Source organism: Rana temporaria, chromosome 10, assembly GCF_905171775.1.
Source record: "Rana temporaria chromosome 10, aRanTem1.1, whole genome shotgun sequence".
Lineage (NCBI taxonomy): Eukaryota > Metazoa > Chordata > Amphibia > Anura > Ranidae > Rana > Rana temporaria.
The window spans coordinates 24,741,222-24,885,400 of NC_053498.1; positions in this window are offsets into that span (position 1 = coordinate 24,741,222).

Here is a 144,179-nt window from a genome sequence, read left to right on the forward strand (position 1 = left end):
AGATCCTCCATTACATCAGAGGTCCTCCCTTTATGTCAGAGATCCTCCATCACATCAGAGGTCCTCCATCACATCAGAGGTCCTCCATCACATCAGAGGTCCTCCATCACATCAGAGATCCTCCATCACATCAGAGGTCCTCCCTTTATGTCAGAGATCCTCCATCACATCAGAGGTCCTCCCTTTATGTCAGAGATCCTCCATCACATCAGAGGTCCTCCATCACATCAGAGATCCTCCATCACATCAGAGGTCCTCCCTTTATGTCAGAGATCCTCCATCACATCAGAGGTCCTCCCTTTATGTCAGAGATTCTCCATCACATCAGAGGTCCTCCCTTTATGTCAGAGATACTCCATCACATCAGAGGTCCTCCCTTTATGTCAGAGATTCTCCATCACATCAGAGGTCCTCCCTTTATGTCAGAGATCCTCCATCACATCAGAGGTCCTCCCTTTATGTCATAGATCCCCTATCACATCAGAGGTCCTCCCTTTATGTCAGAGATTCTCCATCACATCAGAGGTCCTCCCTTTATGTCAGAGATCCTCCATTACATTAGATGTCCTCATCACATCAGAGGTCCTCCCTTTATGTCAGAGATCCTCCATCACATCAGAGGTCCTCCCTTTATGTCATAGATCCCCTATCACATCAGAGGTCCTCCATTTAAGTCAGAGATTCTCCATCACATCAGAGGTCCTCCCTTTATGTCAGAGATCCTCCATTACATTAGAGGTCCTCATCACATCAGAGGTCCTCCCTTTATGTCAGAGATCCTCCATCACATCAGAGGTCCTCCCTTTATGTCATAGATCCCCTATCACATCAGAGGTCCTCCCTTTAAGTCAGAGATTCTCCATCACATCAGAGGTCCTCCCTTTATGTCAGAGATTCTCCATCACATCAGAGGTCCTCCCTTTATGTCAGAGATCCTCCATCACATCAGAGGTCCTCCCTTTATGTCAGAGATTCTCCATCACATCAGAGGTCCTCCCTTTATGTCAGATATCCTCCATCACATCAGAGGTCCTCCTTTTATGTCAGAGATTCTCCATCACATCAGAGGTCCTCCCTTTATGTCAGAGATCCTCCATCACATCAGAGGTCCCCCTTTATGTCAGAGATCCTCCATCACATCAGAGGTCCTCCCTTTATGTCAGAGATCCTCCATCACATCAGAGGTCCTCCCTTTATGTCAGAGATCCTCCATCACATCAGAGGTCCTCCCTTTATGTCAGAGATTCTCCATCACATCAGAGGTCCTCCCTTTATGTCAGAGATCCTCCATCACATCAGAGGTCCTCCCTTTATGTCAGAGATTCTCCATCACATCAGAGGTCCTCCCTTTATGTCAGAGATCCTCCATCACATCAGAGGTCCCCCCTTTATGTCAGAGATACTCCATCACATCAGAGGTCCCCCCTTTATGTCAGAGATCCTCCATCACATCAGAGGTCCTCCCTTTATGTCAGAGATCCTCCATCACATCAGAGGTCCTCCCTTTATGTCAGAGACCCTCCATCACATCAGAGGTCCCCAGAGATTCTCCATCACATCAGAGGTCCTCCCTTTATGTCAGAGATCCTCCATCACATCAGAGGTCCTCCCTTTATGTCAGAGATTCTCCATCACATCAGAGGTCCTCCCTTTATGTCAGATATCCTCCATCACATCAGAGGTCCTCCTTTTATGTCAGAGATTCTCCATCACATCAGAGGTCCTCCCTTTATGTCAGAGATCCTCCATCACATCAGAGGTCCCCCTTTATGTCAGAGATCCTCCATCACATCAGAGGTCCTCCCTTTATGTCAGAGATCCTCCATCACATCAGAGGTCCTCCCTTTATGTCAGAGATCCTCCATCACATCAGAGGTCCTCCTTTTATGTCAGAGATTCTCCATCACATCAGAGGTCCTCCCTTTATGTCAGAGATCCTCCATCACATCAGAGGTCCTCCCTTTATGTCAGAGATTCTCCATCACATCAGAGGTCCTCCCTTTATGTCAGAGATCCTCCATCACATCAGAGGTCCCCTCTTTATGTCAGAGATACTCCATCACATCAGAGGTCCCCCCTTTATGTCAGAGATCCTCCATCACATCAGAGGTCCTCCCTTTATGTCAGAGATCCTCCATCACATCAGAGGTCCTCCCTTTATGTCAGAGATTCTCCATCACATCAGAGGTCCTCCCTTTATGTCAGAGATCCTCCATTACATCAGAGGTCCTCATCACATCAGAGGTCCTCCCTTTATGTCAGAGACACTCCATCACATCAGAGGTCATTTCTTTATGTCAGAGGTCCTCAATCACATCAGCCCCCCCATATGTCAGAGTACTCCCTATTCATCAGAGTCGCCATATCACACCAGATTTGTGAAGCTGCATGTCATATACAGTACCAAAGGCCGCAGGTTGGGCACCAGAGCTTTAAAATATAACTAAAGGCAAATCTTTTATTTATTTTTTTTCGTTTTGGATAGCATGGAGAGGGATTAGATCGCCTGTCAGGTTTTTATTGCTGTCTGGGCCCCCATTTAGGGAAAGTCACCCTCTCTATTTGTCCTGTTTACCATTATCAGCGAGAGAGAAAGTGAATCCCACATTTTGGGTTGTCACCAGAACAGGAATAGAGGGAAAATCTTCCAATGGGAGCGCCCTCACTTTTGCAGGAATTTCCTCTCACTTCCTGTTTAGCTATGGGACAGTAAGTGAAGGAAAATCACCCCAATGGGACATATATGGCAAAAAACAGACCGGGGTTAACCCTCCCCATCCAAAATAAACAAAAAAAGCGATTTGCTTTGAGTTCTACTCACGCTTTTTCAATATATATTGTAGTTTTCAAGTACGTAAATGCAGAAATGTATTATCGGCATGAAATATAGATTATGTGAGAGTATAGAGGATATTAAATATGTATATATTGCCTTTCAATAACCAAGCAGTCAAGCAAATGAGGTTTGGCTTTTGTATGTGGGAGATAAAAGCTTTAAGTCTATATAATAAATATGGCATGAGCACATCATTTGTAGAATCAAATTATAGGGAGAAATGCATAATACGGTTACTGCTCTTTACTGGAAGGAGGAGACCCTGGATGAACCAGAGTTTATTATAGGTTAGGGCGTCTGCGCGCTCACGCTCCCACGGGTAATAGTATTGCACTGCGTTGTGACAAGCACCGCACCTGTCACACTCAATACTGACACCATGAAGATAACATCATTCATAAGAAGAGGGAAAATACACTATATTACCAAAAGTATTGGGACACCTGACTTTAACACGCACATGAACTTTAATGGCATCCCAGTCTTAGTCCGTAAAGTTCAATATTGAGTTGGACACCCTTTGCAGCTATAACAGCTTCAACTCTTCTGGGAAGGCCGTCCACAAGGTTTAGGAGTGTGTCTATGGGAATGTTTGACCATTCTTCCAGAAGTGTATTTTTGAGGTCAGGCACTGATGTTGGACAAGAAGGCCTGGTTTGTAGTCTCCACTTTAATTCATCCCAAAGGTGTTCTATCGGGTTGAGGTCAGGACTCTGTGTAGGCCAGTCAAGTTCCTCCACCCCAAACTCACTCATCCATATCTTTATGGACCTGCTTGCTTTGTGCACTGGTCCAAATTATTTGGTGGTATCTATTTCTTCGGTGTAACATCATCTTTCACGGTATATTGGGGTAAATATAATGGCCCAGATTCTCGTACATGGGCGTAAAACTGTGCGGGCGTAACGTATCTGGTTTACGTTACGCCGCCGCAAGTTTTACAGGCAAGTGCTTTATTCACAAAGAACTTGCCTGTAAAGTTGCGATGGCGTAGCGTAAATCCCCCCACGCAAGCCCGCCTAATTCAAATGAGCCGGGTAGGGGGCGTAGAGCATTTAAATTAGGCGCGTTCCCGCGCCGAACGTACTGCGCATGCGCCGTCCGGAAAATATCCCAGGGTGCATTGCTCCAAATGACGTCGCAAGGGCGTCATTGGTTTTTGACGTGAACGTAAATGGCGTCCAGCCCCATTCACGGACGACTTACGCAAACAATGTAAATTTTTAAATTTCAACGACGGCCATACTTAACATTGGTTGCCCCTCATATAGCAGGGGCAACTTTACACGTCGCAAATCTAACGTAAACGTCATAACTTCACTGCGTCGACCGCACGTACGTTCGGGAATTCGCGTATTTTGCTAATTTGCATACTCAAAGGGGAAAACGACGGAGGCGACACCTAGCGGCAAAGAAAAAAATTGCATTTAAGATCCGACAGCGTAAGAGCCTTACGACTGTCGGATCTAATGGATATCTATGCGTAACTGATTCTAAGAATCAGTCGCATAGATACGACGGCTCAGATTAGGACTTACGACGGTGTACATTGCGTTGCGCCGTCGTAAGCCATTTGAGAATCCGGCCCTGTGTTTTTTATTTTTTTTATTATTAACGTGTATTTTTTCCTAATGAATTGTTTTTAAAAGACTGCTGCGCAAAGACTGTTGTAATCAAATATTGCAACTATCACCATTTTATTCTTTGGGGTCTCTGCTAAAAAATATATATAATGTTTGGGAGGTTCTAAGTAATTTTCGAGCAAAAAAAAAATGAACAAAAAGTTCCAGAAAAGGCCTGGTCAGCAAGTGTTAAATACCTCTTTAAGTGCATTTCACTTAAAGAGAACAAAAGGAAATTAGATTTCTTGAGACATTCTTTTACTCGACCATGAACATGGTGCCCCCGGGCTGCAATACGGCAGCAATGTGACAGTTTTACGGATTTACTTAATGTTGTTGTTAATAAGGATGAATTGTCTAGTAACTGTATATATCATATTGCTTTAAAATAAAAGGTAAAGTTTTCTTTCCCCTTGAGCTCCATTCACATTTGCATGACTTCAAAGTTGCACTGGAGTGCAACCTTGATACAACTTTGGATGGGTGCGACTTGGATTGGACAAGTTGTGCAAGTTCTGCAGACTTGGACCCACTGAATGTAAAACATTTAGGTACAACTTTCATGCAACTTTTGAGGGTTAACATTGAAGTCTATGGCCCTCAAGTTGCATGAAAGTCAGACTAAAGTAGTGCATGAACTAAGACCGCAATACGTATTTCTCATGAAAGCGTTCCGAGCGGCTCATGAGCCATACCGCAAATATAGGAGGTTCTTCGACCTGTAGCTAACCGAAATAGCTAGGAGGTTCCTTGACCTGTAGCTAACTGCCCCCCCCCTCCCCCCCATATGTATGGTGCCTGCAAAGTTAAAGGTCCAACACTACTTAGCAGATCCGGCAGCATGCCCACAAGGGAGTCATTCTGGCCACCCCTATAATGGTAGCATTCTTCCTAATTCCCCCCACCAATGTAAGGGGCATTTTCTCAATGACCCTCAATAGACTGATCTTACCAGGTGTTCCCAGAGACCTGTAAATTAAATAAAAGGTTCCTTTGGGGTTGAGAAAGGCTTCATTGGAAAAAGAAGTATGTTCATTTCCCCAGTGGCCCAACTTTCATTTTGTTCCAATTTTGCAGTCTCAGTCAACACTTACTGTAGTGTCAGATGCCTATGTGCACCCAGCCAGCACTGTAGCTCCATCCTCCAACTCTTACGGCACTACAGGACTTGGCTGTAAGGTGCTGGGTGAACAAGCATACGGCACTCTCAAGGTGCATGTAAAGGCCCATACACACGATCTGACTTTTTGACAACAAATGTCTGACGGACCTGTTTGATCGGACAATCCGACCGTGTGTACGCTCCATCGGGCAAGCTTTTTTGCTTTTTCATCGGACAAATGTCCGCTGTGAAAACAGACAAACTTTCCGGCAACAAATGTCCTACATCGGCTAATCCGATCGTGTGTACACAAGTTCATCGGACTTAAGTCCAAAGTACAAGCATGCATGCTCAGAACCAATGCTAAAGATCAGCCAACAATAGCAGAGGTTTGCCAAAGGGAGGCGATAAAGAGCTGAAAACCACGTGATTTGGTGAAAGTTGGCAAAAAAAAAGTCCTCGCGTGTGTATGCATACCAAGTTCATGGCCAACGACCATTCGGAGCAAAATACATGGAAAAGTCAGTTGGAAGTCCGATCTTGTGTATGAGGCTTACGCCACTAGGAACCATGGTGCACACCAGGGGAACAAGCATACAGTCCTGGGACCCACTGTGCACGCCAAGGAAAAAATATACACTCCCAGGAACCACTGTGCTCACCAGGGTAACAAACATACAGCACTAAAAACTACAGTGCTCAACGGCAGAAAAAGGATACGCCACTAGGAACCATAGTGCACACCAGGGGAACAAACATACTGCCCTGTGAATCACTGTGCACGCCAGGGAAAAAAAACATACGCCAATAAAAACCACTGTGTGCACCAGGGGAAAAAACATACGCCACTAGGAATCATGGTACGTACCAGGGGAACAAACATACAGCCATGGGAACCACTGTGCTCACCAGGGGAACAAACATACAGCACTAGGAACAACAGTGCTCACCAGGAGAAAAAACATACAACTCTGGGAACCACTGTGCTCATCAAGGGACAACGCATATGGCACTTTCAGAATTGTCAAATGATGAAGAGATGGTGGGGAAGGTAGACACAAGTCACTGGGTAAATTAATATGCATATCTTATTGATACCAAATATAAAATACCTGCAAAAGTGAGCTTCAACGCATTCTTGGGGCAATAAACATGTTGGGGTGTATTGTTCTATATATAGGGTGTAATAGAATGGTATTATGATCATGTCCAGTGGTGGGTCATGTTGGAGGTGTAGTGTTCTATGTATAGAGTGTAATAGAATTATATGATGATCATACCCAGTGGTGGGTCATGTTGGGGTTGTAGTGTTCTTTGTATAGAGCAGTGGTTCTCAACCTTCTAGTGCGGTGACCCCTTGATAAAATTTCCCAAGTTGTGGGGACCCCTAACAGTAAAATGATTTTTGTAGCGTGGGTTGTCAGCAACCAAGGCAAGACAAGTAATTTGCGCCCCTAATGGATATTTAGCGCTCCCTAAGTTCCTTCCACTCATACAATATTAAATCCCCTTATGGTACGTTTTAGGATGTACCACTCTTTCTCTTTGTTCTCCTTTCTTCCTCCAGGAACAGCCCAGGATTTGGTGACCCCTGGCAAATTTTTATTCGACCCCCAAGGGGGTCCCGACCCCCAGGTTGAGAACCACTGGTATGTAGTGTAATAGAATTGCATTATGATCATATCCAGTGGTGGGTCATGTTGGGGGTGTAGTGTTCTATGTATAGAGTGTAATAGAATTATATGATGATCATGCCCAGTGGTTGGTCATGTTGGGGGTGTAGTGTTCTATGTATGGAGTGTAATATAATTGCATTATGATCATATCCAGTGGTGGGTCATGTTGGGGGTGTAGTGTTCTATGTATAGAGTATAATAGAATTATAAGATGATCATGCCCAGTGGTCGGTCATGTTGGGGGTGTAGTGTTCTATGTATAGAGTGTAATATAATTGTGTTATGATCATGTTCAGTGGTGGGTCATTTTGGGGGTGTAGTGTTCTATGTATGGCGTGTAATAGAATTATATGATGATCATGTCCAGTAGTGGGTCATGTTGGGGGTGTAGTGTTCGGTATGGAGTGTAATAGAATTGTATTATGATAATATGATCATTTCCAGTGGTTGGTCATGTTGGGGTGTATTGTTCTACGTATGGAGTTTAATAGAATTGTATTATGATCATGTCCAGTGGTCGGTCATGTTGGGGGGTGTAGTGATCTATGTATAGAGTATAATAGAATTGTATTGTGATCATACTCAGTGGTCGGTCATGTTGGGGTTATAGTGTTATATGTATAGAGTGTAATAGAATTGTATTATGGTCATGTCCAGTTGTTGGCCCCTGGTTAGGGTGTAGTGTTTTATGTATAGAGTGTAATAGAAGTGTATGATGATTATGTCCAGTGGTTAGTTACGCTGGAGATGTATTATGGTCATATGTTCATGTCCAGTGGTGGGTCATGTTGGGGGTGTAGTGTTCTATGTATGGAGTGTAGTAGAATTGTATGATGATCATGTCCAGTGGTGGGTCATGTTGGGGGTGTAGTGTTCTATGTATAGGGTGTAATAGAATGGTATGATGATCATGTCCAGTGGTGGGTCATGTTGGGGTGTATTGTTCTACGTATGGAGTGTAATAGAATTGTATGATGATCATGTCCAGTGGTTGGTCATGTTGGAGGGTGTAGTGTTCTACGTATAGACTGTAATAGAATGGTATGATGATCATACCCAGTGGTTGGCTATGTTGGAGGTGTAGTGTTCTATGTATAGAATGCAATAGAATTGTATTCATGTCCAGTGGTTGGCCATTGGTTAGGGTGTAGTATTTTATGTATGAAGTGTAATAGAAGTGTATGATGATCATGTCCAGTGGTTAGTTACGCTGGAGATGTAATACTCTGTGTATAGAATGTCAAAGAATTGTATAATGATCACGTTAAGTGGTCAATTATGCGGGAGAAGTCGTTTTCGGTGTATAGAATGAATACAGTTGTATTCAGTCATGTTGAGGATGTAGTGTTTTATATATAGGGTGTAATAGATACTAGGAACGGGGGTGCACCTACCCACACACCAAAAGCCACTGAGCTGAAAACATACATTTCATTCCTTCAAATTAAAATGATCACAAAATAGTGCCATTGAGTATAAATGCCTGATATAGTTTTCTATGTATGGAGTGTAATAGAATTGTATGATGATCATGTCCAGCGGTCGGTCATGTTGGGGGTGAAGTGTTCTATGTATAGAGTGCAATGGAGTTGTATTATGATCATGCCCAGTGGTCGGTCATGTTGGGGGTGTAGTGTTCTATGTATGGAGTGTAATAGAATTGTATTATGATCACGTCCAGTGGTCGGTCATGTTGGGGGTGTAGTGTTCTATGTATGGAGTGTAATAGAATTGTATTATGATCACGTCCAGTGGTCGGTCATGTTGGGGGTGTAGTGTTCTATGTATGGAGTGTAATAGAATTGTATTATGATCACGTCCAGTGGTTGGTCATGTTGGGGGTGTAGTGTTCTATGTATAGAGTGCAATGGAGTTGTATTATGATCAAGTCCAGTGGTCGGTCTTGTTGGGGGTGTAGTGTTCTATGTATGGAGTGTAGTAGAATTGTATGATGATCATGTCCAGTGGTGGGCCATGTTGGAGGTGTAGTGTTCTATGTATAGAGTGCAATGGAGTTGTATTATGATCGTGTTGAGTGGTCGGCCATACACCAATTCACATCTGTCTAAAAACCCAGCTGATAACCGTCCAAAGAGTCAAATCAAAATAATCTCCACAACTCTACCAGCAGGAGGAAGATTACGGAACAAATAGTTTATGTAAAGCCAATTTTTTACCCATTAACACAGTTAACAATAACTGATAGGGGTTCTAACCCTTCCCCATTCTATCCCAAATCATAATTAAGAAAAAAATTGTCTAAAGTTTAAATCTAGTCTAAAAGAGGAACTTTTTTTTCCAAATGCCAACCAATGAGAATAAAATGTGAAATTAGGTAACAACAAATCACCAATAACCATTCCTAATTTCATGTAAGGATACGGGGCTCCATTGCTCTTTGGCTTTGCCTGATTGTGTAATATTTACACACGACTGTCTAGAGAATTCAAACAATGTTTTGAATCCCAGCTATTAGGATAGTCTCGACACACCCAAAGGAATGAATAGAAAGGCTCAGCTGATAACTGGTAAATAGGTTGAGAATTCTATGAAAATAAAAGGAAAAAAATATTCTTTTAATCCATCCAATTATAGTTCTTTATTGTTTGCCATGTTGCACATTGAAGGTGTAGTGTTCTATGTATAGAGTGTAGTAGAATTGTATTATGGTCAGGTCCAGTGGTCGGGCTTGTTAGAGGTGTAGGGTTATATGTATATAGCTAGATTCAAGTAGGGTTACGCCGGCGTATCAGTAGATACGCCGTCGTAACTCTGAATCTACGCCGTCGTAAATTTAAGCGTATTCTGGAAACCAGATACGCTTAAATTAGGCTAAGATACAATATCGGTATCTTAGGGTGCATATTTACGCTGGCCGCTAGGTGGCGCTTCCGTTGAGTTTGGCGTAGAATATGCAAATGAATAGATACGCCGATTCACGAACGTACGTGCGCCCGTCGCAGTAAAGATACGCCGTTTCCGTAAGAGGTACACCGGCGTAAAGATAAAGCTGCCCGCTAGGTGGCCTAGCCAATGTTAAGTATGGCCGTCGTTCCCGAGTCGAAATGTAAAAATTTTACGTCATTTACGTAAGTCGTCCGTGAATGGGTCTGGACGTAATTTACGTTCACGTCGAAACCAATACGTCCTTGCGGCGTACTTTGGAGCAATGCACACTGGGATATGTATACGGACGGCGCATGCGCCGTTCGTAAAAAAAACGTCAATCACGTCGGGTCACCGATCATTTACATAAAACACGCCCCCTCATCCTCATTTGAATTAGGCTCGCTTACGCCGGCCCCATTTACGCTACGCCGCCGTAACTTAGGAGGCAAGTGCTTTGTGAATACAGCACTTGCCTCTCTGACTTACGGCGGCGTAGCGTATATACGATACGCTACGCCGCCTGAAAGATGCGGCAATCTACCTGAATCCAGCTAATAAAGTGTAATAGAATTGTATTATGATCATGTCCAGTGGTCGGCCATGTTGGGGGTGTAGAGTTCTATGTATAGAGTGTAATAAAATTGTATAACGATCATGTCCAGTGGTTGGTCATGTTGGGTGTGTAGTGTTCTATGTATAGAGTATAGTAGAATTGTATGATGATTGTTGCCGCGTACACACGATCAGTCCATCCGATGAGAACGGACCGATGGACCGTTTTAATCGGTTAACCGATGAAGCTGACTGATGGTCCGTCGCGCCTACACACCATTAAAAAAACGATCGTGTCAGAACGCGGTGACGTAAAACACAACGACGTGCTGAAAAAAACGAAGTTCAATGCTTCAGAACAAGCATGCGTCGACTTGATTCTGAGCATGCATGGATTTTTAACCGATGGTTGTGCCTACTAACGATCGGTTTTGACCTATAGGTTAGGAATCCATCGGTTAAATTTAAAGCAAGTTGGCTTTTTTTTAACCGATGGTTAAATAACCTATGGGGCCCACACACGATCGGTTTTGACCGATCAAAATGGTCCATCAGACCGTTGTTCTCTGTTTAACCTATCGTGTGTATGAGGCCTAAGGCCGCGTACACACGATCGGTCAAAACCAATGAAAACGGACTGAAGGACCTTTTCATCGGTCCAAACCGATCGTGTGTGGGCCCCATCGGTCAGTTATCCTTCAGTCAAAAAATTTAGAACTTGCTTTAAAATTTAACCGATGGACGCCTAACCGATAGGTCAAAACTGGTCGTTAGTACGCACGACCATCGGTTAAAAATCCACGCATGCTCAGAATCAAGTCGACGCATGCTTGGAAGCATTGAACTTTTTTTTTTTCTTCACGTCGTTGAGTTTTACGTCACCGCGTTCTGACACGATCGTTTTTTTAACCGATGGTGTGTAGGTGCGACGGACCATCAGTCAGGTTCATCGGTTAACCTTCGGACCGTTCTCATCGGATCGACTGATTGTGCGGCCTAAGTCTAGTGGTTGGTCTTGTTGGGGGTGTAGTGTTTTATGTATAGAGTGTACTAGAATTGTATGGTGGTCAGGTCCAGTGGTGGGTCATGTTGGGGGTGTAGAGTTCTATGTATAGAGTATACTAGAACTGTATGATGATCATGTCCAGTGGTTGGTCATGTTGGCGGTGTAGAGTTCTTAGTATAGCGTGTAATATAATTGTATGGTGGTCAGGTCCAGTGGTGGGTCACGTTGGGGGTGTAGTGTTCTATGTATAGAGTGTACTAGAATTGTATGATGATCATGTCCAGTAGTCGGTCTTGTTGGGGGTGTAGTGTTCTATGTATAGAGTATAATAGAATTGTATGACGGTCATGCCCATTGGTGGGTCATTTTGGAGGTGTAGCTTCTTTTCTTTTCCCCTTCCCTCTTCTCTTCTCTTCTCTTCTCTTCAGTGTTTAGCAACATGTGGAAACAGTGAGTTATGTATTGCAGTTGAAGTTGAGTTGAAGAGATTGGGATGGGATAGGGTAGGACGTGTAGGACGTTCCTGTGGGAGGCACGCTCTGCTGGTCTGCTGAACAGGCTTGGGTGCCTCTAGGAAAGTACTCCCCTCTTTTTGTTTTTATAGCTCCCACCCATCTACAACTTCCTTAGCTATTTGATTCATCTTTCCCTTTCCATGACTAATACCGCCTGCTTAGTACAAGTGAACCTCAGTCTGGGTCTGTCTTTGCTCTGGAGTAAAATAAAGGTTAGTGCATACACATGCTGGATGCAGAAGTACATGGCTTCCTTATGCCTGACTGTAAAATGCCCACAATAGCAGGAAGCGAGAAGAAACTATTAAAATGAATGGACCTGCAGCGGCAATGTTGGCCACATGCTGATGACCAGATTTATTTTTCCCTATTGTGGCACAAAGCAAAGTGAATACTGTATTGATAATTTTTTTGGCTCCATCTGGCTTGATAGTTGGTTTCAGAAATGCCTTATGATCAGTGGCGGAACTACCAGGGTCGCAAAGGTTTTCTCTTGCGACCTGGCTCTGAGCTAAGAGTGTCTCTCTCATACACCCCATAGCCTGTACTGACAGTTCCCCTTCCATTCTCCCCCTAGGGATGGGAGAGGAAAGAGATGATCTGCTTCTTCTCCACCCACTTGTATGTACCGTGGGAAGTGTAAATCAGCTCCATAGCTTCAATCATTCAACCGCTGGGCTTCACACTTCCCGCAGCGCACACTCAGGAGGAGAGGGGCAGGAGGAGAAGGAGCAGATCGGCTTTCTCCTCTCCCATCCATGCGAGGGTGGAGGAACTGTCAGTGCAGGCTCTGGGCTGTATGAGAGAGACGCTGTCAGCTCAGAGTCCTGCTGAGAAGGCACTAACAGGCAGCACTGATAGGCAGCACTTGTGGGCATTAATAGGCAGCACTGAAGGGTACTAATAGGCAGCATTTATAAGCACTGATAGGTGGCACTGATGGGCGCTGATAGGAGGCACTGGTTGGTGGCACTGATTGGCAGCACTGATGTGTACTGATAGGCGGCATTGATAAGCACTAGGGCTGCACGATTCTGGTCAAAATGAGAATCACAATTCTTTTGCTTAGACTAAAGATCACGATTCTCAAAAAAATTATGCCAGAACCCCCCCCCCCCCCCCCAAAAAAAAAATAATAATAATAAATAAACCTGTGATTTATCTGAAAAATATGAATGTATAAAAAAAGAGACCAGTGATATGTCTATAATGTTAAAGATCAAATAACTCCTATGAAAAAAGCAGAATCAAACTTTGATTTTGCTTTTTTCATAGGAGTTATATGGTCTTTAACATTATAGACATATCACTGGTCTCTTTTTTTTTGTTATACATCAGAAGCAGTACTGCCAGCAACCATTGGGTGGCGCATGGATACACACAGTTGTCCAGAACTGTGAGAAGGATTAATACATCAGAAGCAGTACCGCCGGCAACCACTGGGTGGCGCATGGATACAAACTACTGTTGTACAGAACTGTGAGACTTGAAGCTCAGGCATCTATCCAGCGGCGCAGGCTGCTGACGTCGGTTTTGATATCGGCGCCATTTGCGTTCCACGGTGAAAACGGAAGAATCGCGGGTCATCCCGCGGGGAGATCGCGGGCGGGGAGAATCGAGCAGCTCTAATAAGCACCAATAGGTAGCACTGATGGGCACTGATAGGCAGCATTGATGTTCACTGATAGGCAGCAGTGATGGGCACTAATAGGCAGTACTGATAGGTGTCAATGATGATCACTGATAGGCAGCACTGATGGCGACTAATAGGTGGCACTGATAGGCAGTACTCATAGGCTGCACTGATGGGGCTGCACCGTTGATCAGTGCCCTGATTACAATCTTGCTGGTTGACGGCACTCCTTTCCTCACACAGACACAGCGTGGGAAGAAAGGATTGTTGATAACCGGCAAGACTGTTTACATGTGTCGGTTGATCACATGGTAAGGAGCCACTGAGATTGGCCCTTTACCGTACACATACACAACAGCAATGAAATAGTATAATATAATATTTTATATATACATATATAGGGCCAGATTCACGTAGATCAGTGGATCTATAGATCCGCTCGATCTACGTGATTTAAAGCGGGGGTTCACCATTAGAGGGCACTTTTCCCCCTTAGATTCCTGCTCGTTATTACTAGGGGAATCGGCTATTTATTTTAAAATATGTGCAGTACTTACCCGTTTACGAGACGCATCCTCTCCGTCGCTTCCGGGTATGGGCTGCGGGAATGGGCGTTCCTTCTTGATTGACAGTCTTCCGAGAGGCTTCCGACGGTCGCATCCATCGCGTCACGATTTTCCGAAAGAAGCCGAACGTCGGTGCGCAGGCGCAGTATAGAGCCGCACCGACGTTCGGCTTCTTTCGGCTACGAGTGACGCGATGGATGCGACCGTCGGAAGCCTCTCGGAAGAATGTCAATCAAGAAGGAACGCCCGCTCCCGAAGACCCATACCCGGAAGCGACGGAAGAAGATGCAGCTCGAAAACGGGTAAGTACTGCACATATTTTAATATAAATAGCCGATTCCCCTAGACCGAACGAGCAGGAAGCTAAGGGGAGATTTTTATTTTTTTTTTAAATGGGTGAACTCCCGCTTTAAGATCCGCTCCCGCAAGTTTGAGAGGCAAGTGGCTAATTCACAAAACACTTACCTCCAAACTTGCGGCGGCGGATCCTAAATCCCCCGGCGGAATTCAAATTCCGCGGCTAGGGGGAGTGTACTATTTAAATCAGGCGCGTTCCCGCGCCGATTTAAATGCGCATGCGCCGTACGGGGAATTTCCCGGCGTGCATTGCTCCCACTGACGTCACTAGGACGTCAGTGGTTTCGACGTGAGCGTGACTTGCGACGTGCGTGTTTGTGAATCGGCTTAATTCCGATATTTACTCCTATGGAGTACTATACTTCCACTGATTCATTAGCGTGTAGCCTTTTTGCCATAGAATATGAGTAAAACTTTTAGGTACTGTTGTGGATATTATTGTTTTCTATGTATAGTTGTTTTATGTGCAGTTCCTTGTTTCATTCCATGTTTTGTCATTATAATCATGTTGTGTTATGAAATTACCTTTTTGTTTTGATATTTATGTTTGGATAAGTGTGTATTTTTAATTGTATTATGATGTTTTATATCTATTTTGTATACGAAAAGGGGGCTGTAGTTGATTAAACAACAACTGAAAGAATCTTGGATTCATTCACATTTTAGTTTGGTGTCCTTTTCTATGTCTATAGCAGCCTTTCTCAACTTTATTTTTTTTTTTACCCAAGAGGAACCCTTGAAAAAAATGTATTAGGTCTTAGAGAAGCCTTACCAAAGTCCACTTATAAAAGGGCAGTGGGAAGGATGGTCCTTACATTTGTGGTGCCCTTATCTGTATGTTTATAGCAGCCAGACTCAACCTTTTTACCCCAGAGGAACCCTTGAAATAAATGTTTTAGGTCTCAGGGAACCCCTGATAAAACCAGTTCACTGAGGGACAATGGGAAGAATGCTTCTTACATTGGTGGTCAGTGGGAAGAATTCTTCTTACATTGGTGATCAGTGAGAAGAATGTCCCTTACATTGGTGATCAGTGGGAAGAATGCTCCTTACATTGGTGATCAGTGGGAAGAATGTTCCTTACATTGGTGATCAGTGGGAAGAATGCTCCTTACATTGGTGATCAGTGGGAAGAATTCTTCTTACATTGGTGATCAGTGGGAAGAATGCTTCTTACATTGGTGATCAGTGGGAAGAATGCTCCTTACATTGGTGATCAGTGGGAAGAATGCTCCTTACATTGGTGATCAGTGGGAAGAATTCTTCTTACATTGGTGATCAGTGGGAAGAATGCCCCTTACATTGGTGATCAGTGGGAAGAATTCTTCTTACATTGGTGATCAGTGGGAAGAATTCTTCTTACATTGGTGATCAGTGGGAAGAATGTTCCTTACATTGGTGATCAGTGGGAAGAATTCTTCTTACATTGGTGATCCGTGGGAAGAATGTTCCTTACATTGAAGAAAAGATGATCCGCACTCCGGTCGTTGCTCTTAAAAATTTGTAGTGTTTATTAACCCCCCTGGCGGTATTCCCGAGTCTGACTCGGGGTGAGATTTTTTGGCTACGATCGGTAACCCCCGAGTCAGACTCTGGCTCGCCTCACTGAATCCATAGGCATTGTTTACTTACCTTGTCCCTGGATCCAGCGATGCCACCGCGCTGTGTGAGCGAGCAGGACCTCGCTCGATTCACACAGTGTTCTCATGTGCCGCCGATCTCCGTTCGACGCACGGGAGCGGAGAACGGCGCCAAATTGAAAAAGGTAAACAAAAAGGTAAACAAACACAATACATACAGTACAATACATACAGTATACTGTAATCTTATAGATTACAGTACTGTATGTAAAAAAAACACACCCCCCCTGTCCCTAGTGGTCTGCCCAGTGTCCTACATGTACTTTTATATAATAAAAACTGTTCTTTCTGCCTGCAAACTGTAGATTGTCCATAGCAACCAAAAGTGTCCCTTTATGTCAAAAATGGTTTTAGAGCAGCTAGAAAACAGCGATAATAAATTATAATCACTTGCAGAATTGTGCGATAGCGATTTGTGGGAAAATTCGTCATAAAAAAATAAAAGTAATGACAGCGACAATTCTGCAACTGAGCAAATTTCAGTGATTTTGAGTTGATTACATTATTGAATAATTTTTATTATAATTATATTATTATTTGTTATAATTATTTATAATTATTTATTATATTTTCATTTATAATTTTGTTTTTTAAAAAAATTCATACCCGGGATGCCTACTAGACTCTTGTTTGGTCAGATTTAAGTGAGTTATTCCTAATGCCGCGTACACACCATCACTTTATGTGATGAAAAAAAATGACGTTTTTAAAAACGTCACTTTAATTGACTGTGTGTGGGGGAAAACGTCGTTTTATGTCTTGTAAAAAACGACCAAAAAAAATTGAAGCATGCTTCAATTTTATGTGTCGTTTTTCAAAAGTGCACTTTTTACTTCACAGAAATTGACCGTGTGTAGCAAAAAACGTTGTTTTCTAAGACGTTTTTTCATCCGCGCATGCCCAGAAGCTACTTATGAAGCGAGCTTCAATGGTAAAACGTGGTGGAACGTAACCTCACTTTGCAAGATCATTGTAAGAAAACGATGGTGTGTAGGCAACTTCGTCTTTGAAAATTGAAGTTTCAAAAACGTCATTTTTTACTTCACAGAAAGTGTAGTTTTTTTTCATCACATAAAGTGATGGTGTGTACGCGGCATAAGAATTACAGGCCTACAGTATAAAACACCAAATTTCCTTGCAAATAATGGTACCGCTTTCAGCACCTTTTTTTCCTGAAAGAATCATACCGCCAGGGAGGTTAAGCCACAGTGAACAAATGCAAGTAAGAATGGTCGACACATTTCAGCCTATAAGGCCTTAGTTATAACCACCATCCCATCATTGTCCACCAGTACATCTCACCAGCGCATCTCACCAGTCCCCACCAAGGTATCACATCAGTACCAACCAGTGCCACCTCATCAATGCCCACCAGTGCATCCCACCATTGCCCACCAGTGCATCTCACCAGTGCCAACCAGGTTATCACATCAGTCCCAGCTCACCAGTGCCCACCAGTACAGCCTAATGTCATTCACTGCCACCTCATCAGTGCCCACCAGTACAGCCTAATGTCATTCACTGCCACCTCATCAATGCCCACCAACGGATCGCTCCCGACTCCGTTCTATCTTCTAGCCAAAGAAAGCTCCATTCATATGCCTAGCCTTGACGTGCTGCAGGCCCCGCCTCTGCCTTCAAACCCCAGAATGCAGCGCGGGCCGGTAACAGCCAATCGGCGGCCGCTGCAGCTGACTTCCTCCCCAAAAAAAAAAATGTCCCCTGACGTGCTGCGCGCCCCGCCTCTGCCTACAAACCCCAGAATGCAGCGCGGGCTGGTAAAAAGTCAGCAGACAGCGGCCGTGATCAGTTTCAGCGGACATGTTCGGTCGTGTGTACGAGGCCTAAGAAGTCCCGTTTGCAGTTTGTGAGAAGCCATGTGGGGGACACAGCAAACATGTGGAAGAAGGTGCTCTGGTCAGATGAGACCAACATTTATCTTTTTGGCTTAAAACCGCTACACTGTGTGTAGCGGTAAACTAACACTGCACATCAACCTGAACACACCATCCCCACTGTGAAACATGGTGGTGGTATCATCATGTTGTGGGATATATTTTTTTCAGCAGGGACAGGGAAGCTGGTCAGAGTTGATGGGAAGATGGATGGAGCCAAATACAGAACAATCTTAGAAGAAACCCTGTTAGAGTCTGCAAAAGTCTTAAAACTGGGGCGGAGATTCACCTTCCAGCAGGACAACGACCCTAAACATACAGCCAGAGCTACAATGAAATGGTTTAGATCAAATCATATTCATGTGTTAGAATGGCCCAGTCAAAGTCCAAACCTAAATCTAATTGAGAATCTGTGGCAAGACCTGAAAATTGCTGTTCACAGACGCTCTCTGTCCAATCTGACAGAGCTTGAGCTATTGTGCAAAGAAGAAGAATGGGCAAAAATGTAACTTTCTAGATGTGCAAAGCTGGTAGAGACGTCCCCAAAAACACTGTAATTGCAGTGAAAGGAGGTTCTACAAAGTATTGACTCAGGGGGACGCCATACAAATGTACCCCACACTTTTTACTTATTTCGTTATTTTGAAAACCATTTATCATTTTTCCTTCCACTTCACAATTATGTGGCACTTTGTGTTGGTCCATCACATAAAATCCCAATAAAATACATTTATGTTTTTGGTTGTAACATGACAAAATGTGGAAAATTTCAAGGGGTATGAATACTTTTTCATGGCACTGTACCTTCATTTTTCGGGGGGCCATTAGCCATTTCTCAAGGCCATTTTGAAAACCCTGATGCATATATTAGTTTCTTATGACACTTTCATCTTTTTACATTGAGTGTGAATTTAATAATTCATTTCACATTTCTTTATGCTAATATCAACCGCACTCCATTTTTTTTTTTACCGAAATCTCGTTTTGACAAACATCTGTAGGCCTCCATTATTATAATTTTATTTTTCTTCTATATCGCCGGTAGCACCGCGAAAAAGCAGTACGGCGAGCGTCACTCATGTTAATGTACTCTGTAATACAGGCGGATTGGGTTCCAGGTGAAGAGCGGCGATATGGATTACATTTAGGAATATATTTTCTGATTCCAGTTAATCATCACGCTGCGTTTGTAGTAGAAAAAAAAAAGAGAGAGAAGCTTTGATGCTGCATGTCAGAGTGATAAGTGCCGCCTAATCTGACATTCCACGTCCAACATTCGAGCAATCAAACCGCACGTTTCAGGCCGATGCTCGTTGCCTTGGAAACCAGCGGAGGAACAGCCCAGGTGGCACATAAACATGCTTTCTGCTGGAGGGGGGCAGCAGGCGTACTTCCTGACCTGGACCACCAGAGGGAGCACTGATGGACAATGCAATTATAGTCAAGGATACCGTATTTGCCGGCGTATAAGACGACCCCCTATTTTTCCAGGAAAAATGTTGGTTTTGGGATATACTCACCATATAAGACTACCCCCTTCCTACTAGTCTGTCTGGAAGCTGAGGGGTAGCCAGAACAACCGCTAACAGGAACAGGCATTTTTTAAATCTCACTGTGCCATTACATTACATTACATGCCTTACTGTGCCATTCCATTACATGCCCCACTGTGCCATTCCATTACATGCCCCACTGTGCCATTCCATTCCATGCCCCACTGTGCCATTCCATGCCCCATTGTGCCATTCCATTCCATGCCCCACTGTGCCGTGCCATTACATGCCCCACTGTGCCGTGCCATTACATGCCCCCACTGTGCCATTCCATGCCCCCACTGTGCCATTCCATGCCCCCACTGTGCCATTCCATGCCTCCACTGTGCCATTCCATGCCTCCACTGTGCCATTCCATGCCTCCACTGTGCCATTCCATGCCTCCACTATCCATCACATGCCTCTACTGTGCCGGCCAAGACAATCTCCCGACCTTATTTTTTTGCTGCGGACATCCATGTTTCAGGCTGCGGGCATCCATGATTCAAAATCCGCGCCTCCTCCTCAGACTGTTCCGTGATAGGCAGAACACTAATTTTCCCAGCGGGGCCTCTGTTCAGTTTTCCGCCTATCACGGACGTCCTCTTGTCCGAGGATGAGAAGGCACCCGTGATAGGCAGAACACTGAACAGAGGCCCTGCTGGGAAAATGAGTGTTCCGCCTATCACGTAACAGTCTGAGGAGGAGGCGCCGTTTTTAAATCATGGATGCCCGCAGCCTGACGGAGACAGATCCGGCGTATAAGTCGACCCCCGACTTTGGATGCATTTTTTTTTTGCATCCAAAAGGTTGTCTTATACGCCGGCAAATACGGTACCTTTATTAAAGGGCAATTCCAACCAAAACTGATATTTCTTGATGCTGGTTGAGTGACCCACCAATCACACCTACACATATCTTAAAATCTGTTAAGGCTTTCGTCAACGAGATCCTCGGCATCAATCACCCCCACCTCCACACTATAGATATTATGGGAAGATAATTGTCTCTTTGGGGTTTTTATTGCAGACATACAGCAAAGATTAATGAGATTATTTCTGATTCAGCAAGTGAGACTCGCAGTATAGGAAATCCAGCAGGGAGACAGTTGGATCCCTCTATAAGACAATAGAGTTGGATGAACAGTTCAAAAAGTTCACCCCGAACATCGCCTGTTCACCCGTCCGGTGAACACCCAAATTTGGCGGCATGTGAAGTTGGTGTTGAGTTATTCACTTTAAGGTCATCACAGAGGACAAGGGGACATTCTTTACGTCTAGAGCAAAAGAGATTTAATTTGCAAATACGGAAAGGTTTCTTCACAGTAAGAGCTGTGAGAATGTGGAACAGACTCCCTCCAGAGGTATTTTCTGGCCAGCTCAGTAGATTGCTTTAAGAAAGGCCTGGATACTTTCCTAAATGTACAGAATATAACTGGGTACTGAGATTTGAAGGTAAAGTTGATCCGGGGAAAATCTGATTGCCTCTCGAGGATCAGGAAGGATTTTCTTCCCCTGCTGTAGCAAATTGGATCATGCTTTGCTGGGGTTTTTTGCCTTCCTCTGGATCAACTGTGGGTGTAGGAGTGTGTATATGGGATTGTATGATTTTTTTTTTTTATATATATATTGGTTGAACTAGATGGACTTGTGTCTTTTTTCAACCTGACTATGTAACTATTTACTGGAGAGGAGTGTGTTGGATATATGTATATCAAAATAGTATCAATTGCCATTTTTTTTTTTTTTTTTTATAAAATGCTGTTTTCCTCTTTTTTTTTCCTTCTTCTTTGCATCTCAATGCTACTGTTTTTCTTGTAAAGCGCTTTGACAAAGCCACCTTTTAAAGGCGCTATATAAGATAAAGTTTATTATTATTACTGATCTCCTCTGGCCTCTTTCAGCCACTTCCTGTCAACATGCACCCACTCCAGCATCAGTTGTATATCATTGCCCTAGACTGGTTTCCTTTTAATGACAACAGTGGACCATGCATGTGCATGTGACTGGGTGACAACCAGTGGCGGTTGGTGCTCAAAATTTTTGGGGGGGGCGAAAAAAAAAAAAAAAAGAAACATCATTTGCAGCCTCACTGTGCCATCAAATGTCGCCATTGAGACATCAAACGTGCCGTGCCATCAAACGCAGTCACAGTGCCCATCAATTGTCACAACTGCACTGTGCACAGCAATTGTCACCACTGTGCCCAGCAATTGTCACCACTGTGCCCAGCAATTGTTACCACTGTGTCCAGCAATTGTCACCACTGTGCCCAGCAATTGTCACCACTGCACTGTGCACAGCAATTGTCACCACTGTGCCCAGCAATTGTCACCACTGTGCCCAGCAATTGTCACCACTGTGCCCAGCAATTGTTACCACTGCAATGTGCCCAGCAATTGTCACCACTGTGCCCAGCAATTGTCACCACTGTGCCCAGCAATTGTCACCACTGTGCTCAGCAATTGCCGCCAGATTGCTTCCCTGTCCCCCAGCACTTACCTTTCTCGGGTCAGTCACGATCCCTCGATGTCTTCTCCCAAGTCCCGCCCTCGATGTCGCTTCAGCAAATCAGGTTACCGGTAACCAGACCCGGTGAACCTGATTGGCTGAGACGAGTGTCAGTGTTAACCAGGGAACACACACCCCCTGCGTCCCCTTGTTAACTATTTGGAAGCCGATTACAGCCCATAGGCTGCTGGCCGCTGGCTCTGATAGACACTTCCACACAGCTAACCAGTTGTCGTTATTCAGATGGCCGGCGCTCACCAGGGGGCCGGCCATCTGAATAGTGGGCGGCAGTGCCGACAATACATAGAGATTCATGCATTGCATGAATCTCTATGTATTGTACACCTGACGGCGCAGGGGAGAGAGGGGGCGGCGCTCCTGCGCCCACTCTGGATGCACCGCCGCTGGTGACAACACTGGAATTAGTCGGGAGGGGGTTGTCACCTCATAACAGGAAGTGACTGAACAAGGACCTGGGGATTCCTGGGGATTATTTTAATGAAAGCTACAGATATAAAGAAAGTTGAATACAACTTTTGAAATGACAATTATATGTTACAACGCTTGTGACATTTTAGTCGTTGGGTTTAGATCTATCCGGCTACAAAGAGTAATGGGGATGTCAAAAAGGCAGAAACCCGTAGCGAGCAATCTCTGATCTGACCGCTATAAACTGAAATCAGATTGTCACGGCTTAGTACACTTTGGGCGTCATCAGTGCTGCTTATGTACCTTATGAAATAATCCTTCGTATTTCAGGAAAGTGGTAGAGCAGAAATGACAGAAAGCAATGATAGAGAATAACATGCCTGAAACTGGCTTCTAGCAGACATAAGAAAAGGGTCTTTCCTCTTTAATCCGATAGGGGGCGCCGACTACCAACCCCATATGTTGTTATATGTAGGGGTCTCGGCCAGGTTTGGATTAAAGCAGAACATTGAAAAAATAAAATATTTTGGGGTAAAATCAACAAAAATCTCAATTGCTTACTTTTATATGTTGCCATAGGTCTATGCTTCTAAGTTTTACTGTTTTGGTAAAATCAGAATGTGACGCCCTTTTCTGTTTTATTTTCAGCTGGCCGAAGAAATTAGTCACGTGACCAAGCAACTGCCATTTACAATCGAGTTCCTGAAGAAGCAGGTAAATGCAAGCAACTTATTACTTTTAGGTTGTAGTTAGAAATCTCACCACTAGAGGGCAGGAGTTCCTTGGATTTCCACTTTAAGACGTTGATGCGTAGACCAAGTAGGGCAAAGAAGTTGTCCAATGCAGGCCAAGATCTTGGGACTGATGGCGACTTTGCTGAGTGATTCATATTTTACTTAAGGGGAATCTCAGCATGAATATAAGGGGGTGTCATTACTAAATTGTATGCTTCATGGTCATCCTTCTTATCCTAGCTTAATTACCTACCAAGTCAGTGACCTGGGGCAAGACAAGAGCTTAGATCTTTCAGCTGTATGCTTGATCCAGGACAGTGACTCGGTGCGGAGTGTCCCCAGGATCTGGATGGCAGTGCTGTAACTTTCACCTGGATGGTAACTCCATGACAGGTCCCCTTCACCCCTTTAGTTCACTGTTGTCTGCTGGAGAAATGTGAAACCAGTGTGTTAGTTTTGTATAGAGTGGGGACTGGGGAGGGTATGAATTGGGCCAGAAAACCTTTTTCACATTAAGTGGTAATCTACAAAAATGGATAACGGGCATGTTGGTGAACAATGGCGTGCTGTGTAGACCTCAGATCATTCTCAATTGCTGCACCTTCACACCTCAGATCACCCCAATTTACATACATTTAGACCTCAGATCACCCCAATTTATGTACCTTTAGACCTCAGATCACCCCAATTTATGTACCTTTAGACCTCAGATCGCCCCAATTTACATACCTTCACACCTCAGATCACCCCAATTTACGTACCTTTAGACCTCAGATCACCCCAATTTACGTACCTTTAGACCTCAGATCACCCCAAGTCTTGCACCTTCAGAACTCAGATCACCCCAATTTCTGCACATTTATACCTCAGATCACCCCTATTACTGCAGCTTCAGTCCTCAGATCACCCCAATTTCGGCGCCTAAAAACCTCAAATCACCCCAATTCCTGCACATTCACACCTCAGATCAGCCCCAATTCCTGCACATGAAGACCTTGAATCAACCCCAATTTACGTACCTTCAGACCTCGGATCACCCCAAGTCTTGCACCTTCACACCTCAGATCACCCCAATTCCTGCACCTTCACACCTCAGATCACCCCAATTCCTGCACCTTCACACCTCAAATCACCCCAAGTCTTGCACCTTCACACCTCAGATCACCCCAATTCCTGCACCTTCACACCCCAGATCACCCCAATTTACGTACCTTTACACCTCAGATCACCCCAATTCCTGCACCTTCAGACCTTGAATCAACCCCAATGTATGTACCTTCACACCCCAGATCAACCCCTATCCCTGCTCCTTCACACCACAGATCACCCCCTATCCCTGCACCTTCACACCCCAGATCACCCCCAATCCCTGCACCTTCACACCCCAGATCACCCCCAATCCCTGCACCTTCACACCCCAGTTAACCCCCTATCCCTGCACCTTCACACCCCAGATCACCCCCAATCCCTGCACCTTCACACCCCAGATCACCCCCTATCCCTGCACCTTCACACCCCAGATCACCCCCTATCCCTGCACCTTCACACCCCAGATCACCCCCTATCCCTGCACCTTCACATCCCAGATCACCCCCTATCCCTGTACCTTTACACCCCAAATCACCCCCTATCCCTGCACCTTCACACCCCAGATCACCCCCAATCCCTGCACCTTCACACCTCAGATTATCTCTAATTATTGTACTTTCAGACATCAGATCAGCCCCAATTCCCGCACCTTCAAATGTTAGATCACCCCAATTCCTGCACCTTTAGACTTCAGATCTCAGATCACCCCCAAATCCTGCACCTTCAGACCTCAGATTAACCTTAATTCTGGCACCTCCTCACCTCAGATCACCCCATTTCCTGCACCTTCATACCTCAGATCACCCCATTTCCTTCACCTTCATACATCAGATCTCCCCAATTCCTCCACTTTTTCATCTCAGATCACCCCAATTTTTGCACCTTCAGATCTCAGATTACCCCAAATCCTGCACCTTTAGATCTCAGATCACACCCAATTATTTTACCTTTAGACACCAAATCAGCCCCAATTTCTGCACCTTCACATCTCAGATCAGCCCCAATTTCTGCACCTTCAGATGTCAGATGAGTTCCAATTCAGCAGCTGGTGTTCCACCAGGAAAAGGGTAGGCAGGTTGGCTTCCTTACATAGGAACATCATAGGAACACCACAGGTGGACCTGCACCGGCAAGACATCAGACAGGCTTCTGTGAAACTTCATGGAGGTGGGTTGGCCAAGGGCGGGGGGGGGGGGGGGGGGAAGGCCAGGCCTTGGATTTCACCACCTAGTAAGCAGTCAATTATGGGCAATGTCAGGGGCACTGTATTTGTAGGGAGCAGGGCTCCACCACAAGATTCTCCAGTCCGAGCTTGCATACATGCCACATGACAACCTTTTGGGTGCCACTTAAATTGACACTTCTTGCCCTGCGTGGGTTAGAACCTCTCCCTTTGGGGAGATTTTGCGGGACTTCCTAATCAGTGAACAGCAGTGATATCTCTAACAACTCCCTATTAATTTCAGCTCAAAACCAATAGGTTTGGGCTGTAGATTCTTCACAAAATAATTCCATGAACTTCATGCAGACACAGGGCCGGATTGAAATAGAATGGCCTATCTATGTGCCGGCGTAACGTATCTCAGCATCTCAGATACGTTACGCCGCCGTAAATTTGGGCGCAAGTTCCATATTCAGAAAGAACTTGCGCCCTTAGTTACGGCGGCGTAACGTATGTCGTCCGGCGTAAGCCCGCCTAATTCAAATGTGTTTGATGTGGGCATGTTTTATTCAAATTCTCTGTGACCCCACGTATTTGACGTATTTCACGAACGGCGCATGCGCCGTCCTTGGAATGTCCCAGTGTGCATTGCTCCAAAGTACGCTGCAAGGACGTATTGGTTTCGACGTGAACGTAAATGACGTCCAGCCCTATTCGCGAACAACTTACGCAAACGACGTGAAATTTTCAAAACTCGGCACGGGAACGACGTCCATACTTAACAATAGCTACACTTCATATAGCAGGGGTAACTTTATGCCGGAAAAAGCCTAACGTAAACTACGTAAAAAAATGCGCCGGCCGGACGTACGTTTCTGAATCGGCGTAAATACCTAATTAGCATATTCCTTGCATAACTATACGGAAGTGCCACCTAGCGGCCAGCGTAAATATACAGCCTAAGGTACGACGGTGTAAGACACTTACGCCGGTCGTATCTTAGGGAAATCTATGCGTAACTGATTCTCTGAATCAGGCGCATAGATACGACGGCCCGCACTCAGAGATACGACGGCGTATCAGGAGATACGCCGTCGTATCTCGTATCTGAATCCGGCCCACAGTCATTAGGTTATAATAATAATAATAGGCACTATAATAATTTTATTATTAACTAGTCACTGCTGTCTGGTTTCCCCTGCTGGTTAGAAAATAAATGACGTAACCCATGGCGTGGGATACATGTTGCTTCACGTGTAACAAGTCCTCTTTGTAGGTAAATTCTGATAGGTTGGTATGGGATAAGGGACGACTTCTCTTAGGACCCATAATAAATATATTGATTTGATGTTTATATTTTTAAAAGGAGCTAGCTTATGTTTGTCTGCGCCTTTGCAAATATTAATTTACAATCATGTGGGTTGTAAACAGTATTCTAATGAGCAGAATTTACTTTGTGTTTCTGGTCCGCGTCGTTTCTAAGTACTAATTTACAAACTCTTCAGGGTTAGATTGTGCCAATTTTTTTAGTTTCTCTAATAAACTATACTCAGTGTTGGCATGGGGTATCTGGGACCCGTTATGCCGCGTACACACGACCGTCTTTTCCCGTCGGAATAAACTCTGATGGGTTTTTCTGACGGAATTCCGCTCAAGCTGTCTGGCATACACACACTAAAATCTACTACGACGAGCCGAGAAAATAAAAAGGTCCACCTCCCCAATGCCCGCACCTTCAAGCCTCATATGACCCCAATTCCTGCACCTGAAGACCTCAGACAAGCCACAATTCCTGCACCTGAAGACCTCAGACAAGCCACAATTCCTGCACCTTCACACCTCAGATCACCCCAATTTCCGCACCTTCAGACCTCAAATCACCCCAATTTCCTCACCTTCAGACCTCAAATTTACCCCAATTTCCGCACCTTCAGACCTCAAATTTATCCCAATTTCCTCACCTTCAGACCTCAAATTTACCCCAATTTCCTCACCTTCAGACCTCAAATTTACCCCAATTTCCGCATCTTCATACCTTAAATTTACCCCAATTTCCGCACCTTCAGACCTCAAATTTACCCCAATTTCCTCACTTTCAGACCTCAAATTTACCCCAATTTCCGCATCTTCATACCCCAATTTCCACACCTTCAGACCTCAAATTTACCCAAATTTCAGCACCTTCAGACCTCAAATTTACCCAAATTTCAGCACCTTCAGACCTCAAATTTACCCCAATTTCCGCACCTTCAGACCTCAAATTTACCCCAATTTCCTCACCTTCAGACCTCGGGTTGCAAACTCTTCAGGGTTAGAATATGCCATGAATTCTCAGTTTGTGCTCTAATATACTCTACACCAGGGTTCAACAAAATCCAGGTGCCGGTCGCAATTGCGACTAGAATTAGCGCTCTGGCTCCTGGGGAAGCTTAGGCCTGCAGAAGGCCGCAAAGCCGTAGCCTCAATTACGGCGGGGGAGGTGGGGGCGCACAGAGACACAATATACCCCATCCTGTGTCTCTGTGCGCGATCGCGGTGGGCCGCTCTGGTCAGTAATTGTGACTGCGGCTTTGCGGCCTTCGGCAGGCCTAAACTTCCTTCTGTGATCTGGCGCCATCTGGTGGTGGCCGCTGGCATGACAAGTAAACCAGCAATCCAGCAATTCTAATGGAGCTTCTCCAGTGTTTTCACTGCCATCTTCTTCCCTGTAATTAGAGCCCCCAAACATTATATATATTTTTTATTCTAACACCCTAGAGAATAAAATGACAGTCATAGCAATACTTTCTGTCACACCATATTTGCGCAGCGGTCTTACAAGCTCACTTTTTTTGGGAAAAAATACACTTTTTTTAATAAAAAAAAAGGACAACAGTAAAGTGAGCCCAATTTTTTTTATATTGTGAAAGATAATGTTACGCCGAGTAAATTGATACCCAACATGTCACGCTTAAAAAATGGCATCCGCTCGTGGAATGGCGACAAACTTTTACCCTTTAAAATCTCCATAGGTGACATTTAAAAAAATTCTACAGGTTGCATGTTTTGAGTTACAGAGGTCTAGGGCTAGAATTATTGCTCTCGCTCTACCAATCGCGGCGATAGCTCACATGTGTGGTTTGAATACCGTTTACATATGCGGGCACTGCTCACGTATGCGTTCGCTTCTGTGAGCGAGCTCAGCGGGACGGGGCACGTTTTGTGGCTCCTAACTTTTTTAGCTGGCTCCTAGATTCCAAGCAAATATGTCAAACCCTGCTCTACTCAGTGTTGGCATGGGGTATCTGGGACCCATTTGAGGAAATAAGAGTAAATGTCCACCCCTCCCAATCTGATTTGTTCCAAGAGACTGTTCTCTATCAGGATGCTACGAGCATTATACCACAGACTGTTAACGTGCCTGCAGACATACCAGAATGTTTGCCCAATACCGCTGCTCATAGTAAGATAGGTCGGTGCTGGGCCAAGGTCATCCAATGCCTAGAGCAAAGATGCCAAACAATATCTCCTGATACGCCGTCGGTCGATCTATGCGCCTGATTCATAGAATCGGGTTCCGCATAGATCTCCCAAAGATCCGACAGGTGTAAGTGACTTACACCGTCGGATCTTAGGCTGCAATCTCACGCTGGCCGCTAGGTGGCGCTTCCGTTTTTATACGCGAGGAATATGCAAATGAGGAGTTACGCCGATTCAGAAACGAACGACCGCCCGGCGCATTTACGTCGTTTGCGTCCGGCTTTTTCCGGCGTATAGTTACCCCTGCTATATGCGGCGTATCCTATGTTAAGTATGGCCTTCGTTCCCGGGTCGAATTTTTTATTTTTTACGTCGTTTGCGTAAGTCGTTCGCGAATACGGATGGACGTAATTTACGTTCACGTCGAAACCAATGACGTCCTAGCGACGTCATTTGGAGCAATGCACGCTGGGAAATTTAGCGGACGGCGCATGCGCAGTTCGTTCGGCGCGGGGACGCGCCTGATTTAAATTTTACACGCCCCCTAGCTGCGGAATTTTAATTCCGCCGGGGGATTTACGATACGCCGCCGCAACTTTAGAGGCAAGTGCTTTCTGAATAAAGCACTTGCCTCAAAAACTTGCGGCGGCGTAATGTAAATCAGATCCGCTGACCTATCTGAATCTGGCCCCTTGTTTAAGTTATTATAGGCTAGAGCAGGGCTCTCCAAACTTTAAAGGGCCAGTTTACTGTCCTTCAGACATGGGGGGGGGGGGCAGTGTTCTGACATCAGTGGCATAGACAGTGCACCATCTTTGGTGTCAGTAAGAGGAATAGTGCCCCATCATTGGTTTCAGTGGAAGGAATAGTGCCCCATTGTTGGTGTCAGTGGGAGAAATAGTGCTCAATTGTTGGTGTCAGTGGAAGGAATAGTCGCCCCATTGTTGGTGTCAGTGGGAGAAATAGTTCTCAATTGTTGGTGTCAGTGGAAGGAATAGTCGCCCCATTGTTGGTGTCAGTGGGAGGATTAGTACCTTGTTGTTGGTGTCAGTGGGAGGATTAGTGCCCCGTCATTGGTGTCAGTGAAAGAAGGAATAGTTCCCCATTGTTGGTGTCAGTGGGAGGGATGGTTCCCTATTGTTGGTGTCAGTGGGAGGAATAGTGCCCCTTCATTGGTATCAGAAGAAGGAATAGTGCTCCATTGTTGCTGTCAATGGGAGGATTAGTGCCTTGTTGGTGTCAGTGGGAGGATTAGTGTTCTAATTAGTTATATTCAACATCAGTACGTGGTGGAAGGTTCTATTCAACATTAGTACTAGGCAGAAAATTCTATTCAATATCAATACTACGTAGAAGGTCCTATTCAATATCAATAATAGTTGAAAGGTCATATTGAACCTCAGTACTCAGTGGAAGGTTCTATTCAACATCAGTACAAGGTGGAAGGTTCTATTCAACATCAGTACAAGGTGGAAGGTTCTATTCAACATCAGTACTAGGTGGAAGGTTCTATTCAACATCAGTACAAGGTGGAAGGTTCTATTCAACATCAGTACCAGGTGGAAGGTTCTATTCAACATCAGTACTAGGTGGAAGGTTCTATTCAACATCAGTACTAGGTGGAAGGTTCTATTCAACATCAGTACCAGGTGGAAGGTTCTATTCAACATCAGTACTAGGTGGAAGGTTCTATTCAACATCAGTACCAGGTGGAAGGTTCTATTCAACATCAGTACTAGGTGGAAGGTTCTATTCAACATCAGTACTAGGTGGAAGGTTCTATTCAACATCAGTACTAGGTGGAAGGCTCTATTCAACATCAGTACTAGATGGAAGGTTCTATTCAACATCAGTACTGAGTGGAAGATTCTATTCAATATCAGTACTAGGTAGAAGGTCCTAGGTGGAAGGTTCCATTCAACATCAGTACTAGGTGGAAGGTTCTATTCAACATCAGTACTGGATGGAAGGCTCTATTCAACACCAGTACTAGATGGAAGGTTCTATTCAACATCAGTACTAGATGGAAGGTTCTATTTAATATCAATACTACGTAGAAAGTCCTATTCAATATCAATAATAGGTGAAAGGTCCTGTTGAACCTCAGTACTTATTGGAAGGTTCTATTCAACATCAGTACTATGTGGAAGGTTCTATTTAACATCAGTACTAGGTGGAAGGTTCTATTTAACATCAGTACTAGGTGGAAGGTTCTATTTAACATCAGTACTAGGTGGAAGGTTCTATTTAACATCAGTACTAGGTGGAAGGTTCTATTCAACACCAGTACTAGATGGAAGGTTCTATTCAACACCAGTACTAGATGGAAGGTCCTATTCAACATCAGTACTAGATGGAAGGTTCTATTCAACACCAGTACTAGATAGAAGGTTCTATTCCATATCAATACTACGTAGAGGGTCCTATTCAACATCAGTACTAGATGGAAGGTCCTATTCAACATCAGTACTAGGTGGAAGGTTCTATTCAACATCAGTACTAGGTGGAAGGTCCTATTCAGCATCAGTACGAGGTGGAAGGTTCTATTCAGCATCAGTACGAGGTGGAAGGTTCTATTCAACATCAGTACTAGGTGGAAGGTTCTATTCAACATCAGTACTAGGTGGAAGGTTCTATTCAACATCAGTACGAGGTGGAAGGTTCTATTCAACATCAGTACTAGGTGGAAGGTTCTATTCAATATCAATATTAGGTTGAAGGTTCTTTTCATCATCTGGGCTACGTAGAAGTTGCTAACCAGTGAGTAAATCTTCGGTGGTGCAAAGCTAAGGATACCCGCGGTTCTTCCGGATGCCGTTTTCTATGACAACGGGTTGCGAGACGTTCACAGACACATTCACAGAGTAGAGAGTGTGAAGTTTCGGGGAAAATCCTTTCTAGAAAACAATTACTGTTGCCATCACTACTAGAAAATGTATCATTTTATATGAGAAAAACATAGCTGGTTGCGGATTGTATTTTGGAGGTGAAATTATAAATCAGCTTGTTTAGCAAATATATATATATATATATAATACTGTATATCCATAAAGTGTGGGTTTCCTATGAATCACAGGGACATCGGGGGTGAGATCTCACCTGTCATGGTAGTTAGAGGGTCACACCACGCTTGGGTTTTATATTTTTTCTGATACAAACTACAGCAAGAGTGCCGACAACACCTACTTTGGGAGCAGAGATGGCGGCTATAGGGGGGAGGTTATGCCAAAGAAGTCCTTAAAACATACATTTTTAAATGATAGATAGATACAGTGCCTTGAAAAAGTATTCATACCCAGGGCCGGATTTGCTCTCCCTGCCGCCCCTAGGCCAGGTTCCGCAATGCACCCCCTCCTCGCCAACCGAACCACCCCCCCAAATCAACAGAGAATGGCAACGGGATGGCGGGGGCGGCACAGTTAGATCAAATATTTTTTGTTTCTTTTTTTTACTTCTTTTATCACTTTTTTTATTTTTATTTATTTGTAGCTTGTCGTTTACTTTTTTTTTATTTTTGTATCATTTTCTTATTATTTTTTATATTATTTTTCTTATTCTTAACTTTTTAATTACTTTTTTTATTTTATTAATTTAATTATTATTATTATTATTATTATTATTATTTTTTTATCATTTTTTTATAAATTTTATTTCACTTAACTTTATTGCTATTACACAGGAGAAAACAATTCCCTGTGTGATAGCAATTGGAGGTTACAGGTTCTCTTTATTGACCCAGTCACCTCCAAAACAGGAGTCCTAGCACTGTGCTAGAACTCCTGCCACAGCTGAGATGGGAAGAGCACAGCTCACCCTCACACTGTGTACACCGGCGGCAGTAGGGAGGACAGGAGACAGACTCAGTGGCCGGGGGGAGGACGAAGTCCCGAAGACAGAGCCAGCAGAGAGAGGTGTGTGTGGGGGGAGGGGATAGGAGGACGGACAGCATCACACATTTTACAAGTAATTTTGGCAACATCGCCGCAATCACTTGTTAACAAGCGAGTGGATTCCCCCACACTACATTTAGTCCTGCTAGAAAGCAATTTACAGCCCTTAACTGTATGTTACGGGCGTCGGGGGGACTCCATGCTGCTGCCGCCCCGAGGCCTAGCCTCAGTGGCCTTGTGGGAAATCCGGGCATGTTCATACCCCTTGACATTTTCCACATTTTGTCATGTTATAACCAAAAACGTCAATGTATTTTATTGGGATTTTATGTGATAGACCAACACAAAGTGGCATATAATTGTAAAGTGGAAGGAAAATGATAAATGGTTTTCCAAATAAATATGTGAAAAGTGTGTGGTGTTCATTTGTATTCATTCCCCTTTACTCTGATAGCCCAAACTAAAATCTAGTGGAACCAATTGCCTTTAGAATTCACCTAATTAGTAAATGGAGTCCACCTGTGTGTAATTTAATCTCAGTATAAATACAGCTGTTCTGTGAAGCCCTCAGAGGTTTGTTAGAGAACCTTAGTTCACAAACGGCATCATGAAGGCCAAGGAACACGCCAGATGGGTCAGGGATAAAGTTGTGGAGATGTTTAAAGTGGAGGTTCCACCAAAAAAATAATTTTGCTTTAAATTGTATATTACACCTAAAAAAGAAAAAAAAATTTTTTTACCCACCTTGAAATGCCTGTTGCTATGCGGAAGCACAAAATCTGCCTTCCTATCCACCTAGGATTTTGACGTCAGCTACCTCGGCTCCACAGCGCTAATGCTCCTGGGATATGTGGAGTCATTCAGCCGTGCACCTCCCCTGTGCCTCCCCTGTACGAGAATCTCGTTATTGCAAAGCAGTCCGACGCTCGTTGCGATGGCAACCAAACTCATAAACAACGCGGCGCTGTAGCAGTATTGCGCATGCGCGAGATTGGGGCGGGCCGGCTCTTTCGTCCGGGCGCGTCATCCCAACTAATCCAGGAAGCAACTGCTTGTGGGTTTCACTTTGCCCACAAGCAAGATTGGAAATCGCATGAAGGCTCAGGAGAAAGAAATATAAGGTATTTATTGCATATAAGTCGGCGGGACTAAAAGATGTAGTATGCAGTATTCTAAAGAATTAAAGAAAGATAAATGAAAGGTCCTATTTCCAAAAATTCAAAAACAGAATGGAAACCCCGCTTTAAAGCAGGTTTAGGTTATAAAAAAATATCTACGATACGAGTGTTGCTGGCGCAAGTGAAATTATTCTATAATGGTGGGTATGCTGCAATCAGAAGAAAAGGGGCAAGACACCCAATGGTGACTAGTCCTTAAAAAATGAATGTGGTATGTGAATTGCGCTCCCCTGGTGGTTCATCTATCGCCACCTACCACCAGGGGGGCGCAATTCACATACCACATTCATATAAAAAAATATCCCAAGCTTTGAACATTTCACAGGGCACTATTAAATCCATCATCCGAAAATGGAAAGAATATGAACTGCATACTGCAAACCTACCAAGAAATGGCCGTCCACCTAAACTGACAGGCCGGGCAAGGAGATCATTAATCAGAGAAGCAGCCAAGAGGTCCATGGTAACTCTGGAGGAGCTGCAGAGATCCACAGCTCAGGTGGAAGAATCTGTCCACGGGGCAACTATTAGTCGTGCTCTCCACAAATCTGCCCTTTAGGGAAGAGTGGCAAGAAGAAAGCCATTGTTGAAAGAAAGCCATAAGAAGTCCCGTTTGCAGTTTGCGAGAAGCCATGTGGGGGACACAGCAAACGTGGAAGAAGATTCTTTGGTCAGATGAGACCAAAATTGATCTTTTTGGCCAAAAAGCAAAACACTATGTGTGGTGGAAAACTAACACTGCACATTACCCTAAACATGACGTCCCCACCGTGAAACATGGTGGTGGCTGTATCATGTTGTGGGGATGCTTTTCTTCAGCAGGGAAGAGTTGATGGGAAGATGGAGGGAGCCAAATACAGGGCAATCTTAGAAGAAAATCTGTGAGGCCCCGTACACACGAGAGGATCCATCCGCTGGAATTGATCCGCGGACCGGCTCCAGCGGATAGATCCCCTGGTGTGTACAATCCAGCGGATCTGTTTCCGCGGATTTTTATCCCCTGGGATGGATTTCAAGCGGATAAAAATTTGAAGACATGCTTTCAAATCTATCCGCTTGAATCCATCCCAACGGATTGATCCGCTGGTCTGTACAGACTCACCGGATCAATCCGTCCGAATGAATCCCCCGCATGCGTCGTAATGATTTGACGCATGCGTGGAATTCCTTATATGACAGCGTCGCGCACGTCGCCGCGTCATCATCGCGGCGACGGTGCGACACGTCATCGCGAGGGGATTTCAGCGCGGATTTCGATCCGATGGTGAGTACACTCCATCGGATCCAAATCCTCGCAAATCCTCGAGAGGATTTATCCGCGGAAACAGTCCGGTGGACCGTATCCGCGGATAAATCCTCTCGTGTGTACTAGGCCTTAGTCTGCAAAAGACTTGAGACTGGGGTGGAGGTTCACCTTCCAGCAGGACAATGACCCTAAACATATAGCCAGAGCTACAATGGAATGATTACTTTAGATCAAAGGATATTCATGTGTTAGAATGGCAAAATGTTCACTCTCTAGATGTGCAAAACTGGTACAGACATCCCCAAATGTGAAAGGTGGTTCTACAAAATATTGACTTTTAACATATTTATTTGTAAAAATTTTGGAAAACCATTTATCATTTTCCATCCACTTCACAATTATGTGCCACTTGGTCTATCACATAAAATGCCAATAAAATACATTTACATTTTTGGTTGTAAAAAATCAAATAGATGGACAGATAGGACAGATAGACTTGTAGGATAGATCGGACAGACAGATAGATGAACAGACAGATAGGACAGACAGACAGGGTAGATTGGACAGACAAATAGATAGATGGACAGGCAGGCAGATAGGATAGATCAGACAAAAAGACTGGATAAGATAGATGGACAGACAGATAAATAGATAGATAAGATAGATGGACAGACAGATAGACCGGATGGGGTAGATTAGATAGATAGATAGATAGACCGGATGGGATATATTAGACAGATAGATTAGATAGATAGATAGATAGATAGATAGATAGATAGATAGATAGATAGATAGATAGATAGATAGACCGGATGGGATATATTAGACAGATAGATAGATAGATAGATAGACCGGATGGGATATATTAGACAGATAGATAGATAGATAGATAGATAGATAAGATAGATGGACAGACAGATAGACTGGATGGGATAGATTAGACAGATAGGGCCAGATTCACATAGGTTAGCAGGTCTTTAGATCCGCGTAACCTATCTGATTAAAGATCCGCCGCCGCAAGTTTTTGAGGCAAGTGGTTAATTCACAAAGCACTTACCTCAAAACTTGCGGCGGCGTATCGTAAATCCCCTGGCGGAATTCAAATTCCGCGGCTAGGGGGAGTGTACTATTCAAATCAGGCACGTCCCCGCGCTGATCGAATAGCGCATGCGCCGTCCGGAAATTTTCCCAGCGTGCATTGCTCCAAATGACGTCGCAAGGACGTCATTGGTTTCGTCATGAGCGTAACTTACGTCCAGCTCTTTTGTGAATCAACTTACGCAAACAACGTAAAATTTCAAAATTCGGCGCGGGAACGACGGCCATACTTAACATTGGCTGCGCCTCATAGACCCAGGGGTCATTATATCCTGGAAATAGCAGAACGCAAACGACGTAAAAAAAAAGCGCCGGGCGGTCGTTCGTTTCGGAATCGGCGTAACTCCTCATTTGCATAACCGTTGCATAAAAGAAAGGGAAGCGCCACCTAGCGGCCGGCCTGGAATTGCAGCCTAAGATCCGACGGTGTAACACAGTTTCACCTGTCGGATCTTAGGGATATCTATGCGTAACTGATTCTATGAGTCAGTCGCATAGATACGACCGACGTAAATCAGAGATACGACGGTGTATCAGGAGGTACACCGTCGTATCTCTATGTGAATCTGGCCCATAGACCGGATGGGATAGATTACACAGATAGATAGATAAATGGACAGACAGATAGAAAGGATGGGATAGATTAGACAGATAGGGCCAGATTCTCAAAAGAGATACGTATCTATGCGCCTGATTCATAGAATCAGTTACGCATAGATAACCATTAGATCCGACAGGCGTAAGGCTCTTACGCTGTCGGATCTTAAATGCAATTTTTTTTTTCGCCGATAGGTGTCGCCGATGTCGTTTTCTCGATCGAGTATGCAAATTAGCAAAATACGCGAATTCCCGAACGTACACCCGACCGACGTTTACGTAAGATTTGCGACGCGTAAAGTTGCCCCTGCTATATGAGGTGCAGCCAATGTTAAGTATGGCCGTCGTTCCCGCGTCGAAATTTAAAAATTTACGTTGTTTGCGTAAGTCGTCCGTGAATAGGGCTGGACGCCATATACGTTCACGTCGAAACCAATTACGTCCTTGGGACGTAATTTAGCGCAATGCACGTCGGGAAATTGTAGGCGGCGTAACGTAAATGAGATACGTTACGCCGCCGCATTTTTAAGCCAGTCTACGAGAATCTGGCCCATAGACTGGATGGGATAGATAGATAGATAGATAGATAGATAGATAAATGGACAGACAGATAGAAAGGATGGGATAGATCAGACAGACAGATGGACAGAGTGGCCTGTTTTCCCCCATGTGTTGCTCAGTTGTCGGAGTCGGTAAAGTCATACTTATTGAGGTGACACGGGGTTGGGGTTGAACATTCTTCCACACAAAATGTTGTTCTCCTTCTACAATCGCACGTTCTCCAGGGTGGAGCCGCCTCTGGCAGACGCCCTCACAGCTGCTCGGATAACGGCGCAAGAGCGAGCTCAGGCTTGAAGGTGTTAAACGCAGCTTGAGTCAGAGAGCGTTGGGAGAGGTGCCAGGGCACAGCGTTGCCAGGGAGCTGGTTCCCCTGGCAGTCTGACACACCAGCCGGTGGCATGCGGAGAGGAGGGGGGGAGAGAATAGCGAGACGCACAACGAAGAAAACACAGAAAGATTCCCAGCAATTATGATTAAGGTCGGTAAACCAAAACAACATCTTTACGCCGCATTCGTTCACCGGAATTCAGGACACTCTCATTATCGCCCTTCGGACAAACCTTCGGCGTTGGTTACGGCAGGAAGTCGGGCCTGGTGGGAGTGGTCTCTGCGATCGCAGCAATTATAATCCAACAAGCCATCGGAAATCCCCAACCTTTGTGAGTCATTTACTGCACGCCGCCGAAGGTATTTCTTTTAATCCTATATTTTTTATGTTGATCTTTAAATTACGACAGAATAGATATAGTTCAATACATTATAGACAACGTATAGAACTTTCACGGAAAAAAAAAATTACGATATCAAAAAATATTAGTCTTTTTTGTTAGGGGGGGCGGCTTAGGATTATCAACTTCCCTATAGGTGATGTAGTTGCATTTGGACTAGGAATCTGGATCCTGGGCTGGCAGCTTCTCTATGCCAAAGGAAATCCGCTATCTCCTTATTACTCAGAAAGCCAAGAAATGAGTCTCCATGACAGAAGTTGATCATCCAGACACAAATTTATAAAAAAAAAGGAATGAAAAACAAAAAAATATTTTACTACAGACACAACTGGGTAGATTCACAAAGGGCATCCTAACTTTGCGGCGACGTAGCGTATCATGTTTACACTTCGCCGCCATAAGTTAGCGAGGCAAGTACATCATTCACAAAGTACTTGCCTGCTAAGTTATGGCGGCGTAACCTAAAGCAGGCGGGCGTAAGGGCGCCTAATTCAAAATAGGCTGGGGGGCGTGTTTACTGTTAATTTGGTTTGACCTGACGTGATTGACTTTTTTTGGAACGGCGCATGCGCCGTCCGCCTACATATCCCAGTGTGCGTTGCGGCAACGTACGCCGCAATGACCTATTGGTTTCGACGTGGACGTAAATTACGTAAATCCCTATAACGGACGACTTACACAAACAACGTAAAATTTCGACGCGGGAACGGCGGCTATACTTTAACATTACTATTCCAGCTATTTGATGGAATATCTTTAGGCCTGATAATGCGTTACGTAAACGGCGTATCTGTACTGCGGCGGCCGGGCGTACGTTCGTGAATAGGCGTATCTAGTGATTTACATATTCTACGCCGACCGCAATGGAAGCGCCACCTAGCGGCCAGCCTAAATATTGCACCCTAAGATAGGACGGCGCAAGCCGTCGTATCTTAGATAGGTTTAAGTGTATCTCTGTTTGAGAATACACTTAAACTTAGGTCGGCGCATATCTACTGATACGCCGACCTAACTCTTACTGAATCTAGCTAAACGTGTTTCCGGGACCAGAACGCTCCACCTAAATAAGAGCTGTAAGGATACAACATAAAAAATATAATGGAGAAAAAATGCATAATATCAGGGTAAAATATACATAAATATGATAAAAAAAATACACTGATTATCTTATTACAATGGCATCAGTGGGTGGGATATATTTGGCAGCAAGGGAACAAGTTGTCCCTGAAGTTGATGTGTCGAATACCGAAAAAAACGGGCAAGCCTAAGTATTTTAGTGACTTCGACAAGGGCCAAATTGACGCTCTTGTGGGATGTTCCCGGTCTGCAGTGGTCAGGACCTACTAAAAGTGGTGCAAGGAAGGTAGGGTGATGGGTAGCCAAGGCTCACTGATCAACATGGGGAGTAAAGGATGACCTGTGTAGTCTGATCCAATAGAAGAGCTCCTGTAGGTCAAATTGTAGTAGCTAGACAGCTGGGTCAGAGCAACTCCAAAACTGAAGCTCTTGTGGGATGTTCCTGGTCGGCAGTGGTCAGGACCTACTAAAAGTGGTCCAAGGAAGGTAGGGTGATGAATGGCCAAGGCTCATTGATGAACATGGGGAGCGAAGACTGGCAGGTGTAGTCCGATCCAATAGAAGAGCTATTGTAGGTCAAATTGTTGAAAAAGTTAATGCTGGTTCTGATAGAAAGATGTCAGAACACACAGTTTGTTGCGTATGGGGCTGTATACAGACCAGTCAGGCCTTGTAGACATGTCCGATGAAAACGGTCCGTTTTCATCGGACATGTCTGCTGGGAGGTTTTGGTCTGATGTGTGTACACACCATCAGACCAAAATCCCCGCGGACAGAGAATGCGGTGACGTATACAACACCGACGTTCTCTGACGCGGAAGTTCATTGCTTCCACGCATGCGTCGAATCAATTCGATGCATGCGCGGGATTTTGGGCCGCTGGTTATACGTCATAACCAGTGGACATGTCCGATGAGTCATACTGACCGACGGACATGGTTCCAGCGGACAAGTTTCTTAGCATGCTAAGAAACTTTTGTCCACTGGAAACCTGTCCGCTCGGCCGGAAAATTGTCCGGTCGGCCCTACACACGACCGAACATGTCCGCGGAAACTGGTCCGCGGACCAGTTTCAGCAGACATGTTCTGTCGTGTGTACGAGGCCTCAGGGTCTGTATATCTATTGTTTACCCATAGATCAAAAAGACAGATATATAAGATAGATCAGTCAGATAGATTGATAGCTAGATAGATAGATGGATAGATAGCCAGATAGACAGGATGGATGGATAGATCAGATAGAAATATGAAACAGATCCAACATGTTTCAGGGGCTTCATCAGGGCTGTAAGGATGCAAAAAAAAAAAAAGAGAAAAATATATACAAATAAGGTCAAATATTACTATATATTATTCTCCATTATATTATTTTATATCCTTACAGCCCTGATGAAGGGGGTGCAGGGGCGGACTGACCATTGGGACTCTCGAGCACTGCCCGAGGGTCCCATGCCACTAGGGAGCCCCATCAGGGTTGCCAGGCTCAATAAAACCAGGGATTGATGTAAAAATCTGTTTGTTTTTTTATTTACATCTGTCCCTTATATGTCCGAAACTGACATGCTTTTGATGTGAAAATCCTGAGATTTTAGCTGCCCTGTCTCCTGGCGTGGTGGCCACCTGTAAGCCCAGGGGCCCCATAATCTTCTATTGCCTGGGGGCCCCATGAGTTGTCTGTCCACCCCTGAGGGGGTGTGTTCTGGCCTCATAGACATGGTGGATGATGCAGGGTGTGTGCTAATGAGGTCAGCTGATCAACTCCTTCCTGTGTCCTGACCTAAAGTCTGATCAGGAAGAAGACATTACTAATGGAAACGTCTGGAAACGTGGATTTAGACAAGAAAATTAAGTGACTTTAGATTTAATGGAAAGCTTTAATACCACATCAGGTGTGCTTGATAGCTGGTTGGTAGTCATGGCAGGGAGACACCCGCTGGTGGCCACCAGAACTGCATCCTTTGGTGCTAAACGTAACAATGCCACCAGCAGGTGAACCAAGTAATAACACCGTTCCTGACACCTGTGCTTTGTGATATCAAAACTTCCTTAACCACTTGACCTTCAGAAGATTTACCCCCCTTCCTGACTGGGCCACTGTTTGCAGTACAGCACTGCGTTACTTTAACTGACAATTGTGTGGTCGTGCCTCACTGTAGCCAAATAACATTTATGTAATTTTTTTTCCCATAAATCTATCTTTCTTTTGGGGGTATTTGATCACCTCTGTGGTTTTTATTTTATGTGCTATAAACAAATACAATTTTGAAAAAAAAAATGTTTTACCTTCTGCTATAAGACATCCAATAAAAAAAAAGAAAAAACTTGAATTACTTCATAAATTGAGGCCAATATGTATTCCGCTACAGATTTTTGGTGACCAAAATCTAAATAAGTGTATATCGATTGGTTTTCGTGAACCTTATAACGTCTACAAACACTATATATATATATATATATATATATATATATATCGCCTCCATTACTAGTATATAAAACAATCTCATAAATATATTTTATATATATATATTTATATAATATATTTATGTGCTAGTAATGGAGGCGATCAGCGACTTTTAGTGGGGCTGCGATATTGCAGTGGACAATCTGACACTAACTGACACTTTTGAAAGTTTTTGGGGACCAGTGACACTAATGCAGTGATCAGTGCTAAAAATATGCACTGTCACTGTACTAATGGCACTGGCTGGGAAGGGGTTAAACATCTAGGGCGATCAAAAGGTTAACTGTGTGCCTAGCCAGTGTTTTTGTGTACTGTATTTGCTGCTTTTACTAGGGGAAGAGATGAATTTTAGTCCCTGCTTTGCAAAAACACAAAATCCATCCCTTCCTCATTAAGAAGACCTGCCTTGTTTACATAGGCAGACCTCTGTTCTGAGTCTCTGCCTGACAATCTGCGGGTGCCGAAGGGCATCGAATGGCCGGCACCCACAGATCAGCTTCTGCTGAGAATAATCACTGCAAAGCGACCCACTGGCAGTGTACGCATGCCCCTTGCAGGTGGAAGTGCAGGATCACGTATATATACATGATCCGACACAGAGCTGCCCCCTGCAGGTGGAAGTGCAGAATAATGTATATATACATGATCCTGCACAGAGCTGCAACCCTATAGCAGTAAAACTGCTATAGGGTGGACAGCAAGTGGTTAAAAATCACTGGCCTTTAATGAATGCATTTGAATTACTTCCATTCCTGATTACCTGGTGGGGCAGAAAGGGAGCAAAAGGAGGGTAATGCATCTGTAGCAGTTTGTGGATATTACAGTGGGGGAGATGTCTGTGGATATTACAGTGGGGGAGATGTCTGTGGATATTACAGTGGGGGTGATGTCTGTGGATATTACAGTGGGGAGATGTCTGTGGATATTACAGTGGGGGAGATGTCTGTGGATATTACAGTGGGGGAGATGTCTGTGGATATTACAGTGGGGAAGATGTCTGTGGATATTACAGTGGGGGAGATGTCTGTGGATATTACAGTGGGAGAGATGTCTGTGGATATTACAGTGGGGGAGATGTCTGTGGATATTACAGTGGGGAGATGTCTGTGAATATTACAGTAGGGGAGATGTCTGTGAATATTACAGTGGGGGAGATGTCTGTGGATGTTACAGTGGGGGAGATGTCTGTGGATATTACAGTGGGGGAGATGTCTGTGAATATTACAGTGGGGGAGATGTCTGTGGATATTACAGTGGGGTGGATGTCTGTGGATATTACAGTGGGGAAGATGTCTGTGGATATTACAGTGGGGGAGATGTCTGTGGATATTACAGTGGGGGAGATGTCTGTGGATATTACAGTGGGGAGATGTCTGTGGATATTACAGTGGGGAGATGTCTGTGGATATTACAGTGGGGGAGATGTCTGTGGATATTATAGTGGGGGAGATGTCTGTGGATATTACAGTGGGGGGGGAGATGTCTGTGGATATTACAATGGGGAGATGTCTGTGGATATTACAGTGGGGAGATTTATGTGGATATTACAGTGGGGGAGATGTCTGTGGATATTACAGTGGGGAGATGTCTGTGGATATTACAGTGGGGAAGATGTCTGTGGATATTACAGTGGGGGAGATGTCTGTGGAATTTTACAGTGGGGGAAATGTCTGTGGAATTTTACAGTGGGGGAAATGTCTGTGGATATTACAGTGTGGGAGATGTCTGTAGATATTACAGTGGGGAGATGTCTGTGGATATTACAGTGGGGAGATGTCTGTGGATATTACAGTGGGGGAGATGTCTGTGGATTACAGTGGGGGAGATGTCTGTGGCTATTACAGTGGGGGAGATGTCTGTGGATATTACAGTGGGGGAGATGTCTGTGGATATTACAGTGTGGGAGATGTCTGTAGATATTACAGTGGGGAGATGTCTGTGGATATTACAGTGGGGAGATGTCTGTGGATATTACAGTGGGGAGATGTCTGTGGCTATTACAGTGGGGGAGATGTCTGTGGATATTACAGTGGGGAGATGTCTGTGGATATTACAGTGGGGGAGATGTCTGTGGATTACAGTGGGGGAGATGTCTGTGGATATTACAGTGTGGGAGATGTCTGTAGATATTACAGTGGGGAGATGTCTGTGGATATTACAGTGGGGAGATGTCTGTGGATATTACAGTGGGGAGATGTCTGTGGCTATTACAGTGGGGGAGATGTCTGTGGATATTACAGTGGGGAGATGTCTGTGGATATTACAGTGGGGGAGATGTCTGTGGATTACAGTGGGGGAGATGTCTGTGGCTATTACAGTGGGGGAGATGTCTGTGGATATTACAGTGGGGAGATGTCTGTGGATATTACAGTGGGGGAGATGTCTGTGGATATTACAGTGGGGGTGATTGTGGATATTACAGTGGGGACTATATATGGTCGTGATCCGAAATTTTTTTGTGCATTATAATTAATTGAAATTAGTCGATTAATCGATTAAAAAAAACTATTAATTGAACACGAAAATTTTAATCAGTAACAGCCCTAATATATATATATATATTTGCCCCACCTTCAAATTTTGCTGTGCGACCAAAAATTTAAGGAGTCATTTGGAGACATTTTATCAACCATGATAATCTATGCTATAAAAGAGAGAATTGTTCAAGAAAGGGTCATACCACTCTTGGGATTGACCATTGGCAGACTCCCAAGACAACAGCGGATAAATGTGGGACCACACAGCCAAGCAGTTTTTTTTTTCTGGGTGGAGATTTTGTATCTCAGTTAAGGAAAGAGACAAATGCAATATAGAAAAGAAAAACTCTTTGGTGCATCCGGGAATCGCAGAAGGCCTCAATAATGCTTTGTTTGTTTGGTTGAAGGCCATAAGAGTATTTTCTCTCCTTTCATTTATGTAATGTTGATGACGGCGGGGCCTGTAAAAGGTCAGCGCAATATCACATTCGGTTTTTAACATCTGTGGAGCTCCAGAGGAAAGTTCTGCCATTCCTATCAGATCATCGTTTTCTTGTGGAGGAGTGTCGGAATTAGAAAACAGACAATCCTTTATTCCTGGAGGTAAAGGAGTGGTTTAAAGCTGAACGCCAGGCAGATATAAAAGGCGCAAAATAACGCAGCTCTGTATTTAATAATATATCATTTAAAGGGTAACTCCACTTTGGTAGAAAAAAAAGTTGCAAGAAGAAAATGAGAGAGAGAGAGAGATTATACCAAGCTCATAGAGAACTAGTAGAAGGTATAACAGTTCTTCTCATACAGTCCGACACGTTTCGGGAATCTTGAAGTATATCCCTTCTTCAGGGGAGTTAAGAGACATTTAATATTGTATCATAGCAAAATCTGAAAAAAAGGATTTGAAATGGAGCTGGATAAGATGGAGAGTTCCCTGTTGGTATGTCACCCAAGTAAATGGGGAACCCCCTAGGCCCGAGGTGTCCCACACAAGGATCCCACAAGGAGTAGTGCCCACCCCAAAGGAGGCAAGAAGTAGAGGCTTTTCAAATGTGAGACTACACAAAGGGAGATCTTGAGGATGGAAATACCTCAGGTTCCCTGGGCCTTTATCTTACTCCCTTGGTTATTCCCCATTGGAATCCTGAGGACTACCCTTATAATGTCCATACAGACCATGTCTGTATGGACATTATGATGGCTCTTCCACCTCTCCTTATTTTTCGGGTAGATACTCCAGGTTGTTCCCTGGGCCTTTTATCTTACTCCATTGGTTATACCTCACTGGAACCCAGAGGACCACCCGTATAATGTCCATAATGTCATCTGTATGGACATTATAAAGACTCTCCCGAATCTCCCCCCCTTTTTTTTTTAGTGGATGCCCCAGGCTCCCTGGGCCTTTATCTTACTTCCTTGGGTTATACCTCAATGAAACCCTGTGGACCACCCTTATAATGTTTATAATGTCATCTGTATGGACATTTTTAGGGCTCTCCCACCTCTCCTTCTAATTTTTCAGTGGATACCCCAGGTTCCATGGATTTTATCTTATTCCCTTGGTTATACCCCACTGAAACCCTAAGGACCACCCTTATAATGTCCATACAGACCATGTCTGTATGGACATTATAATGGCATTCTCGCTTCTCCTCTTATTTTTTTTGGTGAATACGCCAGGTTGCTCTCTGAGCCTTTATCTTAATCCCTTGGCTATACCCAACTGAAACCTTGAAGACCACTATTACACGATCACAGCTACTGTATTAATTTTAATAGTTACAGTTGACCTGACTCTTGCTTAAGTGTCCAGACTTTGGCACCTGATTTTAGATTTTTTTTTTTACAAACAAGGTTGATCTTTATTGAAAAAAAATGGTATTATACATAAAAAAATTCGAAATCGGCAGAGCAGTCTTACAGAAGGAAAACAAACAAACATGTAAAGCTCATAATAGACTTCCATAGGTTGTCATGCCAATTATTTATGGAAATGGAGCTTCCACCATTTCAGAACTATTGGAAGATTAAAAAAAAGGGGGGGGGGCCTTCTTGCCTCACAGCACGTTTTATATAACCAAAGGAAACAAATCCCCATTAAAAGGGGGGAATCAAGTTGGTTCGGTTCACGGTTGGCCAAATCCGCTCAAACTTCTGGGGGCACTCCCTATTGGTATAGGTCAGTTTATACAATGGTAGCACTGCATTGACAGAGGTTTCCCATGCCCTCACTGTAAGGTCCAATGGGAAGCCCCATTTTAGCAGAATCTCCTTTTTTGCATAAAAAAGCAAAAACGAGATCAGCAGTTTGGTATACCTAGGTCGTTGTTCATCATCCTGTATACCCAACAGAGCCAATTCAGACGTCAATGGGATTTCCAGCTGCAAGCGAGCATTAATAAGCTCCATTACAGCAGCCCAATATTGTGTCAACTTAGGGGAGGCTCAAAACATATGAATGTAAGTGCTGTCAGGAGAATTACAGCGTGAGCAGTTCTGTAAACGCTGTGGATAGATCTTATGCAGTCTCTGAGGCGTATAGTAAATCCTATGCAGGAACTTGGTTTGTATCATTTTATCTCTAGAAGATATCACTAGCTTGGAGCTATTCTCAAAACATTCTTCCCAGGTTTCTCTATCTAGGCTTGGATGGTCCACTCTCCATTTATCCCACAGTGATTCCATTTTAGGTGAGTCTACCTTGAGGAGGGCCACGTATAACGTAGAGAGAGGTTTACTTAGTTATTCCTAAGCTAACAACTTCTCAATAGCATTAGCCTTAAGGTTAGGTACCATAGGGAACTGTGCTCTGGGTGCGTGGCGTAGCTGATGGTATCGGAATAACATCCATTCAGGGAGGTCATGTTTGCAGATGAGGTCTCGGAAAGAGAGTAGTGACCCTGTGGGGATAACATCCTTCAGTATCCTTACCCCAAACCGGGCCCAAAGTTGCGGGTCTGGAATCATCCTAAAATGAGGGAGGGACGGGTTTCCCCACAATGGACAGTAGGGGGACCACCGATTGGGATGAAGAAACCACTGTCTAGCCACCCCCCATACCCATAGAGTCACCTTAGTAGGGTCTGGAAGGGAGGGGTACATAGGGGTGCTCCCCTATAGACCAAGTTACTGAGCTCTGTAAGGGATCCCACAATGGCTGTCTCCTGACAGACAGAAGCATTGGCTCTGGACTGTTCAAACCACCATCTAACCATGACGAACATGACCGCCCAATAATACACCAACAGCTTAGGCAAAGCAAGTCCATCACAGCTTTCCGGGAGCTGAAGAGTCGACCCAGGGGAAGGTCCCCGCCAGAGAAATGAGCCAATACAGCTGTCCAAGTCTCTGAAGAAGGACAAGGGGATCCACATGGGGCAGTTCCTAAGGATGTAGATGAATTTAGGTAGGTAGATCGTTTTTAGAATGTTAATGCGTCCCAGAAGATTAAGCGGTAAATCAGCCCACCGAGAGCAATGATCCTTAAGTCGTGTGACTACCGGTTGGAGATTGAGATGTTGGAATGACTGCAAGTCCTGTGTCACCCTGATTCCCAGGTATGTGAAGTCTTCCACCCACTGTAGGGAGGTCTGAGTTTGTGGACACCCTGGCCTGTACATCTATGGGAAATAGAATTGACTTGGTCCAATTGATGCGGATGCCAGAGAAATGCCCAAACTCGTTTAAAGGCCTCAAAGGCCACACTCAATGAGGAATCAGCATCATGTAAATACAAGAGTGTATCCTCTGCATACAGTGATATTTTCTTCTCCAGAGGGCCAACCCATAGCCCCACAATGTGTCTGGACTCCCTGACCAGGGTCGCTAGGGGCTCTAGGGCCAATCTAAATAAGCTGGGAGACAGCAGGCAGCCCTGACGGGTCCCCCTCTGAAGGAGAAAAAAATCTGAGAGGGAGTCCTGATTTTAGAACTTAATGTTCTGACATACTTCCATATTACGTCTGCCTCCCTTCTCCTCCCCACCTTTCCCACTCCTCTCTTGCCTGACATAGTTTATTTAAATTTTGGCACCTGAGTCATATACTGTTGTACATCATCTATAGTGCGCGAAGCAGCCTTTAATAGTTTTTAAGTACATTCTGGTATAAGCCATAATTAAGTCCCCCAATTTCACTATTTGACGCTTGACTGCTCCTTGTATGCCATCAGAGTTATTACCGGGAAATAGAGAATAGGCCTTCACTGCAGAGAAAAAGCTACATGAACCACTGTGTATCGCTAAGGTTTGATAAACATTACAGTTGCTGAAAGATTGCCGGCAGCTGTAGGAGAAGATACAGCAGGTCATGGTTAGATAGTCATTCTTGTTACAACACTGACAGCCATGCATGAACGGCGCAACAGCGGGGGCGCACCAAGCGGTTAGAATTTGCTGTGGCAACTGCAGCAGGCGCAATAACTCATAAAGGGCTAACGGCTTATGACAACGTGCCAAGCAATCTCAACAGGACCATTACGATCACGTAGCGTTAACCCCTTGCAACAACAGCGAATGATCTGTCGCTAGCTGTGCCCAAGGAACGGCCAAGGCTGGCATCTACAGAAAAAAGAAAACGTGAAAATTCAGTGTGGATAAATGGCATCTTTCTGATAAAATGGCTTTAACGATGTACAGAAAAATAAATTATTTTCTGTGGCACCTTGCATGGCGGGGATCATGGTGGGGGTGCCAGCCTGGTATCCTGGCATCAGACGCAGTGCTGCGTGTTGTGAATTAATGAGGGGGGGAGGGAGGGGAATCCTAGGAAAAGCAAGCGACGGGGATGGGCGAGAGACAAAAAGGCGAAAAAAAAATTGTGAAAAAGAAAATCGACTAAAAGGTACGCAAAGCAGATGGATTCACCAAAAAATGGGCAATAACCGTTAAAAAAAGGCAACACATTAAAATGGATTTTGGCCGAAGGAGATCGTATGAGCGGGTAATTTTTAAGAAATAGATAGAAGAACGGGAGAGACGTGCCAGACACAAAGGTGCGATATTTTGTAGAACTAGAGGTGCGAGGAGCTAGAGACAGACAGACCCGGGAGGAGGGAGGGAGTGTTGGAGCAAAAGAAGGAGGGAGACACATAGGAGGAGACAATCTGGCATGTGCCCAATGCATTGTTAAGTGGATGACTATGATTCAGCTCCCATAGCAACAAGGATTGAACCAACGTTAAAGGCTTTCAGTCATTGCTCCATACCACCATCTTTCCCCTCAATAGGAAATAAATCTGCTATCGCTCTTTAGCTGTGGGAGCCGGATCTAATTGTCTTCATGCTGCTCCATCAACCGTACTTCCATCAAGAAAAGTCCTTGCAAACTTTGGTTAATTCCTCTTCTTAGAATAGGGAAAGATGAAACATATTCCGAGGAAGAAGCCTCATAGATTCAGTTTAAAGATATTGCTCAGGAATAAGAAAGATTGGGTAGTTATTTACTAATGCCATTATAATTAGCACAATTTCACACATTGGACCATAATCCCGATCATACTGTACATGATAACTAAGTTAAGCATTGATATCAATAATCTTGCATTACGAAATAAATGCTAATGAGAATTGGTAGGCAATGAAAGCCAGTGGCACTGTTTATGGATATCTTTCAGATTTGTCAATCTGTAATATGAACACACCTGTAATGGAATTTACATGGAAGCACACCTGTCTGCTTAAGATAGGCTATATATAGGAACAGACTTGTGTCTACCTAGAAAGAGACATATACTGGAACACATCTGTCTCCATCTGTAACAAGATGTATACAGGAGCACATCTAAGACATATGGAGACGCACCTGTGTCTTACTATAACAAGACATATGGAGACGCACCTGTGTCTACTATAACAAGACATATGGAGACGCACCTGTGTCTACCTATAACAAGACATATGGAGACGCACCTGTGTCTACCTATAACAAGACATATGGAGACGCACCTGTGTCTACCTATAACAAGACATATGGAGACGCACCTGTGTCTACCTATAACAAGACATATGGAGACGCACTTGTGTCTACCTATAACAAGACGTATTGGGGGGGCACCTGTGTCTACCTATAACAAGACGTATGGGGAGGCACCTGTGTCTACCTATAACAAGACGTATGGAGACACACCTGTGTCTTCCTATAACAAGACATATGGAGACGCACCTGTGTTTTCCTATAGCAAGACATATGGAGACGCACCTGTGTCTTTCTATAACAAGACATATGGAGAAGCACCTGTGTCTTCCTATAACAAGACATATGGAGATGCACCTGTGTCTACCTATAACAAGAGATATGGGAAGGCACCTGTGTCTACCTATAACAAGACATATGGAGACGCACCTGTGTCTTCCTATAACAAGACATATGGAGACGCACCTGTGTCTACTTATAACAAGACATATGGAGACGCACCTGTGTCTACCTATAACAAGACATATGGAGACGCACCTGTGTCTACCTATAACAAGACATATGGAGACGCACCTGTGTCTACCTATAACAAGACATATGGAGACGCACCTGTGTCTACCTATAACAAGACATATGGAGACGCACCTGTGTCTTCCTATAACATGACATATGGAGACGCACCTGTGTCTACTATAACAAGACACATGGAGACGCTCCTGTGTCTACTATAACAAGACATATGGGGACACACCTGTGTCTAACTGTAATAAGACATATGGGAACACACTTGCATCTACCTAAAACAAGACATATGCCGAAACATACCTTTACCAAGACATATGCTGGAAGACACCTATGTCTACCTGTAACAGACATATAAAAAGAAGCACAATTGTGACTACCAGGCACAAGATACATATGGGAATACACACGTGTATACTTATAATGGAACATATTGTATGAAGAGGCACATCTGTGTCTACTTGCAATGTAAAAACACACCTGTGTCTACCTGCAATAACACTTATGTGAGTACACACCTGTATCTACCTGCAATGAGAACTGTATGGGAAAATACATGGACCTATCTATAATGTGAACTATATGGAAACACACCTGTCTATCTGCAGTACTGCTTATTTGGGTACACACCTGTATCAAGAAATTGTAACAAGAAATATATATGAACACACCTGTGTCTACTTGTAATGAGAACTGTGTGAGAAAATGCCTGTGTCAGGTAGTAATGAACGCTATGGGAACAAAGACATATACAGTATAGGAACATACCTGTGTCCACCTGTAACTAGACATATATAGGAACACACCTGTGTCTATCTGTAATTAGAATACACCTTTTTTTTACCTCTAACAAGACATATATAGGAACACAACTGTGCCTACCTGTAATTTGTTACCGGTGCACACTCATGTGCACCGGTAACAAAACATATATAGGGATGCACCTGTGTCTACCTGTAATGAAAGCACACCCATGTCCACCTGTAACAAAACATATATAGGGAGGCACCTGTATCTACCTGTAATGAAAGCACACCCATGTCCACCTGTAACTAAACACACATAGGGACACTTCTGTGTCTATCTATAATCAGAATACACCTGTGTTTACCGGTAACAACACATATATAGGAACACACCTGTGTCTACCTGTAATGTGAGGGAAAATTCCTGGGTCTTTCTGTAATGTGAACTATATGGAAACACACCTGTCTATCTGCAGTGCCACTTAATGTATCTTGTCTACCTGTAATGGGAACATACAGTAAAGAAACATACCTGTGTTTACCTGAAGTAGCAAATATATAATGTGGGCATACACCTATGTGTTTTTGTAGCAAGACATATAGAAGAATAAACCTCTGTCTACCAGTAATAAGTATACTGTATGGGAAAACAACTGGGGCTAGCTGTAACTATACAAATAGAGGAACACACCTGTGTCTACCTTCCATAAGACATATTGTATATGGGAACACAACTTGGTCTACCTGTAACTATACAAATAGAGGAACACACCTGTGTCAGCCTTCAATAAGACATACTGTATATGGGAACACAACTTGGTCTACCTGTAACCAGTGGCGTATCTAGGGTATGGCAGCCATGGCAAGTGCCATGGGCGCCATGGGGAGGGGGGCGGCAAAAAGCCACCCCCCTGCATGAAAAAAACCCCACCCGTCCTCCCACGGCTGCCTCCCGCACTAATGTAGCTCCCGGCGCTGCGCCCACCCTGCTGAAGCGCAACGCCGGCACAGCAATTGCTAATATTTCTCCTTCTGCCTGGGGAGGGGAGTGACAGGTGCACCCAAGAAGGCCGATGACTGGCTAGACCGGATCCAGATAGGGTAGAGGCTGCGTTTGATGGGCACAGTGGCTTAAATTTATGTTGTGTTTTTTTTTCAGTTTGTTTGCGCCCCCCAAAAGTTTTCAGTACCAGCCGCCAGTGGTCCCCAGTGTCCCTCTCTGTCCCCGCCATGTCCCTGGTTATCTAAAAGATGGGTTTAAATGTTTTGACAAGGGCGCAGTTTCAGTGCTTGCCATAGGCGCCATTTTCACTAGATACACCTCTGCCTGTAACTATACAAATAGAGGAACACACCTGTGTCTGCCTTTCATAAGACATACTGTATATGGGAACACAACTGGGGCTACCTGTAACAAGGTATATACAGAGGCCCACCTGTAACAAGACATAGGTAGATAGTAACATACCTGTAATATAACAAATATAGACGCTCATCTGTGCCTACCTGTGATATAGTAAAAGATATTTAGAAACACACCTGTGCCTATCTGTGATGAGATGTATATAGGAATACACCCAGTGTGTTAACATGTCTATAATATACCAGTATGTAGCCAGATATCACACAGTATTGGAGCATCAGCAAACAGGTGTATTTACATTTTTTTTATTATTTTACTAAATTCAGGCACCTGAGAAATGTACAAATATTCTTCACCGTGATAAAATGACTTACAAAATGATCAAAGGCTCTGATCCATCAAACTGCAATATGGTGTGCTAAATAGGCACTCGAGGCATGCTAAAATGACTCAGAAACCACCTTGGTGTGTGCATTAAGTGGGGTGACAGCTTGACGAATCAGTGCCTCAGGCAACTGTATGCCTCTCTGCACCTACGCCCACCTGTATTGAGTCATACATATGAACGGGAGCTTACCTGTAATGAATCAAATGTGTATACTAACACACCTGTGTCTATCATCATTGACAGTATGTAAAAATACACTTGTGTCTACCTGCTAAAAGATGAAGATGTTAACATATATGTGTTTAGCAGTAATGGGATATTCTCTAGTAGCCGTAAAGGTGAAGTGTGTGCAGCAAGCTTTTTCAAAGCAATTGCAAAGCTTTTAGCAAGCTTTAACACCTTGTTTTTAAAGCCTTCAGCTCCAGTTTGGGGATGTTAAGATCTTAATGAGTATGTTGGCTGTTACTTTAAACAAGATATGGGTGGTCTTTAGCAGGATTTGAAACTAGTTTTGATAAGTGTTTGCTAAAAGCTGCTGATGGCTTGTTTAAAGGGATAGCCGGTATTACCAAATAAAGTATATGTTCTGGCAAAACTTGGCCATGTCAAGCTATGTTGGAGAAATCCCTCCAACAGTGGTCTTGATAGCAGTATAAATCAAGATAGGGGTTCTAATTCCCCTCACTCCCACCATCCTAAAAAAAAAAAGTTAGTGTCAGATTTTTCGCCGCCATATCGCAGTCCCATTATAAGTCGCTGATCATCGCTATTAGTAGTTTAAAAAAATACAAATTCCAGGATATATGCCATAGTTTGTAGACGCTTTAACTTTCACGCAAACCAATCAATATATAGATATTGGGATTTTTTTTAACCAAAGGCATATAGCAGAATACATTTTAGCCAATGTATAAAGAAAGTCGATTTAAAAAAAATAAAAATATTGTATATGTTTTATAGCAGAAAGTAAAAGAGATTGGCCCGGATTCACAAAGCACTTACGCCAACGTATCTCGAGATATGCCGCGTAAGGCTCCATTCACATTTTTACGCTGCGTATTTTGCCGCGATTAGTTAACTTTTTTTTTTCCACAAAGAATTTACATTGATGTCTATGGCCGAACGCCAATGCCGCCTGTTTTCAGGCGGCAGGCGTCTATGAGATGTGGACCATCTCATAGACATCAATGGAAATTCTCCCCTCCAGCGGCACAGGCGTCACGCTTCAGGCGTTTTGTCGCCTAGGTGTTAATGAGGGCTAAGTCTATTTATGCGCCGTCGTATCTATGCGCCGTGCCCACAAAACTAGATACGCCTGAAAATAGGCTGCATACGACCGACATAACTTTCCTATGCCGTTGTATCTATGCGCCGTGCCCACAAAACTAGATACGCCTGAAAATAGGCTGCATACGACCGACGTAACTTTCCTACGCCGGCGTATCGTGGGTGCGTATTTACGCTGGCCGCATTCATTTTCTATGCACATATGCAAATGAGGGAGATACGCCGATTCACGAACGTAGTTGCGCCCGGCTCATAATATACTCGGTTTGCGTTAGGCGTACGTCCGGCGTAAAGTTATTCCACATATAGGAGGCGCAACTCATGCAAAGGTATGGACCAGGGAACAGAGCCGTCGTATTTTATGACGTTTACGTAGTACGTAAATAGGGCTGGGCGTAGGTTACGTTCACGTCGTAGGCAGTGATCCGGCGTATCTTATGGAGGACGGCGCATGCGCCATTCGTTTTAAGTACTTCTATGGCGCTTGGCCCATCATTTGCATGGGGTCACGCCTCATTAGCATGGCTCACGCCCACTTCCACCTACGCTGGCTTACGCCGAGGAAACCCAGCGTAGATTTAAGAGCCAGTGGGAGCACTGGCTTCCTGAATACTGTGCTTGCCTCTGTGCGCTGCGACGGCGTAGCGTATATTAGATACGCTACGCCCGCATAAATATGCGCCGATGTATGTGAATCCGGGCCAATGTTTTTTCTTTTTCAAACTTTTGTGTGTTTTTTTAATCAGATTTAAAAAAAAATCTAGTGGTGATCAAATGCCACCAAAAGAAAGCTCTATTTGTATGAAAAAAAAAAAATGGAATAAATTTGCATGACCACACAATCACCATTTAAAGTGCTGAATAGGAAAAAATGGCCTGGTCATGAAGGGGATGATAAAACCTTCTGGAGCTGAAGTGGATACGCAGTACATGTTAGTCCACCTTTCTGACCACGTTTACCCATATTTGGGGTGTAACGTGCAACTTGGTCACAGCCTGCTGCCCACCAACCCAAAACCGACCCCGTCTCCTTTTACAGAATCCAAGGGTTCTTCTCCTCTCCGGCTCCTGTCCTTATTTGAATTTGGCATGGATGTGAGGCTTCACCTGCACAGTCACGCCATTAATTTACAAGAATCTGTGATGGAATAAACTACAAATCCCATCTGTCAACGCAGAAGGATTCATAGGGCCAGATTCACGTAGAATCGCGGCGGCGTAACGTATCGTATATACGTTACACCGCCGCAAGTTTTCATCGCAAGTGCCTGATTCACCAAGCACTTGCGTGAAAACGTACGCCGGCGTAAGCCCGCGTAATTCAAAGGGGCGTGTGCCATTTAAATTAGGCGCGCTCCCGCGCCGGACCTACTGCGCATGCTCCGTTTTCAAATTCCCGCCGTGCTTTGTGCTAAGTGACGTCTTTTTTTCGAACGGCGACGTGTGTAGCATGCTTTCGTATTCCCGGACGTCTTACGCAAGAAAAAAAAATTTGAAATTCGACGCGGGAACGACGGCCATACTTTAACATGGGCTGTGTAAAGTTAGGGCAGGTAAAACGACGACTAACTTTGCGACGGGAAACTAGACTAGCAACGACGTAACGAACGCGAAAAACCATCGTGGATCGCCGTAAAACCTCATTTGCATACCCGACGCTGGAATACGACGCAAACTCCACCCAGCGGCGGCCGAGGTACTGCATCCTAAGATCCGACGGTGTAAGACAATTACACCTGTCGGATCTAAGGGCTATCTATGCGTAACTGATTCTATGAATCAGTCGCATAGATACTCTGAGAAATACGACGGCGTTTCAGAGAAACGCCGTCGTATCTCTTCTGTGAATCTGGCCCCCTGAACTTAATGGAGCACTTGTAGCCCATTGATACTTCATCCAGCTCCATAACTGATGGTCCCTCCTTTGGTACAGACTTTCTGCTGAAGAAATTGTCTGCAGGAGCCAAAGCAATACACCCAAGATCCACTAATCGTGGCTTCAATGCTTTATATGCTTCAAGCAAAAAATTAATAAAAATGTTATTACGGTAATTAGTATAGGTGTATTTATAAAAAAAAATTTAATAGTATCGAACATGAGGTACAAAAGAGTATGCCAAATAATAGCCAAGGCACTGGTGACTCATAAAGAAAGAGCAAAACAGAAAAGTCACATTGTGGTACAGCCCACAATCAAATTTTCTTCACAAATATCATCAGCCTCATATGGGGAGTTAAGCGATTTAAACATCAAAAGCTTCTGAAAAGCTTTGGTTTACCACACTTAACTAAAAGGGTAAAGGAAGGGCTGCAACCCAAAAGTCCATGAGTCATACAGAGTACGGAATTCGGGGCATAACTCCAAAGATAAAAAAAAAAGAGAAAACATGGAAGAAGAGATTGAGGGGTTGAAGAGAAAATAAATAAAAAGGAGGAGGAGGAGGGGGGCGGAAGAAATGGAACGATAGAAACAAAGGAAAGGGAAACTTGGAGGAAAAAGAGTAAAATGTGTTGGTCAAACTAAACAGCAAAGAGCATGGCCATGGTCACTACATATTTATTATTTTTAATAAACAGTTGACTAAAGCCTCGTACACACGACCGAGGAACTCGACGGGCCAAACACATAGTTTTCCTCGTTGAGTTCCTTGTTAGGCTGTCGAGGAACTCGACAAGGCAAGTTTCTCCATTCCCGTCGAGGAAATAGAGAACTTGCTCTCTTTTTGGCTTGTCGGGTTTCTCTACAGTTTCCTCGATGAAAATGTACACACGACCGGTTTCCTCGGCAAAAAAATATCTCCCAGCAAGTTTCTTGCTGGTTTTTGCCGAGAAACTCGGTCGTGTGTACGAGGCCTTAGCCTTTGAAGACTTCAAGAAAATTGCTAGGGCCTTGCTGAAAGCTTTAGAAATTCTTTGTAAATGCTTGTTGTACATACTGATCTCATACATGCCAAAGCCCTTCACTACGAAAGTAGGAGGGCAGGAGAGAGAGACCATACAGAGAGCTAAGTAATGTAGTTTGTGCCAAATTGTGAACACCAGGACTCCAGGAAGTACTCACACATGGTGAAGGTCATGATGGTTGTACATGACCAACCACAGTTTGAGAAAGGCTGCAATAGGCGATATTCATACTGGGAGAAATATTTAATATGGGATAGTTGGGTGGTTTGCAAACCAAAATCATTTTTATGGCCAGGTTTTAGACAGTAATAATCTCTGGGGCAGCGGCTTACGTACTTGAATACATTTATCTGATTGTACCATGCTATGTAATATGATCACGTATAATACAATGCATAATATAATTGACGGATAACAATATTTATCCGTTAGTGAGCTTTCGCTAGAGAATGTTCTTGGGCTCTGCTCCGACAAGCACATGCTGAGAGGTTTGGCAGTCTTCCTTGTTCGGGAATGCCTTCTAATTTAACATCTACTGTGCCAGGATGCTCTGAAGGTTGACGTTGGCCAATCTGCGATTAAGACTAAAGGGACTGCTCTGGTTGTACATTGATTATTATCATAGATATTTATACAAAAATATTGCTTGTATTTTTCTAAAATATAGAACATGTCTATTTAATAACGCCAGGCACTGCAAGGGTTGGTGGGAACCACAGGCCTCTTTGTATTGATTTGGAGCTCAAAAACAAAATATTAGTATCCTACGGGATAGGAAAGAATAGAAAGGGAAAATAGAAAGAAAGGAAAGGAGAGGGGTGGATATAGGGAGGGCAGTAAACTAAGATGGGTGGAGGAAAAGACAGTGAACACTGAAGGAAATTGCATTGGAGGAAAAAATAGAGACATATCAAGGAGAAGAAGTGCAGAGACGTGGGTGGAGACAAGGAAGAAACAGCGGCTATACAGTGTTTAAAGGGAGGAGTAAAAAGATGAATTAGGATAACCGGACATGCAAACAGATGAGGGCAAGGCCGAATAAGTAGAACGAGTCAGGACTGACCAAGCCTGAGGTTGGTTGGGTTTCGGGAAGTAGGTAAGAATAAGTCAGTAGTACTGAAAACAAGTTGACAGGGCAATGATGGGAAAATTCTAGGAGATGATTGTTAAATAATGAAAGAAGCATACTAGAGGACATGACAGTAGATAATTAGTTGTGTAGTTAAAATGAAGAAAAAAAAATGTATTTATGGAAATTGCCACAGCCTAATTTATGATCACTTTTGAAGATAAAAAAAAAACTTAAAGAGTATGAGCAAAACAATTTGGACATTGGTACGGAGGAAGGTGAGGGAATACTTCCATCTTTGTAGGCCTGACCGATGGCAAGCTAATGTGCCAGTCTGCGCCAATGTGTGTCTTGCATTTCCCTGCTCATTGCTTTCCTTTGTTCCTTTCAGTTGCGACGGAGACTGCCCAGGGGGATGGGGAGGAAGGAAAGAGAGGCCGCGAAAACGCAACACCGCCTTCAGTGTCGTGGCACAGGGCCCAGTGCCTCCACCCCCACCAGGCAGCATTTAACATGGCCGTTACTTCCAAAACAAGCATGGGGAGAGGACGCATAGGAACGCCGGGGTATTAGGAAGCAGTGGATAAGGTAAATGATGGATTCAAAAAAGCAATTTTGTGAAGGGTATACAGCCGATGATGATACAGTTTCTTCTTTACATGCTTTATTCATTAAGAATTATGCAGCGGGAGGAAAGGGTTCTTTGCTTTATTTTATGTTTCATTGACTACAGCTTTGTTTTCAGACCAAAATTAGATTTTTTTTTATTAGAATGAAGATGAGTTAATCCAAGCAGTTATGCAGGTCCAAAATATGTGCCATCTTTAATTGCACACAGGCACTTGCTGTAGTTAAAGCATATAACTCTTTATTTTTAGTCATTGAAGCATTTTCTAACGTGGGGATTTTTTAATTGTGTGTACTTCTAACGAGAAGCTGGTTTCTGTATAGTGTAGATCTTCTGCTGGTTGCCATAAACCCGTAGATCCGAACTTGTGCTGTGCCCTTCTCACAAGCTCGAGTGTGCGGGTCTGTGTCGGCTTAGCTACGGCGGCATGAAAGTTCTAAACCACCTAAGCATGTTATGGGGTTCCTACGGTGAAGACTGGAAAGTTGACTGCATGACTATTTTGTTGGTACTTCTTCATATGATACTCAACTTGCTGAAGTCAAACACAGTGTGATCAGCACTTTTTGGATGTAAGATTTATGGATTAACTTTGTCTTGTTAAGTCATGCTACTACTGTTAGAAGGAACCTTGCGTATGTACGTACTTCCAAAACAACTGGGCCATCGTTTCTTGCCATTCTCAGACCGGTGAATTCCGGGATGAGGTAGTAGGTTGTATAGTTGAGGATAACATCACAGGAGATAACTGTACAGCCTCCTATCTTTCCCTGGGGTTTTGCCATGACATCGAAGCTGAAATATTCACAACGAACATGGAATGCTACCAGCAAGTAAGCCATACCACTAGACAGAGGGTTCATTTCAGGCACAGATAAAACACAAAGGTTTAATAATTAATACCTCTGAGTCATAGATGTAAGTTAATTGGGGGTAATGATAAAATGTGTAACAGCCGTAAGGGTTGGAAAATCTAGAATGCTTTTTTTTAGATAAACTGTGCTATGCCATGCCTAAAATATAAACTGTATTTAAACTAAAAGGTAAGGATAATCAAAGACTTTTTCTTTGCTTCGGGTAAAGGGGTAGTAAAGTTTTTTTTTTTCCTTTCTAAATAGGTTCATTTAAGCTAGTGCATTGTTGGTTCACTTACCTTTTCCTTCGATTTCCCTTCTAAAGCCCTGTACACACGATCAGTCCATCCTATGAGAACGGACTGAAGGATCGGTTCACCGATGAAGCTGACTGATGGTCTGATGTGCCTACACACCATAGGTTAAAAACCGAACGTGTCAGAACGCGGTGACGTAAAACACGACGACATGCTTAAAAAAACGAAGTTCAATGCTTCCAAGCATGCGTCGACTCGACTCCGAGCACGCGCGGACCTTTAACCGATGCTTTTGCATACTAACCATCGGTTTTGACCAATCGGTTAGACGTCCATCGGTTCAATTTTAAAGCAAGTTCTAAATCGGTTTGGACTGATGAAAAGTTCCTTCAGTCCGTTTTCATCGGTTTTGACCGACCGTGTGTACGCGGCCTAAATGTTTTTTTTCTTTGTCTGAATTTCTCACTTCCTGTTTCTCCTACCGTAAGCTTGCCCCCATTATCCAAACCATTCTGGATGGGCATTGGTCAGTGTGCTCGCCACCTCCCTTGGCACTCCATCCCTGCGGGGAGAGAGACGTAGTCCCCCACAGGGATGTAGTCCCAAGGGAGGGGGCGAGCGCACTGACTAACCCCCAGCCAGAACGGTTTGGATGATGAGGGCAAGCTTACTGAGGAGGAACAGGAAGTGAGAAATTCAGACAAAGAGAAAAACATTTAGAAGGTAAATCAAAGGAAAAGGTAAGTGAACCAACAATGTACTTGCTTAAAGGAACCTATTGAGAAAATAAAAAACAAACCTTTACAACCCCTTTAACTCAGGTCTCAGGCAGATTTTAAAACCTTATCACAATCCATGACCATGGTGGGATGAGATCTACTAAAGCTCACAATAGATGTGACAGCCATTGGTTTGCTGTGACCTGAACATCTTGGTTCAGCTCTGTAGAGTGCATTCTCTATATAATCCCATGGAAACCTCAAATCTTTCCGTTTGAAGTCTTGGAGAAAGCACTCGAGAGAAGAACCCTTCTTTCATGGTAGGGCCAAGGGTTGAGGAGATTACCCTGCCAGGGTCACAGACTGCAATAAAGATCAATCCTCGTTTTACAATCTGCCCCACTCTATAAATAAAAACAGTATTATGCCAAAGTTTTGGCATTGTAAACCAATCAAACCAATAGTGTTAAGGTGCCCACAGATATTACCCCACCCCTACACTTGATTCTTACAGTTTTGTTATTCATTTGGTATACAGACCACCCATATGGAAAAACTTTTGACCATGTTGGAATTTAGCCTCATAGTCCTCAGTTCCAAGTCAGCAGCAGTACTGGGGCTGTGTGTTGTTCACATAAGTATGCATGTTTGTAGAATATAACCATATGACTTAATGTTTGTGTTTGGCTAGACATACATAATGTTGTTAAATGTAAAGTTATGTACTTTGGAGCTACGTATATGCATGTATCATACATACTAGGGGGAGTACAACTAGGGGGATCCGTAGTGGAGAAGGATCTGGGGGTTTTGGTATATCATAAGCTCAATTATAACATGCAATGCCAAGACACAAATCCAAAGCAGGAAACCTCGTTCTTCTTCCTCGAGGCTCGAGTACCATCCATTTTGGAGCTTTTTCGGCACTTTGATTGGATCCGACTGCATAGCCCCTTGATCCTGTCAAGGATCTATTTTGCAGAGCTTATTCTTTAGCACTTCATTAACCGCGACCAACACCTTAGACACTGGTGAAAAAACTGAGGTACTTCCTGTATGGGAGGGGTTTTAAGGGGGGGACTTCCTGTCTTTTCAGTGTACCATTGTCTCTTCACCTATAGGTGGCGTATAACCCACATAGTAATTGCTCTGTGTCCTGTGATGTACAATAAAGAAAAAAATTTTTTTGGTTAATTAGTAGATAAACTTTTAACTTTATTTACTATGTAATGATATAAACTAGGCTGCCAACGTGATTTAAGGATAGGATGATCCAATATTTCCAATTAAATTAGGAAAGTTGTTTAGAATTTAAAGGTATTTCTATCCACGAATATCCAGCCAGATTTGGGTGATGTAGCCAGCCAGTAATATTGTACTAATGCCTGCAGCACTGATGTGCAAATCTACTGCCAATAACATATAGCCAAATCTTTTTTTTGTTGTTATGGATAAAAAAGAGGAAGAGTTGGGTCTCTTCACAGGGCCATTCTGATCAGGTCCGCCTGTCAGTTTTTGAAGTGGACATGAACGGAATGTTCATTAATCCCTATGGACAGGGCAGTGTAAATGGACTTGTGTCGGTTAACACCTGCCTACCTTGGGGTCTGACCAAGTTTGCTTAAAACATAACAGAATGGGATCTGTTCTCTTCACAAAGCATATCGAAGGGTATTTAGGTGTAAACGAACAGTGGAGTCTGTTTACTTCCGACCACCCATAGGTCAGAGTGGGCTTTGTCCATCTCCGGTCTGCAGAAACTGACTAGACACAGATGTGTCATCCGCCCGATCTGCTCCAGTCAGCAGGGAATCTGTGAGCTCACCCCCTACTGATCAGAATGGAAAGGGGCCTTAAAATCAATGCCAGTTTATCTTTTCGTTTGTGTACCATTGGCAAATTTTCCCTTTTACTTTCCGTCTCAAAGACTCAACAGAATATTGAAAGAAATCTCCCAAAAGAGAAGATCAGTGGCAGGTGTCCCCAATTGGCAAGTTTGAAATTTTGCATTTCCATTCAGTTTCTGGCTCGGTGATAATAGTCATCAGGCCAAACAGAGTGGTGAATCTCCCCAATGAAGACAGACTCGGGCAGCAATCAAAACATGACAGAGGGCCTCACCCAAAACTTAATAAAAAAGGTTTTGCCTAGAGATACCTAGCCTGCCCTCGCTGATCTCTCTCCTTTCCTTGCAAAGCATGGTGTGCTGCTTACATATCAGTCATCCATTTAAAGTGGACCCATCTTATATACAGTGGTTACATAGTTAGGGTGAAAGATACTAGTCCATCTAGTTCAACCAATGAAAAAAAACACAAATAAAAAACCCCCATATACACTATCCGATACTATTAGTTGAATCAGAGCAGGTGTCTCCAAACTTTTTAAACAAGGGGCCAGTTTATTGTCCTTCCAAATTTAGGGGGGGGGGGCAGACTGTGGCCAGCGGGAGTAGAAAATGTAAACAAAAAAAGCCGCGCCGGGAGTAGAAAATGCCCTGGCATCAATGGGAGTATACAATGCCCCATCATTAGTATTAGGGGAGGAATAGTGCCCTATTGTTGATATCAATGGGAAGAATAGTGCCCCCTCATTGGTGTTTGAAGTTTGGAGGCCACTGATCCTGAGGTAGGCAAAATAACCCAATAAAGCATGATCTAATTCACTCCACTTTGGGGGGGGGGGGTCCTATTCATGTGGAACCTTCTGGTAAACAAGTGTTTTAATGGTTCTGTTTGAATAATGCCCCGTACACACAATCGGAATTTCGATGGAAAAAGTCAGACGGACTTTTTCCATCGGAAATTCCGACCGTGTGTATGCCCCATCAGAGTAATTCCATCGGACATTCCGATGAATTCCATCGGAGTTTACATAGAGAACATGTTCTCTTTTCCTCAGATGAAATTCCGTCAGAATTCTGATGTGAATTTGGTCGGACAAAGTTCCGATCGTGTGCACGGGGCATAAGTGTTCGGTCCACACAGTTTTTGGCAGATGTTGGCTAGATTAGTTACTCAATGGATTCTTTGGGCACTTTTGTGACAAAACCTCATTGATAGACATTATTGATTAGTTGACCTAAACCAAAACAGAATAAGAATAATTTAGTATTTGCGCTTCTGCTGCTTTAAAGATAACTCTAAACCAGGGATCTTCAAACTACGGCCCTCCAGCTTTTGCAGAACTACGTGTCCCATGAGGCATTGTAAAACTCTGACATTCACAGACATGACAAGGCATGATGGGAATTGTAGTTCCTGAACAACTGGAGAGCCATAGTATGAAGACCCCTGCTCTAGACCAATAGGTTACACAGACAAAATGCATATATTGAAGATTTACCTGCTAAAGTGTTTGTACTTGTTATGATCTAGTCCTGAGATTTACACGTTACACACTTGTTATAATATATGCAGTAACCTTTCGAATGAGAAGGGTAAAGACAGGATCAAACTGGGAGAGTCTCATTGCTCTGTGAAGTGATGGTCTCGGCCCCTTATGTAAATGTAGGAACATTATGATACTTAGAGAGAGGTGTGAAAAGTCTATAATCCCTGAGCTGTGCAGCTAGCAGTGCTCAAGCCAAGAGGTCCTAGACAATCTTAGGTCCTCTATGATCTCTGAGCTATGCAGCTAGCAGTGATCTAGCCAAGAGACCATACATGATCTTAGGTACTCTATGACCCCTGAGCTGTGCAGCTAGCAGGGATCAAGGCAAGAGGCCATACATGATCTTAGGTCCTCTATGACCCCTGAGCTGTGCAGCTAGCAGTGATCTAGCCAAGAGACCATACATGATCTTAGGTCCTCTGTGACCCCTGAGCTGTGCAGCTAGCAGGGATCAAGGCAAGAGGCCATACATGATCTTAGGTCCTCTATGACCCCTGAGCTGTGCAGCTAGCAGGGATCAAGGCAAGAGGCCATACATGATCTTTGGTCCTCTATGACCCCCTGAGCTGTGCAGCTAGCAGCGTGAATCCTTTGAAAACAACTGCTAAATATATTTTCAAACAGCTTCTATAAATACCCAAAACCATATTTATACTAGCTCTAAGGCCGCGTACACACGGTCGATCCATCCGATGAGAATGGTCCGACGGACCGTTTTCATCGGTTCACCGCTGAAGCAGACCGATGGTCTGATGTGCGTACACACCATCAGTTCAAAACCTGATCGGGTCAGAACGCAGTGACGTAAAACACACGACGTGCTGAAAAAAAAAAACGAAGTTCAATGCTTCCAAGCATGCGTCGACTTGATTCTGAGCATGCGCAGGTTTTGAACCGATGCTTTTGTGTACTAACCATCGGTTTTGACCGATGGTCAGCCGTCCATTGGTTCGATTTTAAAGCAAGTTCTAAAACTTTGGTCTGACACAATCAGGGCTCTAGTGTTATAACCAGTGTTAGTAAAGTAGCACTCCTGATCTGTGTTCCCTGTGAGCGCTGTTATTAATCACCAATCACTATTGTTCCCTTTACTACATCCTGCAGTGACATGGAGGGTGGTGGTACTGTAAATGTAGGTTTTTTCTTTTCTTTTGGAAAAAATATAAAATGCTGCAGCAGCTATGGGTGGTCAGTGTTTGTTTAGATTCACCATTCTCAACCAGTGTTTTGTGGAACCCTAGGGTTCCTTCAGAGTTTTCTAGGGGTTCCTTATGTTATGAGTGATTGTCCCCTCATCCCATGGTGCCTACATATTTCTAGGTCCAAGGCCACTTGGCAGAGCCAGGTGTTTTGTGGAAACCTAGGGTTCCTTCAGAGGTTGCTAGGGGTTCCTTACGTTATGAGTGATTGTCCTCTCATCTCAGGATGCCTACATATTTCTAGGTCCAAGACCACTTGGCTGAGCCAGGTGTTTTGTGGAACCCTAGGGTTCCTTCAGAGGTCGCTAGGGGTTCCTTACGTTATGAGTGATTGTCCTCTCATCCCATGGTGCCTACATATTTCTAGGTCCAAGGCCACTTGGCAGAGCCAGGTGTTTCGTGGAACCCTAGGGTTCCTTCAGAGGTTGCTAGGGGTTCCTTACGTTATGAGTGATTGTCCTCTCATCTCAGGGTGCCTACATATTTCTAGGTCCAAGACCACTTGGCAGAGCCAGGTGTTTTGCGGAACCCTAGGGTTCCTTCAGAGGTCGCTAGGGGTTTCTTACGTTATGAGTGATTGTCCTCATCCCATGGTGCCTACATATTTCTAGGTCCATGGCCACTTGGCAGAACCAGGTGTTTCGTGGAACCATGGGGTTCCTTCAGAGGCTGCTAGGGGTTCCTTACGTTATGAGTGATTGTCCTCTCATCCCATGATGCCTAAATATTTCTGGGTCCAAGACCACTTGGCAGAGCCAGGTACATGACACCGATGATATTTTAAGCTTTTTGTAAGAGTATCCTTCTGACCACCACTGTGAAGGATGCATTTTTTTACAGGGGATCAGGGAAAAGGGAGAGTTATGTAAGGGTTAGAACCATCCTTTTACACATCCGCTTCCCAGTAAAAGATGAAAGTAGCTCCTGCAGAGAACATTTTGTAAAGAGAATGAATACTTTGCTCAGACAGTAGCACCACGGAATAGACTCTGAGAGATGGCCTATAGATAATACTTAAAAAAAAGGATAAAGCATTTTGAAGCTGAACTCTGGGATACCTTTACACTGCCAACCCTAGCCTTCACTGCAAGTTAACTGTTTGTTAAAAAGTCTTGCCAGCCAAAAATGCAGAGAGAGCTTTAAAAGGTTCCCACAACGTATAATCTTTGACAGCTTTTCAAATTTTAAAGCCCCATATTACATCAATTTTACTTTTTATTTCTGCTGTTGCCCTCAATATATCGTTATTTTTTATGTTCTGGGTTGAGAACAAGGATCAGCTACTAAAACTGCTGACCCCTAAAGCATTGTCAGAACCCGAAAGCCGTGGTGCCTCATTACTCCAAAGCCTTGAGTGCTTCTGAGGCTTTCTCCATTGTGCATGGGCTAAATTGTTGACTAAGCTCCAAGTGTCACTTCTCGTACTGGTGTCAGTGTTGCAAAGAGTTCTCCACCCTCCATTCATCGGAGAAAGATTCACGCCATGTGACTGCAATCATTTTTTTTTAAAGGTGCTTTAAGGATTTAATATTAATTTGTATAATAGAGACTAAAGCAAACTTACACCAAATATTTGGAACTTTAGTGATATGATGAGTTTCATTCTAAGTTGTTTCTTGGGATAGAGAAATGACGCACCCTCTTAGCTAGGTTGCTAACAATTGAGGATTTCGATTTTGGCTCCCCTGTAGCAGTAGAGTGAAGTTCGATTGCTTTTGGCTCTTCTGGGTTCTGCTGGTGGCAGGCTCAGCTGCTTTCCCCTGGTTTCTGGTAGGTTCCAGAATTTAGTGGGTGGAAAAGGCAGACCCTTGCTTGCATATTCATACAACCTCAGGCAGTCCCTGGCAAGAAGAATGATCAGTAGGGGGTTAAGGTGAGTATAAGTAGGCTGGGGCCTGAAACAGTAGGATCCTTGTCCTGTGGGAGAAGATCCAACCTGAGGGCTGTGGCCTGCTGGAGCTGACAGTTTAGAAAAAGTCACCTGGATCACAGCTCCAGCTTGAGCTAGGGGACACACATCCAGAGTTCATGAGAGCAGTCGCAGGAAGTCCACAGACAATCTGACCTGGAAGAAAACAGCACAGAGGTGGGCATGTACTGGAGGAAAGCATTCACGTACCCAGGGCACAGTGAAGACCAGCCTGAAATCCCTCAGACTTTTGGGAGAGCTCATTCCAGTTTGCTGGCTCTGGTTCTACCTACGAAATGGGGTCTATTGAGCTGTAGTTCACTAGTCCCTGACTTCAAGAGGATAGCTGCACCCTGAAGAGACAGCACAGTAATGCCTCGTACACACGATCAGAATTTCCGACGAAAAAAGTCAGACGGAATTTTTTTCATCGGATATTCCGACCGTGTGTATGCCCCATCTGACTTTTAGTTAGAATGAGAACAATTCAAGGCATGCTCGGAAACATTGAATTTCATTTTTCTAGGTTTGTTGTAGTGTTGTACGTCACCGTGTCCGTGTGTATGCAAGACAGCTTGAATGGAATTCCTTAGGAAAAACCCGTCAGAGTTTATTCCAACGGAAACTCCGATTGTGTGTACAGGGCATTAGTCGCGTCCTCTATTATCTTTTTTCTGCTAAATTTTGAGTATCCCAAGGTTTACCCCACTCAAGTTGAATCACAATTAAACTCCAAAAAGACATGCACTACCTGTTTATTGAGTTGAGAGACTGAAATGCTGTGTGCTTGGTTGCCATGTGCCTGACCGGGAATGGAACCTGGAATACATTAGCAGGCCTGGTCAGGGGTCTGTACTACATGAATAAGAAATATATTTACCTTATTTCTCACTCCACAGGCAGCCAATGCTCTCCTTTTCTCTGACACTCCAGACTGTGGTGGGGGGGCCCTCATAGTCCTCATATACACTGCAGGAATGCATTGTTCATGGTGACAGTAGAGTGCAACCTTCAGAGCTCCTTGGAGAAGAGGCTTTGAGGGACTGGTTGCACAGCATTGAGGGAGTTATGGGGTAATTAAAGCTTATTTTCCTACCCCTAGACATAAGAAGCATAAAACCTCTGCAGGGCAGACAGGTCCCACTGCAAGGGTAATTTTATTTTTAAATCCCAGAGTTCCACTTTAAATTAAATGGCCTAACTTTACTCACCCCACAGTAGATACAAGTTTAAATCAGGCTTGCAACAGGAGCTCCTTCTCTGTAAGTCGATGGGGACTAACAATCGGGAAGCGCTCAGGGTGGCATCTCATGGATACGTTCACTGAAAAGGAGGCAGGCCTTGACATGGAATCTACAGAGCGATTTCTAAAATGCATTGTCTTATTTCTTATGTAATGCATTCATTCAGCACAGCAGATAAGGGTAGATGGCATAAGTATTTCCATTACTTTACAGTCCTTTTGGCAGCAAAATGGTTCCTATGTTTGTATAATGCTGTGTTTTTACCTTTTAGGCTAATGTTGCTGTTAAGTGGTTTTGAATTGGACATGCCTTTAAAGCAGAGTCAGGTGACAACTTTAGACAGTATTACAGGGGTTGATTTACTAATAAAAAAATAGACTGTGCACTTTGCAAAGTGTCATTGCTCTCTGCAAGTGCAGTTGCTCCAGAGCTTAGTAAATGAAGTAAGGCTTTACTTTGCAAACAGTACCCAATCACATGCAAGGAAAATAAAAGAAACAGCATTTTTACTTGCACATGATTGGATGATTGAAGTTAGCAGATTTTCTGCTCATTTACTAAGCTCTGGAGCAACTGCACTTGCATAGAGCAACTGCACATTACAAAGTGCACAACTTTTTTGCCTTTAGTAAATCAGCTCAGAAGGATAAATTAAGACTAAAAAGACTGAAATCCTTTCCATTACGGGAGCAAATGCCCTTCCAGGGTCCCTCCAGTGCTACTGACCAAAAACCTGGGCATTCGGTCACATGATCTTTTCTGAAGATTGGGAACAGAATGAACGCTGATCCTCCTACAAATTAATATTTGATCCATAAATTAAGAGGAAATTATTCAACCTTTTTAAAAAAAAAAACAACAGGTACCCACTATGTATAGGTCCCTTTTGGCTCTAACAGGTACATTCATGTAGAAGAATTCAGGCAAGAACTGTATTTGGCACTGGTCTTCCTTAGCACTCTTATGCCGCGTACACACGATCTGAATTTCCGACAAGTTTGGTGTGAGCTTTTGGTCGGAAATTACGACCGTGTGTAGGCCCCATCAGACTTTTTTAGTTGAAATTTCCGACAGCAAAAATTTGAGAGCTAGTTCTCAAATTTTCTGACGGGAAAAGATCGTCTGTATGCAATTCCAATGCGCAAAAAAACACGCATGATTGGAATAAATTCGACACATGCTCAGAATCATTGAACTTAATTTTTCTCGGCTCGTTGTGTTGTACGTCACCGTGTTCTTGATGGTCGGAATTTTGTGTGACTGTGTGTATGCAACTCAAGTTTAAGCCAAAATTCCATATGAAAAAAATCCAGGGTTTTCTTGTCGGAATTGCCGATCGTGTGTACGTGGCATTAGGGGTAGTACAGGCAAAGTATAGTTCCAACAGGCTGCCACGAATCTTAAGTTAGGGTAGGTATAGACAACATTTTTGAGTTCCAATATCGGAGTTGGGACTGTGTATTGACCATAGTGTCAGAAGCATTTGTATATATATTCGTACAAGTCAGCTGTTTGGTTCACATTCTTTGTATACACATGAACAAATATAATGCATTTCATGGGATTGGGGGTCAGTCTTAGTAGTAGCTTTAGATAAATTGTAAGTTTTAGCTGCATGTAGAATGGAGTTGATCTCTGGTTACTTTGGGTTTTATGCTGTGCTTGTTCCAGCCCAATTGACAAACAGGTTTTGCCATTTAAACTGAATGAATACCAGAGTACCTAGACATGTGGAACTTGTTTCATTACAAACAGAAATTCAAACAAAATTTTCATTATTCTGAGATTTGGATGTATCCGAATTTCCAAATCACAATAGTAATGAATTTCAACGAATCTGAAATAAGTTATAACAAAACGAAATAACATAACAAAATTCCGAAACTGAAATTTTTTAAAATGAATTTGATTTTTTTTTTTAAATTAGGTTGAATTAGAAAACAAATTTAAATTCAAAAACAAATTTGATTTAGAAATGGAAACATATTGCAATAAATACAGAAAGGTATAAAACGTGAAATAAGATAAGAATAGAAAAAAGATTAAATAGAATAAAATAGAACAAATATTGCTGTCTTCCTAAATTCTAAACTATTTGAAAATAAAGAATATACTATTAGAATCCAATATACAAAATAAATCCGAATATACGAAAGGAATTCCAAAAACAAATGGTTCTAACATAATGAATTTGACAAACCTAAATTATTAACTTTACAAGTTGATCCGAAACTAAGCTAATTTTTCCGTTGTGCACATCTCTACTGGACACCAACTCCAGTCTCCACATGCCTCGTAAATTAAACATTAGCTAAAGCCCTGAAGATAGGAAAGCCCCAATCCCACAAGACACACTGTATGTATCATTTTGTAAAGAAAGTGAACTAAATTGCTAAGTTGTACAACTCTTTATACAAAGTGCTCCTCACCCCAGGACCAATACATGGTCCTAGCACACCACCATCATTAAACCCTGAATTTGAAGTTCAAAATACAGCCCAATACAGTATATAAACCAAACCATTGAGTTTCACAACTCTGCAAACAAGATGGTCTTCAGCCTAGAACCAATACATGGCTCCAGCACACCATCACCATTAAACCCCCGAATCTGAAGTCCGAAATACGGCCCAACACCAAACCACTTTAATATACAAATGCAGTGGTTGTACAACTCTTTATACCAGATGCTCCATACATTAATCACCCTAGGATTAATGTATGGTCCTAGCACAACACTGCAACTGAGGCCCAAAACTGAAAACAGCTCAACATGAACCAAACCACTGAGATGCACAACTCAATGTACAACTCTCTGTACAAGAAACATCTCACCCTAGCATCAATACAGGTTTCTAGCACACCACCACCACTGGACTCCAAATTTGAAGATCAAAACCAACCAAACTAATTGAGTTGCACAACTCATTGGCCCGGATTCAGATACAATGGTGTATCTATCCGTGGGGCGTAACATATCTCAGATACGTTACGCCGCCGTAAATTAGGGCCAAGTTCCGTATTCAGAAAGAACTTGCGCCCTATGTTACGGCGGCATAACATATGTCGTCCGGCGTAAGCCGGCCTAATTCAAATGTGTTTGATGTGGGCGTGTTTTATTTAAATTCACTGTGACCCCACGTATTTGACGTATTTTACGAATGGCGCATGCGCCGTTTGTGAAAAAATCCCAGTGCGCATGCTCGAAATTACGCCGCAAATCGTCAATGCTTTAGACGTGAACGTAACTTACGTACAGCCCTATTCGCAAACGACTTGCGCAAACTACGTAAAATTTTCAAAATTAGACGTGGGAAGGACGTCCATACTTAACATGGGATACCCCTCATATAGCAGGGGTCACTTTACGCCGGAAAAAGCCTGACGTAAAAAAATGCGCCGGGCGGACGTACGTTTCTGAATCGGAGTAACTACCTAATTTGCATATTCCTTGCGGAAATCTACGAAAGCGCCACCTAGCGGCCAGTGTAAATATGCAGCCTAAGATACGACGGTGTAAGAGCCTTACGCCGGCCGTATCTTAGTAAAATTCTGGCGTATCTTGCTTTCTGAATACAGAAAGAAGATACGCCGGCGCTTCGTAGCACTTACGCGGCGTATCAATAGATACGCCGGCGTAAAGGCTATCTGAATCCGGGCCATTGTGTACAACTACTTTATACAAGATGCTCCTCACCCTAGAACCAATACATGACCCCAGCACACCACCACTGTGATGTCCAAAATTCAGACCACCGTAAACCAAACCACTAACATGCACAACTCAGTGGTTGTACAACTCTCTATGCCAGGGGTGTCAAACTCAATTTCATAGTGGGCCGCATCAGCATTATGATTGCCCTCAAAAGGGCCGGTTGTATCTTCAAGATTAGATGTCCAGCGCATCCCCTCCCCTTACATTAGATGTCAAGAGCCACCCCACCATCAGAAGTTGAGTCCCCACTCTCCCTTACATCACAGTGCAGCCCCCTTTCCTTATGCTGCTGCTGAGAAGAAGCTGGATGCATTGTTTAAAGCAGAAAGTAAGGGTCTGGAGGAGGGCTGTAGCTCTCCTGCAGCTGCAGGAGAGGTGCGAGGGCCACATGAAATGGCCTCAAATTTGAAGATCAAAAACCAGCCCAACTTGAACCAAACCACTGAGCTGCACAACTTTCTATACAAGTCACTCTTTACCCTACACACACATAGATTTTTACAGTGTATATACAGTGTAAATACATTTTAGGCTTTGGCCTAAGTTTGGGCTTTATTTGTAAAGTGACCCGTTGCACACACTTCGAAACAAATTATCAAAGACAGTGCAAATGGGTATCCATTCACCAGTGTACAAGGACATGTAAGGTGACCCTTGACCATTGGATTGAGTAGAACATTTTTATGTATAGGTTCCCTAGAAGACTCCCAGATTATTCTCGGGGAGAGGGGATAACCATTTCTCTATTTTAAAAACCCATGGTAGTATTTTTCAAAACCTGTTGTAGCAGTGTCTGCACCAAGCCCACTATTTTTTGGTCATTATATTAATGCCATGGTCACCTTAGATCAGTGTTTCTCAACTCCAGTTCTCAAGGCGCCCCAACAAGTAATTTTTTCAGGCTTTTCATTAGGGTTGTCCTGATACCACTTTTTAAGGACTGAGTACAAGTACTGATACTTTTTTTTATGTACTCGCCGATACCGAATACCGATACTTTTTTTTTAAATGTGTCCCCAAATGCAGCCATGTCCCCCACATATGCAGCCATGTCCCCCACATATGCAGCCATGTCCCCAAACATATGCAGCCATGTCCCCAAACATATGCAGCCATGTCCCCAAACATATCCAGCCATGTCCCCAAACATATCCAGCCATGTCCCCAAACATATGCAGCCATGTCCCCCACATATGCGGCCATGTCCCCAAACATATGCAGCCATGTCCCCAACATATGCAGCCATGTCCCCAAACATATGCAGCCATGTCCCCCACATATGCAGCCATGTCCCCCACATATGCAGCCATGTCCCCCACATATGCAGCCATGTCCCAAATATATGCAGCCATGTCCCCAAATATATGCAGCCATGTCCCCAAACATATCCAGCCATGTCCCCAAACATATGCAGCCATGTCCCCAAACATATGCAGCCATGTCCCCCACATATCCAGCCATGTCCCCAACATATCCAGCCATGTCCCCAACATACCCAGCCATGTCCCCAAACATATGCAGCCATGTCTCCCACATATGCAGCCATGTCCCCAAACATATCCAGCCATGTCCCCCATATACGCAGCCATGTCCCCAAACATATTGCAGCCATGTCCCCCCCCATATCCAGCCATGTCCCCCCCCACATGCAGTCATGTCCCCCCACATGCAGCCATGTCCCCCCACATGCAGCCATGTCCCCTGTACCTAAATGATGCCGCTGCCGCGTTATTCACCGCGCGGGAACATTACAGTCAGCTTTCGTTTGAATAGCTGTTTTCCCTGCCGTGCTGTGTATAGAGACACTCCCCCTTGCTCGCGATTGGACAGATCCGTCCAAGGGGGAGTGTCTATGCGCGGCGGGGAAAACAGCTATTCAAACGAAAGCTGACTGTAATGTTCCCCGCGCCGCGGTGATTAACCCGGCGGCGGCTTTGCGACACGCGGAGGGGGAGTATTCTATTTTGGCATCGGGGGTATTTGCGGGAGTACGAGTACTCCCGCTAATACTCGGTATCGGGACAACCCTACTTTTCATGATTTGATCAGTTTCACTGCCTAATGCCACGTACACACGATCGTATTTTCCGTCTGAAAAACCCTGGATGGTTTTTCCGACGGAATTCCGCTCAAGCTTGGCTTGCATACACACGGCCACACAAAAGTTCTCTGCACTTTCGACCGTCAAGAACGCGGTGACGTACAACACTACGACAAGCCGAGAAAATTAATTTTAATGCTTCAGAGCATGCGTTGAATTGTTTCCGAGCATGCGTGTCGGAATTCTGAATGTCGGAATTGCTACAGAAATTTCCGATAAATTTGAGAACCAGCTCTCAATCTTTGGTTGGCGGAAATTACGACAGCAAAAGTCCGATGGAGCATACACACGGTCGGAATTTCCGACCAAAAGCTCACATCGGACTTTTCATGTCGGAATTTCTGATCGTGTGTATGCGGCAGCCGTTTCATCTGAGGGAAATCCTAAAAACATGACCTGTTGGGGCACTTGAGGACTGGAGTTGAGAAACACTGCCTTAGAAAATAATCGTTTAGCAATCTGATCAGGGCCACGTGCACAACCATTGTTTAACGTCTATGGACACCTACATTGTATCTATGTCACAAAAGAGCACCGCAAAATGCTGCATTGTCCATGGTAACTGGGATTCAGTGCTCGTTTTCCGCCACTCCTCGCGGTGCGCATTGTGAGCGTCTGCTGTCTGCAGCTGGCTGTGATTTCTTGCCATAAGACATTTTAATTAGAAAGTTTTCTATAAACTGTCATTTATTTTGGGGGGCGCCCTCTGCTAGCCTGCGCTGTGACGGAACAGCAGAGTCCCAGACTGCAGAATCATTTTTAATCTTTTGTGTCTGTGCTGCCATGCAGTAGAAGGCGGATTTTTTTCTTTCTTTTTTTTTTCTGAAGCCTCATGTTGCTCCATCCCTAAGCCGGCTCATCTGTGCTGCAGCGTCACCTGCTGTCCTAATACTATCTGTACACGGGACTATCACCAGACTTTATTCAGCTGCTGGCGACCTCCGATGCACCTTTCTTAAACTTAGCTTCTCAGACAACCCTGCATCGCCCCCTGGTGGACCTGCATTGCAAAGCTAAATTTATCACTAGGCTGTCTCTTCCAGCAGGGGCAGACACAGATATTCATAGCTACAGAGGTACAAATATAAAAAAAAGACTTAATCCTGGTACCATTTGGAATATATATATAGAAAACGCTAATATTTTTAAACGCTGCAATGAAAACAGGGGGAGTCGCATGGACTTTTGGCAGCTGTGGGACAACCATTTGTAGCTGGACTGTAAGATCCATAGCCGTAAACAACCCATAGGTTGCCATAACATGCCCTGAAGTGAGATATGTTCTGATTTATTTATTAAGCAAAATTCTAAATGCAGAACCATGGCCGATGAGAAATTAATTGTTGTCTATTTGGCTATAGCAAGCTGTGATCTGATTGGTTACTATGGATAACTGCATTGTGCGCATTTTCCATTTTAACAGATATATTTTCGAGAAAAAAAATGTAGTTTTGGTTTTATAGGAGGAAGGCAATATGGAAGAAGGCGGGAGGAAGGAGAAAAAATAGAAGGAGAAGGGAAGAAGAGGAGAGGAGAGAAAAATAAAAAGGAGATAGAAGAGGGAAGGAGAAAAGGAGAAAAGAACTGAAGGAAAAGGGAAGGAGAGAAAAATAAAAAGGGGGGAAGGAGAAAAGAACTGAAGGAAAAGGGAAGGAGAGAAAAATAAAAAGGAGGGAAGGAGAAAAGAACTGAAGGAAAAGGGAAGGAGAGAAAAATAAAAAGGAGGGAAGGAGAAAAGAACTGAAGGAAAAGGGAAGGAGAGAAAAATAAAAAGGAGGGAAGGAGAAAAGAAATAAAGAAGAGATGAAAGAGGGAAGGAATGAATAGGGAGGGAAAAAGTATGGGAGGTGAAAGGAAGGAAGGTGAGAAGAGGAAAGAAAAATAAAGAGGGAATGATAAATGAATGAAAAAGAGAGGGAAGGAGAGAAGAAGGGAGGAAATAAAGGAAAGAAGAAGGATGGTGAGAAGAAGAGAAGAGGGAAGGAGAGAAAAATTAAGAAGAGATGGAAGGATAGAGGAATGAAGAAGAGATGAAAGATGGAACTAATAACTATGGAAGGAGTGAAGAAGGAAGGTGAGATACTGGAAGGAGAGAAGAGAGGAGGAGAGAAATATTAGGGTGACATGGAAGAGGGAGCGATAAAGGAATGAAGAAGGGAATGAATAGGGAAGGAAAAAGGATGGGAGGTGAGAGGAAGAAAGGTGAGAAGAATAAAGGTGAGAAGAGAGGAGGAAGGAAAAATAAGGAAGGAAGGATAAATGAATGAAGAAGAGATGGAAGAGGGAAGGAGAGAATAAGGAAGGAAAGAAAGGAAGAAAGAAAGAAGGATGGTGAGAAGAAGGGAAGAAGAGATGGAAGGATAGAGGAATGAAGAAGAGATGAAAGATGGAACTAATGACTAGGGAAGGAGTGAAGGAAGAAGGTGAGAAGAGGGAAGGAGAGATACTGGAAGAAGAGAAGAAAGTAGGGGAGAAAAATTAGGGTGACATGGAAAAGGGAATGATAAAGGAATGAAGAAGAGATGGAAGAGGGAAGGAGAGAAGAAGGGAGGAAATAAGGATGTGAGAAGAAGAGAAGAAGGAATCGGAGAAAAATGAAGAGGGGGTAGAAAAGGGAAGGAAAGATGAATGAGGAAGAGAAGGAAAAGGAAAGGAGAGAATAGGGAAGAAGAAGAGGGGAAGAAAGAAGGAAGAGGGAAGGAGAGAGACATGAATAGGTGAAAAAAGAGTGAAGGAGAGAAAGGAGAGAGGAGGGGAGGAAAGAAAAATGAAGAGGAGGTGGAACAGGAAATGAAAGAAGGAAGAGGGAAGGAGAGAAAAATGAAGAGGAGAAGGATGAGGGAAGGAAAGAGGAATGAAGAAGAGAAGAAAGAGGGAAGGAGAGAGGAGGAAAGAAAAGAGAGGGGAAGAGAGTTTGAAAATGAAGAGAAGAGGGAAGGAGAGAAGAATGAAGGAGTGATTAAAGATTGAAGACGACAAGAATGAAAAGAGGAAAAAAGTGAGGAGAGAAGAATGAATGAAAGAATGATCAAGAAAGGAGAGAGAAGAGGAAAAGCGGGAAAAATTAAGAAGAGGGGGAAGGAAGAAATAGGGAATGAGAGTAGAATGAATGAGGAAAGGAATAGGAAAAAAAAAAAGAATGAAGGGAAGGAAGTGTAGAAGGATAGAGGTAGGAGATAAATAAAGGAAGAAGAGAAAAGAAGGAATGATAAGAGAAAGGAAGGAAAAAGGAGAAAAATTAAACCATATGAGACAGATGAATAACAGATGGATGGCAGAAGCGCCCCTTATACAAAGCAAAGACCTGGAATTTCATGTCCAAATATTACCTGAGTGAAAAATGTGCGAAACATGAACAGTAACGCGACAGACAGTATTTGCGAACCCTTCGGAAATAAACCAAACGTCCGTCTAGACAGAGGATAAGAAGCAAAAAAAAAGAAAATCCCAAGATTCATAGACAGACAAACACGCACATCCATGCAAACGCACACAGTTTCTTTAAAAAGCTCTGGAGACGGGCACACAACATACGAGACAGTTTTATTTGCAGCATCAAACAAATATACCACCGCCAAAAAAGACGGCACAGGCAAGGTTCTGATATAGCCGATGACGCAGCAGTCTACAGACGCTGCACAAGGAATGTATATGTAGGCACTCCAATGCAAGTGTTGGGCACTTGACCACTAACCACCTGTAACAGGCATTGATAGGGTTTTGCTTGTTTGGGGGGGGGGGATAAAAAGTTTCATATCCTTTAAAGGGTTGACGTGTCTTTTTGGCATGGCACATTAACCCTTCAACGGACAAGGCTCTGCAATGCGCCAACGTTGCCATGCAAGCGAAGAGTTAAAATGTTTGGCCTTAGATTGGAAAGGATTTGGAATATCTCTCCACTTTTGCTACTCAAAACTACCTTGCCCCCCCCCCCCCATTTACTTCTTTCTTTCTCTGTGTCTCCTATATCCTATCACCCCACACACAGACACAGACCCTCCCTCTCTCTGTCTTGAGCCAGACAAGTTTAATAAATCCCCCCCATCCTGAGCAAAGCCGCATTGCGCTTTCTGCTTGTCTGGAATGGAAAGGCAGCCCAGGGGCGGGGAGAGAGCGAGCAGCGAGGGAGGGGAGAGATGGATGGAGCAAGGGAGAATCGAGAGAGACAGCGGGAGGGGTAACAGAATGGAGAAAGAGCAGTGAGGAAGACAGGATGGTCAGAGACAAGGAAATGAAGAAGCCGTACAGGTAAGGGGGGGAACGCTCAGGGGAAGACGCGATACGCTCCGCGACGCTATCAGAAATCAGGGTGCGAGCTAAAATGGGGCACGATTCAGAAAAATAAAAAAAAATTCTTAGGGGGTTAACCAGAATGCCAACACGGCAGGTGCTAAAATTGGAAAATGCAAAACGCATTTTGCAGCAGGGGCAAGACAAAGGAGCAAAGAGAGCGTGCAACGGCAGACAGACAGGGGGGGCTAAAGGTGGTAAAGGCAGCCGCCAGCAGACAAAGAGGTAGTGGAGGAGAGTGGCAGGTGACAGACAAAAGGTACAAAGGAATGCAAAGCAACAAAGCCAAGGAGCCGCTAGGGAACGGTGCACGGGAACAAAAAAATGAAGCAAAAAATAGATAAAAAATGCAGGCGACAACATGTGATCAGAGCGTGCAAGGAACTCAGCAGATATTGATTAATCTGGGAGAGAGAAAGAAGGGGATCAATTGCTGGGAACTGTAAAGACAGCAAAAAAGAGAAAGCCTGATGTGCTTATTTAAAAAAAAAAAAAGACGGCAGTGCGATAACGCATAGCAACCAATCCAAATTGGCGGACCGGTAAAAGATTTGGCTACCGGCGAAGGCACGTTACACGCATTTGTGAATAAGCCCCATTGGACGCAGGGAGCAGCGTCTTCGGAGGCCTGCAGTGCGCCCAACACAATGGGGGGGAGGACGGACGAAGGCGGCTACCTGTTACGGCAGCTAGGCAGCGCACAGCAGGAGAAGTGCTTCTGGCTGTCAGGTTTTGCATGCAGAAGGGTGAGAGTGTATGTGAGGGCAGAGGAGGGGGGTGGGATGCACTCGCTTATGACGTGCTCGCTGCACAGACTGAGGATGGAGACAGAGAGAGAGAGACGCAGCAGCTGAGAGTGTGGCACCGGGAGCTGGAGGTCAGGTACTGAGTGTCAATGTCCCTGATCGATGCCAAGCGTGTGCGGCGCCTGACGGTTCTGCAGCCTGCCTTGTACCCACTGCAATCCTACGAGGGAAGATTTATAAAAGGTGTGTGCGCCTGCGGGCGCCTTTTTTTTTTCTCAATACGGCGGTCTTCTTTTGCTTTCTTTTTCTATTCTTTTTTTTTTAACCTTTTTTTGCTATTTTACCTTGAAAATGTACAATAAATTTAGGGGTAGCTGTAGTTTATCTATTTTTTTCCTTTATTCGGTTTACGTGCATACTTGATTTGTGTAACGATTTGCCCATTTGCAAAGTCGCAACACGGAAAAGCAATGCGTATAAATACGCAATTTGTCCATCCGCATTAGCGCTCATCTTCCTTAATTGTTCCTTTTTACCGAATTGTTCCTTTCTAGTTAATTTGATTGGAATCTGCGCACTAATAGACTTGAAGCTGAGTGTGTGTGTGTGTGTGTGTGTGTGTGTGTGTGTGTGTGTGTGTGTGTGTGTATGTATGTATGTATGTATGTATGTGTGTATATATATATATATATATATATATATATACACACACACACACACACACATATACATACACACAGTATATACAGTAATGTACATTTTATAATATAATATATTTTTATACATATCGTGTGTGTGTATATATATATATATATATATATATATATACACACACACACACTGTATACACTCTTCTAATATACCTGTATATTATTTTATATATATATATATATATATATATATATATATATATATATATATATATATATATATATATATATATATATATTTTATAGAGAGAGAGGGGGAGGGAGATGTAGTTCTATAGATGGAGTACTTTTTTCTATATTGTCATTCAGTGCCACTTTTCATTCTGGAGGCTCAGCCTACGGCAAACTATTTTTTTTTTCCTCGACCATTTGCGTCCTAGGTAGTTAATATTCTGCGGCGGTCCACCACCGCTTTGCGCAGCATCATCCACACATCTGTCTGCTGTGCCATGCTCGATTTAACCATTGTCTACCTGTGCGCTCGCCTGTCTTTGTTACCTGTGTCTTAGACCTCCATGCAGGTGTAGGTCTGGCGACTGTAGGGCACGCGTCAGACAAGGTGTGTCAGGGGGTGTTAAAACGCCCAGACGCTCCATTATTTAGCACGCACTGAAGATTTTTCGGGTTGCATGCCTTTTTTTTTTAGTTATTCACAAGTTTGTTTTATTTAACTCTGCATTTCTCCTATTGTTTTAGACTCTATCAATAGTCTCGATGGTGATTATGTATGTATGGCAGCATGTGCGACTGCGTCTGTCTGATTCTTCAGTCGCCCTCAGACAGTGCACAAGAAAAAAAAAAAAGCCTGTTGACTCTAATGTGTCTGCGTCTCCTACAAAGAGAAAAGCATCATGTTCACGTTAATAAATCCCCTTTTTTTGGATGGATAACTCTTGCTTTAAGTATAAGATAGGCACCCATTGAACCATTTAATGCTAGGGGGTGGGTGACATTGCACAAAATTGCTGTTTGACATCTTTAGAGTCTATTTTGAATTTAACCAGCTTTATTGCAAAAGGATTTCAGTCCCGGTTTCGGATGAGCAGAGGCGGTCAGGAATTGTCGCGCCTGCATTAAAGGGCGCAGGTCGCCAACGTCGCCCCCCCAAACAGGCTGAAAAGCTTCTTCTATGGAGGGGATGGGGAATACATGGCACCAGGCCATCCAATTATGTCCTTCACTTCCTGCCACCACTCCCTAAATTGCAGACTAATATGGACAGGGCAAAATAAGGACACATCAGTGGGGTGCGCAAGGCACTTAATCGATCAAGAGCCATACACTGACTGGCTATATTTGAATAATACAGACAGGAGTCCTTTATCCAGACAATGCTTAAGAACGGGTTCTTTAAACTGCTTTATCGGACAGCTTGCTCAGGTCTTTCTGAAGACTTTTATCTAAGGTTATGGCTGCCATTTACAGCAGATTGCTAGAATGTTTACATTATTAACCCGTTACGATACTGCGACAACTGTGCCAAGCTAGCTTGGATAGATCTGTAATGAATTGCATCGCCTTTGCCGTCTATTAACTGGTTTCATCCTGTGTCTTAGTACCAGACTCCCGAGCTTGTGCTCCGCCAGCGTTCCAAGAGGGGCAGCGCCAAGACGGAAAGAGGTAAGACAATGGAATTTGTTAAGGTGTGGACGTCTGTCTGTGTCTGCTGTCCTCTAAATCGAAGCGCAGTAATTCCGCGCCAGACAATAGCCAAGATGGCCGCTCTATTGTTGTCTGGCTCGCAGTGTCCCTCTGCAATCTAGACTGCGCAGTCATCGTAGAGTTAACCGTACCGTACCTAGAAGTTTTTTCCGTTTTCTTCTCAAATGTCTTTATAGGTGGCCCATTGATAGGTAGACAGATGGGCCAAAAACAATTAATGCAACTTTTTATGGCTTGCCAAAGACATTTCATACTTTCATAGCATATATTTCTGGCTATCACTCGCTATTTAAATAATTGCCTGTAAAGGGAAGATGTAATTAGTAAGACAATTACTGCTTTAAGTACATTTGCATGTACAGATATGAGTTAGCACACACTTTGTACAAAAATATTCAAAAACTTTTACCTGTCTGCAATGTGCTTGGAGATGAAGATGATGGACTCACACTGCCCTATCTGCTCTGAAAAACACTAATCAATGAAAAGGTATCCAGAGTAAGATATATTACATGTCAGACAACCCATTTCTCACCCTCATGTACAGCTTTGGAACCTCACCCAACTGGATTCAGCCTCACCTAGCCTCTGGAAGATGTTCCAAAAACTATTAGTTACTCTCGTGGTCTAATTACTGGTAGTTCACAGACCAGCAATTAGCAGAAGAGATGAAAATGTAAGTTTTTGCTAGATGCTTTTTCAAGCATCTAGCAAAAACTCAAATGTTCATTGCTTCTTCTAGAAAGAGGTAGGAAGAGGCATTTCTTTACATAGCCAGGGCTTGTGTAGACGACCTTTTAAGAGGACATCCAAGTCCTATCTACATTGTGGTATGCTCAGCAAAACTGGAGCAGCCATTGACTTTTTGATTATAGGATTATTGAACCCTATGAGCATTGGTTCCTTTGTCTGCACATGCACACAAAACTAGAAGCTTGAAAGTAGGAATAGGCAGTATTTTACATAGCCAGGCTTAGGTCTTGTGTAGACGACCCTTTAAGAGGACATCCAAGTGTTATCTACATTGTGGAATGCTCAGCAAAACTGGAGCAGCCATTGACTTTTTGATTATAGGATTATTGAACCCTATGAGCATTGGTTTATTTGTCTGCACATGCACGCAAAACTAGATGCTTGAAAGTAGGATGAGGCAGTTTTTTACATAGCCAGGCTTAGGGCTTGTCTAGACGACCCTTTTAAGAGGACATCCAAGTCCTATCTACATTGTGGAATGCTCAGCAAAAACTGGAGCAGCCATTGACTTTTTGATTATAGGATTATTGAACCCTATGAGCGTTGGTTCCTTTGTCTGCACATGCACGCAAAACTAGATGCTTGAAAGTAGGAAGAGGCAGTTTTTTACATAGCCAGGCTTAGGGCTTGTCTAGATGACCCTTTAAGGAGGACATCCAAGTCCCATCTGCATTGGGGTATGCTTAGCAAAACTGGAGCACCCACTTACTTTTTGATTATAGGATTATTGAATCTTATGAGCATTGGTTCCTTTGGGCGCACATGTGCTTTTTTGGTTTTGCGCAGTGTGAACAACGACCGAAAAGGAACAGAGGTCCTCATAGGCCATCTACGCAAACCCTAAAGCTGTCCACCCACTACCATGGGGAAGTAGCACGAACAAAAGAAAGGGGGTCTAGGTGAAGGCAAGAGGCAGCACCAAATTTTGAATCTAGGAAGAACTGATGTCCATCTGTTTTGTCTATTGAAATACTTTTATGGAACGGTTACTGGTCTGTGACAGTTCAAAATCAGCAACTAGCAGGAGTAATGAAAATGTGTATTTTACTAGATGCTTGAAAGTAGGAAGAGGCAGTTCTTTACATGTCCAGGCTTAGGGCTTGTCTAGACGAACCTTTAAGAGGATATCCAATTCCAATCTGCATTGGGGTATGCTCAGCAAAACTGAAGCACCTCCAACTTTCTGATAATAGGATTATTGAACCCTATGAGCATTGGTTCCTTTGTGTGCACATGTGCGTTTCCGTTTTGCGCAGTGTGCACACCAACATAAAACGAACAGAGGTCTTCAAAGGTCATCTACACAAGCTCTAAAGCTGTCAATGCAATGCCTTGTGGAAGTAGCACAAATAAATGAAAGGGGGTCTAGGTGAAGGTAAGACCCAGCACCTAATTTTGCATCTTGCAGGAACTGGCGTTTATCTGTTTTGCCTACAGAGAGACTCTTATGCCACGTACACACGGTCTGACTTTTGACCGGGCAAAACTCAGTCGGAATTTCCGACGCAAAGATAGAGAACCTGTTCTCTATCTAAGTCCGTCGGAAATTCAGACGGAAAAAGTCCAATGGGGCATACACACGGTCGGAATATCCGTTGAAAAGCTCCCATCGGACTTTTTCCATCGGAAATTCCGACCGTGTGTATGCGGCATTAGGTACTGGTCTGTGACAGTTGCAAACCAGCAACTAGCAGAAGTAATGAAATTGTAGTAGATGTAGTAAAATTTAAAATAGGAAGAGGCACATCTTTATGTGGCTAGACTTAGGGCTTGTCTAGATGACCTTTTTACGGGGACATCCAATTCCCATCTGCATTGGGGTATGTTCAGCAAAGCTGGAACACCACCAACCTTCTGATTATAGAATTACTGAACCCTATGAGAAGCAGTCCCTTAATATGCACATGAGCTCTGATATTTTACCCACACTGACTGAATAGAAATAGAGAATTTCAAAGGCCATCTACACAAGCCCTAAAGCCGTCCACCCAATACCAGGGGAAAGTAGCACAAGCAAAAGAGACAGGTCTCTGTCAAGGTGGGAGAAGCTCCAAATTTTGAATCTTGTAGAAATTGATGTCTATCTGTTTTCTCTATTGAGAGACTGTCATGGACTAATTACTGGTCTGTAACTGTTCACAGTCTAGAAACAAGAATAAAGCCCTGTACACACGGCCTAGAATCTCGTCAGGAAAAAACTTGGTTTTTCCTAACGAGATTCATGGGAAGAATCTCTTGCCGGCCAAGTGTATTGACACTCCATTCAAAAGAACCGCCGTTCTTTTGAATGGAACGAACGCAGTGATGTCATCGACTACGACGAGCATGCACTCGTCACATTCGATGCCGTCACAGCCATCTTGCTACACCCTACCTATGCCTAGGAAGCTACCGCGCATGCGTCAAAGTCATTTCGAGCATGTGTGGGTTTCCACGGCGACGGGTAAGTATACACACTCTCGGGTTTCTCGGCAGGAAAACACTGCCAAGAATCACAACGAGACAATAGAGAGCAGGTTTTCTATTTTTCTCGTCGAGATTTTAGGCAGTTTTCTTGACGAGAAACCTGAAAGCCTCGTACACACGCTCGGTTTACTCGGCAAGAAAGCTCTGCCAGCAGTTTCTTACTGGGTCTTGCCAAGAAAACCATGCGTGTGTATGAGGCTGAATAAGGGATGTTCTTGCTAGGTGCTTGAAAGAGGAGGAAGGTCTTTACGTAACCAGGCTTGGGCTTACATAGATGGCCTTCAAGTCCCACCTGCATGTTCAGCAAAGCAGGAGCACCAAAAACCTTTTGATTGTAGGACTATTAAACCCCAAGAGCAGCAGCTCCTTTGTGAGCAAATTCTGTTTTCTGCTTTGCGCAGTGTACACAGCGACTAAATGAGAGAGGATCAAAAACGCCATCTACACAAACCCTATAGAAGTCTACCCAATGCTATGTAGAAGTAGCACAAGCAAAAGAATTGATGAAAATTGTGTTTTTTTTTGCTAGATGCTTGAAGGTAGGAAGCAGCAGGTCTTTGCGATGCCATGCTTGGGCTCGCATAGATGGCCTTTTAGGAGGACATCCAAGTCCCACCTGCATGTTCAGCAAAGTTGGAGCACCTTTTAATTATAGGACTATGGAACCCAAAGAGCAGTGGTCCCTTTGTGTGCAAATGCTATTTTCTGCTTTGCGCAGTGTCCACGCCAACTGAATGGAAACAGAGGACTTGGGCTGGCCATAAGTGGTTCGAATCTCGGTTGGTTTAGCAGGAAGATTCGAATCATGTATGGGCAGGCTGAATGTACCCAGGTTGATCGATCAGCTTGGATACAACCAGCCTGCTGGAGTTTACATGCGATTAGTGACTGGTATAGACGCTAGCAATAATCACTGTCTTCTCCTGGTGGGAATGGCCTCCCCTGCTGGGAGAATATAATCACTCAGCAGGAGGGATTCTCCTGTCAACACTGTCTGTGTTTATTAGGGAATCAAGTGAATTTCCCGCGGTTGCAGGAAAAAAAAATCACTAAAAAAGTCTATGGCTGGCTTTAAAAGGCCACACATAGCCCTAAAACAGTCCACCCAATATTATGTAGAGATAACACAAGCAAGAGAATCAGGCCTCGTACACACGTCCGAGAATCTCGTCGTAAAATAAACATTGTTTTCCTCTACGAGTTTCTTGTCAGGCTTGTCGAGAATCTTGTCAAGCTTTCTTTGCATACACACTGTCAAGACAAAATCTCGTCGTTCTCAAACGCGGTGACGTACAACACGTACGACGGCACTATAAAGGGGAAGTTCCATTCCACTGGCGCCACCCTTGGTGCTGCTTTTGCTAATCTCATGTTACTGCGTGTTAAGTAAAAGTTTGGTGAGAGACGACTCGCGCTTTTCAGTCTGTTACAGCGTGACAAATGTGCTATCTCCATTACGAACGCTACTTTTACCGAAGGTGCGCTCCCGTCTCATACTTTATTCGGGGCATGCACGGCTTTCTAAGCATACACATGAGCGTGTTTCTCGTCGTAAACCAGCCCGACGAGAAACACGACGAGGAAATTGAGACTCCTGACGAGAAAAAAGAGAACATGTTCTCTTTTTTTCTCGTCGAGATCCACAACAGTTTTCTCGACGAAAAACATACACACGACCGTTTTCCTCGGCAAAAAAGCTCTGCCACCAATTTTCTTGATGGATTTTGACGAGGAAAGCGGTCGTGTGTACGAGCCCTGAGAGGGCCTCGGTCAAGGTGAGAGACAGCGCCAAATTTGGAATCTTGCAGGAACTGACTAGTTACTGGTATGTGACAGTTCACAGACCAGAGACTAGAGGAAGGGATGAAAATAATGGGCCAGATTCACAAAGAGATACGATGGCGGAGTCCGGAGTCCAGCTGGTCGGATCTATGCGACTGATTCATAAGAATCAGTTCCGCATAGATCTCCCTTAGATCTGACTGGTGTAAGTGACTTACACCGTCGGATCTTAGGCTGCAATCTCCCACCGGCCGCTAGGTGTCGTCTCGGTCTTTTACGCGTCGGATATGCAAATGAGGAGAACCGCCGATTCAGAAATGAACGCCCGCTTTTTTTTTACCCCGTTTGCGTTCGGCTTTTTCCGGCGGATAGTTACCCCTGCTATATGAGGGGTAGCTAATGTTAAGTATGGCCGTCGTTCCCGCGCCAAGTTTCAAATTTTTACGTCGTTTGCGTAAGTCGGTCTGGAATACGGATGGCCGCAATTGACGTTGCCGCCGAAAACAATGACGTCCCAGCGACGTCATTTGGAGCATGTGCACTGGGAAATTTCGCCGGCGGCGCATGCGCAGTTAAATCGGCGCGGGAACGCGCCTGATTTAAATTGTACACTCCCCCTAGCCGCGGAATTTGAATTCCGCCGGGGGAGTTACGATCCGACGGTGCAATTTTCGAGGTAAGTGCTTTGTGAATACTGCACTAGCCTCGCTAAATTGCACCGGCGGATCGTAAATCACATAGATTACGCGGATCTAAAGATCCGCTAATCTATGTGAATCTAGCCCAATGTATTTTTGCTAGATGCTTGAAAGTAGGAAGAGGCAGGTCTTTACATGAGGAGGCTTGGGCTTGTATGCATTGCCTTTTAAGAGGACATCCAAGTCCAGCCTGCATGTTCGGCAAAGTTGGAGCACCACAGACCCTTTGATTATAAGATTATTGAACCCCAAGGGGGTCATCATGGTTAAAGTGAGAGACGGCGCCATATTTACAACCTTGCAGGAATGGACCTCTATAGGTTTGTTTATTGAGAGAGTCAAGAGGAACTTGATAAGGCTGAAGTTCTAAACAATTGTAATTATTTGACGGTATCCCCACCAGCATTATAGACAGCCAAACTTTAGTAACCAATAGCAACCAATATGACCTTTTATTATTGCCATGCAGCTGCATAATTCTGACTGATAATTAGTTGTTATGGTTACTGCACATTTCCTTTTCCCCAATGGCTGGTAATTTAGGCAGAGACCTGCATTGTCCAGTAGACACCAATCAGAAACCATGCCTTATTGCTTTCAAGACTCACAGCTGATTGGTTGCTACAGGTTACTGCACGCCATGGGTCGGTATGGGTTTCTGCACACCAAAACTCATAAAGTACATTCCACAAATTCTGCAGATATGTGAACATTTTAACCCATGCTTTTCTAAAGCGACCTTCACCTACTTGACGTTACTTTACAGGCCTTACCACTGCCAAGAATCCACCTCTTCTTCTTGTTAGGTGCCAAGTGCAGTAAACCAGTTATAGGAACTTAATCCTACTAAATCTGAAGCCTTAATTCTAGGAAACTGCATTCCCGGTAACATATCCCCAGCTGCAAAACATGGCAAAGGAACAACTGCTTTTAGGCTGCTTTAGGTCACATGGTTAAGCTGGTTTGAACACGTTAAAGTTTTTATACTTATATTAAAGGGGAGGTTCACCCTATAAAAAAAATTCTAACACTACATCCAGCCCAGTTCTGCATATAAAATTACACTGACCCTTTCTTTTTTTTTTGCCGTAGATAGCGTTTAGCCTTAGAATTCACCGCGGCTTCCGGGTAGGGAATCCCACGGGAGTGGGCATTCCTATTGACATTCCAATTGATTGACGGCAAAAAAAAAAAAAAGGTCAGTGTAATTTTATATGCAGAACTGGGCTGGATGTAGTGTTAGAAATTTTTTTATAGGGTGAACCTCCCCTTTAAGAAGAATCCCTCTATATAAAAATACGCACCTATTCTTCCTACCGATCTAAGAAATAGTCACATGCAGGCCTTTTTTTCTAAAAAGATTGGTGCAGGTACTCTCCCCTTCTGAGTTGCCCCTTGTCTCCTACCCCTAACCAACTTTGAGCACATCCCTTGGTACCACCCCTACCCAACTCCCAGTACCGCTCCCCCTTCTGAGTTGCCCCTTGTCTCCTCTCCCTACCCACATTGAGCACATCCCTTGGTACCACCCCTACCCACCTCCCAGTACCGCACCTTTTAGAGAATACAGAATCAATTATCATTTTTTTTTGGTGATAAGTCATTGGTATGGAATTTAATTATAACAAGAAAAGCAGTAAAATAGATGTTTCTAGCAATTTTAGATCCCACCACCAATAGATCCCCAGCAACAATAGATGCCCCCACCAAAACACCTTATTCACATCCAAAACACAAAATCCACTTCAATAACAATAGACCCCCCCCCCCCCCCCAGCAAAAATATATCACCTAGCTGCCAACATCAATAGACCCCTTAGCAGCCAGCAACAATAGACCCCTCCCTCAACTGTAGATCCCCCTCCCCCAGCAGCAATAGACACCTCCCTCAACTATAGATCCTCCCAGCAACAGTAGACCCCCCAGCAACAATAGATCTCCCACCAGGAACAACAGACCCTTCCAGCTATAGACCCCTTCCAGCATCAATAGATCTCCCAGCAGCTAGCATGAATAGATCCTCCAGCATATCCCAGCACCCCTTGCTATTACATGCATGCAGTGCTAGAGGTGCCGGAGCTGTGTTCCCCTGCGTTCCCACTGAAAAAAAGCCCTGGTCACATGCAGCCATATATCTCACCAAGAGTGTCAGACATCTCCTCTCGTTCAGCTCTTTGCAGTGCCGGGACTCAATGCCATATTCTCCATGACTCCGGCAAGGTTTGGTTTCAAGCCTGGTGGAAGCTTTGATTCTAGGGATCGATTGCCATCCTGTCACCCATAAAATATTCAACATGTTGAAAAATCTCAACGCACAATTCCAAGATTTAAAAAAAATAAAAAATAAACTTTCCCCCCATACTTAAGACTGCGATCGTGTAAATTTAAATTTATAAAACGTTGATCCATGACTAAGTACTGTACATGCAAGTCCCAAGAGTATCACGCTCAGCAAGTATTTAAAGGACATCAAGCAGTTGTCTTGAAGCCCTCTAAGTGCTCCTCAGCTTCATTCTGGGAGTGCTGAATACAGATCTTAATGCCAGTGCTGTCTGTAGATTTGGCAGGCATTTTGCAAGCATGGGAAGACTACTTGGCCGAGTTCGATAGATGCTTACTAATTGCAAAAAATTAGTACTGTTTCAGATACCATTTAAATTAACATTTATAAGCAAAGATTTAATGGAATTTTTGGCCAGGCTATGGACATTAACATATTTATATATTCTTAACGAGAAGTAAATGAACAAGCCTTCACTGACCTCTGTAACTGCTGACACTGTGGAGTAATTAATCCTCAAGCACTTAAAGTGGTACTAAACAACAACTGTGTAATTTACATTGTCCCTTCTATTTCTGTATGTATATGGTGGCACTGTAATCATTTTCATAAAAAATAAACAAACATCTATTCCTTTTTCCTAATGGATATACAGCGGTCACATGACCCGGATATTTCCCAGCCTGTCCACAGGAAAACATAAGCAGGTGGAGCTTCTAGTGCTCTGCTGCTGGTCACATGATCTATTGGTAGTTTTTTTTATGGTGTGGGTTTAGTGACACTTTAAGTCTTTGAAGTAATGCTCTTAGCTGCCCCTCCTTCCAGCAGTGACTCAACAGTTCCATACCCCTGCTCCGTCTTCCCTGCAGTGACTTAAAGTGACCTACCTCCGCTGTGCAGCTCGTTCTGCACAGAGTGGCCCAAACCTCGTCTTCTGGGGTCCCTCGGCGGCTGTCTCGGCTCCGTACCCCTGCTTTATCTTCCCTCCAGTGACTCAACAGCTCCTTACCCCTGCTCCCTATTCCCTGAAGTGACTTAGCAGCTCTGTACCCCTGCTCCCTCATCCCTGAAGTGACTTAGCAGCTCTGTACCCCTGCTCCCTCTTCCCTGAAGTGACTTAGCAGCTCTGTACCCCTGCTCCCTCTTCCCTGAAGTGACTTAGCAGCTCTGTACCCCTGCTCCCTCTTCCCTGAAGTGACTTAGCAGCTCTGTACCCCTGCACCCTCTTCCCTGAAGTGACTTAACAGCTCCATACCCCTGCTCCCTCTTCCCTGAAGTGACTTAGCAGCTCTGTACCCCTGCTCCCTATTCCCTCCAGTGACTCAACAGCTCTGTACCCTTGCTCCCTCTTCCCTGAAGTGACTTAGCAGCTCTGTACCCCTGCTCCCTCTTCCCTGAAGTGACTTAGCAGCTCTGTACCCCTGCTCCCTTTTCCCTGAAGTGACTTAGCAGCTCTGTACCCCTGCTCCCTCTTCCCTGAAGTGACTTAGCAGCTCTGTACCCCTGCTCCCTCTTCCCTGAAGTGACTTAGCAGCTCTGTACCCCTGCTCCCTCTTCCCTGAAGTGACTTAACAGCTCCATACCCCTGCTCCCTCTTCCCTGAAGTGACTTAGCAGCTCCGTACCCCTGCTCCCTCTTTCCTGAAGTGACTTAACTCCATACCCCTGCACCCTATTCCCTGAAGTGACTCAACAGCTCCGTAGCACTGGTCCCTCTTCCAGGGCTGGACTGGGACAGAAATTTGGCCCTGGACTTCATCCAGACTGGCCCACTTTGACAGGTCTCTCCCATGGTGGCCGGACAACTGCTGCACCCCCCCCCCCCAGCCACCCAAGCCCCCTCTCCCCCTTCACTAGCCGTTCTACTCTATTAGAGTAGAACGGCTGGTGCTGGTACTCTTATAGGCAGTACCAGTGGGGAAGCTAGGCATTATTTCACCTGGGGCAAAGAATCAGTTTGGTGCCCCCCCTTATGGGACAAGATTAGGCAGAAGTGAGAAACTCCCAGGCCATAGCTGTTGAGTCAGCTGTCTGTCCCCTCCCCCATGCTCCTCTGTCGTCCCCCCTGCTCCTCTGGTCCTCCCCCTGCCTCTTTGTTCCCCCCAGGTACGTGCTGCGGGGAGGGAGAGAAGGTGTGCGATGCGGGAAGGGAGAGACAGGGGAGCAGAGGGGGCGGCGGTCCGCTATCACTGAAGCCAGCCCACTGAGCCACCGGCCCACCGGGAAACTCCCTGTAGTCCCAATGGCCAGTCCATCCCTGCCCTCTTCCCTGCAGTGACTTAACAGTTCCATACCCCTGCTTCCTCTTCCTTGAAGTGACTTAAAGGGGTTGTAAAGGAAAATATTTTTTTTCATAATAAGCATCCTTTACCTGCAGACATTCCTCTTTTCACTTCCTCATTGTTCGTTTTTGCTCAGAAGTTGCTCTATTTCTTCTCTGTTCTGTTCACTTCCTGCTTGTCTGATTTTACTCACCACCGTGAAGGGAGGCTTTACTGCGGTGGTCAGTGATGTGCTCACCCCCTCCTGGGAAGTACATCTGTGCGGCAGGACGCTCTCTACGTGTTAGAGACTTCAAGGAGGTGTGAATTACTGGGCGTGCCGCAATGCATACTGGGAAATGTAGTTCTTACATGAACGAGCGCCGCAAACCAGGAAGTGAATGAGAGAACAGAAACTAGAATGCCGGAGGTGATATAGATGAAGGAATTTAATAGGTATTTACTAGTTTTTTAACAGAATCCTTACACTATTCTGTCTGTCTACCTTGCAGACATTAATTTTAGGCAAAAAAAATGTTTTCCTTTACAACTCCTTTAACAGCTCCCTACCCCTGCACCCTATTCACTACAGTGACTCAACAGCTCCATACTTCTGCTCCCTCTTTCTGCAGTGACTTAACAGCTCCGTAACCATGCTCCCTCTTCTCTGAATTGACTCAACAGCTCCGTACCCCTGCTCCATCTTCCCTGCAGTGACTCAACAGCTCCATACCTCTGTTCCCTCGTCCCTGCAGTGATTTAACAGCTCCATACCCCTGCACCCTATTCCCTACAGCGCCTCAACAGTTCCATACTTCTGCTCCCTCTTCCCCGAAGTGACCCAACAGCCCCAAATCCCTGCTCCCTCTTCCCTGCAGTGACTTATCAGCTCAGGTTCCCCTGCTCCCTCTTCCCAGCAGTGACTTAACAGCTCCATACCCCTGCTCCTTCTTCCCTGAAGTGACCCAACAACTCAGCTTCACCTGCTCTCTCCTTCCTACATGACTTAGCAGCTCAGCGCCCCCTGCTTCCTCCTCCCAGCAGTGACTCAGCTGCTCAGCTCCACACTTTCCCAGCAATGGCTCAGCAGCTTTCCAGGCTTCTAATCTCTAACGTAGATGCAGTGCAGTTGCACCTAGGCTAAGTTCACATTGTTGGTTTCACTGTGGCAACTACTTGAATGGGCTTCCATACCTGTGTAAAATGCAGGGAAAAGGTCCCTGCACTTTTTCCAAAATCGCAGCCACGTGAAAAATGCATAGTGCTATGCAGTTCCCAGCACAGGAAAACATGCTGTGGTTTCCAGTGTGTGGGGGTGCCATGAGGATTTCATGGCACCCCTGTGCTTTTTCTAACAGCAGTGTGTTTTTGCTGTGGGTGCAGAAAAGCATGTGAGAAGGACCTGACCTATTATTGTGCTTCTGCTGTAAACTGTGTGGATGAATTGCTCCACAGTACATGCAGCTACAGAGATCAATAAGGACCTGTTTTAAATTAAACTTTATTTATTGCTTGTGAAGAATATGTAACTAATTTAGTCTTCAGATGGACTGCAAGTCATCGATCAGCATGTTTAGGGAGCAATAATTAATTATTTAAACTTATTTTTATAAAGTAAAAAGACAGAAGTAGTACAGGTTAGATAAGTCAAATAAAAGGCGGGGGGCAAGACTTTCTCTATCAGGGCTTGGAAGCCGGCCGTAAAAGAGGCTTCCACTGGGCACACAATTGTAATGTTTACAACAGTGAGGATGAATTGCTCCACAATACATGCATCTACAGTCAATAAGGTTTTTTTTTAAATTAAAGCATATTTATGTCTTTGAAGAATATGTAAATAATTAAGAGGTCAGAGGCATAAATGGTCTGTAAGGCCCTGTACACACAGGCAAGGATCTCATCAGGAAAAAAACGTTGTTTTCCCTGACGAGATTCTTGGCAAGAATCTCTTGCCGCCCGAGTGTACACACTGACCTTTTCAAAAGAACCGCGGTTCTCTTGAAAGGCAAGAACGTGGTGACGTCATCGCGTACGATGAGCATGCGCTCATCACATTCGATGCCGCCATCTTGCTTCACCCTACCTATGCCGCGCATGCGTCAAAGTAATTTCAAACATGCACAGGTTTCCACGGCGACAAGTATACACATTCTCGGGTTTCTCATCGGGAAACAGGCCGACAAGAATCTCGATGAGAAAAAAAGAGCGCAGGTTCTCTTTTTTTCTCTTCGAGATTCTGGCCAGATTTCCTGACGAGAAACCTGAAAGCCTCGTACACACAAACGCTAATCTCGGCAAGAAGCAGTTTTCTTGCTGATTTTTGCCAAGAAAACCTGTCGTGTGTACGAGGCCTCAGTCAACGTACTGCATGTTTAGGGAGCAGTAATACATTCTTTAATAGTGTTCATAAAGTAAAGAGACCGCACGGGAGTGGCACAGGTTAGTCAAGTTCAAAAAAGGTTAAAATGTTAGAATACAAAACCATTGTGTTTCGGGAGCCCAGGGCTTGGAAGCTGGCTGTAAATGAGGCTTCTACTGGGCACACAATTGTGATGTTCACAGAGGTAAATTGTGAGGATGAATTGCTCCACAGTACATGCAGCTACAGAGGTCAATAAGAGCTTATTTGAAGCTTTTTACATCTTGTGAATAATTTAGGTGTTCAGTGGGCATAAATGGTCTGCAAGTCAGCATGTTAAGGGAGCAATAATGAATTCTTTAAATTAATAAATTTAATTAAAGTGAAAAGACGGGAGTGACACAGGTTAGTCAAGTCCATTAAAAGTTAACTAATCTTGTTAAAAAATCAGCATACAAAACCAACACGTTTCGGGGGGCCCAAGACTTCCCCTTCAACAGGGTTTAAAAGCTGGCTGTAGAAGAAGCTTCTATTGGACACACAATTGTAATGTTCACAGAGGTTTTTCGATCTGTTGCAAAATCTCGGTTTGACCTGGCTGAACCGAGCCATGCGTGTGCTGCTTCACCCTCCAAGTCATAGGAGAAATTGCGACATCTCCCAGCGCTACAATGGGCGGAAGAAGTCTTTCTTTGCAAGATCTATGGTCAGGTGTGTGACCTATAATATACTTCTATTAAAAAGCCCCTAAAAACATTTTGGCTCCCTAAATATAGCCTGGCAAGTCAACAGGGCTGCCTGGGTGGGGTGTAGCTTTATCCAAAAAGTCATCTCCGGCATCCCCTTAGACCAGGGGTCTCCAAACTTTCTAAACAAAGGGCCAGTTTATTATCCATCGGTGTATAGAGGGGCCAGACTGTGGCCAGTAGGAGTCCAGAATGTCCCACTGTTGATGACAGTGGGAGGAATAAGGTCCCACTGTTGGCGTCAGTGGGAGGAATAGTGACCCACTGTTGGCGTCAGTGGGAGGAATAGTGACCCACTGTTGGCGTCAGTGGGAGGAATAGTGACCCACTGTTGGCGTCAGTGGGAGGAATAGTGACCCACTGTTGGCGTCAGTGGGAGGAATAGTGACCCACTGTTGGCGTCAGTGGGAGGAATAGTGCCCCACTGTTGGCGTCAGTGGGAGGAATAGTGCCCCACTGTTGGGGTCAGTGGGAGGAATAGTGCCCCACTGTTGGGGTCAGTGGGAGGAATAGTGCCCCACTGTTGGGGTCAGTGGGAGGAATAGTGCCCCACAGTTGGGGTCAGTGGGAGGAATAGTGACCCACTGTTGGCGTCAGTGGGAGGAATAGTGACCCACTGTTGGCGTCAGTGGGAGGAATAGTGCCCCACTTTTGGGGTCAGTGGGAGGAATAGTGCCCCACTTTTGGGGTCAGTGAGAGGAATAGTGACCCACTGTTGGCGTCAGTGGGAGAAATAGTGCCCAAAGTGCCAGATAAAGGCATGCAAAGGGCCACATCTGGCCCCCGTGGCACAGTTTGGAGACTTCTGCTTTAGACTGTACATGCTCTGCAGGCTTGCTTACTATTAGCTGGCAGGAATGTATGGTGTATGCTGATCTAAATGGAGCCCTGACCTGCCTTCTTTCATAACACACTGGAAGACATGTCCTCCTTCCTCATCATGTTGAGCACATTTCCGTGCATGCTTGCAAACACTTCACTTGAGGCATGTGCTGTTCAAGGCTTCAGTAGGGATTGTAAGCACAGCCATCTATAAAGAGAACCTGTCATGAGAGAAATACTTAGGCTGCCATTGTTGACCTCCTTCTAAAAACGTTGGCTTTCTGGTTGTCTCTGTCTTCTGCACTTTCTAAATGAATGGTCTACTTTAGAACAAACATGGAGATCAGGAATTCTGCCTTCACTTGCTTGGACCAATTCTGAAGCCTTGTACACATGACGGGTTTTCCCGGCAGGAAAACTGCCAGGAGAGCATTTGGCCGGGAATCCCGGCCGTGTGTATACTCCCTAGCAGTTTTCCCATCAGGAAAACAGATGGGAATCCCGATGGGAAAATAGAGAACCCTGCTCTCTATTTACTCGTCTGGTTTCCCGGCAGAGTGTTTCCTGCCTAGAAAACTGGTCGTCTGTATGCGGTGAAAAAACGCGCATGCTCGATAACACTTTGACGCATGCGCGGTAGCACACAAGGCTAGTGTGGGGTGTAGCAAGATGGTGGCAACGGCATCAAATGTGACAAGACGCCGGCTCGTCGTAGTCGATAACGTCACCGCGTTCTTGCCATTCAAAAGAACGGCTGTACTTTTGAGAGGCCGTCTGTATACGCGGCTTTGCAAGGCAAGCTTGCCAGGAATCCCAAAGTTTTTTTTCCTGTTGGGATTCCTGGCCGTGTGTACAGGGCTTGACACTTCACTCCTATATGTATACTTTTTTATTACCAGAAAATTACTTTAGAACCCCCAAAAATGATTGAGATAGATATATATATATATATATATATATATATATATATATATATATATATATATATATAAATACAGTGCCACACCAGGCCTAGTGGCACGCCTCAGCGCCAAGCAGCCAGGTCACAGATGATATGTTGACAATTCAGTCAATCACCTAGAAGGTAATGGTCTGACACACAAACCTCCAGGTAGTAAATAAGGATATATATATTAATATTCACAAAAATATCATATAAATAGGTAACAGTGTGTAAAAAGCAGCTATTTAAAACATACTATCAAAAAGACGTATGTATCAAAACATAATAATGAGAGTACCACTCTAAAAAACAGAAAGTTCAATGTGGTCAAACAGCGCTAAAAATTGGTAATGATTGTCCAATTTCAATAAAATAAAATAACATGCAGGTGTTCATCGGAAACGAATTAAGGAGATCAAGGTAGTGAAGATAGTTGATAGAATATTCTACACCTCTTCCCAGGATAAGTCACCACTTGTGGGGCACACTCCCCTTCGGGGTACTCACTCACCAAAAGGCATAATATAGTATACACTGAAAGGTATCTTTACTCTCTGGATCCTCCGTTTCTCAAGTGGGTATCAGGCAAAGGGTAGGCTGATTCTAGTTGCAATAATAACTGCCGGGAATAGGGCAGATAAATTGCCCAGGAGAACTGAATAGTCCAGATACTATGACCTGCTGTTGCCTCTGTATACCAAGGAATGATTCCTCTGGCAGAGCTCATTCCTTGGTATACAGAGGCAACAGCAGGTCATAGTATCTGGACTATTCAGTTCTCCTGGGCAATTTATCTGCCCTATTCCCGGCAGTTATTATTGCAACTAGAATCAGCCTACCCTTTGCCTGATACCCACTTGAGAAACGGAGGATCCAGAGAGTAAAGATACCTTTCAGTGTATACTATATTATGCCTTTTGGTGAGTGAGTACCCCGAAGGGGAGTGTGCCCCACAAGTGGTGACTTATCCTGGGAAGAGGTGTAGAATATTCTATCAACTATCTTCACTACCTTGATCTCCTTAATTCGTTTCCGATGAACACCTGCATGTTATTTTATTTTATTGAAATTGGACAATCATTACCAATTTTTAGCGCTGTTTGACCACATTGAACTTTCTGTTTTTTAGAGTGGTACTCTCATTATTATATATATATATATATATATATATAAAATATATAATATAATTTTAGCAGAATCCCTATAGAATAAAATGATGGGGGTTGCAATTTTTTATATCATGCGGTATTTGCACAGTGATTTTTTTTAATGCGATAGAAAAAAAAACTTTTATAAAAATAATAAAAAATAAAATGAATATTTACCCCATTTGTTTGGTATAAGAAAGATGATGTTACGCTGAATAAATAGATACCTAACATGACATCCTTTAAAATTGCGTCTGCCCCTGGAATGGCGGCAAACTACAGTGCTTTCAAAATTCTCCATAGGTGATGCTTTAATTGCCTTTACAGATTACCAGTTTGGTTACACAGGAGGTCTGGTGCTATAATTTTTGCTCTCGCTCTGACGTTTGCGGAAATACCTCACATGTGTGGCAAGGTCACCATTTACATATGCATGCTGGAGTAAACTATGCATTCGCATTTGCGCGTAAGCACAGGAGGACGGGGTGCTTTAATTTTTTTTATTATTATTAATATTTATTTTATACAAAAACTTTTTTTTTTTTTCACTTCTTTTAGCTTAACTTTATTGCTATCACAAGGGATGAACAACATCTCATGTCAACATAGGCCACGACAGGTCCTCTTTATGGAGGGATCTCTCCTCATCTGGCCTCTCATGCAGCCAATCAGACACAGATCGGTCTGATCGGCTACTTTCCTAAGAGCCGGAAGAGACGAAATGCTTCGCCGCCAGGTGCAGCGCTCTCGGTCTCTGCGATTGGACAGTAGATTCCGGGAAAGGCGGTGGGGGTATGGGGGGTGGGACCCCCTTACGCCACCCGCAGAAGTGGTCATGTGGCTATTTAGCCACTCTAATCACTTCTGCTAAGGGAATCGTTGGCTGAAAAAATCCATACCGGGATGATGCCTGTAGGTGCAAGCATCATCCCGGTATAACTGCTTCAACCCGAGGATGTCCATGAGCATCCTACAGGCGGGAGGTAGTTAGGGCAGAAGATCAACAGGACAGCCAGACGCTTGTTGTAATGTTGTACGTCACCGCGTTCTTGGCGGTCGTAATTTGGTGTGACAGTGTGTATGCAAGACAGCCTGAGCGGAATTCCTTCGGAAAAATGCTTCTGAGTTTTTCCCGACAGAAATTCCAATTGTGTGTACAAGGCATAAGGTTAGGTTCACACCTATGTGTGTGGCTGCGGGAATCGCCTCTGTTCCCGCAACCACCCACAACCAAATTGCGCTGTTCTTAGGAGAGACACTGGGCTGCCATTGTCTCATCTCTGTAACTGCTGGAGAGCTTGTTCTTTAGAAAAAAGAACAGAATTACTGGTCAGATCACCAGATGAAAATAAATGAAAGAAAGTCTAAATAATAAAATGAATGCAGCCACCAAATCTAAGAAACTGCAATATGATAAATGTTTGCTTTTGGGCTTAATACCGCTTTAACCCTAAGTTCACACCTATGTGTTTTTTAGTGCATTTTTCAGTTTTCAGAAACGCACAATAATCCATTTAACAGTTTCCTATGGTACACGTTTCGCAGCCGGTGCGTTTTTGGAAAGGGTCGAGGACTTTTGTTCAAGCGTTTTTCATGTAATAGACTTCAATGGAATCATATGCAAATTTAGTGTTTGTTTTTTTTTTTCAGTTTAAACACTGTACATAGCTGGTTGCTAAGGAGCGGGCCGGGAAGCCGGCCGCTGCGTCCTTAACGACCGATAAGTCATCAGCTGTCAGTGGGGTTCCCCACTGACAGCTGAATGTAAAAAAAAATTGCCAGCAAAAGAAAATCGTACCAGACTCTTCTGAGGAGCTACAAACCCCAAGCCCCCCCAAGCCAAAATGTAAAAAAAAAAAAAGGGCGTGGGGTCCCCCCCAAATCCATACCAGACCATTATCTGAGCATGCAGCCCGGCAGGTCCCCTTCCCTCCTGAAACTTTGTACATAGCTGGTTGCTAAGGGAGCGGGCCGGGAAGCCGACCGCTGCGTCCTTAACGACCAATAAGTCATCAGCTGTCAGTGGGGTTCCCCGCTGACAGCTGAATGTAAAAAAAAATTGCCAGCAAAATAAGATCATACCAGGCTCTTCCGAGGAGCTCCAAAAAGCAGTGAAGTGTTCTAAAAAAAGAAAATTTGACAAGTCTAATATATAAAAAAAAAAAAAAAATGTCCCCCCCTCGTAGCTCCAACGTGTCTTCTCTCGGGTACCAATGTCTTTGTCCTCCTGTAGTTTCTTTTCCCTCCAGGGCAGTCTTCTCCCCCGGTGCCATCTTCTCCTTGAGACAAAGGGCCAATTTTTGTTTACGACCAGCGGTCAGGAACCCCGCTGACCAGAGGCGTCTGGTTAACACTAGGGGCGGGGAAGGGGTTAAGTATGTTCCCTGGGTGTGTTCTAACTGTAGGGGGGGTGGACTGACATGGGGAAATCACTGATCATACATTGTATGAACAGAAGATCAGCATTTCTCTCCCTGACAGGACCTGTGCGCAAGGACTGGGAGCTGTGCGTTTACACACACAGCTCCCAGTCCTTGCTCTGTAACGAGTGATTGCGCCCGCCAGGCATGGGAGTCGAGGCGAGCGGAGGGCACGCACGCTTTTCCTCCGGCGGCGCGCATGCGCCCCTAGTGGCCTGCGCGAGAGCCGACGTATAGCTACGGGCTCTCGCGCAGGGGAGCCGACCTGCCGCCGTATAACTGTGGCAGCTGGTCGGCAAGCAGTTAAAGTGATGTTAAAGGTTCAGATTTTTTATATATATATATACACATGTTATACTTACCTGATCTGTGTAAATAATACCTCGGATTGTGAGTAACGCAGTTTACGAGGGTTTCACAATACAAGCTATCATTTAAAAAAAATCCTGACTCGGTTTGCGAGTGTTGTCTCACAAGACGAGCAGGATTAAAGCCAATGGGGTGTGCAGTACCGCATTTGGCCAGAGGTGCGGGGGTGCTGGTGACACTCTGAGCCGCTCTGAGACACTTGGAAACACTCTGTTCCCGAGTGTTTCTGGCACCCCCCCTACCTCTGGCCACAAGCAGTAATGCATACAATAGCAGTCACTGTGGAACGAATTATCAGAGTTTCCATTGAATCCTATGGGGAAACTTGCTTTTATATACGAGTGCTTTGGATTACAAGCATTCTTCTGGAACTAATTATGCTCGTCATCCAAGGTACCACTGTAAAGGTTTTGTACAGATCAGCCCGGATTCTCCTCTTCTTGGGTCCCCCGACGGTTGCCTGCTATGGAGGCACTCATGCGTGCTCTGTCCCACACATAGAGCTGCCCAGCCCCACCCCCTGATCTCTCATCATTGGCTCACTGGATTTGAATGACAGCAGCGGGAGCCAATGAGTAGAGGGAGTCCCAGGACAGCTGAGGCTCTCCTGCGCATCGTTGGATTGAGAGGGGGCTCAGGTGAGTATTAGGGGGACTGAAGGCGAAGCAGCACACAGATTTTTTTTACCTTCATGCAAGTACAACCAAAGCCCACATTTTGTTTTCTTAGTTTTGGAAAGAGTGGAGAGGGATTAGATTAGGGATTAGGATTAACCTGTCAGGTTTTTCTATCTGGTCATGTCACCGTTAGGGAGATTCACCCTCTCTATTTGTCACGTTTTTATGGTTATAATCAAGAGTAAAAGTGAACGAAAATCCCAAATTTTGGGTTGCCACCAAAACAGGAATAGAGGGTGAATCTTCCCATGGGGACTCTAGTTCTGGTGACAACCAATGATTCCCTTGACTTCCTATTGTGGTTACGGGACTAATGCCGCGTACACACGACCGTTTTTCGGGTTCAAAAAAATGACGTTTAAGGGTCTAGAAAAAACAACTTTTTTTCAACCCGATCATTAAAACGGCCTTGCCTACACACGATCGTGAAAAAAAAAAGCTCTAGCAAAGCGCGGTGACATACAACACGTACGACGGCACTATAAAGGGGAAGTTCCATTCAGATGGCACCACCCTTTGGGCTGCTTTTGCTGATTTCGTGTTTGTAAAAGACGATTTGCGCTTTTCTGTCTGTTACAGCGTGATGAATGTGCTTACTCCATTACGAACGATAGTTTTACCAGAACGAGCGCTCCCGTTTCATAACTTGCTTCTGAGCATGCGCGTTTTTTTCGCGTCGTTAAAGCCCACACACGACCATTTTTTACAACCTTAAAAACGACAGCGTTAAAAACGTAGTGAAAAAAATAGAGCATGTTGGAATTTTTTTTTGGCCATTTTTTTGAACCCGAAATATGCTCTGAAGCCAACACACGATCGTTTTTAATGACATTAAAAAAAAACGTCATATTTTAGAACCCGAAAAACGGTCGTGTGTACGCGGCATGAGTGTGAAAGGAATGGGGCACAAATGGCAAAGAAAAAAAAAATTAAGGGGTTATAACCCACCTTTACTCTAAAAATGAAAAAAAGTTTTGCCTTTAGTTCTACTTTAATGCCTATAAATAACCTCAAAATAGTCATTAACAGTTTTCTGTACTTAAAAGTTGGGTGTGGGTACATTTTCCAGGCTGATTTTTGGCACAGGCATTGGCAGTGACTGTTTATAATGTTTTACCACATCCAAAATTCATATCTGAAAATCTAAAATAGTGCATGTAAACCCTAACACTATCCCCAATCCTTATCATTCACCCTAACCCTTAATCCAGGGGTCTCCAAACTTTTTATACAAAGGGCCGGTTTACTGGCCTTCCAACTTTAGAGGGGCCAGACTGTGCCCAGTGGAAGAAGAAAATGTCCTGGAATCCAGTGGCGGCTGGTGCTCAAAATTTTTTGGGGGGGCGCAAACGTAAAAATGACATGGCCATGCCATCAAATGCAGTCACTGTGCCATGCCATCAAACACAGCCACTGTGCCCCTCAATTGTCGCCACTGTGCCAATTGTCACCACTATGCCCCTCAATTGTCGCCACTGTGCCCTTTAATTGTCACCACTTTACCCATTGATGCTACTGTGCATGTCACTGTGCCCTTTAATTGTTGCCACTGTGCCCATTGTCACTACTGTGTCCATTGATGCCACTGTGCCCTTTGTCGCCTCTGTGCCCATTGTCGCCGATGTGCCCTGTAAAATGCACTTAAGTTAATCCTTCGACGTCCCTCGATGTCCTCTACCGCCTTGGTGAGGCTTCAGCCAATCAGGTTACCGATAACCAGAATCGGCAAACCTGATTGGCTGAGACGGCCATCAGTCTTATCCAAGGAACGCACCCCATACGTTCCCTGGATAAGACATCCGGGAGACGAGAGCCGCTGGCTCTGATAGGCACTTCCGCACGGCCAACCAGCTGCCGTTATTCAGGTGGTTGGCGCTCAATTTCCGGCCACCTGAATAGACCAGCGGCAGCTGGCAACAACATACATTCATGCAATGCATGAATGTATGTTATTTTCAGTGGCGGTGCGGAGCCAGAGGGGGCGGCGCTCCTGCGCCCTCTATGGACGGACCGCCGCTGCTGGAATCATTGTCAGTGAGAAATAGTGCCCCATCATTGGTGTCAGTGGGAAAAATAGTGTCCCACAGTTAGTGTCAGTGGGAGGAATAATGCCCCATCCATGGTGTCAGTGGGCATACTGCCCCATTGTCAGTGGCAGGAACTATGCCAGACTGTTTCTGGTGGTGGAGGGGGGAATAATGCCTCAAGTGGCTGATAAAAGAAAGTAAAGGGCCACATCTGGCCCCTGGGCCACAGTTTGGAGCCCACTGTCTTAATCTAAACTCTAACTCAGAACCCAATTCTCCATCCCCAAGAATAACCTTACAACCCTCATAAATCTCACACAGAGAATTACTTTAATGGCAAAACTTTGTAGCGCCAAAACAAACCTATGTTGTTATACATCAGCAACAAAAGAGTTGGCACTGTCATACAACAGACCAAGAAATCAATGGCAAAAACCCAAAAAGAGAAACAGTGGTGCCAAACACTACGGATTCAACCACCGACAACACAAACATTTGGAATTGGATACGAGGTTCCTAGGAAAACATTTACATATTGCAGAGATATAGAACTGCATCGCGCTCATCATTATCTATTTATTCATGAAAAAAAAAATACCTTATTGAATTTTTACCCAAACCGTTTTAAAATAGTCATATACAGGCGGTCCCCGGGTTACAAACAAGATAGGGACTGTAGGCTTCTTCTTAACCCCGGACCATTTGGCTGGCAAAAGACCAGAGCACTTTTTGCGATTCGGCACTGCGTCGCTTTAACTGACAATTGCGCTGTCGTGCGATGTGGCTCCCAAACAAAATTGGTGTCCTTTTTTTCCCACAAATAGAGCTTTGTTTTGGTGGTATTTGATCACCTCTGCGGTTTTTATTTTTTGCTCTATAAACAAAAATAGAGCGAAAATTTTGAAAAAAAAGCAATATTTTTACTTTTTGCTATAATAAATATCCCCCAAAAATATATAAAAAACAATATTTTTTCCTCAGTTTAGGCCGAGACGTATTCTTCTACATATTTTTGGTAAAAAAAAAAAACGCAATAAGCTTATATTGATTGGTTTGCGCAAAAGTTAGCGGCTACAAAACAGGGGACAGTTTTATGGCATTTTTATGAATATATATTTTTTTCACTAGTAATTGCATTGATCAGTGATTTTTATCGTGACCCCGACATTATGGTGGACACTTTTGGCGCCATTTGGGGACCATTCACATTTATACGGTGATCAGTGCTATAAAAATGCACTTATTACTGTGTAAACGTGACTGGCAGTGAAGGGGTTAAGGGTGTCCTAAGGATGTGTTCTAACTGTAGGGGGGGTGGGCCACGTGTGACAGGACACTGATCACCACTCGCGATCACAGGGAGTTGTGATCAGTGTCCTGTCACTAGGAAGAATAGGGAAATGCTTGTTTACATTAGCATTTCCCCATCCGTGCCAGCCGTGCCATTCTGCCGACGTAAATCGGCGTGAGCCGGTTGGCAAGTGGTTCAGTTGAATCTGTTTGAAAGTTGGAACAGGTACATTTTTTTAAATGTAGCTCCAGCTAAAAAAAATATTTTTAAGTTTTTTGGAAAGGGTTATCACCTCTGTAACATTTGTTTTGCTGTCTGTGCCCCTGTTCAGAAGATTTCACCTCACTTTCTCACTTGGATTTTGAACATTTTGGGTTATTAGGGAAACAAGCATCAGTGGAGACACCTTTTTCCCATATTTACTCTTATGCCGCATACACACAATCGGAAATTCCGACAAGAAAACCGTGGATTTTTTTCAGACGGAATTTTGGCTCAAACTTGTGTTGCGCACACACGGTCACACAAAATTCCGACCGTCAAGAACGCGGTGACGTACAACACTACAACGAGCCGAGAAAAATGAAGTTCAATGATTCCAAGCATGAGTCGAATTGATTCAGAGCATGCGTGGTTTTTGGTGCATCGGAATTGCATACAGCCGAGCGGAATTTCCTCCAAGAACTTTTCTCGTCGGAAAATTTGAGAACCAGCTCTCAAATTTTTCTTAGCGGAAATTCCGACAGAAAAACTCAGATGGAGCCTACACACAGGGCTAGATTCAGAGAGATTTAGGCGGGCATAGCGTATCGCATATACGGTACGCCGCCGTAACTTTGACAGGCAAGTCCTGTATTCAGAAAGATTTTGCGCCCAAAGTTACGGCGGCGTAGCGTATATGGGCCGGCGTAAACCCGCCTAATTCAGAATAGGCTGGTAGGGGGCGTGTTGTATGCTAATTACTAGTGACCCCACGTATTTGATGCTTCTAACGAACGGCGCATGCGCCGTCCGTGAAAGTATCCCAGTGCGCATGCTCGAAATCACGCCGCAAATAGTCAATGCTTTCGACGTGAACGTAACTTACGCTCAGCCCCATTCACGGACGACTTACGGAAACGACGGAAAATTCGACGCTGTCCCGACGTCCATACTTAACATTGCCTGCGCCTCATATAGCAGGGGTAACTTTACGCCGGTCCGACGCCTTACGCAAACGACGTATATAGATACGCCGGGCGCAACTACGTTCGTGAATCGGCGTATCTAGCTCATTACCATATTCGACGCGTAAATCTATGGAAGTGCCACCTAGCGGCCAGCGTAAATATGCAACTAAGATACGACGGCGTAAGAGACTTACGTCGGTCGTATCTTAGCCAAATTTCGGCGTATCTTGCTTTCTGAATACAGGAAAAAGATACGCCGGCGCATCCTAGAACTTACGCGGCGTATCAATAGATCCGCCAACGTAAATTCTTTCTGAATCTAGCCCATAGTCAGGATTTCCGGCCAAAGCTCACATCTGACTTTTCTTGTCGGAATTTCCCATCGTGTGTACGCGGCATACCAGGAGAGAATTTCCCTTCCCAGGCAAGGGCATTGGAAAATCTCCTCTCTCCTTTGGTTAACTATATGGCCTTACCTTGCAACCAATGGTCAAGACTCTTCCTTGGCTTTTAAATAATGGGCCCAACTGTTGTACTGTCCTATATTTTAGCTATAATGCTCAAAGAAAGTCCTGCATTTTAAACAGAAACAATAGCGAAGTATTATGTCGCAAACTGTGCCAATACATTTCTATGGCCAAAAGGTTGTGGAGATCTGACCATGACGCCTATATGAGCTCATCGGACATCACTTTCCAAATCTATGGTTATTAAAACTGCAAGAACAGCTGTACTCCTCTGGGAAGGCTCTCCACAAGATTTTAGAGTGTCTGTGGGAATGTGTGTCCATTCTGCCAGAAGAACATTTGTGAGGTTAGGTATGGATGATGGACTAGACACCCTGGATCATAATCTGCTTTCCAATTTATTTATTTCAAAAGGTATTCAGTAGGGTTGAGGTCAAAATCTGTGAGGTCCACTCAAGTTTTTCCACACTACTGATGAAGTCACGAGTATATGAAAGATAAAAATGACCTAAAACCATCATACATACAGCAGACACATATACAGTGGAACCTCGGATTACGAGCATTATCTATTCCAGGAGAATGCTCGTAATCCAAAGAACTCGCATATCTAAGCCAGTCTCCCCATTGAAGTCAATGGAAACGAAAATAATTTGTTCCACATTGACGTTAATGGCATGCAATACCGCATGTGGCCAGAGGTGGGGGGGGGTGCCGGAGAGCCTCGGATACAGCCGGTAAGGCCCAAGGACACCTCGGCAAACCTCGGAATGACTCCGCTCCTGAGGTTTGCTGAGGTCAGCCGAGCTGTCCTCTGACCTTTCCGCCGCCTCCCCACCTCAGGCCAAACGCGGCACAGCACACCGCTTTGGCTTGAATCCTGCTCGTTATGCGAGACAACAATAGCAAACCAAGTTAGGATTTTTTTAAATACAGTGCTTGTGTTGCGAAATGCTCATTGAAAGCGTTACTCGCAATCCGAGGTGCCACTGTAACTCATAATATAAAATTCCAATGTTCTTTCCTTACTGATATTGAATAGGTGGACAGGAACCATTAACCAGGATCACCAAGCTCATCAAACCATGTGTTTATGGATGTGTTGGCTGAGAAGACCTGGCTCATTCCAATTCATTCCAGTGGTGGTCAGTAGGGTTGAGATCAGGGCTCTAAGCAGTCCACTCAAGTTCCTTCATACCAAACCATATCTTAATGGAGATGTTGGATGAGAAGATCTGGCTCATTCTAAATCATCTCAGAGATGTTCAGTAGGGCTGAGGTCAGGGCTCTGTGTAGACCATTCATTTTCCACCACACCAGACTCATCAAACCATGTCTTATTGGAGCTGGCTTTGTACACAGGAACACAATCGTGCTGGAACAGAAACAGAGCCTTTACCAAACTATTACCAAACTATTACAACAAGGTTGGAAAAGTTTTATGGTGTAGAATAACCAGCATCAGTGGCGACTGGTGCTCAAAATTTTTGGGGGGCGCAAACAAATTGAACAGTTCTAAAAAAAAAACACATCAATTGCAGCCTCACTGTGCCATCAAACGCAGCCACTGTGCCATTAAATGCCGCCACTGTGCCATCAAATACCGCCACTGTGGCCATCAAACGCCACCACTGTGCCCATCAAAGGCCACCACTGTGCCCATCAAACGCCACCACTGTGCCCATCAAACGCCGCCACTGTGCCCATCAAACGCCGCCACTGTGCCCATCAAACGCAGCCACTGTGCTCATCAAACGCAGCCACTGTAACTGTGCCAAACGCTGCCACTGTGCCCATCAAACGCTGCCACTGTGCCCATCAAACGCTGCCACTGTGCCCATCAAACGCTGCCACTGTGCTCATCAAACGCTGCCACTGAAACTCTGCCATCAAATGCAGCCACTGTGCAATCAAATACCGCCACTGTGCCCATCAATTGCAGCCACTGTGCCATCAAATACTGCCACTGTGCCCATCAATTGCAGCCACTGTAACTGTGCCAAACGCAGCCACTGTGCCCATCAAACGCAGCCACTGTGCCCATCAAATGCTGCCACTGTGCCCATTAAACGCTGCCACTGTGCCCAAACGCTGCCACTGTGCCCATCAAACGCTGCCACTGTGCCCATCAAATGTTCCAATGCTGCCACTGTGCCATCCAATGTTCCCACTGTGCCATCCAATGCTGCCACTGTCATCAAATGCTCCCAATGCTGCCACTCTGCCATCCAATGCTGCCACTGTGATCCCCCCTCCCCCCGCTCGCCATCTGCCCGGAACGTACCCTGTCTCGGTGGGGCAGCGGGTGACGGCGAGCGGTGTCTTCCATTCGTCTTCTCCCCTCTATGTATCTTCTCCCGTCCTCCTCTCCTATGATTGGATGCCTGACGTTTCAGCCAATCAGGCGACCGGTAACAGACCCGCAACCTGAGTGGCGGGGTCAATATTAGCAAAGTGAATTACTTTGGCTTTGCTAACATTGATCTGAGTGAGAAGGAACACACAGCATTGCGCCCGCTTCTCACTTTTTTGGATACCTATTAGAACCAAAGGCTCTAATCAGGTGCTTCCAAAAAACACCCCCACCGCTGTAATTCAGGTGCCCGGTGACCAAAAAGGGGCCGGACACCTGAATAGGGGGCGTCAGCAGCGACCATAGATAGATTCATGCAATGCTAGAATCTATCTATGGGGATTAGAGAGTGACAGGAGAGGGAGGGGGTGGCGCTCCTGCACCCTTATGGACGGACCAGTATCCTTCACTAAAAACGCCAGAGCTCAATTATTTGGAGGGGAAGGAAGGCACATACTTTTGGCCATAGAGGTTGATGTAATGGATAAGTGTCTCCAAACATGTGGCCATATGTTGTAAAATGATTTAACTTGCCAGAGAAGGTGCTTAGGTTTAATGATGATTCAATATTATGATTACATTTGAATGACTCTACCAGTATAATTTAGCGCATTATTGTGTATTTATCTGACCTTACACAACGTTAACCATTCTCGTTCTTCTCCTTCAGGTTGCTTAAGGATGTCAGAGTATGAAGGTAAGGGTCTTCTCACCAGCCTGTGATGTCAGCATGTCCCTCTGTCCCTGAGACCCTTAACCTGTGAGAACAAAAAATGTCACAGGTGAGGTTCTGAGGAGCCGAGTGGCCCGTATTCACTTCCGCATTTCCGTATTCACTACCGCATTTCCGTATTCACTACCGCATTGGACAGAGGATTAAAACCACCACTAGATGGCACTGCTCAGCAATGGGAACTGCACAAGGAAAAATCGGTGGATTAACCATTAATGTTTGGATTAGCTGATATTATGCAGTAGTATCGTAATTATTTTATTCTCCAATGTCTTATATCTAGGTAAACCTCCACTTTTACACCTATGGAAATAAAAAAAAAAGTTCAAATCTCTGGGACTGCGCTTTCTTTATTTAAAAAAAATACAGCAAAAATGTGGTATGAAAATGTTAAGGAAAATGTTGAAAAAGCTTGTTCTGCCATCATTCTCAGCAGCTGGTCATGTGAGCAGATCAGGTAGATCTTCTGATTGGCTAGTTTTAATTCCAGTCCACTTAGGGAGAAACCACATGACCAATGCCTCACCATTGGTCTAGTAACCTGCTGCTGAAGAAAGCCTGAATTCCAGGTATTACAGGCCAGGTTTTCTTATTATTTTTTTGCACCCTTTTCATATATTTTTATGTAGACTTTTTCAAAATGTTAAAAATAAATTTGCAGCTTGAGGGCTATTTAAAGGGTCAATCCTTTTAAAAGTGAAGTTTAAGATTTTTTTTTATTGTTTATATGTTTTATTGTAGTTTAATTTTTATTATTTTTATTTTTATTTTTTATGGTTAATTTTATGTATTTATTAGATGGAGCCCAGCAGGGAGATTTTGCTATTGAAGTATCCTACTGTCCCTGTGCCAGTTTTGGCTGTTCCCATTCACCGTTGTGTATTCCAGCTCCTTCTGTTACATTCTCCATCATATAAAATACTTAAAAAAAAAAAAATTACTGGGAGAACAGAAGATTCTCATCATGTTCACAGCAACTGTGGAAACCCAGAAACTCGGCACAGAGATCTCACCAATAAAGGCCCAAAAAATAAATTAAACTGACAGGTGGTCCAACTCTAAAAAAGCTATCAAATATCATGTTTGGGTGTACTTGCCCTTTAATCACCTGCTGTAGGTCTATCAACACTTTGTCTACATGGCTCCAGAGATTTGTCCGGCTCTGGTCACTTTCACAGATCAATAGATAACCTAGCATATAATTACAGTTATATGCTATATAATTAAGGTTGCTTGATGAGGATTTATTAATGGTACAATCAATTCAATTTAGCCATGATAAATTATACTATTCTTGATGATCTGGATGCCATGTTGCCAACACAGGGGACTTGCATGGTCCGTCCTTTAAAGCCAAACCTTTAGGAAACTCTTGAGGACCCAGATGCCAAGTCTCAATATTGCCTACCCAGGAGACTTGCATGGCCTGTCCTTTAAAACTATACCTTTAGCTCCTTAAGAAATTCTCAAGGGCCCGGACGCCAAGTCTGAATGTTGTCTACCCAGTTGACTTGCATAGTCTGTCCTTTAAAACTATAACTTTAGATCCTTAAGAAAATCTTGAGGACCTGGATGCCATATCTTAAAGTTACCTAAGCAGGAGACTTACATAGTCGGTCCTCTAAAAGTATACCTCTAGATCCTTAAGAAATACTTGAGGACCCAGACGCCATATCTCAAAGTTGCCTACCCAGGAGACTTGCATGGTCCATCCTTTAATACTATACCTCTAGATCCTTAAGAAATTCTCAAGGACCCAAATGCCAAGTCTCGATGTTGCCTACTCAGGAGACTCGCATAGTCTGTCCTTTAAAACAAAACCTCTAGATCCTTAGGAAATTCTTGAGGACCCAGACGCCAAGTTTCAAAGTTGCCTACCCAGGAGACTTGCATGGTCCATCCTTTAATACTATATCTCTAGACCAGGGGTGTCAAACTCAATTTCATGGTGGGCCGCATCAGCATTATGATTGCCCTCAAAAGGGCCGATTGTATCTGTAAGATTAGATGTCCAGCGCATCCCCTCCCCTTACATTAGATGTCAAGAGTCACCCCACCATCAGAAGTTGAGTCCCACACTCTCCCTTACATCACAGTGCACCCCCTTTCCTTAGGCTGCTGCTGGGAAGAAGCTGGATGCATTGCTTGAAAGCAGAAAGTAAGGGCCGGGAGTAAAATCAGAGGAGGGCTGGAGGGCCACATGAAATGGCCTGGCGGGCCGGATTCAGCCCACCGGCCTTGTGTTTGACACCTATGCTCTAGATCCTTAAGAAATTCTCAAAGACCCAAATGCCAAGTCTCAATGTTGCCTACTCAGGAGACTTGCATAGTCCGTCCTTTAAAACAAAACCTTTAGATTCTTAGGAAATTCTTGAGGATGCAGACGCCAAGTCTTAGTGTTGTCTACCCAGTTGACTTGCATAGTCTGTCCTTTAAAACTATAGCTTTAGATCAGTGGTGCCCAACCTTTTGAAGAGCAAGGGCCACTTAAGCGACTTGGTAACCGGTCGTGGGCCATAATGAGTGGAGTAAGTGGATGGGAGCCCACTCGGCTCTATAGCGCCCACTATACTCTCAGCACACCAAACTCGCAGGTAATAGAATTCTATGACAAAGTGCAGGTAACGCCCAGGTGCACTTCTCTGTACCTGTGGATCAGTTTGAAAGCAGCCCAGTAACCACTGCAGAACAGATATGCCCATATATACACACACACACTGTGATTTTAATAATAAAAACGTACCTTTAATAACAGTATTCTATTCTATTTTATTACATCCCAGAGCAGGAGGTTGTGGGCCACATCAGAGGGCTCCGCGGGCCACATCAGAGGGCTCCGCAGGCCACTGGTTGGGCACCCCTGCTTTAGATCCTTAAGAAATTATTGAGGACCTGGATGCCATATCTTAAAGTTACCTACCCAGGAGACTTGCATAGTTGGTCCTCTAAAACTATACCTCTAGATCCTTAAGAAATACTTGAGGACCCAGACACCAAGTCTCAATGTTGCCTACCCTGGAGACTTGCACGGTCCCTCCTTTAAAACTGTACTTGACAATCCTTAAAACATTTTTTGAGGAATCAGAAACCATATCTCAAAGTTGCCTACCCAGGAGACTTGCATGGTCCGTCCTTTAAATACTATACCTCTAGATACTTAAGAAATACTTGAGGACACAGACGCCAAGTCTCAATATTGCCTACCCTGGAGACTTGCACGGTCCGTCCTTTAAAACTATAATTCTAGTTCCTTAGACCTCCTACAGCCCCTACCCAACATTCATATAACCCCCCCCCCCTTACTGAAATGATCTACTATCGTGCAATCAAATGGATACATTCTTCAGTCACCTATTATCTGTCATGAATGTCGTCAGATGTGTGGTCAACCTTGTTCATTTTCTTACATTTTATTGATCTTAGAAAAACAAGTAGAAATGCTATACAAGATTTTTTTTTTTTAATTATTGGTTATTCTTCAATAAAGTATAGATAAAATAAAACCATGTCATTCAATGAGTGCTTGTGTGTGCTTCATACTCTCTTCCCTTTTCTGAGGAATACACATATATAATATAATAAAATGTTAAAAAAAAACAGGTAATCGGCTCAATTCACTAAGCCATCCTTTCTCAACCCTTTTAAAATGGGGGAACCCTTGATACAAATTTCAAGTCTCAAGGAACCCCTACTAATCACTATATCTACAGCTTAGGATACACCCAGGGCTGCTCTGTACAACAACATTATATTTAGTATCTGTAATGAAATACCGTAATGGCCAGAAATCAAATATGTACAGAAAAAAAAAATAGTAGGGTTCGCTCACATTAATGGTTAAAGTGAAACTTTAGTCAGAAAATGAAGTCCTAGATCACTTCAGGCTGGTCCTTTTTGCGGGTATAGATATATAAAACATTAAAAATAAGTGTCCACGCTGTATGAAATCCAGTAATACACTCTCTCACCCAGCTCTGCACATGCTCAGTTGCTCTCCATTTTTAGGCACTGCTGAATTTGTAGAGGTCGATCTGCTAACAGCCTTAAAGCGGACTTAAACCCTCCTTTTACAGCCAGGAAAGCTGCTTCTGTTTGTTCTGCAACTGCCATGGTGCTGCACATGTGATCAGTTATGACAATGGCCATTTGATGATTTGACAGTCCGGTTGAGAACACAAGCAAATGTGACATTTAGCATTCCAGGAATGTTGAAACCCTTAAATCGATGGGTTTAGTTCCGCTTTATGCTTTACTGTGTTCAGGGGTTTTGGTCTTCAGCAAAATTTGGTCTTCAGCAAGAAGAAACAGGAGCAATACTGGAGGCAATTCACAGCACAAACTAATTGTGGTAGCATAATTATTAATGTGTAATGTATGTTCCTTGCAAAAGAACATTATTTCTATTAAGTTGTTATAGGTAAAGCTTTATGACCCTCATATTGGTGGACAGTGGAGAAGGATCCCTTTATATTGGTGGACAGTGGGAGAAAGATTCCTTTATATTAGTTGACAGTGACAGTAGTTGACATTGCAGAAGGATCCCCCTACATTAGTGGACAATAGGAGAAGGATCCCCCTACATTAGTGGACAATAGGAAAAGGATCCCCCTACATTAGTGGACAATAGGAGAAGGATCCCCCTTCATTAGTGGACAATAGGAGAAGGACCCCCCTTCATTAGTGGACAATAGGAGAAGGATCCCCCTACATTAGTGGACAATAGGAGAAGGATCCCCCTACATTAGTGGAGAAGGTGATGGGAGTAATATCCCTTTAGATTAGTGAACAGTGGAAGAAGAATCCTCTTACATTGGTGGACAGTGGGTTAAGGATTCCCTTAAATGAGCGGACAGTAAGAAAAGCATCCCCTTACACTGGTGGACAGTAGGAGAAGAATCCCCCTAGGGTAGTGGACAATGGGAGAAGAATCTGCTTAGAATAGTGAACAGTGGAAGAAGAATCCTCTTACATTGGTGGACAGTGGGAGAAGGATCCCTTTATATTGGTGGACAGTGGGAGAAGGATTCATTTATATTAGTTGACAGTGACAGTAGTTGACATTGCAGAAGGATCCCCCTACATTAGTGGACAATAGGAGAATGATCCCCTTACATAAGTGTACAGTGGTGAAGGACCCCCTTACACTGGTGGACACTGGAAGATGAACCCCATTAGATTAGTGAACAATAGGAGAAGGATCTCATTGCATTCGTGGACAGTGGGAGAAGGATCCCCTTACATGGCTGGACACTGGGAGATGAACCACCTTAGATTAGTGAACAATAGGAGAAGGATCTCATTGCATTAGTGGACAGTGGGAGAAGGATCCCCATAGATTAGTGAACAGTGGGAGAAGGATCCCCATAGATTAGTGGACAGTAGGAGAAGGATTCTCTTAGTTGAGTGAACAGTAGGAAATGTATCCCCACATTGGTGGACAGTGGGAGAAGGATCCCCTTAAATTAGCGGACAGTAAGAAAAGGATCCCCCTAGGTTAGTGGACACTGGGAGAAGGATCTGCTTACATTGGTGGACAGTGGGAGAAGGATCTACTTAGAATAGTGAACAGTGGAAGAAGAATCCCCTTACATTGCTGGATTGTGGGAGAAGGATCTCCTTACATTGGTGGACAGTGGGAGAAGGATCCCCTTCGATTAGTGGCCAAAAGGATCTCTTTACATTGGTAGACAGTGGTAGACAAATCCCCCTAGGTTAGTGGACACTGGGAGAAATATCTGCTTAGAATAGTGAACAGTGGGAGAGAGATCTCCTTACATTGGTGGACAGTGGGAGAAGGATTCCCTCAAATGAGCGGACAGTAAGAAAAGGATCCCCCTAGGTTAGTGGACACTGGGAGAAGGATCTGCTTAGAATAGTGAACAGTGGAAGAAGAATTGTGGGAGAAAGATCTGCTTACATTGGTGGACAGTGGGAGAAGGATCCCCTTGGATTAGTGGACAGTATGAAAAGGATCTCCTTACATTGGTAGACAGTGGTAGACAAATCCCCCTAGGCTAGTGGACACTAGGAGAAAGATCTGCTTAGAATAGTGAACAGTGGGAGAGAGATCTCCTTACATTGGTGGACAGTGAGAGAAGGATTCCCTTAAATGAGCGGACAGTAAAAAAAGGATCTCCTTACATTGGTGGACAGTAGGAGAATAATCCCCCTAGGGTAGTGGACAATGGGAGAAGGATCTGTTTAGAATAGTGAACAGTGGAAGAAGAATCTTCTTACATTGGTGGACAGTGGAAGAAGAATCCTCTTATATTGGTGGACAGTGGGAGAGAGATCTCCTTACATTGGTGGACAGTGGGAGAGAGATCTCCTTACATTGGTGCACAGTGGGAGAGAGATCTCCTTACATTGGTGCACAGTGGGAGAGAGATCTCCTTACATTGGTGCACAGTGGGAGAGAGATCTCCTTACATTGGTGCACAGTGGGAGAGAGATCTCCTTACATTGGTGCACAGTGGGAGAGAGATCTCCTTACATTGGTGCACAGTGGGAGAGAGATCTCCTTACATTGGTGCACAGTGGGAGAGAGATCTCTTTACATTGGTGGACAGTGGGAGAGAGATCTCCTTACATTGGTGGACAGTGGGAGAGAGATCTCCTTACATTGGTGGACAGTGGGAGAGAGATCTCCTTACATTGGTGGACAGTGGGAGAGAGATCTCCTTACATTGGTGGACAGTGGGAGAGAGATCTCCTTACATTGGTGGACAGTGGGAGAGAGATCTCCTTACATTGGTGGACAGTGGGAGAAGGATTCCCTTAAATGAGCGGACAGTAAGAAAAGCATCCCCTTACACTGGTGGACAGTAGGAGAAGAATCCCCCTAGGGTAGTGGACAATGGGAGAAGAATCTGCTTACATTGGTGGACAGTGGGAGAAGGACTTCCTTATATTGGTGGAAAGTGGGAGAAGGATCCCTTTATATTGGTGGACAGTGGGAGAAGGATTCATTAGTTGACTCTGCAGAAGGATCCCCCTACATTAGTGAACAATAGGAGAAGTATCCCCTTACATAAGTGTACAGTGGTGAAGGACCCCTTACGCTGGTGGACACTGGGAGATGAACCCCCTTAGATTAGTGAACAATAGGAGAAGGATCTCATTGCATTAGTGGACAGTGGGAGAAGGATCCCCATGGATTAGTGGACAGTAGGAGGATTCTCTTAGATGAGTGAAAAGTAGGAAATATATCCCCTTAGATGAGTGGACAGTAGGAAAAGGATCTCCTTACATTGGTGGACAGTGGGAGAAGGATCCCCTTAAATTAGCGGACAGTAAGAAAAGGATCCCCCTAGGTTAGTGGACACTGGGAGAAGGATCTGCTTAGAATAGTGAACAGTGGAAGAAGAATCCCCTGACATTGGTGGATTGTGGGAGAAGGATCTCCTTACATTGGTGGACAGTGGGAGAAGGGTTCCCTTAGATTAGTGGCCAAAAGGATCTCTTTACATTGGTAGACAGTGGTAGACAAATCCCCCTAGGTTAGTGGACACCAGGAGAAAGATCTGCTTAGAATAGTGAACAGTGGAAGAAGAATCGTGGGAGAAAGATCTGCTTACATTGGGGGACAGTGGGAGAAGGATCCCCTTGGATTAGTGGACAGTATAAAAGGGATCTCCTTACATTGGTAGACAAATCCCCCTAGGCTAGTGGACACTAGGAGAAAGATCTGCTTAGAATAGTGAACAGTGGGAGAGAGATCTCCTTACATTGGTGGACAGTGGGAGAAGGATCCCCTTGGATTAGTGGACAGTATGAAAAGGATCTCCTTACATTGGTAGACAGTGGTAGACAAATCCCCCTAGGCTAGTGGACACTAGGAGAAAGATCTGCTTAGAATAGTGAACAGTGGGAGAGAGATCTCCTTACATTGGTGGACAGTGGGAGAAGGATTCCCTTAAATGAGCGGACAGTAAGAAAAGGATCCCCTTACATTGGTGGACAGTAGGAGAAGAATCCCCCTAGGGTAGTGGACAATGGGAGAAGGATCCGCTTAGAATAGTGAACAGTGGAAGAAGAATCCTCTTACATTGGTGAATTGTGGGAACAGGATCTCCTTACAGTGGTGGACATTCTCAAGCGACAATTGCGGCAAAATCATGCCACATTTGGGGGTGCCATTCAAGTTGAATGACACCTAAACGTGAGTCATGTGTTTTGCCACGATCTGCACTCATGGGCAGAGTTGCGCCAATTCAGCCCGCGATTCCAAAGCGTCCATATGTGAACGGGGCCTGTGGATGCAGCCTCATTCCTGTTTTTCTTTTAAATATTTACATACAATCTTTGTTTACAAACACATTTTCAGCACAGGATCCACCGAACCATGATATAGGATTCCCAGAGCATGCAGAAAAAACAGGCATAACACCAAGAAAAGTTTAGTTCACACCATAGAAGCGCAGTCCGGATGCGTTCCAGATGCTTTTCTACATGCTCGTCTTTGCCGCATTTTGATGATGCTGGTCATCCTCCACCCAGGAAATGAGGCAAAGAGTGCTATCTGACCTGCTGCACCTTCTAATGCCCAGAGAAAGCCATTTCAGTCCAGGAGAGAAGCGTGTACAACTGAAGGGACCGCCATCATCCCGCCATGGGAAGGGGGTGGGGAACTCCGGCTAGGAACTGAAATACAGACAGCCATGGAGGGATAGTCATACAGATCACACACACTGCTTCCTCCAATCATTGAAAACGTATTGGGGGCAACCAAAATTGAAAGTTGGCTCCTCCCCTCTTCTGTGATTGGAGGGTGCACATCATGTGATCACTATAACTGCTCTCCTGGCCCCTTAGCAGCACTGACTGGACACACTGCACCCAAGACCCTCCAATACATTTCCTTGTTCTGGGTGAACAGATCCTCCATTGTCTCAGCAGGGGGCGCCCTCACAGAAGATGGCGCTCGGCCATTGTGCCCCCTGGCAGTCTCACTCCTCCTGCCTCCTCTTCCTCTGTACCCTTCTCCTGTGCTGGGGCCTCCATCATGGCTGCTACACCTGCCTCGTCTCCACAGAGGAGCTACACGACCTCTGCAAATACCTGCAAAACGCCAACAAAATGGAGGATCCGGAGAAGTGCAAGGAGGCGCTCAATAGAGGGTTCCAGCCCCTGGACAGCAGCACCATACGTACGCTGACATCCTTCACTATTATCTATTAGCTGTCCTGTAGAGGGTGTCTCAGTACAAAACATGGAGGTGTTGCCAATAGCAACCATTTACTGTTTACTAACATAAGAACTGAAATCCGATTGGTTGCCATGGGTACGCTTAGGCTTTTTTTTCCTTATAGTATTTACAAAACATTGAGGCATTGCCCATAGCAACCAATCAGATATTGTTCTCTAACATAAGAGCTGAAATCTGATTGGTTGCTATGGCTACACTCAGGCTTTTTCTCCCTGTACTGCTTACAAAACATGGAGGCGTTGCCCATAGCAACCAGTCATGCTAACATAAGAGGTGAATTCTGATTTGTTGCTATGGTTACGCTCAGTCTTTTTTTCCCTGTACTGTTTACAAAACATGGAGGCGTTGCCCATAGCAACCAATCAGATATTTTTACTAATATGACACCTGAAATCTTGTTGCCATGGCTACACTCAGGTATTTCTCCATGTACTGTTTGCTAAGGGAAACACCTCCATGTTTTGTAAACAGTACATGGAAAAAAGCCCGAGCGTAGCCATGGCAACCAATCAGATTTCAGGTCTCATGTTAGTAAAAAAATATCTGATTGTTGCTATGGGCAACGCCTCCATGTTTTGTAAACAGTACAGGAAAAGAGACTGGGCCAGATTCTCAAAGGCGTTACGACGGCGCAACGCCATTTGCGCCGTCGTAAGTCCTAATCTGGCCCGGCGTATCTATGTGACTGATTCATAGAATCAGTTACGCATAGATATCCATTAGATCTGACAGGCGTAAATGACGCTCACGTCGGCGTTATTGACGTTTTCCATCGTGAGCTGGAGCATGCGCACTGGGCTATTTTTCCGCCCGGCGCATGCGCAGTTCGATCGGCGTGGGGGCGCGCTTAATTTAAATACAAGCCGCCCCCTTTGAATTACGCGGCCTTACGCCGGGCCAATTACACTACGCCGACGCAAATTACGGAGCAAGTGCTTGGAGAATACGGCACTTGCTCCAGTAAGTTGCGGCGGCGTAGTGTAAATGGCTTACGCTACGCCGCCGCAGATTCTACAAGAATCTGGCCCTGAGTGTAGTCATAGCAACCAACCAGATTTCAGCTCTTATTTTAGTAAACAATATCTAATTGGTTGCTAGGGGCAACAGCTCCATGTTTTGTAAACACTAAAGGGAAAAAAGCTTGACTGTAGCCATAGCAACCAGATTTCAGCTCTTATGTTAGTAAACAACATCCAATCACATGTTGTTTACTAACATAAGAGCTAAAATCTGGTTGCTATGGTTACAGTCAAGCTTTTTTCCCTATAGCTTACAAAACATGGAGGTGTTGCCCCTAGCAACCAATTGGATATTGTTTACTAACGCAAGAGGTGAAATCTGACCGGCTGCCATGGCTACACTCAGTCTATTTTCGCTATAGTTTTTACCAAACATGGAGCTGTTGCCCTTAGCAACCAATCAGATATTGTTTACTAACATAAGAGCTTAAGATCGGTTGCTATAGATACGCTCAGTCTTTTTTTACCTGTACTGTTTACAAACTATTGAGCCGTTGCCCTTAACAACCAATCAGATATTGTTTACAAACATAAGAGCTGAAATCTAGTTGGTTGCTATGACTACACTGGGCTAGACTCAGCAAGAAAATACGGTGGCGTATCTCCAGATACGCCGCCGTAAATTCAAATCTGCGCCGGCGTATCTTTACGCCGATTCTCCAAAGCAGATACGTCGAAAAAATAGGCTTCCTCCGCTGACGTAACTTGAATGCGGCGGCGTATAATTGTGTGCATTCTCACGCTGGCCGCTAGGGGCGCTATCGTTGTTTTTGGCGTAGAGTATGCAAATTACCTAGTTACGCCGATTCACAAACGTACGTGCGCCCGGCGGTAGTTTTTTACGTCGTTTGCGTAAGGCTTTTTCGGCGTAACGTTGCTCCTGCTTCTATGAGGCGCACGCAATGTTAAGTATGGACGTCGTTCCCGCTTCGATTTTTGAATTTTTTACGTTGTTTGCGTAAGTCGTTTGCGAATAGGGCTGGACGTAATTTACGTTCACGTCGAAACCAATACGTCCTTGCGGCGTACTTGGGAGCAATGCACACTGGGATATGTACACGGACGGCGCATGCGCCGTTCGTACAAAACGTCAATCACGTCAGGTCATCATAGATTAACATAAAACACGCCCCCCTTCCACATTTGAATTACGCGCGCTTACGCCGGCCCCATTTACGCTACGCCGCCGCAACTTACGGAGCAAGTGCTTTGTGAATACTGCACTTGCTCCTGTAAGTTGCGGCGGCGTAGCGTAAATACGATACACTGCGCCGCCGTAACTATGCGCGACCCTACCTGAATCTAGCCCACTGTCTTTTTTCCCTGTACTGTTTACAAAACATGGAGGCGTTGCCCATAGTAACCAATCAGACATTGGGCCAGATTCAAGAAGCAATTGCGCCCGTGTAACCATAGGTTACACGGCGCAATTGCTTACTTGCTCCGGCATAGCGAATGCTCCTGATTCAGGAACATCGCTACGCCGACTGCAGCCTAAAATTTGCGTGGCATAAGGCTCTTTAGCCTTTAGCCATACGGCATCTTTAGCGTAAGGCTGCTTCTGCTAATAGCAGGCGCAGCCAATGCTAAAGTATAGCCGCCCTTCCCGCGACGTGAAATTTGAATTTCACGTCGTTTGCGTAAGTGATTCGTGAATGGCGCTGGACGCCATTCACGTTCACTTTGAAGCAAATGACGTCCTTGCGACGTCATTTGCCGCAATGCACGTCGGGAAAGTTTCCCGCTTTTACGCTCGGCGCGGGAGTGCGCCTAATTTAAATGATTCCCGCCCCCGGCGGGATCATTTACATTGCGCGCGCTTACGCCGGGCAATTTTGCCGGCGCGCCCTCGCAATTTACGGAGCTACTGCTCCGTGAATCGAGGGCAGCGCTAAATATTTGCGGGGGCGCAGGGCAAAATCGTTGCCCTGCGCCTCCACAAATATAGCGCAAATGTACCTGAATCTGGGCCATTGTTTACTAACATAAAATTTGATTGGTTGCTACGCTCAAGCAAGCCTGCCACCCAATGCAGCGTCCCGCAACCGCCTGAAAAACACGCAGTTACGGCGCATTTGTTCCAAAAAAATGGTTTAAAATTAGCCGTGAGGAAGGGTCACATCGCCTCCTCCCCGCCTGCCAATTGCCTCTGAAGAGTGATCCATATGTGGATCTCCCTTCAGAGGAGCAGCGGGTTTCGACACACATCTAAATCTAGCCTAAGAGCCAGAACTTCTGCCAGGTTTTTATATCTGTGTCCCCACTAGGGAGATTCACTGTTGTCACCGGGACAGGAGGTGATGGGAAATCTAAATCTAGTCAATAGAACAGGATGTGAGGGGACATCTTGCAATGGGGACACCTGTTCTGGTGACAACTGACCCCCACACTTACTTCCTGATGTGGTGTCAATGGGACAGAAAAGCGATGGAAAATTTCAATATTTGCGTTGTCAACAGAACAAAATGTGAGGGGAAATCTTTTCAATGGGGACACCTGTTCTGGTGACAACTATCCCCCTCGTTTTGGAGAGATCTCCTCGTACTTCCTGCTGTGTCTCCGGGACAGGAAATGAAGAGAAATCACCAAAACGGGACACAAAAAAAAAGATAAAAGAAAAGTTTTTAGGTAGAATCCCCCTTTTTAATTATCCTGTAGCCGTTGTCACCGAGACAGGAAGTGTTGTGAAATCTTTGCATGGGGACACCTGTTCTGGTGACAACCGTCCCCTTGTTCTGTTGTGCAACTAACCTCCGTATTTCTTTCCACCGCAGCCTTTGCGCAGCTAAGCAAGATACAGGTCTATCTACAAGCATTCAATAAGGAAGTCAGACAGATCGACGTGCTGCGTAAGTTTCATCTCTCCAATCTTCTTCTCATTATATGGAATTCTGGGTAACGGGAGATTTATTAAGATCAGCACATTAATTGATGTTTGTGTTGGTTTCTTATTGGCCAATCACATCTGTACCTCGTGCTATAAACAAGCTGGTTTTGGTGCTCTGCGCATGCGCATGTGCATTGCTGCACCGTTCAAATGTCTGCGCAGAGCGCCACGCATTGATGGTGCGGGTTCAGCCCATGGGCTTGTTTAGCTTGCCACCTAGTGGTGATATGCAGTAGTGCACCACATTTTTTTTAATGGTTGCCCAACGCACCTACAGAACGCAGCTGTGTTACAACGCACCACAACGCACAATGCGTATAAAAATGCAACAGGGATTTTTTTATCATGCATTAACTACTCAAGGACCAGGCCTATTTTTTACACTTGTAGGTAGATTCTCGTACAGCGGCTTAACTGTGTGCGGGCGTAACGTATGTTATTTACGTTACGCCGCCGCAAGTTAGAGAGGCAAGTGCAGTATTCACAAAGCACTTGCGGCGGCGTAGCGTAAATTGGCCGGCGTAAGCCCGCCTAATTCAAATGTGGAAGAGGTGGGCGTGTTTTATGAAAATTATTCGTGACCTCACGTAAATGACGCTTCGAACGAACGGCGCATGCGCCGTCCGTGGACGTATCCCAGTGCGCATGCTCCAAATCAGGTCGCAAATAGTCAATGCTTTCGACGTGAATTTAACTTACGCCCAGCCCCATTCACGGACGAGTTACGCAAACGTGAAAAATTTGACGGCTGTCCGACGTCTATACTTAACATTGGCTGCGCCATCTTTTTGGTGGTTTATCTTTACGCCTGAAAACGCCTTATGTAAACGGCGTATCTTTACTGCGACGGCCGTGCGTACGTTCGTGAATAGGCGTATCTTGCTGATTTACATATTCTAGGCGTAAATCAGCGTACACGCCCCTTGCGGCCAGCGTAAATAGACAGCTAAGATACGACGGCGTAGGAGAATTACGCCGGTCGTATCTTAGCAATATTTAAGCGTATCTCAGTTTGAGCATACGCTTAAATATACTACGGCGCGGATTCAGAGTTACGACGGCGTATCTACTGATACGCCGTCATGACTGTACCTGAATCTGGCTATTGGTGTTTACAAGTTAAAATATTTTTTTTTGCTAGAAAAACTACTTATAACCCCCAAACTTTATATATATTTTTTTTCAGAAACCCTAGAGAATAAAATGGTGGTCGTTGCAATACTTTATGTCACACTGTATTTGCGCAGTGGTCTTACAAGCGCAACTTGTTTGGAAAAAAAAAATTTTTTGAACTAAGAAATAAGACAACAGTAAAGTTTGCCCAATTTTTTTTTGTATATATTGTGAAGGAATGTTACGCCGAGTAAATTGATCCACAACACGTCACGCTTCAAAATTGCGCAAACTCATGAAATGCCGACAAACATAAAAATCTCCATTGGCGACGTTTAAAACAAAAATATATAGGTTACCAGTTTTGAGATACAGAGGAGGTCGAGGGCTAGAATTATTGCTGTCGCTCTAGCGATCGCGGCGATACCTCACATGTGTGGTTTGAACACTGTTTCAATGTGCGGGTGTGACCGTCCTGCTAGCGCACCGCTCCCTCTGGGCTTTCACAGTGGAGAGACAGCACGGCTGTTTAGGGCGCTATTTTTAGCGCAATAGCGCCTGCAAACTAAAAGGGGTCTAAGTCACGCCCGCAGACAGACAGATCCCCATTCTATCAGGGGAGGAGAGCGAGATCTGCTGTTTCTAGTGATCAGGAATAGCGATCTCTCTCCTCCTCCAGTCAATCCCCCCCCCACAGTTAGAATCACTCCCTAGGGAACATTTAACCCCTTGATCAACCCCTAGTGTTAACCCCTTCACTGCCAGTGACATTTATACAAAAATTAGAGTCCATTTTTTCAGCTCTGATCGCTGCATTGTCAGTGGTCCCAATAAAAGTGTCAAAAGTGTCTGATCTGTCCGCCGCAATGTCACAGTCCCGCTAAAAATCGCTGATCGCCGCCATTACTAGTAGAAAAAAAAATAATAATAAAAATGCCATAAAACTATCCCCTATTTTGTAAACGCTATAACTTTTGCGCAAACCGATCGATAAACGCTTATTGCGAATTTTTTACCAAAATATGTCGAAGAATACGTATCGGCCTAAATTGAGGAAAAAATAATTTTATATTTTTTGGGGGATATTTATTATAGCAAAAAGTAAAAAATATTGTTTTTTTTTTCAAAATTGTCGCTCTATTTTTGTTTATAGCGCAAAAAAAAAAAAAACGCAGAGGTGATCAAATACCACCAAAAGAAAGCTCTATTTGTGGGGAAAAAAGGACGCCAATTTTGTTTGGGAGCCACGTCGCACGACCGCGCAACTGTCAGTTAAAGCGACGCAGTGCCGAATCGCAACAACTGGCCAGGTCCTTTACCTACCTAAAGGTCCGGGTCTTAAGTGGTTAAAGAGAACGTAAACCCCCCCCCCCCCCCCGAAATACTACTCATTATGTTGCACTTACCTGAGATCGAAGCCCCCGAAGTCTTCCCCGTTCGCCGCCATGTCCCCTCGCATATACTTCCTGTTTTCGCCGCTCTGTCGCTGTGGTCGGCCGGAGCGGCGATGACGTCACTTCCGCGCATGCGCGGGGGACCAGCAGGACAATGGGAGGAAAATACTGGTGATGGGAACATCGAATACAATCTAATCACTTCAGAAAAATGACTTCTGATTATTATTATTATTCGGGATTTATACGGTGCCCACAGTGTGTACAGCACTTTACACTATAAAGGGAGACAATACAATAAAATATAAGAGGTCCCTCGCTCATAGGAGCTTACAATCTAAAGATTCTGATGATTTGCATTCAATGGCCCGGATTCAGAAAGAATTGCGCTCTATTTGCGGAGGCGCAGGGCAACGATTTTGCCCTGCGCCCCCGCAAATATTTTGCGCTGCCCTCGATTCACGGAGCAGTAGCTCCGTAAATTGCGAGGGCGCGCCGGCAAAATTGCCCGGCGTAAGCGCGCAATGTAAATGATCCCGCCGGGGGCGGGAATCATTTAAATTAGGCAAGCTCCCACGCCGAGCGTAGAGCGCATGCTCCGTCGGGAAACTTTCCCGACGTCATTTGCCGCAATGCACGTCGAGAAAGTGAACGTGAATGGCGTCCAGCGCCATTCACGATTCACTTACACAAACTACGTAAAATTCGAACGTTGCGACGCGGGAACGCCGGGTATAGTTTAGCATTGGCTGCCCCTGCTATTAGAAGGGGCAGCCTTACGCTAAACACGGCGTACGGAAACGACGTAACTTGCGTACGCAGGGGGTGCGCAACATTGTGAATTGGCGTAAATATGCAATTTGCATACTATACGCTGACCACAATGGGAGCGCCCCCTAGCGGTCATCGCAATAATGCAGCCTAAAATCTGCGTGGCATAAGAGCCTTATGCCACGCAGATTTTAGGCTGCAGTCGTCGTAACGAGTTCTCTGAATCAGGAGAACTCGTTACGCCGGCGCAAGTCAGCAATTGCGCTGCGTAACTATGGTTACGCAGGCGCAATTGCTTACTGAATCTGGGCCAATATTTCTAAAGGTACAGATAACATTCACACACTGAATCTACTTGTCGGTAAAATGCATAGTACCTGCATTCTGCTTTCAGGCACCAGTCCCCTGTGTAACCATGGAAGAGGTCCAGGATGTGATCTCATATTGATATATATAACAGGATGACAACATTAATGACTGCAGATAGAACAAGCAATGACCTGAGATCACTCCTGGTCTTCTCACATGCGCCACCTAGTGATCAGAAGACCACTGTGATCTTCTCACACACCCCATCTAGTGGTCAGAGCTCACATCACACCTGGTCTCTTCTCACACCCTTATCTAATGGCCAGAGGCTGAAATCACACCTGGTCTTCTCTCACACTCCATCTAGTGGTCAGAGCTCACATCACACCTGGTCTTCTCTCACACTCCATCTAGTGGTCAGAGCTCACATCACACCTGGTCTTCTCTCACACTCCATCTAGTGGTCAGAGCTCACATCACTTCTGGTGTTTTCACATACTGGGCTGGATTCAGAAAGAGATACGACGGCGTATCTCCTGATACGCCGTCGTATCTCTGAGTTCGGCCGGTCGTAACAATGCGCCTGATTCAGAGAATCAGTTACGCATAGATCTCCCTAAGATCCACCAGGTGTAAGTGTCTTACACCGTCGTATCTTAGGCTGCAATTCCAGGCTGGCCGCTAGGTGGCGCTTCCGTATTTTTACGCGAGGGATATGCAAATGAGTAGTTACGCCGATTCAGAAACGAACGACCGCCTGGCGCTTTTTCTTTACGTCGTTTGCGTTCGGCTTTTTCCGGCGTATAGTTACCCCTGCTATATGAGGGGTAGCTAATGTTAAGTATGGCCGTCGTTCCCGCGCCGAGTTTTGAATTTTTTACGTAGTTTGCGTAAGTCGTTCGCGAATACGGCTGGACGTAATTTACGTTCACGTCCAAAGCAATGACGTTTTGCGGCGGATTTTCGAGCATGCGCACTGGAATGTTTTCAAGAACGGCGCATGCGTCGTTCAAAAAAAATGTCAAATACGCGGGGTCAAGCATAATTTAAATAAAACACGCCCCCTACATCCCCATTTGAATTACGCGCCCTTACGCCACAACACATACGTTACGCCGCCGTAACTAAGGGCACAAGTTCTTTCTGAATAAAGAACTTGCGCCCAAAGTTAGAGAATCGCACACGCCATCTGGTGGTCAGAGCTCACAGCACTCCTGGTCACATCACACAATCCCTTAAAGCGGTGGTTCACCCTGCTGAACAACATTTCAGCATAAAATCCGGCATAGTAGCGCGAGCTACACTATGCCGGTCTTAATTTTTTTATCCCCGTACTCACGGTTATATCGTACATAGACGATTCCGTCTGCCGCGGGGAATGGGCGTTCCTAGCAAGAGGGAGGGTGATTGACGGCCGGCTCTGGCACGTCACGCTCCCCGAAGACAGCCGGAGTAGGTCTCGGCTCTTCACGGCGCCTGCGCACAGGCTATGCGCAGGCGCCGTGAAGAGCCAAGCCTATTTCGGCTATTTCCGGAGAAGCGTGACGTGCCACGGCCGGCCGTCAATCACCTTCCCTGTCCATAGGAACGCCCATTCCCCGATATAACAGTGAGTACGGGGAAAAAAAAATACAGACAGGCATACTGTAGCTCGCGCTACTATGCCGAATTTTATGCTAGAGGGAAATTTTTTTTTTTTTTTTTTTTTTATAGGGTGAACCCCCGCTTTAAGTTGTGAGAATTCAGCTCACGCCTGGTCCTTTCATAGTGTCCCTCTAGTGGTCAGAGGCTGAATTACTCCTACCTTCTCTCTCCTCATCTGGTGGTGGGAAGCAGATATCAATGATGATGTTCGCACACACCACATCTAGTGGTCAGAGGTTGAGCTCACTCTTGGTCTTCGGAACTACACTGCATCTGAGCACCACAAACCAAAAACACTATTTAATTTATTTTATAATATATCAAACTCCCCATCCATCCGTATTTCCATGCTTTATTTAGCTGAGAAATCACTTTGGAAAACACCCCCTTGTAGTGTCTCTAGCCTCAGGCATCTTAAATAAAGGCAGATGATTAATGTAGCATTTACTTTCTGGAATCCATCTGCCCTTAGCTAATGCATCCTGGCAGGAGGATGTGCTTAGTGGGCACAGCGTGAAATTACTCCTGTCTTCTCACACACTCCATCTAGTGGTCAGAGACTTAAATTACTCCTGGTCTTCTCACACACCCCATCTAGAGGTCAGAGACTGAAATAACTCCTGGTCTTCTCAAACACACTCCATCTAGTGGTCCTGATTTTCTCACATACTCCATCTACAGGTCAGAGACTGAAATTACTCCTGGTCGTCTCACACACCCCGGGCCAGATTCATGTAGATCAGCGGATCTTTAGATCCGCTCGATCTACGTGTTTTACGATCCGCCGGTGCAATTTAGCGAGCCTAGTGCATGATTCACCAAGCACTTACCTCGAAAATTGCACCGTCGGATCGTAACTCCCCCGGCGGAATACAAATTCCGCGGCTAGGGGGAGTGTACAATTTAAATCAGGCGCGTTCCCACGCCGATTTAACTGCGCATGCGCCACCGGCGAAATTTCCCAGTGCGCATGCTCCAAATGATGGCGCTAGGACGTCATTGTTTGCGGCGGCTACGTCAATTGCGGCCATCCGTATTCCTGATCGACTTACGCAAACAACGTAAAAATTTGAATCTCGGCGCGGGAACGACGGCCATACTTAACATTAGCTACCCCTCATATAGCAGGGGTAGCTATCCACCTGGAAAAAGCCGAACGCAAACGACGTTAAAAAAAAGCGACGGGCGGGCATACGGACTTGAATCGGCGGCTCTCCTCATTTGCATATCTGACGCTTAAAAAAAAGCGACGACACCTAGCGGCCGGCGGTAGATTGCAGCCTAAGATTCGACTGGTGTAAGTCACTTACACCAGTCGGATCTAAGGGAGATCTATGCGGAACTGATTCTATGAATCAGCCTCATAGATCCGACCGGCTGGACTCAGAGGTACGACGGCGGATCAGGAGATCCGCCGTCGTATCTCTTTGATGAATCTGCCCCCCCATCTAGAGATCAGAGACTGAAATTATTCCTGGTCCTCTCACACACTTCATCTAGTAGTCTTGGTCTTCTAACACACTCCATCTAGTGGTCAAAGACTGAAATTAACCCTGGTCTTCTCACACCCTCTCCATCTAGTGGTCCTGGTCTTGTCTCATACGCCATCTAGAGGTCAGAGACTGAAATTATTCCTGGTCTTCTCACACGCACTCCATCTAGTGGTCAAAGACTGAAATTACCCCTGGTCTTCTCATACATACTCCATCTAGTGGTCAAAGACTAAAATTACCCCTGGTCTTCTCATACACACTCCATCTAGTGGTCCTGGTTTTCTCACATACTCCATCTACAGGTCAAAGACTGAAATTACCCCTGGTCTTCTCATACACAGTCCATTTAGTGGTCCTGGTTTTCTCACATACTCCATCAACAGGTCAGAGACTGAAATTACTCCTGGTCGTCTCACACACCCCATCTAGAGATCAGAGACTGAAATTATTCCTGGTTCTCTCACACACTCCATCTAGTGGTCCTAGTTTTCTTACAAACTCAATCTAGAGGTCAGAGACTGAAATTACTCCTGGTTGTCTCACACACCCCATTTAGAGGTGAGAGACTGAAATTACTCCTGGTCTTCTCACACACCACATCTAGAGGTCAGAGACTGAAATTACTCCTGGTCTTCTCACACACTCCATCTAGTGGTCAGAGACTGAAATTACTCCTGGTCTTCTCACACAGTCCATCTAGTGGTCCTGGTCTTCTCTCATACATCATCTAGTGGTCAAAGACTGAAATTACCCCTGGTCTTCTCATACACACTCCATCTAGTGGTCAGAGACTGAAATTACTCCTGGTCTTCTCATACACACTCCATCTAGTGTTCCTGGTTTTCTCACATACTCCATCAACAGGTCAGAGACTGAAATTACTCCTGGTCGTCTCACACACCCCATCTAGAGATCAGAGACTGAAATTATTCCTGGTCCTCTCACACACTCCATCTAGTAGTCTTGGTCTTCTCACATACTCCATCTAGTGGTCAAAGACTAAAATGACCCCTGGTCTTCTCACACACACTCCATCTAGTGGTCCTGGTCTTCTCTCATACGCCATCTAGAGGTCAGAGACTGAAATTATTCCTGGTCTTCTCACACGCAATCCATCTAGTGGTCCTGGTCTTCTCACATACTCCATCTAGTGGTCAAAGACTGAAATTACCCCTGGTCTTCTCATACACACTCCATCTAGTGGTCCTGGTTTTCTCACATACTCCATCTAGAGGTCAGAGACTGAAATTACTTCTGGTATGCTCACACACCCCATCTAGAGGTCAGAGACTGAAATTACTCCTGGTCTTCTCTCACACTCCATCTAGTGGTCAGAGCTCAGAATACTCCCGGCCCTCCACACACTTCCTCTCGCACATGCTGGAAATTATCCAGAAACTTTTACTGAATCTTTTCAAATTATTTCAGAAACATTTAGCATTTTTATCCACTGTTTTTTTTTTTTTTTACAATTTGGCGTGAGGTCACAATGGGTAACAAACTTACAGGCAAAGTGTCGCCCCTTCCTGGAGTATTTATTTCCAGAAAATCCATACAAGGAAAAAAATGGTAGAAACAGAATCTGCCCAGTTGGAAGTAGGCATAACATAGGCAGAGACACTCAGACGTGTTTTGTAACAGGGCCAGCTCCCTGCTAATCTATTTATAGCAGCCTCCCAGGACAGACATTTCAGGCTGCTTTTATCTGATATGTCAGAGAATTTGTCAGGAGTTATCAGGTTGATAACAGAGGAACGGTTCAAGAGAGAGCTACGGGACTTAGCTCGTTGAAGACATAACAAAATACTGCAGATATATGGGCCCAGCTCAAATTTCATGAATTGGGTTTACATCCACTTTAAGGCTGGTCATGTGATGTACAATACACTGTCAATCAAGGGTGTCGTGGTGTGGGTGTGGCTATGACACCATGTACCCACAGTGTGTGCTCAATCTTCTGGGTTGAGTAACACACAATGGGGTTGATTTGCTAAAACTGGAGAGTACAAAATCTGGCGCAGCTGTACATGGAAACCAATCAGCTTCTAACTTCAGCTTGTTCTATTCAGCTTTGACAATAAAACCTGCAAGCTGATTGGTTTCTATGAAGAGCTGTACAAGGTTTTGCACTCTCCGGTTTTAGTAAATGAACCCCATGGTTTCTCATAAACTGGAGGCATCTTGTGGCAAAACAGGGTACTGCAGGGGACAGCACCAGACTGAAGGTGAGCATTGCAGCCAAAGCTATTTTTTTTAATACTGCTGGGGGGGGGGGGGGGATTTTAAAAATGACAAATTTGGAGTTGGGTTTCAGGCTGTGAACTGTATGTAGAAAGCTTGGTTTATTTGTCTAGTGCGAGTAGGAAGGACAGTCCATCGATTTTTTTCATCAGCATTTTATTCAGAGTGAATTACAAGCCAACATTTCTGGATATGTATAACGAGGACGCTATAAAATTACAAAATGAATAATAATAAAAAAAAATGTCAACAAATGTTTTCCAGTGGATCCCCAGTCATGGCAGTTTCTATTGGCTAAGAAGATGGAGGAATATGTGATAGGCGTACAGGCCATTGCATCGCGTAAGAACAATGTGCTTAATGTGATCTTTTTTAAATGATATCGCAGCTCATTGTATGTTATTTTTACACAATATCAAGGCCACATGCAGTCCAGTGTGTTTGTTTTTCTGCATCAAAAACGCATGGAAATGGGAGATTTTCCTAGCTTGTGACGGAAAATATTAATTATATGAAGACAGGAGGCGAGTATCTTATGCATTATCTTTCTTTTATTAATGCTCACAGCAGAAATGTGTTTCTAAAATTCTTCAGTGTAAAAAACAAAACTAAAACAACTACCACCCCCAGCAGTCCGTGTAGTCACTAACCACGCCCCAACGGGGGTCTCCATAAAAGGGGGCTGCTTGTGGTGGTTCCTCCTCTTTCTTGCTGCGACACTCCCTTGAGTAAAACGGCACCAAAACGAGTTGTAGAGGTGTAGTCCTGGAATGTAGACCGGCCGGTCGACGTCCAGAGTCTTCTGTGAAGAAGAGGCAATCCTCCACTGTGACCCAACAGGGGTCCGGGAAAGCGAACGATCCCAACGAGGAAACGAAGCAGGTCTATGTTTCAACCCACGGACGGGATTTTGTCATCCTTTAAACTGGATACTCCGTCTGCAACACGCAGGTTGTTGGTCAGTAACCTGTGAAAAAAGAAAACAATCGTAATAGGGAGGGTAGGGAGGGAAGATACTCGCCTCCTGTCTTCATATAATTAATATTTTCCGTCACAAGCTAGGAAAATCTCCCATTATATATCAGACAGGAGGCTCATATCTTATGCAAGTTCAAAGCTCATGTAACAACATATCAATGACATAGTATATGATAACCTTAAGGGAGAACCGACCTAGAAATGTGATCCCTAGGTCTGAAATAAAATTGACGGAACGTGGTCTCCGAGGACCAGTCCGCTGCTTTCAATAAATCGTAAAGAGAGCCTCCTGAAACGATCACCTTGGTGGCCATGGCACCTCTGGTAGAGTGGGCCCCGAAAAGGGTGACGTCAATCCCCGCCATGTCCATGGCGGTCCTAACCCATCGCGCCAATGAGGCAGACGAGACCGGCAGATGGGGTTTCACATAGGACAGCAGGAGCTGCGAAGAGCCCGTGGGGCGCAGAGCAGAGGTCTGGGATTCGTATGTCTGTAGACAACGAACGACGCAGAGAAGCGGATGATCCGGGAATGAAGGATAGAAAACCGAGGAGATGCCGGTTTTCGTCCTGCGTGTAATGGAAAATTCAACTCCCTGTGGTGAGAACTGTCGCCTGGAAATGTCCAGGGCCCTAACGTCTGACACTCTCTTAACGGAGATGAGGCATAGAAGTACTGTTAATTTGATGGATAACATTTTAAGAGAGAGATCTGAGTTGTCCCCCCAACTGGCGAACATATCCAGCACCTTGGAAACGTCCCAGGTCGCTTGGTATCTAGGCCTGGGGGGACGTTGGAATTTCGCGCCTCTCAGAAGTCGACACACCAAAGGGTGTCTGCCAATGGGTAGGGAATCTACGGGATGATGATATGCTGAAATAGCTGATCGGTAGATATTAATGGAGCTATAGGAGCTACCGGAGTCAAAGGAGTCAGCCAAATAGTTAACCACTATTGGTACAGGGGCTTGAACGGGATCAACTTGTCGTTGATCACACCAACAAACCCATCGTCTCCAGGCTGATCGATATGTCGATCTAGTCCCGGGGGCCCAGGCCATGGCGAGGAGGTTCCGAGCTGACTCTGAAAGCACTCTATCAGGGGTTGGGATCCCGATACTAACCACGCGAGAAGCGGAAGGCTGTTCTCGAGAACTAGGGGGTGAGGATCCCCGGTCGGGTTGGTGAGGAGGTGAGAGAATTGTGGAAGAAGTCTGGGAAAATCTATCGACATTGCTAACAACAGTGGGAACCAAGGTTGGGTAGGCCACCATGGTGTTAACAGTACCACCGTTGCTCCCAGGTTGGTTATCCGGAGGAGAAGTCTGGATATTATTTGAAAGGGGGGAAAGGCGTAGTGTGTTCCCTCCGGCCAAGGTTGGCGGAGAGCGTCCACTGCATAAGCCTCCGGGTCTGGCCTCCAGCTGAAGAAGCGAGGCAGTTGACGGTTGAGTCGAGAGGCGAATAGATCGAAGGATAGCGGACCCCAAAGCTCTTGCAAGAGGAGAAAGATTGATCGTTCTAGTCTCCAATCGCTGGAGTCCCGAAGATATCGAGAGTTCCAGTCGGCCACTGAGTTGAGTGTACCCGGGATGTACTCCGCTATAGGAGTGATGTTGTGGGCCAGACAAAAGTGCCAGAAATCCTTCGCGATATATGCCAAGGCTCTGGACCTGGTGCCCCCCAGGCGGTTGACATATTGCACCGCTGCAACATTGTCCATGCGAAAAAGAATGCAGTGTGCGGGAGAGTGAGGCATGAAGCTCTTGAGAGCAAACAGAGCTGCCAGTAGTTCTAGTGCATTGATATGGAGGGATGTCTCTGCTTGTGACCAGGTCCCTCCTGTAGAGGCTACGCCGCACCGTGCGCCCCAGCCCAAGCGGCTGGCATCCGACTCTATGACCACATCTGGATTGGGACTGAATATGGTTTTGCCGTTCCACTCGACGGCATGATGAAGCCACCATTTCAATTCCTCGGTGGTCTCCTGACAAAGAGGGATCTCGTCCGAGTATCCTAGGCCCTGTCTTAGGTGCATGATCTTGAGCCTCTGAAGGGCTCTGTAATGCAGAGGGGCTGGAAATATGGCCTGGATAGAGGCCGCCAATAAGCCCACCAGCCTGGCCAGGGTACGTAGGGAGAGGCATCCCCTGCGAAGGGCAGAGCGAATCTCCTTGCGGATGAGCGTAAGTTTGGCCTTGGGGAGACTGAGGGTAGACTGGATGGTGTCCACTGTAAACCCTAAAAACTCCATCTGTCTGGATGGGATTAAAACCGACTTGTCGTGGTTGATTATGAATCCTAGCCTCTGTATGAGTGACATGGTCCATGACATGTGGAGCAGAGCTTGGGGTTTTGAATGGGCCATAATGAGGATGTCGTCCAGATAAATAATCAGGCGCACTCCTCTGCTCCTTAGAGCTGCCACCACGGGTTTCATGATTTTGGTGAAACACCATGGGGCGGATGATAGGCCGAAGGGGAGGCAAGTGAACTGCCACATCTTGCCCTTCCACGGGAACCGCAGCAAATGCTGGGAGTCCGGATGTATGGGGACCGTCAGATATGCGTCTTTGAGATCTACTTTCACCAGCCAGTCCCTGGGTTGGAGAAGGTCTCTTAGGAAGTGAATCCCTTCCATTTTGAAGTGCCGATACTGGACGTGTTGATTTAAACTTCTGAGGTTGATCACTGGGCGGTAGCCCCCCCCTTTTTTGTGTACTAAAAATAGGTTGCTGATGTAACCTGGGGAAGAAGGGTCCACCTCCATAATGGCCTGTTTGGTAATCAGGTCCTGCACCTCCCTGTCTATGAGAATGGTGTTTCGTTTTGCGAAACGAATGGGAGGGGGAATGATATTGAGGAGTGGCCGGGTAAGTAATTCTATCCCGAACCCCTCTACAGAACTTAAGATCCACGCGTCTGCCGTAATCGCAGACCAGGCGTGGGTAAAATATCTCAGCCGACCCCCCACTGGAATGTGATCGAGTGTGGTGTAGTGTAAACTCACCGGTATAGGGTCTGGATCGAGGGTAGCCGCGTCCCCCACGTCCGCGCCAGGGTCTGCCTCTGGGAGGGAAGAACGGTGCTGGTTGAGCCACCGGGGCGGAGTAGGTTGGAGCCTGGTATTGGTATTGGGCGGAATTTCTACCCTGTGGCCTGTAAAAATTAGCGCGGCCGGCAGAACGGCCTCTACTTCTGCCGGCCCTGTTGAAAACCTTATTGGCTCCCGTGCGTCTCAACGAGTTTTGCGCTTTGTCTAAGCTGGAAAACAAGCCGACAAACTTATTGATGTCCTTTATGACCGAATCCCCAAATAGCATGCCCTCGGCCGATGGGCCGGGTTCAGACTCTGCCAGGTGTGAGAGTTGGGGATCCAGGCGCATCAGGATGGACCTGCGCCGTTCTACTGAACATGCCGTATTGGCGGTGCCTGCTAAGCATAGGGCTCTTTGCGCCCAACCCCTCAGTTGTGGTAAATCAACTGCTTGTCCCGAGGTTACTGCCTGCTCGGACAAGTTGAGGATTTTGGTCAATGGTCCCATAAGGTCCAGGACGCGGTCTTGTATTGATCGAAAGGACCTCTCTATGCCCTTCTTTTGAAATTTACCTGTTTTGATCAGGTATTTTGTAAGGACTGGGTCTACCTCCGGGGTAGCCACCACTTTCTTGGGCAACGAGGGTCTGGGGCACTCAGCCCTCAATTTGTTGCGAGCTGTTCTGTCCAGGGATTTCCTGGCCCATAGCTCTACATACTGTGCCACATGTGGCAGGGGTGTCCAATCTCCGGAACGCGGGTGCGTAATCGCGTCCGGGTGGAATAATGGTTCCCCCAAAGCGTCCAGGAGGACATCGTCCTGCGTAGCAGGATTGGCGATTGTGTCAGTCGCCATGGCCCCAGCATCATGATTGATAGATTCGGAATCTGATAACTCTGATGCGTCCGAAAAGTCGGCTGATTCCTCCGCAGAGGAATCCTCGTAGGAGTCCGGCTTAGTTCTTCTAGCGGACCTATACCCCTTTTGAGTCTCCCTGGGGTCCAGGGGTCGAGCAGAGTCAGATAGATGCTGGGGACGGTGGCCCGTGGTAGGGGCTACCTGTTGCACGCTATTTTCTTCCCCTGCCGGGGAGTCAAGTACCACCAGGGTGTGCTTTCTTTTGTGTAAGACTTTACCCTTTTTTACAGGTGGTTCGCCGCTCTGAGGCGGCGGTGTAGGTTCCACAGTGGGCTGTAGAGCCCAAGCGGGTGAGGCAGTGGAGGCCAGAGCTGCTTGGATGGACATTTGAATAATATCCTGCAGTTGCGAAGCACTTAAGGTATGTGAAGTGCTATTGTGGTTACTTTCTCCATTAAGGGATTGAGGGTTAATCTCAGACATTTCAATATAAATATCTAGTCTGTAAAAAGAGAATCAAATAGTGCAGGGATAGCACTGAATGTAACTAGAATTATATATATATATGTTCTATACTTGTCCGCTGTACAGTATCACTATACTGTGAATTTACTGTAATAAGCAGACTGGCCCCCTCAGTGAAGGTTATAGACTATAGGTCTGATATACCCTGCTATGCTATAAAAACCTGTAGAGATAGGGATGTAATAGGAGGGGATGCGAGCGGTAACGCTATTACCCGGGAAGAGCAGGGGAAAAAAGACTGCTTCAGGCTCCAACTTGTCCTCCCTTCCGTAGGCGCCGAATGGCGACGGAGGGGAGGGGAGCTTGGACTGTCCCAGCGGCCCGGGAACGAAGTCTCGCGAGACTTCGGCCGCTTAGTGCTGATTGGAGGAGCGCTCGGGGAAGACGCCCCGCCCCCCCCGAACGCGCGCTGTCTGTAGTGAGAGCTGAGGGAGAAGTGTTCTCCCTCAGAATGGCGGAGACATGCCAGGTACGCAGCGGGGGAGTCAGTAGGGTACTGCAATGACGCTGCTGGTTAGAGTGTCGGGAAAAACGCGATTTTAGAGGGAAAAAATTTTCCTGTCAGAACAGCGATATAGGGGGACATAAACAGTGATAGGATATCACAGTGGTAAATAAGATGGCAAAGGTATATAAACTGGTATATAGTATACTGATGACAAGAGTAAACAGAGGGAAGAAAAAGACACAGGGATGGAAGGATCCCCTGAAGTCCCCAGTAAAAAACTGACATCAAACTGCTGATAACAACAAAAAAGTACTTATCTGATCCTGTGAGCAGAAAGAAAGAGGAGGAACCACCACAAGCAGCCCCCTTTTATGGAGACCCCCGTTGGGGCGTGGTTAGTGACTACACGGACTGCTGGGGGTGGTAGTTGTTTTAGTTTTGTTTTTTACACTGAAGAATTTTAGAAACACATTTCTGCTGTGAGCATTAATAAAAGAAAGATAATGCATAAGATATGAGCCTCCTGTCTGATATATAATTAGATTATATGGTTTCCAATGGCATAGTTCACACCAGTGCAGCCAGTTCCAGGGTGTTCCAGTTCCCGGGTGTTCCAGTTCCAGGGTGTTCCAGTTCCCGGGTGTTCCAGTTCCAGGGTGTTCCAGTTCCAGGGTGTTCCAGTTCCAGGGTGTTCCAGTTCCAGGGTGTTCCAGTTCCAGGTTGTTCCAGTTCCAAGGTTGTTCCAGTTCCAGGGTGTTCCAGTTCCAGGGTGTTCCAGTTCCAGGTTGTTCCAGTTCCAATGTTGTTCCAGTTCCAGGGTGTTCCAGTTCCAGGGTGTTCCAGTTCCAGGGTGTTCCAGTTCCAGGGTGTTCCAGTTCCAGGGTGTTCCAGTTCCAGGGTGTTCCAGTTCCAGGTTGTTCCAGTTCCAGGTTGTTCCAGTTCCAGGGTGTTCCAGTTCCAGGGTGTTCCAGTTCCAGGGTGTTCCAGTTCCAGGTTGTTCCAGTTCCAATGTTGTTCCAGTTCCAGGGTGTTCCAGTTCCAGGGTGTTCCAGTTCCAGGTTGTTCCAGTTCCAATGTTGTTCCAGTTCCAATGTTGTTCCAGTTCCAGGGTGTTCCAGTTCCAGGGTGTTCCAGTTCCAGGGTGTTCCAGTTCCAGGTTGTTCCAGTTCCAATGTTGTTCCAGTTCCAGGGTGTTCCAGTTCCAGGGTGTTCCAGTTCCAGGGTGTTCCAGTTCCAGGGTGTTCCAGTTCCAGGTTGTTCCAGTTCCAATGTTGTTCCAGTTCCAGGGTGTTCCAGTTCCAATGTTGTTCCAGTTCCAGGGTGTTCCAGTTCCAGGGTGTTCCAGTTCCAGGTTGTTCCAGTTCCAGGTTGTTCCAGTTCCAGGGTGTTCCAGTTCCAGGGTGTTCCAGTTCCAATGTTGTTCCAGTTCCAGGGTGTTCCAGTTCCAATGTTGTTCCAGTTCCAGGGTGTTCCAGTTCCAGGGTGTTCCAGTTCCAGGGTGTTCCAATTCCAATGGTGTTCCAGTTCCAGGGTGTTCCAGTTCCAGGGTGTTCCAGTTCCAATGTTGTTCCAGTTCCAGTGTGTTCCAGTTCCAATGTTGTTCCAGTTCCAGGGTGTTCCAGTTCCAGGGTGTTCCAGTTCCAGGGTGTTCCAGTTCCAGGGTGTTCCAGTTCCAGGTTGTTCCAGTTCCCGGGTGTTCCAGTTCCAGGGTGTTCCAGTTCCAGGTTGTTCCAGTTCCAGGGTGTTCCAGTTCCCGGGTGTTCCAGTCCCAGGGTGTTCCAGAAAAAAAAAGTGGAACACGCTGCATTTTTTCTGCACGGAACTGTACTGGAATGCAATAAAATGCCTAAAAAAACGCATTAAAAAAACACACTGGGCCTTAGCACAGTGAAAAAGAAGAAGAAATGAAAGCATCTGAAATGAATCTGGAAACATATCAAAAACACATTAACCACTTAACCCCCGGACCATATTGCTGGTCAAAGACCAGAGCACTTTTTGCGATTCGGCACTGCGTCGTTTTAATTGACAATTGCGCGGTCGTGCGACGTGGCTCCCAAACAAAATCGGCGTCCTTTTTTCCCCACAAATAGAGATTTCTTTTGGTGGTATTTGATCACCTCTGCGGTTTTTAGTTTTTGCGCTATAAACAAAAATAGAGCGACAATTTTGAAAAAAAATAATATTTTTTACTTTTTGCTATAATAAATATCCCCCCAAAAATATATAAAAAAAAACATTTTTTTTCCTCAGTTTAGGCCGATACGTATTCTTCTACATATTTTTCGTAAAAAAAAATCGCAATAAACGTTTATTGATTGGTTTGCGCAAAAGTTATAGCGTTTACAAAATAGGGGATAGTTTTATTGCATTTTTATTAAAAAAATGGTTTACTAGTAATGGCGGCGATCAGGGACCATTGGCATTTTTATAGCGATCAGTGCTATAAAAATGCATTGGATTACTATAAAAATGCCACTGGCAGGGAAGGGGTTAACACTAGGGGGCAAGGAAGGGGGTTAAGTGTGTTTCCTAACTGTAGGGGAGGTGGGACTCACTAGGGGAAATTTCTGATCTTCTGTTAATACATTATATGAACAGACAGTCAGGCATTTCTCCCCCTGACAGGACCGGGAGCTGTGTGTTTACAAACGCGGGTGCCCGGCGGCGATCGCGCCCACCGGGCACGCGCACGGGAGTCAGGGACGAGCGGGCGGCGGGCACGCGCCCCTAGTGACCGCTTAGCGAGCCAACGTAGAGCTACGGGCTCTCGCGCAGGGGAGCCGACCTGCCGCCGTAGAACTGGTTAACCACTTGCCGACTAGCCGCTGCAGTTTTACTGCGGCAGCATGGCTCGGCTGGGCGAAACAACGTTATGTCGCACTAGGCCGTGCATGCGCCGCAAGAGGCACGCGCACGCACCCACTGCTCGCCCACGGAGCTGATGCGAATGCCTGGCGGGCGCGATGACCACCGGGCACCCGCGTTTGCTTGTGACACAGCGAGAACCGTGATCTGTGTGTGTAAACACACAGATCCCGGTTCTCTCAGGGGAGAAATGACTGATCGTACGTTCATATTTTGTATGAACAGCAATCTGTTATTTCCCCTAGTAAGTCCCATCCCCCCTTCAGTTAGAACATGCAGAGGGAACACAATTAACCCCTTGATCGCCCCCTAGTGTTTAACCCCTTCCCTGCCAGTGACATTTACACAGTAATCAGTGCATTTTTATAGCACGGATCGCTGTATAAATGCCAATGGTCCCAAAATAGTGTCAAAAGTATCCGATGTGTCCGCCGCAATATTGCAGTCCCGATAAAAATCGCAGATCGCCGCCATTGCTAGTAAAAAAAATAATAATAAAAATGCCATAAAGCTATCCCCTATTTTGTAGAAGCTATAACTTTTGCGCAAACCAATCAATATACCCTTTTTGCGATTTTTTTTCCACCAAAAATATGTAGAAGAATACGTATCAACCTAAACTGAGGGAAAAATTTGTTTTAAGAAAAAAAAAAAAAATTGGGATATTTATTATAGCAAAAAGTAAAAGATAATGGGCTAGATTCATAAAGACTTACGACGGCGTATCAGTAGATACGCCATCGTAAGTCCGAATCCACGCCGTCGTAACTTTAAGCGGTATTCTCAAATTGAGATACGCTTCTCTGTTGCTAAGATACGACCGGCGTAAGTCTCCTACGCCGTCGTATCTTAGTTGCATATTTACGCTGGCCGCTAGGGGCGTGTACGTCGATTTACGCCGAGAATATGCAAATGATCAAGATACGCCTATTCACGAACGTATGTAAGATACGCCGTTTACGTAAGGCGTTTTCAGGCACAAAGATAAACCACCAAAAAGATGGCGCAGCCAATGTTAACCACTTCCCGACCGTCGCATGTATATGTACGTCGGCAGAATGGCACGTACAGGCACATTGGCGTACCTGTACGTCCCTGCCTAGACGTGGGTCGGGGGTCTGATCGGGACCGGGGTCGGATTCCCGCGGGGAGCGATCCGGGACGAGGGCGTGGCTATTCTTTTATAGCCGCCCCGTCGCGATCGCTCCCCGGAGCTGAAGAACGGGGAGAGCCGTATGTAAACACAGCTTCCCCGTGCTTCACTGTGGCGGCTGCATCGATCGAGTGATCCCTTTTATAGGGAGACTCAATCGATGACGTCACTCCTACAGCCACACCCCCCTACAGTTGTAAACACACACTAGGTGAACCCTAACTCCTACAGCGCCCCCTGTGGTTAACTCCCAAACTGCAACTGTCATTTTCACAATAAAGAATGCAATTTAAATGCATTTTTTGCTGTGAAAATGACAATGGTCCCAAAAATGTGTCAAAATTGTCCGAAGTGTCCGCCATAATGTCGCAGTCACGAAAAAAATCGCTGATCGCCGCCATTAGTAGTAAAAAAAAAAAAAATTTTATAAAAATGCAATAAAACTATCCCCTATTTTGTAAACGCTATAAATTTTGCGCAAACCAATCGATAAACGCTTATTGCGATTTTTTTTACCAAAAATAGGTAGAAGAATACGTATCGGCCTAAACTGAGGAACAAATAATTTTTTATATATGTTTTTGGGGGATATTTATTATAGCAAAAAGTCAAAAATATAGATTTTTTTTCAAAATTGTCGCTCTATTTTTGTTTATAGCGCAAAAAATAAAAACCGCAGAGGTGATCAAATACCACCAAAAGAAAACTCTATTTGTGGGGAAAAAAGGACGCCAATTTTGTTTGGGAGCCATGTCGCACGACCGCACAATTGTCTGTTAAAGCGACGCAGTGCCGAATTGTAAAAACCCCTTGGGTCATGTAGCAGCATATTGGTCCGGTCCTTAAGTGGTTAAGTATCGACGTCGGATCAGCGTCGAATATTCCACGTTTTACGTCGTTTGCGTAAGTCGTTTGTGAATGGGGCTGGGCGTAAGTTACGTTCACGTCTAAAGCGATGACTATTTGCGGCGTAATTTGGAGCATGCGCACTGGGATACTTTTACGGACGGCGCATGCGCCGTTCGTTAGTAACGTCAATTACGCGGGGTCACGATTACTTAGCATACAACACGCCCCCTACCAGCCTATTTTGAATTAGGCGGGCTTAGGCCGGCCCATATACGCTACGCCGTCGTAACTTCGGGTGCAAGTTTTGTTTGGGTAAAGAGTTGTACGACCGCGCAATTGTCAGTTAAAGCGACGCAGTGCCAAATTGTAAAAAGTGCTCTGGTCGGGAAGGGGGTAAAATCTTCTGGGGCTGAAGCGGTTTCCAGATGCTTTTTTTCTTTTTCCGTTTTGTTTTGATCTGACAGCAATGTTGAGATGTTTCCTTTCCTTGTGTTGTGATATTGATGGCTCACAGAGGAATAAATCATATAGTAACGAGGGGTCTCCAAACTTTCTAAACAAAGGACCAGTTTATTGTCCTTTAGTTATTGGGGTCTGTGCCCCCCGGGAGTAGAAAATGCCACAGCGTCAGCGGGAGAAACGAATGTCTCTGATTTGGTGGTCAGTGGAAGTAAATAAAAAAAACCTAGCACCTCTCAACAGTAGGAGTGGGAATAGTGCCCTGTCATTGGTATTGGAGGAATAATACCCCATCATTGGTGTCATTGGGAGGAATAATGCCCCATTGTTGGTGTCACTGAAAGCAATAGTGCCCCATCTTTGGTGTGAATGGAAGGATTAGTGCCCCGTTGTTGGTGTCAGTGGAAGAAATAGTGTCCCATTGTTGGTGTCAGTGGCAGGAATAGTGCCTCATCAGTGGTGTCAGTGGAAGGAATAGTGCCTCTTTGTTGGCATCAGTGGAAGTAATAGTGCCCCATTGTTGGTGTCAGTGGAAGGAATAGTGCCTCATTGTTGGTGTCAGTGGTAGGAAAAGTGCCTCATTGTTGGTGTCAATGCAAGGAATAGTGCCCACTTATTGGTATAATTGAGAGGAATAGTGCCCCATCATTGGTGTCAATGGAAGGAATAGTGCCTCATTGTTGGTGTCAGTGGAAGGAATAGTGCCCCATCATTGATGTCATTGGAAGGTATAGTGCCCCATTGTTGATGTCAGTGGAAGGAATAGTGTCCCATTGTTGGTGTCAGTGGGAGGAATATTGCCCCATAATTGGTGTCAATGGAAGGAATAGTGCCCCACTGTTGGTGTAATTGAGAGGAACAGTGCTCCATTGTTGGTGTCAGTGGAAGGTATAGTGCCCCATTGTTGGTGTCAGTGGGAGGAATAGTGTCCCATTGTTGGTGTCAGTGGGAGGAATAGTGCCCCATCATTGGTGTCAGTGGGAGGAATAGTGTCCCATTGTTGGTGTCAGTGGAAGGAATAGTGTCCC